The 134978-nt window shown below is 43.6% G+C and overlaps 3 protein-coding genes across 3 annotated transcripts; 1 reads left to right on the top strand and 2 right to left on the bottom strand.

The window, feature by feature from the left end:
* Window positions 1-1336: 1336 nt before the first annotated feature.
* On the bottom strand, window positions 1337-12381 carry LOC146755930 (obscurin-like protein 1). Its single transcript, XM_085525107.1, has 4 exons — window positions 12363-12381; window positions 8966-9241; window positions 2286-2987; window positions 1337-1565 (listed from the first exon to the last, which is right to left on the bottom strand). The coding sequence occupies exons 1-3, from the start codon at window positions 12379-12381 to the stop codon at window positions 2977-2979; spliced, it is 306 nt and encodes a 101-aa protein (XP_085381233.1). The 3' UTR covers window positions 1337-1565; window positions 2286-2976.
* Window positions 12382-35195: 22814 nt separating this feature from the next.
* LOC146755929 (nuclear pore complex protein Nup153-like) lies at window positions 35196-100623 on the bottom strand. Its single transcript, XM_085525106.1, has 8 exons — window positions 100452-100623; window positions 95738-95822; window positions 94237-94457; window positions 39848-40178; window positions 37953-38321; window positions 36375-36638; window positions 35722-35822; window positions 35196-35321 (listed from the first exon to the last, which is right to left on the bottom strand). The coding sequence occupies exons 4-8, from the start codon at window positions 39936-39938 to the stop codon at window positions 35196-35198; spliced, it is 951 nt and encodes a 316-aa protein (XP_085381232.1). The 5' UTR covers window positions 39939-40178; window positions 94237-94457; window positions 95738-95822; window positions 100452-100623.
* Window positions 100624-132209: 31586 nt separating this feature from the next.
* LOC146755928 (olfactory receptor 14C36-like) lies at window positions 132210-133205 on the top strand. Its single transcript, XM_085525105.1, has one exon. It carries the CDS (start codon window positions 132240-132242, stop codon window positions 133203-133205), a length of 966 nt encoding a protein of 321 aa, XP_085381231.1. The 5' UTR covers window positions 132210-132239.
* Window positions 133206-134978: the final 1773 nt, after the last annotated feature.

The following is a 134978-nucleotide window of genomic DNA, read 5'->3' as shown; positions in this document are numbered from 1 at the left end:
ACATTACAGGGCATCACTTTAAAACAGCCAGAATATTCTGCATAAGCTTAGCCTTAAGAAGAAAAAATAACCCACAGCAAACTCCCACATTTAACAGACATGCAGATTTTCAACTGTTTACCAGGCTCCCTTCCCGCTCTGAAACAACCCTGAAATAACAACCAGAGTGATGTCTCTGCTACAACATTCCGTTCGTCCCACAAACCCTATTTATAAATATCTACAAGTCTTCCCTCTAGCACATTAACAGCACCGCTCAGCTTGGTGTCATCTGCAAACTTGCTGAGGGTTCATTTGATTCCACTGTCCATGTTGCCTACAAAAATGTTAAATAACACTGGTCCCAACACCACCCTCCACCTGGACACTGAGCTATTGACTGCTGCTCTCTGAGTGTGACCATCCAGCCAGTTCCCTGTCCTGCAACTGGTCCATCCATCAAAACCATTTTTCTCCAGTTTGGTGACCAGGATGTCATGCAGGACGGGATCAAATGCTCTGCACAAGTCCAAGTAGATGATGTCAGTTGCTCTCCCATTATCCACTGATGCTGTTACTCCATCATGAAAGGCCACCAAGTTTGTCAGGCATGTCTTGAATTTGAGGAAGCCATATTGGTTACCACCAATCTCCTCATCTTCATTTTCCAAACTATGCCAAGGAGAACTAGACAGAACTCTACAATGTCGTGTCACTACAAACCTGTCTGAATCATTGGCTTCTCTGCATGCTCATCACTAGTCTCTCCTTAGCTTGTGTGCCCACAGTGTATGGGGAATGTCAGCCACAAATCTTACCTAGGGGACATCTTTGCTTCAAAATCCCTTAAACATCACACAATCCCTTTTAACTCTCCAGGTCTGCACTTATTTACGTCAGAATCAGACCATATTTCTGTGCTGCTATTTCCCTTTCCTTCTGAAGGGCCTGGATACAACTTAGATTAACCTCAGGAGCAGAGTTCCTGCATAAAACAGCCAGTACTGAAACAGCAACCCAACCTGGTTGCAGACTGAGAGAGAAAATGAGAGTTCACCAAAGTCATGGGACAGGACACATGTTCATGTTCATGCTAACACTGAACCCAAGTGGCCACATGAGGACAGCAGCTAGTAGGAAATCAGAAAAAAAGCATCCTTTCAGACGTCCCTTAGGAAGGTGGAATCTACCAGGGCAAAGCAGACCCGTGTGTTAAGTAACCAGTCTGATGCTTCAGAGCCCGGTGATGAGCTACAAACTGGGGTTTAACCAATGCAACACATGGAGGGAAAATCTGTCTTGAGCATAAAGAAGAAAGAGAAAGGTATCCAAAAGGACTAACCAAGATGTGCCCAAACTGCCCATGAAGCATTTCTTCCTGTGGTGCAAAATACCACAATAGGATTTATTTGCTCTTTCAGTTAAACATACCATGAACCTTTAGGGTAGCTGATGTCTTGTCTTCAGCTGCTTGGCATGTGCATGTTCCCTGATTTTCATATTCACACTAGTGAATAATAAGACTTCCCTTATTTCCCTGGGAAGTAATGCCCACTTCTTTTACTTTGACGGAGCTCCTTCCAATCCTAGAAGGGAAAATATCAAGTCAGATCTCCATGAGTCCTTCCATCTCTGCACTGAGCAAAGGGAGCCTTCAGATCTATGCTTAATTCACCCACTCCCCTAGAATTAATGGAACTGTGCTTACTGGAACATATGCTGAAGCTTAAGCACAGTGCAGTGTTTTCAACATGGAGGAATGGCTATAGAACTTGCATAAATTCTGGCTGACTTATGACAGCTTAAAGCACTGTGGAGGACTGTTAACAAGCCCGTTTGGACATCACCTTGAATAAATGACGTTATCCTCAAGTAAGGGAAGGAACAGCTGAGCACCGGGGAGGTACACAAAGTGCCAGAGCAAATTCTCACACTGTCAGGTGCAAAGAAAACTGAGATTTCACCCTAAAACCCAGTTCACAACAAGGCTACAAAATCCTGGCTGAGAATTTCTGTGTTAGAGTTGAAGCTCAAGACTGTGCTCCAACCAACAATATTTTGAGAAGCAAGACCTCAGGAGTTCACAATAAACCCAAAACGACTTGATATCAAGTTCAACTTGATAAATGAACTCAGGACATAATAACAAAGAGTGCTGATCTGGGCAAGTAAAAGAGCACTAAGAAAAGAGAGCAATGCAAAAGCTATCAAGTAAAAGCTCAGACTCGCATCCCTTGGAAGTGAAATTAAAGGCTCTCATTCATTTCCAGAGAAGTCAGAAAGGAAAATACCATTACATGCCATACCTTGAACCACTTGACGTCCACCTTGGGCCTGGACAGCTCACACTCAAATGTGACCTTGTCCTTCTGATTGATGCTAATGTCTGCCAATGGTTTGCTGATTTTCACAGGCAATTCTGAGAAGGAGAAAGAAGGATGTGGATTTAGTTGGGAATGAGGTCTCTAGGAGCATCTGGCAGAAGGAATAATGAAAGGCAGTGCCTACTCTCCATGCTTACTAGAACTTGTAATTGACAACAAAAAAACCTATTGTTTTGAGCACATTATCATTACTTGTGCTAGGGACAATAACGTTCCAACAATCCTCTTGATATCTGAGGGATACTCTGGTGGCAATGGCCCAGTGCAAAACATTCTTTGCAGCTGGAAGGAAAGCTGGTTCTGCTGTTCAAGTAATCTGGGACAGGAGCAGATAATGACACCTTGCACCAACCAATACCTGTCACAGTGAGCCTCCCCGATGAATTCATGCCTTCTGCTTTAACGGAAATGAGTCCTGCATCTTCAAGGGTCACAGAAGAAAGTGTCAAGGAATGTTTCTTCCCCTGGACACCCATCGTGATATTTGGTGCAGGCTTCAGCCGCACGCCGTCCTTCTGCCAAGTCCCTTCCACATCCTCATGGGACACCTCCACCGTAAAGGTGACAGTTCCCTTCTCAGGGAATTCCAGGGGCTGCAGACCTTTCACCAGCTTCATCTGCGCACTGAAAGACAACGGGGACAGGTTGGAGATCTCACACCAGCAGCTGAGAAATAGAATCATCAAAGGAATCAGAGAAAGGTTTAGGTTGGAAGGGACCTTTGAGATCACCCAGTTCCAAACCCCCTGCTGTAGGCAGGAATGCTTCCCTCTACACCAGATTGCACAAAGCCCCATCCAGCCTGGCCTTGAATGCTTGAATAGCATCAGGACTTCCAAAACAAGTTACTTCCCTCTTCCTCTCCCAGGTACAGTATCTGCTAATTAAGCAACAGCCTTTGCAAAGAAGAAAACTTGTTCATAACCAGGTCCATGGGTGCTCTTAAATGGATCCTTCCAGATGGAAAAAACATTTCAGGTGGCCTCCTAGATTTTACCCCTTTTTGTGTTGCACACAAGACTGAAAAAAAAATAAAATTACTTTTGCAAAGTTCTTCTTGTCATAAGGAAACAAACATTTGGGGAATGGCAGAACCAGGTAAAATTTACCTTCATGTCAAGAAATTTGAAATATCACTCACATGTTCTTGGTGTGGTGTTTCTGCTATAATTATTTGGACTAATTAAGCTTTTCCCTGATGAAAGCCTAGAAGAATATCACAAGAAGGACCAACTTACCCATGACCTCTTATTTGTCTTACTCAAGCATCTCCTCCTGACCATAACTTCCAATCAAATATTCAGCCAGACTACAGGTTTGAGCAGCTGAGTTGTTTCTAGGATCTCCTGCAGTCTTAACCTTGGAACACACACTTGTCTTTTGACTAAGTGTCTTTTACAGTGCAGTAAAACAACAGGTTTTCACATGGCTATTCCTCATTTACCTTGCTCTGAAATCATTCTCAAACCATGCAGGATCAGTCCAGGGAGAAGGCGAGGAGAGGGGAAGGGAAAGGGGAAGTCCACGGTCCTCTAAAATCAGGCTTCTCAGCCTAAAGCTCAACAGCAAATAGCAGTCCACTTGCCCACATTGCTAGACTCCGAGCATTTAAAGAACATCAGCTGACCTCATTATGAGCTCTAACATAGCCAAAGGAATTCATATATTCAAATATTCTTTTGAGTGATGAGAAATATGGAGCATAACTTCAGATTTCTGCTCTTAAACTCTCACTTCTATCATAAACCAGGGTAACAGTTCAATGCTGTTTGTTATGGTTTTGCAATTTGGTTGGTGTTGGTATTCCACATCAGAGCACCATGCCTAATAATGGGAGTAAAGGGGACAAGTTTTTTTTTCTGTGAACTGCCTTAATGAGCATGTGGGGTGGGGCACCGGAAGGGAAGGGAGGAAGGGGACAGCGTTGCTGGACCGGCTCCCTGCGAGGAGACAATGTGGTCAGACCTTCCTGCCTTCCACAGCTCCATCGGTGAGATTGGGGACTTGGTATTCTCTTTGTTGAAACTCTCTTGTTGTTGTTTAGTGTTATTAGGTTATTAAACTGCCATTCGTTCTCAGATCACCTTTTTCCTCCCTCATTTTTTTTGTTAGATTTAATCGCAATCTCCCTTCCCTTCCCCGTCTCCCTAAACGCACGTGGCTGGGCCGCGCCGGGCCGCGCCGCCGTGCCGCTAGAGAAAAGGGGGGGGGGCTTTTGTTCCTGCTGCCCCGGGTTTGTGCCCACTGTCCCGGAGTGAGCTCTAGAGAGAACTCCGTGACATTTTTGGTGGAGAATGCGGGCAGAGCTCTGGGCAATGTTTTGGGCAGTAATTAGGTGGTTTTTTTCAGCAGCCCTGTATGTAGGACTGATAGTCCGTAGGTTCCTGTGGTCCTGGCTTAAGGACTTCCTGATGTTGGGGGTACGGGTAGACTTATTAAGCCGATGGCTGGCAGGGATAGAGATATCTGCCTGGCTCCCTTCCAGACTAACGAACATCACAGGCACCGTGCTTGAACTGGCTCACGAATGCTCTGAATTCCTTAAGTATGACTGGGGTGTCAATTGGAATACTGTGTTGTTAGTCTCTCTAATTGTAGTAGTTTACTATAAATTGCAGAGAGACTTGCAAAGAATAGTGCAGAGAGACTCAGGAAAAGGGCCAGAAGCATCGGGACCCCCAGTATCAGGTAATCTCACCCCTGAACACCAGAGGGACCTTGGGAAATTAATAGAACCCCTGAGTGAGTGTGGGAGATCAGGGGGATCTCAGAACGAATGGCTTATGAAAAAGATAGAGAGTCTCGAGAATGAGATCCAAATCCTAAGGGGAAGGCAACAAGTTAATCCCAGCCGACCACAGGAAGCACCAGCATCAGTGTCAGTCGCCCCAGTGGAAGGCCAGAGATGGGAACGTGTGTCCTCACGTCTGGAACGGATGGAGGAAGTAGAGGAAGATCCGGGCGAGGGACCCTCCCAAAAACCACCAAGGAAGGCAACCCAGAAGACTAACAGACGCGGAGAAGATAGTGATGATGAGGGAAAAGTCACTGCTTCCTCTACTCGTAAACCTCTGAAAATTACTGAAATCCAAAGTGCGAGAAAGGAGTTTGCCCGACTCCCAGGTGAACGCCTTGTCACTTGGCTGCTCCGGTGTTGGGACATTGGGGCCTCCTGCATGTCCCTAAGCTGCGATGAGGCTCGTCAATTAGGAAACATTGCTCGAGACTCATCTATTGATAGAGGGATCAGCAGATGTCTCGATGGAGTCGCCAATCTCTGGGAGAGGATTCTATCAGCTGTAAAGGCAACCTGTCTTCTCAAAAGTGATTTGGAGCCTGTACTGGAAAAATGGAGTACAGCTGAGGAAGGTATCCAGTACCTGAGAGAAATGGCTGTGGCAGAAATGCTGTTCGATCCCACGTTTGTCCCTGGGGACCCAGAGGATTACCATGACCCAGAAAAGGTGAGCGGTACTCCGGAAATATGCAAGAAACTCATACGGTCAGCACCAGTGAAGTATTCCAGTGTACTATTAACGAACTCTAACAGGTATGATGAGCTGGATAGGAGACCTGAAATTTTTGAGCTCATCCTTTCACTGCAAAATATCGAATACTCACTACTGCCACACCGTACCACCATCGCAGCCATCTGTAAAATGGTGGATAGAATGGACCGAATGGAGAAAAGACAGGACAACATGCAGAAGAGCTGGTCTGCGGCAAGGAACCACAGTGAACCTGTGGCAGTCTCAGCTGTCAGACGCAAACGCACACCTGTCCGAGTGAAGGACCGCAGTGAGCCTATGTCACGTGGTGCCATGTGGAACTACCTGCGTGACCATGGAGAGGATATGAAGAAGTGGCATGACAAACCCAATTTTGTACTGCGAGCACGGGTAAGAAAATTACAAAAGAGGTCAGCCACTACTGAGGTTGCCTCTACCGCTGCAGACAACCAATAGAGGGGCCCTGCCCTCAGCCAGGGGGGGGAAAGGGATAATAGAGTGTATTGGACTGTGTGGATTCGGTGGCCTGGCACATCAGAACCACAAAAATATAAAGCACTGGTGGATACCGGTGCACAGTGCACTCTGATACCCTCAGGTTTCGAAGGGACAGAACGGATACATATACATGGGGTGACTGGGGGTTTGCAGGAACTGTCTGTATTGGAGGCCGAGATAAGCCTCACTGGTAGAGACTGGCAGAAACATCGTATAGTGACTGGCCAGGGGGCTCCTTGCATACCTGGAGGGGTGTTCAGTACACTTGGAATCGTTTGCCCCAGGGGTGGAAACACAGCCCGACCATCTGCCATGGGCTGATCCAAGCCACGTTGGAACAGGGCGGTGCTCCAGAGCACCTGCAGTATATAGATGATATCGTTGTGTGGGGTGATACAGCGACGGAGGTTTTTAAAAAAGGAGAACGGATAATCCAAATCCTCCTGTCTGCTGGTTTCACTATTAAGCGAGACAAAGTGAAGGGCCCTGCCCAAGAAATCCAGTTTCTAGGGGTGAAATGGCAAGATGGGCGTCGCCATAGAGTGGATCTATCACATCCTCTATCACGCACCAGCCGCTGGTAAGATCGAGCGCCACAATGGTTTGCTGAAAACCACGCTGAAAGCGATGGGTGGTGGAACATTTAAGAACTGGGAGAAACATCTAGCAGAAGCCACCTGGCTGGTAAACACCTGAGGATCAGCCAACCGAGATGGCCCTACACAGTCCAACTCCCTGCGTACCTTGGAGGGAGATAAGGTTCCTGTGGTGCATGTAAAGAATATGCTGGGAAAAGCGGTTTGGGTCCTTCCAGCCTCTGGAAAGGGGAGGCCCCTCCGTGGAACTGTCTTTGCACAGGGACCTGGGTGCACCTGGTGGGTGATGCAGAAGGATGGGGATGTTCAGTGTGTGCCACAGGGAAATTTGATGCTGGGGGAGTGCAGCCTGTGATTCCATGTGTGTATATATATCTATATATGTATATGTATGTACATATGTAATGCATGTTAACTACTGTTCTGTTTATATGTTGATAAAAGTTAGGCATGATGTGATGATGTGTAATAAGGGGTGGAATGTTATGGTTTTGCAATTTGGTTGGTGTTGGTATTCCACATCAGAGCACCATGCCTAATAATGGGAGTAAAGGGGACAAGTTTTTTTTTCTGTGAACTGCCTTAATGAGCATGTGGGGTGGGGCACCGGAAGGGAAGGGAGGAAGGGGACGGCGTTGCTGGACCGGCTCCCTGCGAGGAGACAACATGGTCAGACCTTCCTGCCTTCCACAGCTCCATCGGTGAGATTGGGGACTTGGTATTCTCTTTGTTGAAACTCTCTTGTTGTTGTTTAGTGTTATTAGGTTATTAAACTGCCATTCGTTCTCAGATCACCTTTTTCCTCCCTCATTTTTTTGTTAGATTTAATCGCAATCTCCCTTCCCTTCCCCGTCTCCCTAAACGCACGTGGCTGGGCTGCGCCGGGCCGCGCCGCCGTGCCGCTAGAGAAAAGGGGGGGGGGGCTTTTGTTCCTGCTGCCCCGGGTTTGTGCCCACTGTCCCGGAGTGAGCTCTAGAGAGAACTCCGTGACACTGTTTTAGATGGAGGACTCATATTTTAAATAACTCATCTCATTAAGGCTTGGATTCCCTAGTACAATTAGCTAAATTCCAGTTTGGATCATGCTTCACCTTGGATCACTTAGGGCTTCAGCCACTTAATGGAACTAACTTAGTTTGTCTACAGATAAGCTGTTTTCTATAGCAACAATAAGCTGTGATTGCAACTGGATGTCGGGAGAGCACAAATCCCGCAGTTATCCTGTACCAACATCCTCTCCTTCCATCAGAACAGCAAGTTTTTAAACCAGACTCATGCAGGCTTGCATGACACACCTTGTGCAAAACTGTTGGCAGCCATCAGGACAGCCAGTTGCTTCCTGTATAGACACTGTTCCATCAGTTTTGGTTTTTTGTCTCGCTAGAACAACAGCCAGTGGCTGAAAACTCACACAACTGAAGCAACCACGCTGATATACCACAGTCACTGGAGGTGCTCAAGAGCCACGGGTATGTGGCACTGGGGACGTGGTTAGTAAGTCCAGTGAGGGTGGGCAGGGGTTGGACTCAGCTATCTCAGTGGTCTTTTCCAGCCTTGGGTGCAACTTGTAAGAGGGAATGAAGCAGCAAACTGCCCAGCACTGAGATGCATTCTTCTGACACGTGGTATCAGTGAACTGCTGTATTTCCCTATCTTCTCCGGAACTATTCATCTAACCTAACTGAAAAAGTAAGCCAGAACCTAGATATAAATCAGGATCATAGTCACCCGTGGTTGCTTATATAATCAGAAAGACACTCTAGAGGGTAATTCAGTGCATCTAGAAATTAAAGTAGAATTTCCTTAGTCAAAAGTATTCCACAGCCACATTTTCACCTTGCTACCACTACATTAAAAAGGAGAATCCAACTTGTGGTGTGGGTCATTGATGTTGTTCCGGGGGGAATTGTGGCTGTTCCATGGCCACAGGGTAGAAGACAGCCAGTCTTCCTCTAAGCCACATAAACAGCTGCTTAGTGCTCCCAAAGTGAATGCTCACCAGTTGTTTCCAACTTGAAGGTCATCTTCTGGCCAGCAGCCTCGCAGATGTATTCTCCAGCATCTTTCTTCTCCAGCTGCTCCACAACCAGACGCCGTGTTTTGCCCACAGATTCCAGTTTGAACTTTCTGGAGGAGGCAAGCAGTCTTCCATCCTTGTACCATTTTACTTCGGTTTTATCCTGTGCTACTTCACAGCTGAGGGAGGCACTTGCTGCCAGGGCAGCACTCACCTCTTTCTGCACCTTCTCCTGGTTTATAAACACAGGTTTTGGCTCTGAGGGGAGAAAAGAGAAAGTATTGACTGAGGGACTGAAATGAGACCAACTTGCAGATCTGTATGTACAGCTTGGAACAGGTTTAGGTTATCACTTGTGCCCAAACTAATAGCCTTCACTAGAGAATATCAGCTCTTCTGTTGAAACAAAGTGTCAAATCTAGGCAAGAAAGAACCTAGGAACTAAAGGAACCAAGAGGGTCCTTGAACACCAGTCCCATGGTTGCAAGTCACTATGCAAGCATATTGAACCCAAAAGAACATCTGTCCTGCAGGCAACCAAAACCTGAGTTCCTTTTACTTAAAACCCACTGTGAAACATCAAAACACATAAACATGAAATAGTCAAACCACTGGCTGCCTTTTCATGACCCAGAACAGTACTCCTGGCTTCCTGAACAGACTCCTCATGGCCTCTACCATTGCCACAACTGTGACTGTCAAAGGCACAAAGGAAATATGCTCACCAATGCAGTCCTTTGTTCTTTGTGTGTGATTTGCAGATATCTATCTTACTTTGAGCTCTGGGAATAGTCAGCTCTACCAGGTCTCTTACTGTGAGTAGCAGACTCACCTATCCAGATGCAGCCTCCAACATAAAGGCATAGTAAAAAGGCAGTGTACTACTAGGAGAAGTTCCTGCTTCTCCTGCCACGAAAGGCTGCACGTAGAACATGCACTCCAGCCTCACTGCACATACTTCTCTTAGTCAAATGTTTCGGTGAACAAGAATTACAGTTTGGGATCTCAGGCACAGGAGAGATTTGAATACTATCTTGAATATTGCTTCCATTGTACATATATCAGTAATTATTATTCTACAGACAGACTGAAACAGGTCTTTGTGCCATACTAAAACCAAATACTTGCTACAAACCCAGGCAATCAAGTCTAGGGAAAAAACCTCAGCACAGACTACTGCACCTGGATCACTGTATAATAGAAACTAGATTTTACTTTACTGTTCTCTGCTGTATTTCAGACAACACCTGTCCTACCTGTGCAGCTCAGCGTGGCATTTTCTGTTGGTGCAGCCTTCACCTCCTTCTGCGCCTTATCCATGTTGATAAAGCATCTTCTGCTTCTGGAATTGAAGGCAAATGGGCACATTTAAGACATGAATCTTTTCTACACAGCCTTCCCCAAATGCCCAAATTAGTCTTTGGACTGTACCGTTGAGGACAGCTTTCCCACTCACATTTCCTGACAGTGCTATGAACTGAATGCCAACATCTGAACTATATCAATTGCCAGTGAAGAACTTCCTCCCTGCCAGACCAAAACAGCTTAGATAGCCCTAAAATTGTTTTCATTTCCACCAGTATCATGTTCCAAAATCTTCAAAAATTAAAAAACACCCCTTTCCCCACTGTCCAGCAGCACACCAGCATACGCAGTCATTGAAAAGTCTGTTTCTTACAAGGGGACAGGCATTAAATTGTCCAAACAAGCTGACAGCTGTAAGTTGCTTTGCCAGCAAAAGCCAGGTGAGGGTCAAGGTTAAATTCTGTTTGTGATTAAGTCATAGTGAGGAAATGTATTTTTCTCACCTACTTATTTCTGAAAACAATTCTAATATCTCCTGAGTTTTCAGAGGCAGTAATAAAATGGTTTCCCCTATGGAATCATAGAACGGTTTGGGTATAGAAGGAAGCTTTAAAGATCATCCAGTCCAACCTCTTGCCGTGGTCAGGGACATCATTCACTAAATGAGGCTGCCCAGGGTCCCCATCCAGCCTGGCCTTGGACACTCCAATGATGAGTCACCCACAACCTTCACTGGACAATCTGTTCCAGTGTATCACTACCCTCATCATAAAGAACTTTTCTCATGTCCAAACTGAGTCTACCCTCTTCACTTTTGAAACCATTGCCCTTTGTTATGTTGCTATAGACCCTGGTAAAAAGCCTTTTTCCACTTTCTTATCAGACTCTCCTAATAAATGAACGCCTGTCTTCCTCCATTTCTGGAAAGAAAAGCACCAGCTTGAAGCCTTTCTATTTTTAAGCATTTCTTTTGTACCTGCTATAGAGAAGAAAACAAAAGAAAATACGGGAAAACCTTTTTAGTTGCAGGTTTCTTTAATTTAATAGAAACCACCAATGCTGCCGTCTAGCATTGTGACAAAATGCTGTCTCTGAGACTATTTAGGAAGAAGCATTTGCAGGGGTGTGCTTGTGCCCTGAAGATACCTTTAATATTCTTTAATTTCCCCTGTAATTATTGACTTCTCATTTTGCTATCATTGCATCTACTTGAGATCCCCAGGGAAATTCCCCAATTATTTCCAGCCTGTCTTAAGCTGAGGCTACCCAAGTCCTCTGTGTTCATAGCTTCAGAAGGCAAACAGGAATGTACACAAATTAAACAGAATTTAAGCACCGTCTACATCACTGAATGCTGGGGTTGAATGTGTCAAACCACTTAACTTTCCCCTCCTTCTTTGTTGGGGGGTTCAATACAGTCAAAACAATTTCTCTCACCTGTGACATCAATCTTGAAGGTGAGTTTCTGGCCAGCAGCCTCGCAGCTGTACTCCCCTGCATCTTTCTTCTCCACCTGGCTCACCACCACCCGACGCTGTTTGCCCTCTGACTCCACCTTGAACTTCTTGCTCGAGGTGATCAGTTTCCCCTCCTTGTACCACTTCACCTCCGTCTTCTCCTGGGTCACCTCGCAGCTCAGCGTGGCATTTTGAGTCAGTGCAGCCTACACCTCCTTCTGCACCTTCTGCTTGTTGATAAAGGCATCCTCTGCTTCTGGAACTGGAAAACACTGGGTAAAATATACATTACATATGAACAACTTGTGACTGGAAGACATTAAAAGTTGCTTCTATGTTGTATTGGACCATTTCCTGGAGCAACACTGCTTCACAGTGTTTATCACACATTATAATGCATCCTCAGCACAGTCCCTATGGTCATCCCATCCCTCTGGGTAGTCTTTACTATCAGCTAGGACTCCTAATTTTCAGATTTCTTCTAATGAAGACAATGACAGATCTTCATCTGTGTGTCTTTTTGATATTGCTCCACTCTACGCTGGAGAGCAGCCAAATACAGCTCAATTATGAAGACCTCAAAATCAGGAAACCATAGAAATTTAAAAGCAGAAAACCATCTTTTGACTCTACCATATGGCAGTGATATAGTCCTTAATATTGTGAATACTTGGCCTACATTAGGTTTTGTAGCTCGGTTTTATGCATAAACCATGGTTTTCTACTCTCAGCAACCCCTGATTCTTCAGAGAACTGGCTGAGGTCATCTCCTCTTAATACCTAACACATAAAGAAGAAAGTGTTTAAAGCCCACCTTACCCTTTGTGTCAACAAATGGAGTTAGCATCAGAAAGATAGCAAGTATAATTAGTTAGGCATACACACTTCAGTTAAGGGGATTCAGTTAATTACTTTGCTAAGTGGGATCGATTGATACATTGAATCTTTTATTGATTACTTTAATGACTGTTTTATCTGATTCTCCTTTTACCAACAACTGGTCGCTGAGAGCATTCATGCTAGCTCCTATTTGAGGCGTGGGAGAACAGATAAACCCTAAATAAATGGGCTTCCATTTCTATTCCATGGTTTGCCCTACAAAAGGCTGTAGAAGTGCAGAATATTTATGATGCACTTACATCATGGACTTCTCTAGTGCTAGCCAGCTTCTAACAGCAGAGCAATTTTGAATAAGCTTCCTATGCTTGTTTGGGTCCCAGGAAAGATCCCAGGGTCCTGATGTTGATACCAAGACAGAGGCTCCAAGCATGAATGCAGGACTAGCAGGTGTGAGGGGGATTGACATTGCCTTTTATTTGCAGTGGAGACATGGAAGACCACTCATTCAGATCATTCATGCAAGCATATTCAGGCATACCCAGCTCAGGTGACCGGGAAGGCTCCTGCTCCCCAGCAGTCATGGCAAACCCTTCCATGACCTGTCCCCTATCTCCTTCCTCCCCGCTGTCACTCTGTGAAGCCTTCTGCTGCCATCCCTTTCCCTTCCTTCATGACTTTCTCCTCTGCATGCTGTCTGAATTCTGAGTGGCAGCAGCTGCCCAGGAGGGTAAGTTCAGCTCAAGTTCCTGTGCTGCTGACCGTTGCAGTACGTGCAATCCCAGGATTCACACCACAGCTCTACCACCAGCACTGCAGTCCACTGAAGGCGAGGGAGCAGGGCAGCAAGCCAATGCAAGAATGCAGTTGATACACTCTACATTTGACCTCCCTGCTTGTATTGACTGCAGAAGCATCATTCTCTCCACCCATCTTCAACAGCCCCTGTTCTGACTGATGATTTTCAGGGGAGGTTCAAGTTGGATGTTAAGAAAAACTTCTTCTGAAGAGGAATGGTGATGTGGTGGCACAGCTTTGCAGGGAGGTGGTGGGGTCACCATCCCTGGGAGTATTCAATAACCATGGAGATGTGGCACTGAGGGACGTGGGCAGTGTGCATGGTGGGATGGGTTGAGGCTGGATGTGGGGATCTTTGTGGTCTTTTCCAACCACAATGATTTGATGAAGATCAGAAGGCTTGCTTATTAGCAAGACAACAAACATGGCCTAGACCAACCAGGTGATGCAAAACTTCTCACAAATGCAATGGAACTTTGGCCCACTTCAAATAAGGATTTCAGCGTGCACCACAAATACTGAGATAATGAGATGGCAGAATCAGCCCTTTTTAGTCTAGTTTTCTATAGGTTTCCAAGGTGTACAGCACTTGTTTCTTTTAAGCAAGAAGGTCTAATCTGCATCCCATAATGCTCAACACTCAGCACCTAACATTCAACATGTCCTTAAAATGGGATTGTTCTGTGCTACCAGTGGAACCCTGGGGTAGAGGAACCCTGAAAAGCTTTCTGAGTGCAATGGTAAGAGGACAAATTAAGACTCAGAAAGCCGTTGCACTTTGGGAGAAGCTAGTAAGATGAGGATTTCTGTAGTGAAAGAGCCAACCACTCCAAGAGTACTCATAATCCCTCCTGACTTTCACACCACATCATTTTGCAGTGAGTGCTGGACTTGCACGTCATGTTACAGTGGTAAACATGAGAAATACAGCAACGGTAGCTAGGCAAGCACTCTCCACGTATGGCAGAGGAGGAAGTATTACATTACCCTGTGCAGCCATGAGCTCATCCGGTCTGAAAGAGAACAGAAAACCTTTGGTTTCTGAGGCAAACAGCTAATAATAGCCCTCAGCTAGCAAAATTCAAGTGTAAAAGCACTACATTGCTGGGTTTTCTCCCTACGCCTCTGCAATAAGATGTGGGCTGGCTTTGGCTGCTGAGGATTAACTTGGTTGATTCCAGCTGTTGCCATAGTCTTTCTGTTATCGTTCATATTTCATTTGCTCTGACAGATACCTCCCAAATCTACCCTTTCTGTAATCCACTATTTGCTGAAACTGCAAGTTTCCTGAGCCAAAACATGAGCGACACAACTCACGGAACAGATCCAAAGGCCCCAGAATCACATCCACGTGGTGTGGGAAACGTAAAAGCTGATAGTTTAGAGTCTACACCACAGGCAGCAGCAAAACTGTCTACTACAGGAGCAGAGATATATTGCACACCAGGGACTGAAGGAGCAGAATGCCCCAAGATGGAGAGAGCAAAGAGTGCAACCTTTACAAGGGAACAGACCGCAAGCTATGCCCTGCAAGGACACCAGGTCTGCGTGAGCAGAAAGGCAGTAGACTCCCAGTACAGTTGCTCCTCCACATAGCTGATCAAATGCCAAACCTTGACCAGGATTAAGCTCCAATGTGTTCACTGCCATAAGAAAGGAGAAAACAGATTCCCTGTCCTGATCAGCTCAGAATACAAGACGAGAACTGTAAAGTTAACAGAGAACAAGTTGACTTATGAGCAAAAACCAGTAGAGTGCAGCTACAAATAAAACAGAAGACAAACCCTCGTCATCAGCCAGCTCACTAATGGTCACTCAGAATGCAGCTGATGTGCCCATGGCTATCTGGAGTCTAAGTTAAAATTTACTGGATCTTGTGCAAAATATACTGACACCAGAGCAATCTCTACTGCAGCTGGAGTGAGAGATCTGCCTCTGTTCTAAACCCTCAGACTAATGAGAAACGTACAATTAGAAAGGTATCAATGGATTCATGACTGGTCATTACATTTACAGAACATGGAACGAATGGTTGTCAGCGTGGGATTCAACAAACCAAAGGCAAGTGCAATGCCTCTGACTAAAAGTTCTTAGGACACCGACAACCAAACCTTCTCAGTGCAGCCACAGTAGAGATCTGTAACTACTACTGTTGAAATATCAACTGGTAGAGCAGTGTTGCACATTGTACAAATCACAGTTGGACATCCATGGACAGCTGATGATAAAGTAGTTGTAGGGGAAGAGCTGGATGAAACACTGTTAAAAACAAATAATCATTTTAGCTGCACGTTTGTAAGCATTTCTTTTCATCCTCCCCAAAACAGTTTCATGGCAGAATCAAGACACATTCACACAAACGTTTCCACAGCCAGACTATGGAATAATCAAAGAATATCAACCAAAATGTGTTTCCTACCAGTTACATGAATCTTGAAGGTGAGTTTCTGGCCAGCAGCCTCGCAGCTGTACTCCCCTGCATCTTTCTTCTCCACCTGGCTCACCACCAGCCGACGCTGTTTGCCCTCTGACTGCACCTTGAACTTCTTGCTTGAGGTGATCAGTTTCCCCTCCTTGTACCACTTCACCTCCGTCTTCTCCTGGGCCACCTCGCAGCTCAGCGTGGCATTTTGAGTCAGTACAGCCTTCACCTCTTTTTGTACCTTGTCCTTGTTTGTAAACACGTCTTCTTTCTCTGCAGGGACATCACAACAGTCACACCGTTTTGCTGTAGTCTGCTGCAGAGCTAACTCCAGTTCCCCGTTTTCACTATACTTGCCCTTCACAGGGAGCATTGTGATACCTCATTAAGACAGGAAAATACTTTCCCCTCTATTTTGCCTTGGGAAATGATAAGCATATCATTTCATTTCATATCATATCACATCATATCACAAAGCTAAACATTTCGCAGTCTGATAGCAGATTTGGACATGAGATTTAGAACACCTGCATGCACTGCTGAACCTCCTCCCTTATCTTTTTTTCTTCTCATGTCTCTCTACATTTCCAGTAAATCAGAAGGGAACGGCCCTCTAGAACAGGTTGCCCAAGGAGACTGTGGATGCTCCATCCCTGCAGGCATTCAAGGCCAGGCTGGATGTGGTTCTGGGCAGCCTGGGCAGCTGGTTGGCAACCCTGCACATAGGAAGAAGGGGGTTGGAACTGGATGAGCACTGTGGGGCTTTGCAACCCAGGCCATTTATGAGTCTGATTATTTGCATTTTCCACCTCATTGTGTCATTCAAATTTTGTAACCAGATCTCTTCAAACACCTCCCATTTTCTCACTCCTTGCACGCCTGGTGTGCTCTTGCACTGTAACCCTGCAGACACCAGATGACTACAAGAGCTGCACAAGTTACCCTCCTTGCCTATGGTTTGTTGCAGTAATTCATTCCTGGATGGAAAAGCACATGTAGAAAAGTGTTGCTATGACACTAGATGACAAAGAAAGTCCTATAGCCAAAGTGTTTTGCACCAGAGAGGCTGTCAGTTGATCCTCCAAATGCAAGACACACCAAATGAAGCGTTCCTTTATCTCTGGGATTCCAAGCATTTTCTCACCTCTGACTTTCACTTGGAATGTTGCTTTGTCATCTTTTGTTTCACAGCTGTAGCTCCCTTGGTCTTTCAGGGTCACATTTTTGACCATGAGCTTGTGGTGCGTCCCCTGGGAGATGATGCTTGTCCTCTGGTCCTGCTTCACCTCTGTTTGATCTTTCTTCCATACGACAGCTCCGCTTGCAGCTGACACCTCACACACCAGCTCCAGGCCTTCAGAAGGACTGACTGATATTTCTGGAGTCGTTTTGGGCTTCTTGACTAAATTAATGGCTCCATCTGAAGAAAAAAAGAGAAAGTGGTTTACATCCTGACACAGGCTTATTCAGCACAGCATGAAGATACAGTTAGAACTGATTGTAATGTCTCTGCTCATTACATTTGGGTGATCGAGTTTCACCTCTGCAGGTACTCACATACAAACATCTGCTTGATTCTCCTGTGGAAGGAAAGAGTAAGTTCTATGCAGACAGTTCTTATTTCTTCTAATCAATTCTGTATTCTGCACATGTTCTTCTGAAGCTAAAATGAAGGCAGCTAAGTAACGTGTTTGCAATACATGAACAAACCTATTCAACACCTTGTCTCTAAGCTAACAAGCAGCGTTTGATGAGCACATCAGTATTTCATGCCCTTCATTCCATCCAGACAGATCCTGCCTGAGGAGCAAGCTGATGGCTGTCAGCTACAGGCAGACCTAGCTTAGTATTGCAGTTCTTAGAGCAACAACTGTTGCTTTCAGTCACTGAATATACCAAGGCCAATTGCTATGCCAGGCGCATTTATGGCATCAGTGAACAAATAATGAGTTAAAAATTGTAATAGACAGGAGCCACCTATTCTTTTAAAACTAGGTGACCAAAGAAGAACAGACCCTCTAGAGTGAAGCTGTTAAGAACTAACAGCATCAATCAATATCACATAGATAGATTACTTCCCTGCCCTAAGACCATCTTGTGACCATTTGGTGCTTCTAATTAAGCCCTCTTGATGGCATTTTGTCTGAGCCATGTGACATTTTGTGATAGGAGTTACTGCCAGTGTTCCCTTAACCCTACACCAAAGTAGGAGGTATCCATTCTCAGGGAATCATGCAGGCTTCCTCTGTATTTGACGCTCAGAGACAGCCCCAGAACTTTTTAAATCTTAGCTTAGCTCTCATCCAATAATGTTCATCAAACAGTGCAACTTGTCCTTTGGGGATGCCTTTGTTCTGCATCAACCAGTTCCAACGGAGTCTTCTTGGCTTGTTTTAGATCAGTTTGTCAACAGGTAAAGCCAGGGTCTTTGAATTACAAAGTGAAATTGCAGAATGCATGATTCTCAACCAAACAGAACGGGAGGTGGGATGCAGGGTGAATACCTGAGCCAATACCACCTGCAAGCAATCCTTCAATATCTTAGGAATCTCTAGCCATCCCAAATCCAGTGTTGTGCTTGATCTATCATCTCTGCTGAGTTTTTAGCTAGCTGATGGTGAGCATCATGGTGGTGATGGGTGAGCAGTTGGACTAGAGGGTCTTAATCAACCTTAAGGATCCTGTGATCAGAGGAATGTGAATGTGCTGTTAAAGGTCACAAGAGCTGCACTGCAGCATGAGCATACACAGCGAAAGGCTTTCAGTAGAGCTTCAGTTCATAAATGAGGACTGGGTTATGGAAAATAAACCAGAAAACAGATCTTAACGCCAGGTTCTGTGAATGCAGCCAGCTGAATTTCACAGATATTGAGTATCAATGACAATTTCTTGTGTTATTTTACCCTCCAGCTCCACCCTGAACAGGAACATGTCAGTGACAAGCATTACTCCTCCAGGCTTGACCTGACAGTGCTTTACTTGTACTATGAGCTAATGCCAGGAAGGGCAGGAAAAGAGTTTCATCCACGTGCCTTCTCCTTCCTTAGTAAAACCAGTGTGAAACTGCAGCCACGTCAGGCTGAAGGAGACGTCTCAGATGTCCTGCCTGGATGCAGGAGGTCACGTGTCAGAGGATGTCTGGCACGTCAAGTCTCATGGCAGTGCAGTGCATGACAAACTGCAACAACACTTTCCTGTGGGCTCCTTTGGGCACGAGGCCCAGCGGGTGACACACCTCTGGCTGCAGCTCTTCAGAGCCTCCCAGCAGCCACGTGATGCCCATGGGAGAGACACAGCTGACCCGCACAGCAGATGATTTACCAGCTAGCTCTGGTTTACAGGAAGAGAAGATACAAGTGGCGATGCTGAATGGTGAAATACTGCGAGTGTGTGGCATGGGTATAAGATTGGTGAGCCTGAGGATGTTCAAAGTCAGGCTGGACAGGGCTCAGAGCACCTGATGGAGCTGCGGTGCCCCTGTTCATTGCCAGTCAGTCCAACTAGCTGACCCTTAAGGGTCTCTTCCCTATCTATGAGATACACGAAAGCTGATTCTGCAGTAACCAAGCTACCAACAGCAGCTGTTTGTCTTACAGCTTGCCAACACAGGTTTTAAAATAACAGCATTGATTACTCATTTGATAGTCACATTACAGTGCAAAGCACATGGAAACGTCCATCAGCTAATTCAGTTAATTCTGGGGGCAGACCTGCCAGTTTGAAATATTATGCTAACATGACAGAGAGAAGAAAAGCAAAATTAAGACTAGCTGACAAGCCTTGGCAGGAAGTTCTGCTCTCCATCAATTTAGTCCCATTATTCAGTTCTGTTTGGAGCTTTCTCCATGTCTCTCTGGAGTCTGTTCTTTGAGAAGAAGCAATTAAGTAAGCTCTCCAATGCCAAAGTGCATACACTACTCTAGGGCTTTGTTGTTTCTCCATGGATCAACAAGGGTGACAAGCCAGCAGAATATGATGAAGAGCCTCATGCATACTCAGTGTGAAAAAAAAAAAGGCAATTGTTGCTGGGAAGAAGGTGCATTTGCATTTGTGTCATCTGCAGAGGGTACTGCAGAAATGGAAAGTCTTCCACTGGAGAAAACAAAGGGCTCTCATTTATTGCAATCAAGGCCCAGCGTGTGGATCTCAGAGATCAGACCTACACCCTGCAGCAAAACAGAGACCTGCGTGGGAAAGTTCAGTTTCTCTCTACATCTGTGCAAGAAAAAGCCCACCATGGAATGACAGCTAAGTAAACATCCCTGTGACTCTTCACAGGTCTCTTCTACATTTGGGATCACTGCTACAAAAAGAGCATTTTACATCATCTCTCGTGGCCACCCTGAGAGAAGAGCAGGAAGGCTGGGATGCTCTTTTTCCTCTCTTTCCCTTGACTTCCTCTATATCTTAGGGACGAATCACAGCACAGAACACAGAAATCAAATGGCTCTACAAAGCAGATTGGCCAGTTCAAGTCAAAACAGCCACTGAAAACACCCCAGATGCTGTCTGACAACAGCTGGACTGTCGGGGAGTCAGGTGAATGCAGTCTGCTGGCCCTGGGCAGGAAGAGGACAGCCCAGACTGTCACATACCTTTCACTGAAAGCTGATAGAGCATTTTATCCCCCTCACAGATGCACTGACAACTTCCAGCATCATCCATTGAGACGCTGTGAATTTTCAGGGTGTGTTTCTTCCCCACAATGTGCAGTTCCTATTTTTCACTGGCCTTGAGCTCCTTCCCATCCTTCATCCACTCCACAGTAGCACCTGTGTCTGAAAGCTCAGCCTGCAGTTTGGCTTCCTCACGCAGCGGAGCAGAGATCTTTTCTACATCTTTGCTCTTCTTGGTAAATCTCACTGCAGCACCTGTCAGGAGCAAAGGCCTCCTTATTTCAATTTATATCAGGCTAACGTGGTCAATGTTTGCTGCAAGATCTCTGAAAAAGTATCACCTTCTGTTCCTGCACTCATAACTGGGTCAGTGCTGAGCAATTCAAGATATTTCATTTGGTCTTCTTGCCGGATTTACTAAGTAAAAATCAACCAAACATCTCCTTCTACTGATTAATAATGCTCTAAACATGCTTCTGCGGAGGTTTCCACCCAATGACAAACAGCTCCTCCCATAATGAATGTTTATTTGTTTTATTTTGTCATGCAAAGCTGATTGATAGAGATATTATTGGAATGATTGCTCCCCTACTTCTAAACTATTCCAGTGCAATCAGAAAGGCTGTCTGAACCTGGAGCTGAAAGTACTGCTCTATGGTGATGCAGTGGTAAACCTGGTGACTGAAGGCACTGGCCAGTAGCTGTGAACTGCAGACATTCATCAGCTGGCATGGAGCAATCTGGTTCAGATACCAAGCAGCTGGGTAGATTGGCTTACCCTACACTCAGTGCTATCATGTTTAGGTCATTACCAGGACTCACATCAGTCCATGGGATGCAATTTCAGGTATTTGGTACAGTCAGTGAATGCCTGCAGCCCCAGTTCTAATCATCAGATCACAGCAACTATGCCTTGACTGTAAGAGGAAAGGAGAAGGATCAAAGCAAATACCTCTCACTCTCATCTTGGTGCTGACATCAACATTTTTGGCAACAAATTTCACTTCTGCTCCATCCTCGTTCTTGGTGACGTTCTTTATGATTAGGCTGTGAGTAGTTTGGGTTCTCTTGATGATCCAGGTCTCGCTTTCCTGTAAGACTTTACCACTGAGGTACCAAGTGCCGCGACACGTTGTTGTAAGGTCAATAGTAAACATGGCATCCCCTCCAGGTACAGCTTCACCAGTTGTTAGGGGGGATTTCACAGCCAGGACTGGGTCTGAGGAAGAACAACATGAATGTCTTAATGCTCTTTAGATGCAAGTCTGGTATCTCATTTAGAGATGGAAGATTAAATCATAGGGACATTTCTACTTCTCCCTTTGCATGAGTGCTGGAAGAAGCACTTCTATGCTTAAGATCTGTTACAGATCTTGCACATATGAGATATCAAAAGATAAGGATATTCATGTCCCTGTCACAGAAACATAACTTGTATCACTTTAGTGGTAGCTGGAGGTTGATAGGAGATAGGAGAACTAGGAATAAGGGAAAGCCTTTGGTGTGTTAATGCACTACTATCCTTAAAGTCAAAGGAAGCATCTTTAGGGAACCAACACAGCTGCTCAGCACACACTGACCCATTTCCACTGGGGTTTTTGTGCTTACCAAGGTGCACGCTCCCTGGGAATTCCAGAGACAGGCTCTGTCCATGCGCATTGACTGCAGACACTCGGAACTGATCATCAGCCTCTTCAGACAGATTGCTCACCGTGAACTCTGGGACGGGGACATGAGACTCGTGGCACCTCACCCAGGTGAAGCCAGTTAGTTTCTTGCATTCCACGACGTAGCCATTGATTGGAATGGGGCAGTGCATCTTCGGAGGGGTCCATGCCAGCATCACTGAGGTTTCTGTTTTATTTTTCACCACGGGGTCAACTGGGGGCTGGGTGGGAGGTTTTCTGGGAGCTGAACAGAAATAAATACAGAAATATTAGCATAAGGTCATGTAGGCTGGAAAAGACCTTCAAGATCAGCAGACTCAACTTTCAGCATGACCTACTGAGTCCCACCATTAACTACTGTGGTACCTGAGGACATACATGACAAGCTTATTCCTGCAGGTATTTGCATAGTGAATATATTCACCCTCTGGTTGCTTTGGAACATTTTAGAGGTTAAAATCCCATCAGACTTTTTCACTGTGTGCAGCCACTGATACAGGCAGGAGGCTGGGAATTACCTGATGGGCTCTAGTTACAGACTACTGACACAGTAAAGGATTGATTTCATTTAATTTTGGCCATCAGAAAGTTTGGTGTCTGGTTTAAGTCACCCAATTATAATTTAAGACTCCAAATATAATCATATGGAGAACAGTGCATTTAGGAGAACTCATCTCATCTTAATAAACCTGAGTGAAATCACAGAATCATAGGATCATGGGAGGGCTTGGGTTGGAAGAAACCTTCAAGATCATTAAGTGCTAGATGCCAAAGGTCCCACTAACATAGCATGAAGCCGAAAGCTAGACGCTGGTATCAGATCTCCTGACCTTACCATCAGAAATTGAGATGTCATATTTTGCTCAGAGGTGCCTGCTTGTAGGAGGGACAGCTTCCGAGCTTTTTCTGCTCCAGGAACCAGCTCGAGCTTCAGAATTTAAACAGCAGTCAGAAATTAAACTGAGCTTTGTCACCTCCATCAAATAGAAGGAGTGGTTGGGTGGTACAGCTTTCCAAATAACTTAGAAACTGTCACAACAATCAGATGCCTACCTTTTCTTTTTGAACTTGTTAATACATAGAGCTTAATAGCATCAGAATGCCCCAGGCACTTCAGATAACAGGACAGCTGTAAACCCTTCTTTAAGGATTCCTTTGTTTAATCACTGAGTAACTGTAATTCAGTGGTGCTGGTGGGAGAAGTGAAGTCTTAATCTTCCCAGATGGAGAGTAGAGTTGATGTTCACATGCAGACTGGTGCTGCAGCAGAGCCAGAAACCACTCATTTGGGAAACACAGCACCAAGAAAATAATGGGAATAGCTTCATAAAATCAGGCAGCTTCACCCAAATTTCACGGCAGGTCCATTATTCTTCCTATTTTCAGGAAGAAATGTTTTCCCTGTTTCTTGTAGTTTTATTTTCTCTTCCTTTCCAGCAAGCAGCTTTGTAGCTTACAAATTGTTTTCTAATCACCTCCTGGTGTGGACAAATCACACAGGTTTGACTCCATGTTTTACATAGTTAGCATTTTATATTTGTTCCAGTATGGAACTGTACAGTCATAGAATGGCCTGGGTTGAAAAGGATCTCAAAGATCACAGAATCACACAGAATCACAGAATCCTTCTGCAAAAGAAAACACAAAAGCTACAGGGACTTGGAACTACTTTGTATATCGAGATCAGAAGGAACTGAGAAGTTATCAAGTACAAAGAACTTACTTTTCCAGATTGCCTTTTCCAGACTGCTGTTCCAGCAGTGACAACAAGCGCAGGCAGCCCGGAGGACATGGCTGACATCGATGATCGGCTGGCATGGATCAGCGAGGATGAGTTTGGGCACAGCACAGCTGGCAAGGGATGCTGGGGTGGCTGCAGCTAGACAAGAGCTCCTCCAGCCTGAAGATCTCCATCACCAGAAGAAAAAGGACAGGGTGAAAGTAAGGAAGACGTGCAGACGAGAAGAGCAGAAAGGGAGATGAGGAGGGAACTTGGTGCGGTGGCAATTCTGGGGGAGAAATTGTACTCTGATAATGTTACACTCTGAAATTCAGTGTTGCAATTTGGAGGAAGGAATTATTGGGGTGGGAATCTGGGGGGCCGTTGTAATACCAGAAGAATTTTACAGAGCAGCAGCCATGCATCAAGAGAAGGGCTTCACAGAGCAGCAGCTGTGGAGGGAGAAACAGCATGAGAACCAAGGACACCTCTAGGAAAAGAATGAGTAGCTCGGGGCTTTCAACGGGGGTTTTAGGGTTGTTATTGCAATAGCTTTCCTTCAATTAGTGTGTGTGGTTTTTAAATGCCCTCGTCTGTCTGCTATAAAAGCATGGCTTTTCGGGCAGTCGATGGACGCAGCCATATTTAACCATACTGCTGTATGGCTGTTTGTCCTAGCGGGCTGACCTTTTGCCTTCAGGTTCGCCAACTACTGTCTCAGGAACCAGAGTTATTAGGCATTATCCAGGTTATCTTGTGCTTCTACTATGTTAATAGATTGGATGTGTATCCAATGGGGTCTGATGTTACAAATGGTGCTGGAATCTGCGGCAATAATCATTGAATGTATTAGTAATGCTCGGTTATGATGCTATTACCTCTCTTATCTCCAACTAATTTGGATTTTTCAAATATGACCACGCATCACTTGAGAGGAAGGCGCACGCTCATAGAACTGAATGGGGGAGTTGATTTCATTTTCCAAGCAGGTGTTCCACTTGGGCTCTGTATCACGCACTGGCCATGCGGATATGGAGTACAACTGGAAGAAATCCCTCAGACCCTGAATGCAGGAGAGAATGTGTGGTGGGTGAGAGAGGAAAGGTGCACTTTGAAGCAGGGGACGCCCTGCTGGCACTGCCTGCCGCATCCACCACCAACACGGTTTGCTCTTTATCCTGCTCCACAGCTGCTGCTCTGTCAAGTCCTTCTCTTGATCCATGGCTGCTGCCATTCTTCTTGGATTACAACAGGGGGCTGGGAGGTTTTTGGCAGAGGGAGGGAAGTCGACTGGGGGTGGGAGTTTGAGGGGGTGGGATCAGAAAGGATTGTTAGGGTGGGAAATGGTTGGGAATACTGTCATTTCTTGACTGTTTGCTACGTTCAATGATTACATGTCTTTGCCATATTTCTGCCTGCCTGCGGCCGTTCCTTCAGTTACAAAGCCCACCTCCCCAGGCCCCCGGGCCCACCTTCAGGGCAATGTGAAAGGGCAGCAGAAAGGGCAGTGTCCCAGATCTGCCACCACCATTGGACCCATCCCTCCCCTCCTCAGTCAGTTCTGCGTGGGAATGGAGGGATGAGAAAGGGGGATGGACGGGAATTCTGGGAGAGCTGAGTGGCTCAGCCTGGAGTGGAGGAGGCTCACTGCCATCCCAGACACAGCCATCAGTCCCCAGGTGCAAAGAGGACTGAGCCAGGCTGCACCCTGCAGCACCCAGCAGCAGGATCCCAGTCTGAGGCCTGCCTAGGTCGTGTGGCTGCGCTGCAGGCTGAGCTATGGAGAAAGCCCCACTTGGAGATTTCTTCGCTCCCTGAATGTTCCCCCCTTTCTCCATCTTGCTCTGCTCCATCCCCAGCCGCAGCCCGGCGTCCCCGACATGTTGCTGTGCTTGCAGAGCTGGACTTGGCCCTTGACCTGTACAGGCCCCTGTCCCCACCTGTCGGATATCCACCTTGCCTTCTCACCCCTCTCTCTAGATCCAGTTCATGCCCCATCTATCTCACCTCCATGTCCCACCTACGTCCTCTCTACGTCTTTTGGTCTCCTCCAAACCACCCTCACGGTGCCTTACCTCCTGGCAGGCTCAGGGAAGGAGCACCCGGTGCCCTGAGCCCACAGGCCCAGCCCTGCACAGCACTGCACACAGCACTGTCATGGCGGCGCCCGGTGCTGCCGCACAGCATCCTGGGAGTGGTAGTTCCTGCGGGGCCTGCAGCTCCCAGCAGGCCCTGCAGCTCCCAGCAGGCCCGGGCGAGGGCAGAGGGGAGCAGTGCTGTCAGCCGGGAGCTCGCCCAGAGAGCCCGATGTTCGGAGCACTTCACACCAGGAACTTTGGACTCGGCTGCTTCTGTCCACAACGTCCCTGAGCTGCTCAGGAAGCACAACTGTCTCACCCTCTGAGAGCTGGGCTGTGCAAAGGAGGCTGCAGTTGCAGGCTCAGCTCTGCCCTGTTCCAGCAATGCACTTCCTTACAACTGGAGCACTGTCACGCTTGCTTCTTGCTTCAACGGAGCAATCGCTCACCGCTTTGCACACCTCTGTGCTCGTGCAAATGGCCACCACCCCATCCCTGCACACACACACACACACACACGTACCACCCCATCCCTGCACACACACACACACACACACACACACATGTACCACCCCATCCCTGCACACACACACACACACACACACACACACACACACACACACGTACCACCTCATCCTTGCACACACACACACACACACACACACACACATGTACCACCCCATCCCTGCACACACACACACACACACACACACACACACACACACACGTACCACCCCATCCCTGCACACACACACACACACACACACACACACATGTACCACCCCATCCCTGCACACACACACACACACACACACATGTACCACCCCATCCCTGCACACACACACACACACACACACGTACCACCCCATCCCTGCACACACACACACACACACACACGTACCACCCCATCCCTGCACACACACACACACACACACACACACACACACACACGTACCACCCCATCCCTGCACACACACACACACACACACACACATGTACCACCCCATCCCTGCACACACACACACACACACACGTACCACCCCATCCCTGCACACACACACACACACACACACACGTACCACCCCATCCCTGCACACACACACACACACACACACACACACACACATACCACCTTGTCCTTGCACACCCTCCCACATGCGTGCACAAATCTCTGCAGTGCATGGACACACCCGTGCACACCCACATGTGCAACCCCAGCACTGTCCACAGCTCCGTGCACGCTCATTTGTGCATGAAGACATGCACAGCGTTGGTCACAGCCATGTGCATACACACAAGTGTGCAAGAAACACAGCACACCTGCAAGCACCTTTTTGCACACATGAATGTGCAGCGCACACCCTGACATTCAGCCCCATCCTTGCACACATACACGTGAAAGAACATCCCTTCACACACTGCTTAGGCACGTGCATCCACATGCTTGCAGACGCTCTGCACATCCACATGCAAATACCATCCAGGAACACTTTTGCGTCTTCACACATGTACAACCCCACCCCTTTGCACACCCCTCTGCTCATACCAATGTGCACAACCCCATCCTTGCACTCCATGCACGTGCATGCACACACATTTCCCACCCATCCTGCACACACTCACACTTGCACTCACACACTTTTGCTACCCCACTTCTCCGCACACTCCTGTGTACACGCACTTCTGCAGCTGCTTTTCCCATCCAGCAGCTGGCAATGCTCCAACCTGAGGGGTGCCTGGCTGTGAGAGGAACGTCTCAGTGGAAGCGTGGCTGTTCCTCCCCTCTGACGGGGCAGATGGTGTGGGATAGAAGAGGAAAGCAGAATGTGCCCACACTTTCTTTGTGGCTCCTAGTTCCTGTCTTATGGTGGGAAACGAGCTGAGCCTCTCTGCCTCTCTATGATGCTCAGCTCTGTACCTCTGCCATCATCTCTATACACAGATGTTTCTTGATGCAATGCTCCACACAATGAGCCTGCAGATCCCAAAGGAATCCTTGGCTGCTCTCCCCCACATGGAGGTTGCAGGGTGCTGGGCCTCCTGCCTGTACTTCCTTCCTGGCGTCATTTGCAAGACCCTGTATGTAAAAGGGATATCGAAAGTTTTCCTTCACCAGACACCAGCCGTACCAGCACCTCAGTGTACCGAGGTACCACTGGGACAAGGACAAATAGGCTGTGTAAACTCCCCACTCACTAGTGGAGAAGTCAGACGTTTTATAAAGGAATTGAAATCCTCGACTGAAGATCCTATAAGAGAAGCAGAACAATTAGATCAATTTCTGGGGCCAAATTTGTACTCGTGGATGGAAATGATGTCTATTATGGATATGTTGTTTACTGGAGAAGAAAGAGGCATGATTAGGCGAGCAGCTACACAAGAGTGGGAAAAGAATAACCCTCCTGGGCGTCCTGGAGTGCAAAAATAGCCAGTGGCAGACCCCAGCTGGGATAGTAATAATGCACAACATTGGCAAAATATTGGTGAGACATAATAATGGCTGGGATTAGGGAGGCAGTACCCAAGTCCCCGAATCTTACCTAGGCATTTGGGATTCAGCAGGATAGGGAAGAACCCCCCAGTGATTTTCTGGAAAGGCTTAGAGATAAAAAGAGAAAATACTCGGGAATGAATCCTGAGGATCCTATAGCCCAAGGGCTTCTAAAAGTTAACTCTGTAACCAAGGCGCAGCCAGATGTGCAAAAGAGGCTTCAGAAGACAGAAGGATGGAGTAAGAGGTCTCTGGAGGAGATCTTACGAGAGGCTCAGAGCGTGTATGTTAGAAGGGGAGATGAGAAGGAAAAACAAAAGGCAAAGTTAATGGTTTCCATGGCAGAACAGGTGGTGAAACAAAGAATGGGTAATAGGGAAAAGAAAATTGGAGGAAGGTTGTGCCCTGGAGGGAGGCAGGGAGAAGGAAGATCCCAAGGATATCCAGTGAGGCCCCAGTTGCAACCAAGTGTAGGGAAATGCTTCTGGTGTGGTCAGCCAGGACACATAAAGAAAAACTGCCCAGAACGGAAGAGAGAGGAAAAGTTACCAGCTGCTTTGAATTCAGAATAGGGGGGTCCGGGGCTTTCAAAACTGTGGTCCCACCAGGAGCCCCTGGTAAATATAAAAGTGGAACCTGAGGGGGAAGAATTTGTGTTTTTACAGGGCCAGCTTGTTCATCGCTGGCCCATAAGGTGTCAGGACTCAAATTAAGAAATGAGACCTTAAAGATAAATGGGGTAGAGGGAACTGGGATGAAAGTATCGAGTTGAAACTGGGGTTTAAAGCAATCACAGGACAATTATTCTACGTACCTGATGCAGGGACTAACTTGCTGGGGAGACATCTCATGATGAAACCAGGAATACAAACAACAACGTGTCAAGATGGAATTACTGTATCAATAAATGTATTAACTGAGGCAGATGAGAGAGGGATAGACCCTGTGGTTTGGGTCAAAGAAAGAAATAGAGGGGGATTAAAAATAACCCCTTTGAAAATAAAAATGCAAGAAAAATATGAAGTCATAAGACAGAGACAATATCCACATCCATTTGAGGGACGTATTGGCCTTAAACCTGTAATACAGTGATTACTAAGGGATGGGTTGCTGGAACATGGCTGTCACCTTTCAATACCCCCATTTTGCCAGTTAAAAAAAACCGATGGTTCCTACTGATTAGTGCAAGATTTGAGAAAAATTAATGACATAGTACAAAATATAGTGGCTCCAAACCCATATACCTTGATGAACAAAATCCCAAATGGGAACAGGCAGTTCAGTGTTATAAATTTAAAGGATGCCCTTTTGGTCTTGTCCATTGGATCTGAAAGCAGAGACATATTTGCCTTTGAGTGGGAAGATCCTGAGCGTGGGCGGAAACAACAGTATTGGTGGACAGTTCTAGCCCAGGGGTTCACAGAGTCACCCAATTGGTTCGGGCAAACCTTGGAACAAATATTAGAACATTTTCGGCCACCAGAGGGAGCATAACTCCTACAAGATGTAGGTGACCTCGTGTTGTCAGGGTCAGAGAAGGTGGGAGTAAAAAGAGCCACAAATGAACTGCTAAACTTCCTGGGGAAACAAGGACTGAGAGTATCAAAGAATAAGCCACAGTCTGTGGAAAGAGAAGCCAAGTCTTTGGGACACCTGGTCTCTGAGGGAATGTATAAAATAACCCCAGGGAGGATTCAGGGAGTTATCGAGCTACCCATGCCCAGAACAAAGAGGAAACTGAGAAAATTCCTGGGGGTAGTAGGATATTGCAGACGCTGGATAGAGGCATATGCTCAGAATATCAAGGGCTGATACCTTAAGTTATTAGATGAAGAACCCAACATGCTTCAGTGGACTACTGAAGAGAAGGAACTAAGAAAAGAATTAAAACAAGGCCAAATTACAGCCCCAGTCCTAGCTCTTCCTGCCTTGAAGCCCTTCCAGCTTTTTGTTACTGTAGATCGAGGGGCAGCACTGGGAGTGCTAACCCAGGAATGGGGACATAAGTGTCAACCAGCGGCATACCTATCTAAATTGATAGATCCAGTATCACAAGGGTGGCCAGAGTACATCCAAGCCGTAGCAGCAACCGCCCTTTGGGTAGAAGAGAGCAGAAAATTGACCTTTGGAAGGCAATTGGTAGTCACAGCCCCAGACCAGGTTAGAACTATTCTAACTCAAAAACTCATCCTCGCGCTCCCCAGCTGCATGCATACATGCACCACCATTCTTGCACTCCCTGCCTGCACACACACACACACACACACACACACACACACACACACATGTACCACCCAATCCCTGCACACACACACACACACACACACACACACACACACACACATGTACCACCCAATCCCTGCACACACACACACACACACACACACACACACACACACACACACACACGTACCACCTCATCCTTGCACACCCTCCCACATGCGTGCACAAATCTCTGCAGTGCATGGACACACCTGTGCACACCCACGTGTGTGCAGCCCCAGCACTGCCCACAGCTCCGTGCACACTCATTTGTGCATGAAGAGGAACGTCTCAGTGGAAGCGTGGCTGTTCCTCCCCTCTGACGGGGCTGGTGTGGGACAGAAGAGGAAAGCAGAATGCGGCCACATTTTCCTCGTGGCTCCTAGTTCCTGTCTCACCATGGGAAACAAGATGAGCAACTCTCCCTCTCTGTGATGCTTAGCTCTGTACCTCTGCCATCATCTCTATACTCAGATGCTCCTGCATGTAATGCTGCACACAGTGAACCTGCAGGTCCCAAAGGAATCCTTGGCTGCTCTCCCTCACCTGGAGGTTGCAGGGTGCTGGGCCTCCTGCCTGTACCTCCTTCCAGGTGTCATTTGCCAGACCCTGTATGTCCAGCTGGTTGGAACTGCAGTCAGCTAACACAAACAAGGTGTATGAAAGTAGTCTTTCCGTTCCCCAGGCATTCATCTTTATAAAAACATGTTGTGCTGTGAAGCACAGCAGGAAGCAACTCAACTGTGCAACAAATACTTGGAGCCTTGTTTCATCCCTCCCTAACCTCACTGAAAGGCTGACTGACACCTGCTTGCCAGCAGTGACTGTGGGTCTTTCCTCAGAGTCCAGAGCACATTAATCTCTTCTGATACTCACACTCATTCGTGTTTCTTTTGTAGTTGCTGTTGCATTCATCAGGAAGGAAATGCCCTGCACTTATTCTGCTGCATGTGCAGGCTCACTCTGCAGTGCCCAAGATGCCTTCATGAGGAGGAAAGGCAGCAAAGCCCTCTGCCAGCAGGGCCATAGAATCGTATGTCTACGGCATGACATCTCGGCAGAGCACTCACTGCGCCTGCTCCTCCCTGCTGAAATACATGGCCACATCCACAAAGCTCGAGTCTCCTGCAAGCAAGCAAGAAACTCCAGTGCCAGTGGCTTTTCTGTCCCCGGCACACAAATGCTGGCTGAGAGCATCTCGCTGTCTCCCTGCGCTCCCATCTCTTGCCCCTTGCCTTCTCCAAAACCTTCCCTGGAGAACCAGGTTGATCAAGTCCATGCTCATCAGCATCTCCCACAGGTACGGTTCCAGCTCTTGCTGTCTTTTTGGCCTTCTCATCCACCGGCATCCCTCTGTCTGAGTCTCACCAGCTTTGTCACCAGAAGAGATTTCAACACTCGAGAATGAAGAACGCACATCTGGCTCCAAGGAATGTAACTCTCCTGTCTCCCAGAGATCCACGCCCTCTGTGTGCCATCTCACCTGGTCGTGAGCGTCCCTCACAGCCAGCCAGAAAAGCAAGCAGAGGCTGAGACCAAGAAACCCTGATGTGCAGCTCTCTGACAGTTTCTCTTTACACAGAGTGCTGGCCGCAGCCGTGTGCATTATCACACGCACTTGTATGGGCAGTTGGTGTCTAGACGTGAAGGAGTCTTGCTAATTGCCCTGCTGACATGTAGGGACAGAAAGAAAATTTCAAGGGGGAGCTGGAGCATGTATATAAAGGATGTACGGACCTACAGTTAAGGATGTGGATTTGCATCTGAGTCCGTGCCTGCAGACGATGCAAGCGCTATGCATTGTCACCCAATGGAAATGATCAAACAGCTGCTTTGGGACAGACTGTCTGTAGGGCTCAGGAAGTGCGGCCTTCCAAGGTGCTTAAGGTGTCCCAAAGAACAGAGGCAAGCAGTGATGATTCCTTTCTCTCTTCATTCTAATACTTGTAGGTAGAGAGCTTGAGAAAGACTTTGGAGGCTTTCCTCAGCCTCTACCTTTCCTTGTACCTTTACAAAAGCAGACTGTCTAAAAACAAGAAGACTGGACACACTTTTTGGGTTTGGTTATTTTTATTAGAATTTTTTTAATATTATAATATATATAATATAATATTATTATTGTATTTATTATATTATATATATTATGTATATTATGTATATTATGTATATTATAATATATATATTATATAATCATATATTATAATATATATAATATATAAATAACATATAATATATAAATTTTTAAAAATTGTTTTGGTGTTTTTGGTGTTTTTTGTTTTTTTTTGTTGTTTTAGTCCAGTCCAATGTAATAAATTCTCAGTCTTACAAGGGATGAATTTTTAAGGCCTCCCTGCTGATGGACCACACTCCACTTGAACGTCAAGTGGAGCATGAGGTAGCCTTCATCCAGAAAGGTGGAATCTTGATGGGATGTTGCTGTCTTATGGAGAGGAATCTTGGCGTCCCCCAGGCTGAGCCAACACACGGACACAGATTTCTGGATGGTGACCATCACTTTCTGCCCCTGCTCCTGCTGCCTGGTCTCTCTTCGTCATTGGTATCCAGCAGGAGATCATGAAGCCCTGGAGGCACGGTGATATCCAGGTCATCATCTGAAACTTCTTCCACCAGATTGGAAGGGACCAGTCCTCTTGTGCCGTCCGTCAGCTCTCCCAGAAACCAGCCATCCTCATCCATGTCTCCACAGATGTAAACGTATTGTCCAGGTGTCAGTGGAAGCTCGTTTTCTGGGTCCTCATTAAGGCCCTCATAAGGATTTTGTAGCTGTGACGAGCTAAGAATCTTCGTTTTGGTGGTGATGGTCTGCGAAAATGTAGATGCAGACTGCCACTGGCCACTCTTTTGACTCCCCCGGCTTTTCCTGGGGATTGGGGCATTCCTGTTTGGGATTTCTGTGTGGCCTCAGCTTTTTCCCCATCTCCTGGAGCTGTGTGCATTTTTCCTCCAGACGCTTGCTGAGCGCTCCAAGCTTGATGTCAGCCTGCTGGAGGTCTCTCAGCAGGTGGTTCTGGGCCTTCAGGGCCTGGCAGTGCCTCTGCAGGTTGCTCAGGGCTTGTTGGAGGTAGCTGCACTGCTCCAGCAGCTTGCTGCTTGTGCTGCCTGGGAACCCCGAGTCTTCCTTGGCCGTCTCATTCTCCTTTTCCAGATGCTGTCCCTGCAGCTGGTTGATGTCCTCTGCCTTCTCTGTGGCCTCTTTGGATGTGGAAGAGGCCTCCTTGAGCTGCCAGACTATTTCCAGCAGCTGCTGGGTACGGAGACAGAGCGTACGCATCTTGTCCTTGAGCCACTCCACCTCCTCCCATATCTGCTGAGAGCTTCTGCTCTTCTCTTCAAGGAGGCTGCACCGTCTCTGCAGCTCCTTCAGCTTACTCAGCAGATGGGTGTTCTGCTCCTGCTGCTCCCTGCGCTCAGGTGGGCAGGCCTCTTGTTGCTCTGTAGCCTGAACACCCACCTCTGCTACAGCCCGATGGCAGGCCCTGGCCCTGTTGAAGAAGACGCGTGGCTGCCCCTCCACGTGCTCCAGGATGTACTGCAGGAAGCGTCTTCTCTGCTCCTGCAGCTCACACTGGAGGCGCTTGCTCTCCACGGCCTGCTCTGCACGGGACTTCCAGCAGAGCTGCCGCTGGACTTCCTGCTGCATTCTGCGGTCCGCTCTGCTGCTGTCGCACCTCAGCAGCGCCTCCGCCAGCTGCCGCTGCAGATGCCATGCCTGGCGGATGGTGTCGTTGCGCCGCTTCTGCAGCAGCTCCTGCATCTGGTGCAGCTGGGCCTCCTTCTCCTGCAGCAGTTGGCAGATCTCTGCTTCCCACTGCCTCAGGCTCTGCTCCCGCAGGCGCTGCAGCTTTGACACCCGCACCCGCTCCCACTTGGAGCGCAGTTTGTCGGCCAGCAGCTGCCGCTCCCGCTCTGCCGCCTCCTGCCGCTCACGTCTCTCAGCAGCGCAGCGGCGCTGCAGCTCCTGGGAGCGGAGCCGCTCGCCCTCCAGCTGGGCCTGCAGTGCCTTCAGCTCCTGCCTCTTCTCCTCCCGCTGCGCAGGGCAGGTGGGGGGCTGTGCCGGGCCCCGGCGGGGAGAGGGCCAGCTGCCCGGGAGCCCCAGGTCTTCCTTGGCTGTCTCTGGCACCTAGAACCAGAAAATCATAGAATAACAGAATGGTTTGTGTAGGAAGGGGCCTTCAAGACCCTCCCGTTCCAAGCCCATGCCAAGGGCAGGGACAACTTCCACTAGGTCAGGTTGCCCAAAGGTGCGTCCAGCCTGGCCTGGGGCATTGCCAGGCGTGTGGCAACCACAGCCTCTCTGGGCAGCCTGTGCCAGCGCCTCTGCCCCCTCATGGTGTCCCGTCTTCGTATACCTCATCCAGATCTCCCCTCTTCTACTTTCAGGGCATTGTCCTTTGTTGTATCACTACCCTCCCTTACAACCAGTACATCTCCAGCTTTCCCCAGTTCTCCTTCAGGCACTGGATGGCCACTCTGTGGTGTTCCCAGAGCCCCCCAGTTGTGCAGAGTTAGCGCAACGACACATCATCAGTAGGGTAAAACTAACCTGTCTCACGACCGTCTAAACCCAGCTGACGTTCCCTACTGTTAGCTGACAGTTCAGTAGCAGCACTGAGCAGATATTCCAGAACAACTGTTTTATCATCTGGCTGCTCACTGCTCAGCAGCTGGCAACAGACAATGTATGATGAACGGGAAGAGAGTTCCAGAAACCAAAAGCAATGAAATCTCTCTCACTCAGCAGGTAAGCAGCAGCGTAACAGCTCAATTCAGATCTTATTTTTCAAGAACACTTCTCATGGCTGCATGATATTTCTGAGAGCTGTGCTGCTATAAAGCCATCGTTGCCTACTTAGCCAGTCACACTAACAGAGCGAGGAGAGATGCTGTCCTTAGACATAAATTCTGAAGTACATCTGAGCACCTCGCAATTTAACATCAGTAGAGGCTGCCTGCGCTCCACAGATAGTACCAAAAGCTCAAGTGAAAATCTGATTTGGTCTCTTACCCCACTGTAAACGTTGCAGGTTGGCTGAATGAAAATCCTGAAGAGCCGGAAGGTTGTACCGATGCTGCCGGTGCAGGAGGATTTGCACCAAAAGTAAATACTTCTGGGTTACTCGTGAAGTTGAAATTAGAAGTACTACTCCCAAACTGGAATACGGGACCTGAGAAAGACGGGGTAGAAGGAGAAGGGAATAAGAAAGTTGAAATTTGAGTTTGTTCTTTCCAGGAAAGTCCTCCCCTCCTTCCTCCCACCACCTCTAACATACATTGCTTAGACCTTGCTCAAGGCGGCACAGCTTGGGGTGGGAGGGAGGTTTACCAGAAATGCTAAGTTACAACAGGAACAACACCTAGACAACGTCATTTGTTTCAGTAGAGCATCATAAAGAGATTTTTAGACTGCTGGCAAATTGCTAAGGAACTGTCTGCTGCTACCTGTACTGCCATTAGTCTATGGCTGCATGCACCACAATATACAACAATGTACAACCTATTGGTGAAGGTAGTGTACCTCTCTGGCAGTAAGGAATCAGATGCAAAATACTTAACCCTGTGTCTACTCCCTCTATGGAGGGCAATTCTTACAGTAGAGTATGTACAAAAGGCAGAAGTAATTTCATTCACTAAACTTCAGCTGCACTTCATGGAAACCAACTCACTGACTAACCAAGCTCTCTTTGAGACCTGAAATGAAAAGGATGGTCAACACTCACCAGCACTGGAGGCGCCGGAGCCAAAACCTGGCTGTTGGCTCGATTGCTGTCCAGACACAGTACTGCTTGTCACAGAGCCGAAGGCAGGAGGCGCAGGCTGAGAGCCAGATGAAAACAGTGATGTCGACAAAGATCCAAAGCTGGGAGCATTTGGCTGGCCAGAGCCCTGGCTCTGGCCAAATGCTGGTAGCTGACTGGCACCAAATGCTGGTCCAGCAGCAGGCGCTGAAGACCCAGACCCAAAGACAAATGTAGAGGACGACCCTAAAGGAAAAGAAGAGAAATTTCAGTATGTGCTGAGTTGTTTTGTTTGTTACAGAGCTTTATGTTTGCAGCCAAGTAGGTAAAACAACAAACAGCACCTCATTCATGATAGGAATCCTACCTTTTCTTGTAAGTTACATGAAAAACAGCATACTTAAAGGAGTCAGACAACGCACACCTCAAACACGGGTTGTCTAGACTCAAATTACTGTTAGCCATTCATGCTCTAGAAGCAGGCTCCCACAAATAGCATAAGCTGATTTGTATTACTAAGACTTATTTATACCACGGGTAAAGAACACTCACTCACTTATTTGTATTATTTTAAGCGTTCAAAACACAGCTCCTGATCTATTAGAATGAGGAGAACGCCAATCTTTCCTCTCATAAGCAACTGCACCCCTTCCTCATCCAAATGTTTACAATTATCAATTTCTGGAGACCACATCAGGCTTGCAGGGACCTAACTGAGCTACCAGAATAATTCTGTCTCTCCATATAATAGCAAACAAGCTCATTCAATTAGCTGCTTTGGTTCTGCATGGCCAGCAGAAATAATGAGAAGAAAATACAGGACTGAGCTGTGACTTCAAACATACACACTTCTGCTGAGCAAAAAGAGACCTTCTAAATAGCGCTATTAATCTAAATGCAATTTAAGCAGACGTCACGCAACATAAAAATACCAACTGCTGCAATGTAACTCGGAATGGCTGATTGTTTTTCCAGGAAGGAAAACAGAAGTTAAGACGGACTAAAAGGCATTCCAGTACTTTTATGAAGATTTGAAGATTATGAAGACCAAGAAAATGAAGGACTGGCTATCGTGCTCATTAGAAGTCACGCTTTACAAAGCAGCAGCTGCATATATCAATACTGTGTTTGTAATATACACTTGTGAAGGGTGGATAGTACAAATCTTGATGTTATTTACAACGCTTGAAGAGTTTTAGGTATGGGAGAGAAAAATTCAAGTTATAACTAACTTTTAACCTTCAGCACTGGATTGATACTGAGAAGAGGGAAATTCATTCTCACAATGACAAGTTCCTATGCAAATGAAAGCCAGTAAAGGATTATCCAATGCACAAAATATCACCACAGCCAGTTGATCCCTAAACTGTATTTCCCAGACTGCCTCAAAACTTGACCTGATCCCCAAGCATTAGCACTGTTTATATATTGTTGGATGTAAATATTCACTACTTTTCTCAATTTCCACGCATTTTCCCTACCTGTTCTCCAGGAAACACTCTTTCCCTGCTCCACTTTTGTGATCTAAGAGCAAAAACAAAAGCACCTGCTTAAATGTACCTGTTGAACTCGATGTGGCCGTGGCTCCAAAGGTAAAGCCAGAACTTGCTGCATTGCTACTGTTGGCTCCTGAACCAAAGACAAATGGATTAACTGCTGCACCAGTGGTGGAAGATGTGGTGGTGGGTTTGTTTTCTTGAGAGAAGCCAAATGACTGAGATGCTGTAGATTCTGCAGAATTGCCAAAAGCGGTGCTGCTCACAGTGTTGCTGGCTTGCCCAAACACAAAGGGAGTGGGAACTGGTGCAGGGTTGGGGGAAGAAGTGACGCTGCCAAACAGGCTGCTGCTGTTGGCTGAAGTGGCAGGTACGGCTGCGCTGGAGGAACTAGAGCTCAAGAAGCTGAAGGATGGCTTTGCTGCTCCTTGATCTGAGAGGGAGAACAGAACATAAAACGCTGCAAAACGGCAAACCAAGCGCAACAGAGAGACCCTGTTCCAGCCACTGTACAAGGAGAAATGCTGGACGATGTCTCAACTATTATCCAGCTACTGTGGATTACATAAAATCCAGGTTTAATACACTGATCGCTGCCATGTGCAATTAAAGGAATGGGAGAATTGTGAAGAATGATGACACCACCACAGTTCTAGGCTTTAGTAGTTACGGACACCAAGCACTGGCTATAACAACTGGAACCAGAATGAACCAGTACATCTCAGCTCCTCAAACAAAACTATTCTTCAGATGCTCTGAGAAGAACAACATGCATTACCTGCAACACTTCTGTAGTTTGCTAAATAACACAGAAAAAAAAAAAAACCCCACAGTGGTACAGCTGCTTTTGTAGCCTATCCTGAAATTACAGCCCTGTGCCTACAGCCCTAAAGCTGGCTAAGCCCATCATCCTGCAGCCTCACTCTTTTGGCTTAAGCTCACTGTAATTCAGTACTTTCAAGACCTGCTTTTGGGAGCCACAGAGAACAGCCCCCTGTTACAGAACTGTCACAAAGTACTGAGTGCAATTTTACATTTAAAGTTATCTTTTAAAGTATGCAGTTCTTCAGCTTTCCCTAAGCTTCTGCTCTCTCATTATTACACCTGACCCTGTTCTTGATTTCCCACTGCTGTTTTTCCAGAAGTTACGGACCCTTTTCATCTATGCCACTTTTAAGGGACTCTCTACTGTGCTGAAGAAGGCTCGTTAAAATCTCATTTTTACACAAGGTGTTTCATCAAATTTCCATGGTTAAATCAAACTCCAGAACTTCAACTCAATCATAAGAACCATAACCCCATGCGTTGCTTTTATTCTCTCTGTTCCTTCCCTTATAACTTCCAAAGTTAGTAGAAGTGAGTAATGAACGCTGTTCTGCAAACCATGGCTGATAAGTCATGAAATCAGAATCAGAATTCTTCCACATGGCAATTGTTACTAAAATCTTTCAGCCCGCTCTTTCAGAAGGTTAAAGATGCACAAAACTGTGTAGTACCTATTAAGCAATTTCCACACCTTCATGGCAGTAAATTGCAGCAGCACAGCTGCAAGAACACATGAATGAGACACCTCCTCACATCCCCTTTCACTATGAAAACCATCGCATGAGGCCTCTGTCGCCATGCTAAAGACTGTACCACCAACTATGCTGCTAGCACAGAAACCATACAAACCATCCATGCTCATGTGGGATGCAATACAGGTTCTTTAATGTGTGACAATATGTATATATTTTTTGTCTAAACCTAGTCTTAAAACTCACTGAAATCAAAACAGGAATTCTACTAATTGTCTATACGTCAACAACTGGAACACAAATCACACTGCACAGAGTAATTAAGCTTTTTCTAAAGCTCCAGTACATGAACCCAGCAACTCCTACAGATTCTGTAACTTATGACTTCAGAGGTACCATCTGAGGGACTTAGACAACTGAAGACAAAAGATATTCTGCTTACCTGAAGTATTGGCTTGGGCCCCAAATGAAAAAGTTGGCTTTGCCTGCTCAGTTTCTTTCTCCGATGGTTTAACAAAGCTGAAGTTGAACATAGGTTTTGCTGTGCTTTCTTCTTTGGTACATTCAGGCTGCCCAACGGAAAAGACAGGTTGTGCCTTTGACTCTTCATTCTCAACTTTCTTCCCAAACAGTAACGGAGGAGCAGAACTGACAGAATCCTGTTTCTCTTCTGTCCTTCCCAAAACAAACTGCGAGGCAGGAGCCGACTCCACGTTACCAAAAGAGAAGCCTCTCTTTGATGCAGGAGTTTCGTCCTTTTTCTCATCTGATTTCTTAAATGCAAAAGAAGCTGATGCAACTTCATTTTCTGCCACAGTTCCAAAACCAAACCAGACATTTGCAAGTCTAAGACTGACAATCAAAAAACTGCATTTTTCTCTCCAAACTGCAATACAGCTCTGACTTACTCAACTCAGTATGAACTAACACCAGTTAATTTCATGAGCACCACAGAAGTTAACTTGCAAAAGAGCAGATACAGACTCATACAGGAAAGCATTTATAGCATACAACATAGATTCACCTTGTTCATCACTGATGTTGAAACAGTGCTTGGTGACGATGACACAGTACTGCTAGTCAGAAAACTAAAGTTGAATGGAGCCAGAGATGCAGTACTGATGGGTAGGGATATTTTTGGGAGTACCGGTTCCTCCACTTCCTAGAGTTGTAAAGAAAAATTTTTCTCTTTTACAAAACATGCTACTTTCTCATCCTGCTCCGCTCTGATTCGCTACAACAGCGAATTTGGAACAAATATAACATTTAAAGTATTGTGTACTGAACCCACACAACAAAACACAAAATACCTACAAAGAAAACTACAGATGAAAGAACATTTACTCCGGTAAATCCAGCCTATACCACATGTAAGGATGCAAATCATATATCAGTACATCTTAAAAACAACAGCGTTTGTTCTTGCCTTTTAAGCTATTTGATAACCAAGACTGAATGAGTTAGGGTTTAAATGAGAACTGCCAATCTAATCACAGGCTGCACAGAAGCACCAAGATCTAAATAGAAATGAATGACTAAGCAGAGGGATAAATTGGTACTACAGACATTCAAGCGTATCCTACGACTTACAAGTGTTTCACTATTATGGTCTGAAAAGTTAATGGAACTTAGCTATTTTTATCTGCATCACTATTTTATTTGAATTACATAAACATACTCCATTGTTTATGATTTCTTTATATTGCATCAGCTAAAAGACCAACATAAAGACTGACACTAAAGATACAGTCATAGGCAGCTCAGATAACATCCAATCAGAAAAATAATCTTGAATATTTGTGGCTACAGTTTGATAAAATAGATCTTTTCCCCTTAAAACAGGAAAAAAAACCTTTCACTACAAGTTCAGTAAGTATCAGCAATCCTAAGTCATCATTAGCAGACATGCAGAACACCATTTTCTAATTCTCTTTTGGACTCCTGGCCCGTACAAGACTTAAACAGGAAAGAATAAATTCAATAAACTTTGTTTACATACTTGACACTTGTTTCAAGTATCGCTGCATTATAGAAACCATACAAACCTCCACCAAAACATTCCTACTCTTTGGATACCTTGAAAATTGTAATACCAGGCAGAGGAGAGACATGGTTAAGCAGATAAATCAGCATATTCTTTCATATAATTTAAACTATAGAAATGAAATTGCAGTGAAATTCATGGCTTCCATAGCAGTTGTTACAAGATTTCCTCTTCTTGTATGGTATTCATGGGAAAAAGAAAGAAAGAAAAAAAAATAAATAGTGTGTTATTAAAAGCAATGGGAGATTTAGTTGAGCAGTGAAAATATTTAGTTCAGCATCTTGTTATGCTACACACTATTTTTGAGTTCCCTCTAATCATTTCCTATGGTGGAACATGATGAAGAACTGGGCCCCCTACTTAACATATTTCCCATTGCTACCAAGGTAAAAGGTCACCAATACACAGGAATGTTCACCTAACAACATGAGTCATGCAAATATCATCCTTTACCTGAAGGCAAATTCCTGCCCCTTAATATTTAAATCCTATCTAGCTTTCACTGATTTCTAAACATCACATCCTTCAAATATTCAGAACACACTGAGGGACAAAAGGTCCCTCTCTTTTTTCCTTCCCCTGTCTAATAGGATTTTTCACTTATTTTACCAAAGCAAAATGTTGGCAGAGAAAAAAAAGTCAATTAAAACAAGTTCCCTCCTTTGGCAAAGATGTTCACACTAAAGACAGAGCTGAAGACAGCCACTACTATATCTGACTTTAGAGACCTCAACTCTACTGAGACATCTTGTCTTGTACATGGTGCATTTAATGCATAATAGCAGTATATAATGCACTCAAGCTCACTAACCAAGGGACCATGTAAAATCCACTCTCCTCCACCCTTATCTAACAACTATTCAGTAAGGATAGAGTAATTCTTAAATCTGCATTCTCCTCCAACTTTGTCATGGCCGTAGTTGATGCCACTGTCTCCTTGGAATTCACAGCTCAAAAATTTCTCTTTAAGACTGGTGCCCTTTCTCTCTCTTCTGAAGAAATGAGACAAGTAGGTTTGATTATTTGTTTTTAAATCGCTGCCAAGTGGTACAACTTTTCAGATGACCTTCTTGGAACAGGACCAATATGGGAAGTTGGTTCAGAGCCTTGCCAGGGTAGTCTGCTCTTAGACAGGTGAGGGAGAGCAACGAATGAGTTGAATTCCAAAGAAATATTCCATTTACCTATATTTGTCCCCAGAAGCTCTGTTCTTGTTCTGACACTGTTAGAAACAAACAATAATACAGCCACAGAAGCCTGCTGGCATAAACACATCAGATGGAGAGCAGAATCAAGCCCACTGAATCTTTTATTGCAGTCACTGAGATGATACAGCTACATGGCAGTGCTATAGCTATCAGCTGCAACAAAGCTACCTGGAACACAGTCATTTTTCATAAAACATTCTCTATCCAAACAGTGGAAGAAAATAGGAACAAAGAACCATTTCTTCCAGATCAGCAGAACTTCGCTTCTACCAGGTCTGAACCACAGTGCAAGTCTGCTTTCACAGACACAAAGGTTAGTCCACAAAATACTAGTCCAGTTTCTAAGGCAGAGACAAAGCTTGCAGTGGTGATAGAGTGTTTAACTTGGGTTTCCAGTATGGTAGCACCACAAAGGTCCAAAGGCTTTTGGCCCTGAAGACCTTTTACTCCATTTTGAGTATAACATACAGAAATCCTTCCTTTAGACTTAACACCAAAACTTTGGAGAGCTCCAAATAGTTCGGGGAATAACAAAACCCAGCAAAGAAAAGTCAGGCCAATTACAAGCATGCCTTGCTCACTGTAGATTCAACCAAGTGCTTGGATCAGATCAAGAAAAAGCAGAACGATACACTTTTCCCCGATACTTCTGTCTGCTCATTCCCTCTCTGCCCTGGAGCAGTCAATTACGCATTAAGAGAGCACAGCAAAGACACCACTCTCAGCTGTAACTGCTTTTGCAAGGCCACATCTTCTGTCTCAGAAATCCCAGGCCACAGTCTGCTAATTGCTAACAGGCTGAAGAGAGCTTTGCAACCCCTTAATGATAATAACCCTGACAAGCCAAAGAACAAGGCCGACAGTGAAAGGAAAGAGACCTAAGTGTCACTCGTTTCCTTGCAGAGGCATTGCCAAGGAGAAAGTGTTTAAGAATTTGCAAATGCAACTGAGCAGGACAGCTTGCAGAGGTGTTGGAGAGTGTTCACAGTCAGCCTAAGGCATGGTGGCAGCACCCAGGCAGGCATGGAGGACATGGGGACAGCACCACTGTGCTACGTGGGGCTCTTACACCTCATCCTGAGATTGCTCTAAGGGTCAGCACCACTCATTCCTGCCTTATCCCTGTTTCTGACCACATTTTGCTTTGGTTGTGATGGCTTTGGGATCCTTTGACTGACTTCCAATTGTTTTTCGGCCACTCCATATCTGACTTTTTGACTCCTCAGATGTTTGATTTTGGCTTGTATGTTCTGCAATGCCCTATTCCTACATCCACCCTCACTGTGCTTTCCTGTGTTTCTTTGAGTCCTAATCAGGAGGCTGTCTGAACTGATAAATGCCCCCCAAGGCATGGTCCCAGCTGCAGGAATACAGTTCTGCAACCTTTTACTTTTATGTTTCAGCTGCATCCTATTCTGTCTCAACTCAATTTATAAGCCAGTGTTCATGGAACACCGGTGGAATTTCTGAAGTGCATTTACATGTGATTGTTGGCTTGTACTTCAGGCAACAGAAGCAAATAAAAACTGAAATTCATTGCAATGACCTAGAGGTACAGGAAAGCAGACCTTGAGTCTTAATCACTTGAACACGCCATGAATGACTTAACAAATTAATATTAAAAACTGTAGGAAATACAAATCCTTCTCAAAATAATGTTCTAAACAGCAGAGAGTGGTAAAGAAGAGTATTTATGCTTCTGTTCTACACAATTAATATTATTTACTACTTCAAAAGAAAATCACTGACAAAGCTGGCTACAACATAAACATAATCTAAATTTGTTGTCAGCTAATAGAGGCCATGTGCGCCATCACCTGGATGTGAGAAAATGATCAATTTTCCTGTTACTTCTGACTACAATGTCTCAGCAAGATACAGAAAATAAGAAGTTTTCCTGCCTTGTCCTTCTCCTTCAGAGCATTTTCATTTAGTTCATATTCACATTGTTTAAAAACAGAGCAAACTCACGCTGGTCATGCTGGAACCACTTAACCACTCTAGTGTTTTACTGGAGCCTATTCTCCCTCTGCATTGGAGACTTCTGAGCTATAGGGAAGCTGGAAGAAGATTCAAAACACTGAACAAAAACAGATGGTTGAGAATGGTGTGCTAGAATAACTCCCAAACACAAACACATAGGAGAAAAGTCATGTTAGGTTTAAAAAGAGAGAATACTAACCAGGTCCCAGAAAAGTCTGAAAAGCTGTATTATGTTTTTAAGTATAAGAAACAATAATTCACCAAACTTTCCAGACATAATTTGATGATGCTTCTGTCTCAGGTGCAGAGAGAAGAAGAATTTGTTTAAAGTGTGCCAAATAATTCACCATGATATTAAGTTATGCCATCTGGAAAAGGGATATAGAACTCAGATTTCTCTCAAGATCAGATTTAGAGAAAGCATCTCATACTTTGATAGGCCATTTAAAAGCAAACATCTTACAGCCGACCCCAGATGCTTTCTCTATTTGTATCAAGTGCTTATTAAAGCTCCTCATCATAAGTAGGTTTTTGTTTTCCAGTCTTTTTATTTCCAAGGGCAAACACAGATGGTGCACAGCAGCATAATGCAGGAAGGACTCAGGCTGAGAATGAGCAGCAGTGTGGCAGAGGGCTGTCCCACGTGGGGTGAAGCTCAGGCCTTGCAAGCAGGAAGATTTCTGGTCATGCAGCATTTGCTAATAAGCAAATGTCCTGTAAGCACAGTCTCGTGGCTTCAAGGTACTGCAGTTTTTCCTCAGAGTCCAATAAAGACCCATCAGGGATAAGCAGCATCAAAGAAAATTCTAGTTAAATAATAGTGAAAAATGTGGATCAGAACTGAAACTGGGGCCCATAAAGGGTATGGAATACTCATCCTTGGAGATTTTTAAAACTTGATTAGACAAGAATTCCAGTAACCTGGTTTAGCTTTGAAGCGTACCCTCCTCTGAGCAAGGCATTGGACCAGAGGACCCAAAGGTCCCTTCCAACCTGAATTATTCAATACAGCTAAACGGCACTAGCTGTACTGATGCAGAGCATTGGGAAAAGACAGGCAGGTAAGATTTGCAAAATCTGTCAGCCTCAAGATATCAAACTTACACTTGCAGGGCAAAGCAACAATGGAAGTAAGTTTCATCATCCTTCCCCACCAACAGCAGTATCACAGGTATCCCACTGATCCTTCTCCCCAGCCTCTGACTCATCCATAGCATGCTCTTTATGGCAGGGCTGAAGTAAGAAAATCCATTTCCCTATACCCTTTCTCTGCTCTTTCCTCCAGTACCTCCCCAGCAAAATTTTCACATTCCCACTGCGTTCACCTGAGCTCTGAATGCCTAACAAGAAATGCAAAAGCATCTAGCAATCATAATAGGTGTTAAAATCCTGCACGTTGTTTTTACCTGGTGTAACAAGCAACCATGAGGCATTATGCAACTGACCCAATTTGAGGCATTTAACATACCAAGGCTTAGCAAAGAGTGCCTGCTACAATCTACAGATTCTGTTCCCAATGAAAATCAGTAACCCTGTTACTGGAGGCAGAGCCAGACCCGACACGTCAGTGCCGCCTATCCATATTTCTAAATAAGTTGTGCAGGAAACATATTAGTTTCTAATCTTGCTGCTTCAGTGCCTAAATGAGCCTCATCACCATAGCAACAGATGGCTTCACAATCTTTAATGCCTTTATTTTCACAAGTCCTCTGAGAAATAGAGGAGGACAGCTGTCCCCATTTCACAACTGTGTAACTGCCAGGCAAAGAGGCAAAGTAATTTGCCCCAAATCCTGCAGGAAATGTATGGAGAGCAGGATGTCAGGGCATCAGGTTTCCCAGCCTTCCTACACATGCTCCAACCTACCCCATCCTTACTGCTAAAAGTACTTCCTACATCTATGGATACAGGAGCATGGCCTTTAAAAAAATGGCTTTTCTATTTGAAAGCTTGGGTCTCCTAAAAGGCTGGCCTGTCTCTGCAGGGAGATGACCTACAGAGGAGGTCCAAAGGGCAGTGGAAAATGGACTTGGCCAATTCATTAAGCCGGAAAGCAGTGATGCCATGTGTAAATCTCACAAGTTTCATAGCGTTTTAAGAGGCTGCTAAGGGTTCTAATTCTGTAATTCCTTTCTGTTGTATTTGGCAAGCATCTGGCTTTTACTCTGTCCACAGTGTGCACTCCAGGGAACAAAACATTAAGGAAGCCAGCAAACCAATACTTGTCCAGTTGTTCTGGATGTGTCAGATCACAGCAGATTTTCCCAGGCAGGCGCAAACTCTGCAGAAAGCCATATCTCCCCTTCCAATGTCATCTGAACTTGTATTTTGTTTTAATTCAGTCTATTCTCCTTCCCAGGCATAAAACTTAAATTTCCAAATTTGGGATATTCTGATCATGTCCTTCTATGTTGAGCTGTTTCAGCACAATTCATTGCCCAATCAAGATAGGTTTCTAAACCCATTTTATGTTGTTCTGTTTCCTCTCAAAGTTCAGACATTCTCTTGATTCTCTTATTTATAATGGCTTATAGGTAAAACAAATTTAACTCATGCAATTTGTACCTCTATTTTATGAGGGGAAAAAAAAAAAAAAGAAGAAGAAGAAGAAGAAGAAGAAGAAAAGAAGTAAGACAAGGTTCATTTATCAATATAATCTTTTTCGTTTACAATTAGCATCGGAGTTGTATACAAAACATCTCAGCCCTAAAATGCCTCTACTTATCACAGCAGTCTACACTGTTTATATTTATGAGGCAATTTGCATAAATGCCTTCAGATTGATGCGGCATTTATATTTATTTCATTTTTCTATTTCTGGTATTTTGTGTTCCTCTTCCCTTTATATTGCCTTTTTGAGAAACCTGCTTCATTCATCTCTCAGGAAGAACTGCTTTAAGAGAGGCAGATGGGAGCACCTATAAAGTGAAATATCGAAACTGTCTCTACATGACATAAGCGTCCTCCTGGTACTGCTGAATATTACAGCTTTTAAAAGTCATGTTTTACTTTGGAAATAGAAGCAATTACTTTTAATTGTAGTTCTCAGCATGAAAAACTTGGAAAAGGGATGTTTTTCTCCTCTTCAAGTCAGATCCTTATATTAAAAACAGAAACACTTCAGCACACACTGAGAAACAGGCCATAGTTACCCTAGGAATATACAGCAGCAGCACCGTTAAGCATGACTGCATTAAAAAGATATGTTAAGTGTGAAGTTGCCTTAGGTTTATCTTGGCTGTCTTAACTCTGATGAGATTAGAGTTGCAGAAGCAAATGCAAACTGCCTGTCCCTGTTTTACTACAATAAACTTGGAGCTTCTTTAAACTACCAAAACATGTCAGTGCTTCACTGTATTGCCCTGTTCTGAATGTTATAACTTGGTTCTTCAGTTATGGAGAAGGAGTTGAAAACCACGACAGATGCTTTAAACTAAAGACGGATTGCAGAGCTACACCACTCAAGACAACTGATGCTAGGAACAGAGTTCAGCTCAGGCTACGCAATTGACCTCTTCAGTTCAAATATGCTGTGATGAAGTCTATCAAGCAGTCTGCTACCAAAGAAAAAAAGTCAAGGCAGCACAGAGGACAACACGAGGATGCTGTGGCAAAAATAGACATAGAAACCAAAGGATTCATGTCTATGGTGTGGAACAGTTAAACAAATGGACTTCTTGATGGATGTCCCAGCAATGGGGATTAGTGTTGCTTTTGTAACACTAAACTGAAGGTTTAGTTCAAAGGTTGAACGTCCACATGCTCATATACAGAAAGTGTAAAAATGACCTGTCTCCCTTCATAGGGGTGGAAATTAAACAGCATTAACTAGTAACTACTTACTGTGGCATCACACACCATCGAAGAGAGAAAATAGAAGTACTTTAAAACATATGAGGCGCATAACAATTTGATGAACAGGCAAATTCAGCAGTCTTTGCCTGAAGTTGAACAAAACAGGTTTCACGTGTCAGTTTGCATTTATGGTTACTATCAACAGCTATTGGCAAGGATTAGGTCACCAAAAGTAATTTAGATGATAGAGCACGGCTGGAGTGGCATACTCCCAATCCATTTTCATTCCGTGTATTAAAACAAACTTCCCTTAGATTTCTACTTGCATTTCTCTGAAACAGTCTCACTAGAAGATAGCACAATTGAATTAACAACTGCTTATATCAAATGCATTTTTCTTGCATGTTCTACCTGCCCAGAGGTATGTCTGAAAGTGGACCAGAGTTTAATGGAGATGAATTTAAAGAGCACCTGGAGACAAGCAACCACTAGTCACCATTATCCTTCATTTAAATAGGTATTGGAAAACAGTATCAAAATAAATTGCTTATTTGAAAGACCTTGGAATCAGTTTCCTATCCATATTCCGTACTATTTAATTAAGGAACAATACCATTTAAGTGTGGGTTGTCACCCTCCGACACTGTGTTCAACAGAAAATTGAAAACCAGAATGCCTGCCTACGCTGTTGAAACCCAGTGTCAAACACATTAGAGATTTGCTGATTTATAAAGCAACAGACAGAGAAAAACAAAAAATAATACAATTGGAAGCCTTAGAAACTATCCTATTTCATGAAAATAGTTCTGTGTATCTCAATAAAGAGAAACAATGGTTGTAAAAAGAGATAGTGTCTCAAGAGGTTGCCCTCATTTATATGAGATTGTCATCACAGACGCATTTTATGAAGGAGTAGACAACTTATTCTCACAAACACACAAAGAAAGGATATACGTGGCACTCAGTCTGCCCTCTTGCCTGAATGGGACTGGGAGAAAACAGCTGGTGCAGACTGAGACTATGAACATGGAACAGCCAAAACAGATGCATCTGTCAATTCCTGACAGTCTAAATGCTATTGAGAATATCTCACACGTTGGAAGGAGCAGTGCAGAGCATCTCAAACATAAGTCAAGCACTTTGAGCAGAGCTGCCTACTAAGTTGAGCATAGTGGCTTTGGTTAGAAGGTGACAATGAGCAGCACACTGAAGGTCACCTCTCGATACATTTTCTCAAAAGAGACACATCTCAAAAGATTTACATGTATGGTTGGTGTTAGGAACAACGGAAATTTAGAGCTGGTACAGTAGAAAAGCCTGTTCAGGTAAAGGTTCAGATGCTGTACTCCCTAGTATTAATTCAGAATCTCTGTTTTATTCTGTGGCCTAAATTCACACTCATACTTATGAAAGCAGTAGAAAACTTCTTGATTTACTTATTTTTCAATCTTGCTCCTCACAACAAAAAGCAAACTTAGCAGCTTCTGACCAAAGCAAATTGGAGGTTCTGCAGTTAATATTGCCTTCACATTAGTGCACATACATAAAATGCCCCTTGCTCTTCCCACTGCTCATGCAGTCACATTTTGCAGTCTATTCAGCAGGTGATGCAGTAACAACTGAACACTGATAAAACCTTGACACTAGCTTACCAAGAAGGCTTGGGCGCAAAGCTAAGCAGCAGCACGTATCCTTACTTTCAGCAGATGGACAGAACTACTTCCAGAGAGCTCCCTGGGGAGCCCTTGGCCAAGAAAAGCTGCAGATTTCTAAATGGGCTTTACCAGTTACTCTGCTCTTGCTGTCACAAAGGTCCTTCTCTCAGTTGCTTTCCTCTTTAAGCCAGCAGTAAGGCACCTCAGCAAACGTCCAACCACGTGAGATGGCAAAAATTCTGCAAACATCTATGAAGATTACAGGCATGTCATGGGGAGGTGCTACAGAGGAGAAATTTCTTCACTAGTTTAGTTGGTTTGGATGAAGTAGGTAATGAAGTAGATAATACTCATAACAAGCTTTCCTGGTATTCTGCAGGCATAGACATAACTGACTTCAGAGATGAGCTGAAAATAGTGACATAACTGAGCATACTTCCAGTATAAGTGATACAAATATTTCAGCTTTATTACATCTGCTGCTTAGCAATCGGGGAGGTAAAAATCCATGCTTCTTTGGCTTCAGAGTGACTTCGCATGCTGAACTGCCTTCAGTTCTAGTTAGTAGATAGCAAATTTTGCTTTATGTTAATAAAATGGACAGAGTTTTAAGACAAGTAAGACACATGAAGTAAAGGAACTCATCTATAAGGGAGAATTAAGAGCCTCCATAACCTGTCCAAACCACTGGATGACACACTTTTGCTTCATCTGCACTTCCATGCCAGAAACCACTTTGTTAGTCTGCCCTTCTGCTTCTATCTGTCACACAGCAACAAAATGCAATGGAATATTGGTGGGAATTTTCATTCTCTACTGCCGTACCACCACCATCTGCCTCTAATGTTGTAGGCCAACAAAGTAGGAAGCATTATTTTTGAAGCAGACCTCATATTTCACCAATGTGGATGAATTATCATTAGTTTTGTTCAAAATTAATTTTAGGTGGAATATATGCAGCAAAATAAGAAACCTTTTCCTCTGATGAGAACCTTCCTGTGAACTCCAGAAGCATGAAGCTCAGACTGAGCTTCCCTGTGTCGATGGATCAGCACGAGTTCCATACAGAGCAATTTCATACACTGCTGCATCAGATCTCTTAGAAACAGTACACTTGATATCTTAAGTATTTCTTGATAGTGATTCGTATTAGGCAGTAGAACATCCTCCTGAGAAAAGATAAGGCAGCCTTATTGTTGAGAGCATATCAAACCAGGAGAGCACAATACTAGAAACCATAGTCCAGAGAATAAAACCTGTAACAGCCTTGTTGATGACTGAATAAGGCTTTTCCATCTTTAATATCTCCAGCGATGCACAAGCCCTTAGGAAAGCAAAACGGATTCATATCTAACAAGTCACAATATTAAATTCATATTTTGGAGGAAAGAAAAAAAAAAAAAAAAAGGGAATTCTTCTTGCTATCCTAAAGATAAAATGAGGTCTATCTAACTACTAGCACTACTGTGGGACTTTAGGACTAAATTTTAAACAATCTGCCATTCTAATATAAAATATGAACAAAACTACTGAATGCTAATTTTTTCTGAACTAATACTTGACATATTTCTCCTTCCTTTATTCACATTTTTCTTCTCCTTCTTTTCCACTGTAAGTGGACTCACATAAATACTGTTCCATTACCTAAATTCCCAGTCCAAATTACAGCAGTTATTCCTCTAAGGAATTGCTGAGTTCTGAATAATAAGATCTTAGTGAGCTTTCAGCAAGAAACCAGAGAACAAGGTGCTCCTCTAAAGCAATATCAGAATTGATTTCTTTACATTTGTCAGAAACAACTGGAAAGAAAATGTATTAAGTACAGCACTGTCAGCCACAATCGACTGAAAGCCTGGGGGAAAGAAATTGCTAATCCAGGACCCTCAGAGTCTTCTTGACGCCTACTTTTCACAGAAGATCCAGCTGTTCTAGAATTCAAGCTGACCAAAGCTTTCAGAAAGAAGACTGCGAAAAACTGTGGCCAACCCAATATTCAGAAATATGGAACAAACAGATGCCAAGAACCCAATCTACCCTTTTCAGAAAACATGCCAAATATCGTTCTCTACTTTCCTGTATTCCCTCCTGTATAAACTTGCTTTTTTTATTTTTATTTTTTTTTAAGAAGGATAAAGAAATGGTTATATAAAAGCACACAGAAAATGGTTTAATTTAAAGAAAAGCTGTGCTCTAAAAGACCAGGAATACTTCACTTATGCTTGTAGAAAAGCATCATAAGCTACTCAAGTAACTCCCAGACCATTTAATTTCAGTAAAAATCACCTGAAGGAAAAACCTGTGAATGAATATCATGATTCCTAGCAGAAACAGCTGGCTTTACACCAGAGCTAAGCCCTCCATCTCCATCCACTACATAGAGTGAAGCAAGACCAAGAAATGCAGATCATGCCCAGAAAACAACCTCAAAATACAAGCGTGAAATAACCACAGCCTATGCCATTTCCTCCCCTTACTTCAATCTTTTACCAACTTCTGATAAATTAAATTAATTTTAAAAAGCAAGAGAAGTTAAAGCATCGGAATGAACATACTGAGTTGATCTCTCTCTTCCCAGATGTACTGGTTGCTACCAATTTCCCGTGAACTTATCTATGTTAGCCAAATAGGCACCTGAATAGCAACAGGTTCTCCTTATGCCACAGAAAATGAGAGTGCAGAGTGCATAAAACTGTTATTAAATGGAGCCAGAATCTGTCAAACAGTCCTTAGATAAGTGACTCAAGAGGAAAAATGATTTGGGACAAAGGCTATGCCTTTTTTGTTACTGTTGTTCCAAAACACTTTCCTTGTGGGTATTAACAGTTCAACGTGAGTTCCTCCTGTTTCAATCCTTAGCTGCTTTTTTCTTCCTTTTGAAGTTTTGCCCAATCACTTATAATAATAATGAATAATTTACTAAAAGAAAATCAAAGAAAACATAAGTCTGTCTTAATATTGGCATGTCAAATGATGTTTAACAGTTGCTTAGCACCACGGATTTCAGTAGAGCATTTCCTCATCCTCATTAGTGTAAGTCAGAGAAGCAGCAGCAACACAATGAAACATTTGCAGAATTTTCTAAGTGGCTTACTTCATCTAAGAGGAACAGCACTTCACTATAATAGGAATGATTATATGTGGATTTAGCTCAATTAAGCATCACCTTGGTAATGCTCTCTCTTTTGTTATCCAAACATCCTTGTGTATGTTTATCAGGACGACTGAAGTTTGCCCAGGAAGCCAAGTTAAATTTCTAGCTTTATAGTTAAAGGAGCCAAGTTTAAAGAAACATTTCAAACACGTACTGGCTGTATTCCCTGACAAATCCCTTCCACCTTTTTTCTGAACCTTACCCACGAAATTAAATATATTAGGTTGCATGATCAGAGAAAGAGTGGCTGGTCATGCATTCCCACTAAGCATACAAGGTACCTATAGAAACTAAGAAAGACTTCTCCCAGGCAGCTGCACAGATAAACTCATTTTTCAGAGTTGTTCTGGACTCTATGCTTCTGTAAAAGATAATACACATTTCCAGATAAAAATCTCATTTCCCATCTGTGCTGCATCCGATGCATCATGACAAACATCTTGAATAAAAAGAAATATAAGGGACTCCTAGAAATAAAGTATAAACTCAAAGGGCATTTGATGGAAACTTCAAGAACAACTTGTGAGTGGTTTTTTCATGTTTTGTATTTGCACCTATGTGGCATATTAACTTGGTACCAGCCTGCACATGCAGACCCCAGAAAATTATGCATGAATGCTCTGTGTCCTATCATTTATAGGGAGCAAGTTCCAAACACACTGCCTACTTTTTCCTTGTCAAATGGCATACACAAGAGGCAGTGTTTACCATATTTATAACACAATGTTCAGGTTTGTAAGGCTTAAATCCTACCTATGGCAGCAAAATTATTCTGTGCTCAAGTTACTCATGTCCCCTCGTTAACTCTTTACTACAATTGGTGCCTCATGGCAGACAAGCAAAAATCTAAATTCCTGCATTAAGGTGTCATAAATCACAGTGTGGCAGACTCAGATTACACCAGGATTCATGCAGGCTTTTAAAAAATTGCATAGTCAGAATGAGCAAGCTAACTGCTGGGAGGTTAAAAACCATGGCATGTCTTTGCGGCAGCTTTTCCTCTTCTGGTCTGTGTCCGGACAGTTTCTTAAAGCTGATCACACATTCATGTGTTCAAAACTAATAGTGACAAAAGCAAAAAGGTAAACAAAGAGACATAGCAAGTTCTCTTAAAGCATTCTGAATTCATAAAAAATTAAGGTGATAAACAAGAAGTACAAAGATCATGCTCCTTTAAAATAAGAAGGCTCATCACGAAAGAAAACTCAAACGACAGTCACCTCACAACAGAAATATCCTGGTTTTCAATGTTTCTTTAACTATTCAAGCGCTCCAACAGCCAATAAGATCAAAACACAATGTATTTTTAGTAAGGTACCCAAATTTGACGTATTTCATAACAAAAACTCTCAGAGAGCATTCTTGTTCTTCTATGTCAGCTACTGCATTTGCATCAGTTTAAGGGCAAAGTTCTTCTAGTTCAGAAGAGAGCAAGCAGTGCGTCATAGAATGGCTCAGGTTGGAAAGGACCTTAAAGAAAATCCAGTTCTAATTCTCCTTAATATTCTTAATATTTTTTTCCCCACTGAAAAGGACCGTGCTTAGTAGAAAAAGGTTTAGATACCAGTCCCATGAGGTCCTTCGACAGTGCTAGTACTTATTTTTCTCCTTCACAAGGTCATTTAAATTTCAAACATTAATTGACGTGGTCCTTCATGTCAAAAGAAAACAAACTTGTTGTCACTCAGTCCATAGGTTTCAGATTACTTCTCAATGAAACATCTTCTTAGACATTTTATATACATTCACCCAAAATGGTACATGAAAAGAGGTAGATGTTCCTATCTTCAAGGAGCTTAATTCATCTTGCATTTTATACCCCTCTGGACAGGAATTAAATAAAAAATACCCAAAAAGAAGCATAGAACTTTCATATGACACGGGAGGAAGAAGGCCCAAAATGAAATTATACTCCAAATAGAACAGAAATACAAGCAAGCACTAGCGAGGGGACAGTTCATCTTTTTGCAGTAGAATTTTCACCTTCAGCCAGGAATTGCTGCCCCTGAGCCTTCAAAGCTAGCTGAAAGAGAGAAGCCTCAAAACCACTTGCTGGGAGACAGCATCAATTCAGCCACAACTCAAATAGGACAGTCCTTATGCAAGTCACAAGGCAAGTCTGATACTCAGTAGCACTTTGAAAGCAGTAACAAAACATCCATTCACTTATGTGGGTGCCATTTTCTACATAGTGCCAGTACAGCATTCAATTGGGCGATATTCTGTGACAGTAGATATGCTCTCCATACAAGTGAAGGTGTAAGAATCATAAAGTACCTTTGTCTGGAGATCAGCTAGAGCTGAACTGTTGTTGGTAATGCACTACATTTTCTCCACTGAGTGCTAATAACTTGATGTATGTGCATTTGACTTCTGTTTTGTATCTCTTCCAAAACAGAAAAACAAGACACTGGATGTAAGAAGTAACTTTTTTACTCTAAGATAAATCTACTCCAAGATGGCTTATGAAAATGGCTAAAGCACAGTGTTATGTACAGGAATAAAATTTATATACTTACTAATAAAAACATCACTTTACTAAAAAACAGAAAAAAAAAATATTTTTAATCTTCCATAATAAAAAACCATGTAACTTTCCTTTACACCAGCAGCATATGTCCAACTAAATACTTGGATAGAAAATTGTTTCTTATTTTACCTTCTTCAAACTACTTGATATAAAAATCTTAAAACAGATTCCATACACTGGCAGTGAAAATTCATTAACAAAGGTTTCCCTCAGCATCTAAATCAGAGTGATCGTGGGTAACACAAAATCATAGATTCATGAAGGCCGAAAAAGATCTCCAAGATCACCAACTTCAAGAGGCAGAGGGAAGCAGGAAATTTTATTGAATAATAAAACGTGCAGCACGTGAGGCTGGCGCATAGTGATGAGCAAGCAGTGGATGACGGCGTCGCTGTGGGACGGGTGGTGATGTCCCCCAGTGAAGGCGAGGCCCAGCAACACGGCCAAGCCCTGGTCTGTGACATCTCCGTGCGATGGATTGTGACTGCTTGGCCCACACTGCTCCAATGCGGGCGCAGCAGCCCAGCCCAGCAGTTCGTGCCTGGCCTCCAACCGAGCGAGTGCGCGAGGACTGGAGTGTGGACAGGGCGAGTTTTGGAGCTGGAACGTGATCTGGGTGTTGCTTGCGCAGCACTCAGCCGCCGTCCCAGAGCCTCTTGAGCTGTACCCCGACCCTGCTGGTTGCAGGCGTCTGGGACATCTAGGAGAGGAGCGTGCAGCAGCGCAGGTGGGCAGCGTGGCAATGCCTGACGCCAGAAGCTGGGGGTGCTTCTTGAGGGCCCCTCCCCAGGCCGGCCTATGCCCGTGGGGACATGGCCCCCGCAGTGGCAGGAGGGGAACAGGGACCGGGAGGGTTTGCTGATGAGAGACTGGGACAGTGAGTGACCGTGGCCTCTCTCTGTCTTTTGCAGTTGGTGACACCGTCTTTCTGCCTGCTGCAGCACCTGTGAGGGGAGCAGCTTCCCGACCTCAGCTCTCCCCAGCCCACTGAACAGCCCGGGCCATGGATGCAACATCCGACTGGACCTGCCCCATCTGTGGGCAAGTACGGGAGGATGTGGCTTACGTGACCCCCTGCCAGCACCAGCTGTGCTACGGCTGTGCCGTCTGGTGGGCACAGAAGAAACCGAGTTGTGCCGTATGCGGGCACAAAGTCGCCACCATCCGATACTCGGTGAGGTCGGACGAGGATTACCTGGAGTGTGCTGTCCCGCAGCCCGCAGCGCACTCAGGTGACGGCCTGCAGGACGAGCAGGGGCCTGCAGAGCCGGTGCTCATCCCAGCTGAGCACAACTTCCCAGCCGAGGTCTGGGCTGCCTTCTTCCAGCAACATCCGGAAGACCTCGGACCCCTGCTCCGATGGCTGCAGGGAGAGATCCATGAGGTGTCCAGCGACGACTGGTGGGAAGTCTACGTGGCACAGTGCACCACCGTGAACTTCCTGTGCCAGCACGGGCTGGACCAGGAGGCCTTGGTGCAGGCGCTGCAGATGACCACCAGTGGTGACGTGGTGCCCTTCGTCAGAAGGCTCATCGGCATCGCTGCAGCCCTGTACGGCCCCACCATCCGCCACCAGCTGGACCACCAGGACACCCGTGCTGCTGGAGGGAGGGAGGACAGTCCTGCAGCCAGCACCAGCACCAGCACCTCCCATCAGGAGCCTCCTGCCTCGGGCCCAGGCCGCTCCACCAGCACCGCAGGGCCCAGCACGGAGCCAGGGCAGGCGGCCACAGCGGGTCCCTCTTCCCAGGGCAGCGACCGCTCGTCTGGGGGGCCCCAGCGTCCCCCGAAGAGGAAGGCCCGCAGCAGCCCCCAGGACTCTGCGCCGCCCTGCAAGAGGCGGCCCCGGCGGCGGCACTAGGACGGCACCGCAATGCCGTCACAGCACGGCTCCGGCGGGCCGGGAGCCCAACATCTGCCTCTCGGCCTGCTGCTTATAATACCTAATAAACATCCCTTAAAACTTAGAACAAAAAGTCTCTGTGTTTTTGACAAGACTGCTGGCGTTGCTGTTCCTACCCATGCTGCCCATGCTGCTTTCTCCATATTTCTGTCCTTATAGATAGAGGGTGTTAAATTTCATCTTTGAAATTTATGACCGTAAATCAGCACTCCTGATATTACTAATAAAAGAGACAAAGACCCTAATAAGCAGAAGATGGACCGATTATGATTGCATGTGATGACACTGCGTGATGACATCACAAAATCAGACCCCATCCCAAACCATCCCACTGTGAGTAATGCAGGAACTCATCAGAGGAAGGAAAACACATGGAACACTAAAGAATCAAACTCCAATCCAATAGCAGCACATAGCCTTGAGTGATACCCTTGATTTTTGAAACATTTAAGTTACATCATGATCTTTTTTTACTTGAATCCCCCGATTTTTTTAAAATGGAGAACAGCTTCATATGTGATACCTCAACTTGCTTTTAAAAAAACTCCAAATAGCACGAGGCTCCTGTGGCTGTTCAAGGGAACACAGGAAAAATGAGAATTAATCTCGTATTATTCAATGAAGTGAAACACCGTAGCAAGCACACCTGTAATAGACTTTCTGCCCAGTTCAGCAGCCCAACCAGCTTCAACAGGGATGAGGTGCCAACCATGGCAGAAGAGCTGCATCTATTCCACCTTCATTGTGGATCATGCATCATCTGGTGAGGAACTGGCAGAGCCTACGGCAGGGCCCTGTGGCATCAGCCCATCTGGGGGGGACCCAGTGAGCCTCCCACAGGAAGGCCAGTAACTACTAGGATCTGCCATCACCAAGGAAGACTCCACCCCACCAGCAGCAGCAATACAACAGTGGTGGAGCTGGCAAGACTGTGGCTGTGTGGCAGCTGGGACACAAATCAGCTCCCATGGACTCCTGTCATTGCTGTCCACTTCCACCATGGAAATCAAGCAGAAACAGAGATGCAGAATCGTGTTGGTGCTGCCAACAGCATAGTGGTCATTGCCTCCCTACCCCAAATGCTTTCTCCCCTTTTTCCTGCTGCTGTGCCACTGTTACATTTCAGGCAGGATCCCCGTGGGTCTCAGTGAAGGGAAGAGCAAATTTCTGCAACTGAGGAGAAAAATCACCAGGCTCTTTCATAGATGGTGCCAACCATCTGGACAGTAAGTCAGAGTTCTGCTGGACACTAGGCAGAACCAGCAGGGAGCCCTGGCCACTAAGGTGAATGGTGTCCTGGGCTACATGAGGGCAAGTGCTGCCAGCAAGTGAAAGGTGGTGATCCTGCCCCTCTGCTCAGCTCCCAAATGCTGCACCTAGAGTTAGGCAGCCTAGCACATGATGGGATAAAGATGCCAAATTCTGTGATGTCTCTTTGTGGATCTAGTTCAGCTTTACAGAAAGAAAAGGCCACAAGCGTAAAAACGAATCAAGTTGGCCTAATTTTATTATGAACTTGCATCAAGAGTGGGAGCAAGACAAGAAAAAGCCACCAAGAAAATGTAAGGAAATAGATTCTGGTAAAATACACTTTTCTTTTTGATATCTGCAACATATGCATGTAGTGCAGAGCCAACAAAATCCATCAAATTCAGCAATGGCTGCATACATGACCATGCATATGTTGATTCACAAAATAAATAAGAAATCCTAGTTCAATTCTGCATCTGATGACGGTACTCATATTAGCAAACAACTCTCTGGATACCGAAAATAGATTATTTCCTTCCTCACATAGCCACCTTGGATATTTGAAAAACATTACCACATCCCACCCTGTCACCTTCCCTCTATGCTGAGAAATTGCTTCATTCAGGTGTGTCTTTCCCACTTTGATTATTCTCTTCTGTGAGCTCTCTATAGTTTGTTCACATCTTTCTTTAGCGTGATATCCAAAACTGAGTAAACCACACCAGGTGAAGAGTTTGGCAGTATCTCAGGTACTCAGCAAAGCAATTACTTCCCATTTCTGCATCCTAGAATTATCTTCTTTTGTTTGTTTGCTTTGTGTGGGGAGGTGACTTTACAAGCTTCCCCTTCCTATTGGTCTGTTTTCCAAAATGCTTATCAGTCTTATCAGTTTGCATAGATCAGCAACTGCAAAGTGCACAGCTGTAAAGAGTATTTTTCCTACTTTCTCTTGAAACTTTGAGACATTTACTTTAACTGTACAGCTACATGATCTTTCAATGTATTCTCATGCACATTTCTCCCTTTCATTCTCAACATGCAATATGTGGATTACTTTATTATTTCACAGATTTCAGCTGACCAATACCACTTGCAGTAAAAGAATCTCCTTACATGTACATACATAGATACTTATACCTATGTACACTCCACATATATGACGCATACAAGTTTTCACATTTATGTATACACGCACTTAGATATTGTGAATGCAACCCTATTCCATACCTTGTATTTGCTTATTATATTATTGCATTGCTGACAGCTCAAATGCAATATTCTTTCCAAAAATTTGCTCGCAATGGCAATTACACAAGACATTATTTGGAGTCCTGAAGGAGGAAAGGAATAGAGTTAAATACGCTTGAGAAATACATCCATGAAAATAATCAAGCCTGGATTTTTCCATGACAGAAGGCATGCTTAACACAAGGAAGAGTGCAGAGGCTGACATAAATTCGCCCCTAAAGGCCACTTTAAAGTCCTTGCTCACTTTCAGACTAGGACTCCTGTGGAAGTTACGTTTCCTCTGGGCTCAGTGATGGCCCTCTGCACGAAGGGAAGTTCAGCCACCTAGGATGACCCCTGTACCACTGCAATCACACCATGCTGTAGAAGCAGCCCAAAGGAGAAAGTCCAAGATATGCATCAGTGGGATTGTTGGGAAAGCAGACCTAACTTAATGTCACTTTGTATAAGAATGAAAATAAAAGGTCTTTCTTATACGTGGTAGCAAAAAAGAGAATACAAAAGGGTCCTGTACACTTCAGACACTCATCAGCAGCATGGGGTAAGTGGTTCAGGGCTGCTCTTCCTGGTTTAGAACTGAGGCTCCCTCTCCAGGCATATTTACAGCCAGAGAGAAGAGCTGTAAAGAAACCACCAAATCACTTCTGTTTTGACAAAAATAAACTACCAGAAACTTTCAAACAGCTTTGTTGTATCTTTTCCTTCAATTGCTGCATGCGTCAACAGGAAGACTTATCTCCTCAACTGGGTATTGGATTAAGCTCATATAAGCAGAAATAAAAGAGGAAATCATAATCATGTGAGGCCTAAAATACTTGGCCTCCTGGTCTCTGGAAAGACAAGTCCCATTTATCAACAGGAGGCAGTTTTATAACCCGGAACAAACTTAGGTCAGTGGTAATATTTGTAGGCATGTACCCACACAGCAATAAAAAGGTTAAAATACTTCAGTGGTGCGGCTATAAGAACTCCAACAATTTTCATTTCCCTGGCCTTTCCTTAGAAAGATTCTGGGAGATGTACCCCCTGGAGTATAAATTAAGGAATAAAATCTCTAAGCTTGTACAAGCACTCTCTGGATATTATTGGTACAAGATAGAAGAGGAAACAAGTAATGTTCAAGAGTAAAAACAATGCTGTGGTTAATCAAACTGGGGTGGGGAGGGGAAGAATCCTTCTTGTCTTCAGTATAACTGTGGCATTTACTTTTTTTTTAATGTGAAATATGTCTTCCCCACAAGAGACTTAGGACTGACAATTATAAGAGGAAAAAGAATGTTTTAACACTTTTTATTCTTATAAATCAGTGTTTGCCTGTGATGTTAAACCCCTCCTGCCTTATGAATCACCAGCCTTACAGGTAGAGCAGAGCATTCCAGAAGAACCCCAGACTCATCTTAAATTGGACCATAAACCCATTCATGCATCAACTGTATGGAAAATGTCCTCACATAAAGCAAATGAATGGAATAACACTCATTCAGCCATCACAAAGAGGAACTTGATGCATTTAAAATGACAAGCTAACAGAGCCATCAGCAGCCAAAACTAAGAAGCTTAGTTTCTACAAAGTTTTGATCCAAAGCACAGCTCTGCACTCTGTGTGCATTTTCCAAGGATTTTCGCTTTGTGGGAGCACGCACAAGACCCATCTTCTTCAATGAGACACCTCTGCTCAAGAAACTAATGTGAACTCATTCTTTTTTATTATTCTACCTCTCCATCAGTTAATTGGGTCAGGAGGTAGTTAGGAGGGAGAGAGGAAGAAAAAGACATAGCAGCAAGTGCAGCACAAGCGCACGGTTTTCATTTAGTTTTCAGTGATCTTCTACAGGAAAAAGAAGAATTGTAATCACTGTCCTTACTTAGCAAACCACAGAAAACTGAGGAACCATGGTCTGAGCTAACATTATACATTCAGTTCACCAGGTTCACTTAGGAAGACCAGAAAAAGTCTCCTGTACGCTGAAAATAGTAAACAGCTGAGCCCACACGATTACTTTCCCTCTTTCTTGCCTTTCTATGCCTTTCATATCATTCATGGAATATCATTTCCATTCCTGCAAAACCAGCTGGGCTTTGTGCAGCATCAGCAGCAGCTCAAGCAGACAGAGGAAAATCAGCCTTGTTAACAGCACAGGACCAAGGCAAATCTTGGTTTTCATTTGCTCATAAAACACCTGAGATTCACTCTGCAAAGAGAGGCGGAAATCTCAGGGAGCAAACTGTGGGGTCCTATCACCAGGGGAAAATGTATCCTTTTACAATTCATGGGATCTGAACAGATGTCCAGAAAATTAACTTACTAATGTTGTTGGACCCATAGCTGGTTCTTTCACCTCCCTGCAGTCCTACTTTTGCCGTGCCTCTGTGTTTGCCTGGGTAAGGCACTTTGCTTTCCATCTGCAAAGCATCAGTCCCATGCAGTCCCTGCCAGGCTGAAGCCCTTGCTGTTGTTTCTCGCTACATGAAAAGAGTGGCTGGATCCAGAAGACAGAAAATGGAGCAAAAACACCTGCGTGTGCTGTGTGCCAAACCAAACTGCAACAGAACTTCATTAAAAGTTTTCAGCCTGAAAGGTAACTCCCATTTTACCACAGTGTCAAGAAACATTTTTTCAGTAGGACCACAGTCACAGTACCAGGCACATGGCTCAGTGAAACAACAAAATCCCATTGGATTTTGCTGCTTCCCTTGCTTTTTCATTTTTTTAACCACTTTTATGTTCAATGTGTCTACTCTAAAGGGCAGAGATTTGAAACAGTTGGTTCTATGTCCTACTTATTAGAGTCCTTTAAGTTACACAGTATGCACAGTGAGCTTAATTATGAGACAATGATAGGAAATTAAATTTTTCCAAAGAGCAGTAGATGTTAAAAATGAAAATGTGATGTTTAATTTGCAAATGGACTAAAAATGTGAATTATTAATGGAAGAAGTAACTCAACTTATAGTGGTCTCAAAGATAATGGCTCTATTATTTTTTAAAACCGATATACTATTAGTCCTGCATCGGCTAATAAATAAAAATAAGCAGCAAGACCAGCAAAACCACTAACAACCTCCCATTACAGGAAGGAATGCTGCAAAAATAAGATGCATAGGCAAGGATGATTAATACCAGCGTAAGGGAGCATGCACTTTGTGTAGACCTCCACGTTTAGAAGAAACTCTGAACAGTATGGACACCTGTGATATTCTCACCCCAGACAATTAATCAGACCAATGTACTTCAAGAGAAAAATTGACCAGATGTGAAGGGGTCTGGAGCACCAGCCAAAACTGAGAGATTCTACGTACCCAGCAACAGTGTTTGTGCTCACTGGGTCATTCTTGCCAAAAGTTGGAGTGCAAAAGAGCTTCTAATACTAGCAAATAAAAGTTGGTTCACCATAGAGTAAAAAAATATATATATAACAATGACTGGGGAATCTTTGTTGAAGCTGAACATCCTGGCCTCCTTCCCTGTGTTCCACAGGAAAAAGATTGTTTGTTATCAGAATGCCTTTATAAGAAGAGTCATAAATTCATTACAACCATGCAAGAAATATCTCTATCACATCACTGTCTGTAAGCTAATTGTACAAGACTCCATTCATGTTAAACACAAGGAAGACAAACCAAGAAAACACTGAAATAGCTTCAAAAAAGAAACAGAAACCCAGTCGCGCCGCTATGCGGTAGAAATTCCTTCAAATCTGATAAGGTACTAAAATCTCTGATAAAAACAGTAATGGCCAGAAGGGTGACAGAATTTCTGATGCACCTGTCACAGTGCACTGAGACATGAGCAAACTACAACCCTGCTCAGTTTAAGACTCTTGGGAAGCAGATCACAGGATAAAAATCCAAGTACATAACGTCTTTTTGTTACTGTTGTCAATCAGACTGCATCTTTTAAAAAGTACATGTAGCTGGTCACAGAACAATTATATCCAATTTTATTAAAATAAAGAGAAAATGCTCCTCAGAATAACACTATCTATAAGCTCTTCAAAAAGTAGTAACATAATTCAAGGAAATACGACTTTTACTATCTTCCCTTCAGAGAAAACCAATGTAGATGTTACTGCTTACTTTGTCCTCGATAAGGAAAACTATGAAAGCACAGAATCATTAAATGCCTTGTGTTAGAAGGGACATCAAGGATCACCAACTTCCAACGCCCCACTGCAGGCAGGGTTGCCAGCCACTAGATGCTGGTAAACGCTTCAGCATCACCGAATAGGTTTCACACATAAAATTCTTTCCAAAAATTTCCCAGAATTTCCAAGGGGAAAGCACTGGAAGTGTCTGCACCAATACTGGCAGAGTTTGATTTCAGTAAATTAAAATGTTTCTCCTCCCTCTGTGCTCACACTCTAATAAAACACATCTGGAAAATAGTGAAAATATTCAGAGAAGCAAAATTTTCTTTGATTATGATGATTCATTGAAAGCGAAATCAAATCTGTTATTAGCCATTAGAGTCTAAACGCTATGATGAATGTCTGGGATTTACATGGCACTTTGCATCTTCAGAGTACTGTAATTAATTACTCTTACACTGTGAGGCATTGTTTTCACACAAGGCTCTCTCCAAGACCAACTAGATGTTAATTATAAGGGCCCCTCTCCTCAGATGGCATAATACAGTAAGACTCTGTTCATGTACCTAACACTGATATCAAACAGTGCTCTACTGAACCCTGCAATGACATAGCAGCACTTCTGATGCTTTTTATTAAAATCTCCCTCTAAATATGTTTTAAAGGGTTTTCTTTCTTTTTTTAATAAGAGAAAGCTCCAGAGGGAGCCCATGCACAAAGAATATATACATAAAATAGCTTCCAGACTAATAGTAAAACTGTGTGCAGAAAGTTCTTCAAATCTATTGTTGAGGTTTCAAGGCAATCTATATAGGGAACTATAAATTCCAATATATGGAATAATGCTCCAAAGAACTTTTACAAAACAGGGCTTAACACTGTTTTATTTAGTGCACGTATGTCAATAAACAGAAAGAAAAAACACTACAGAGTTGTAATGGAAAGAATCTCTAATATCAAAGATATTAAATCTCAGATAGAGAAGAGCTCAGGATAGCCTGTGGTTAGTTACTCATGGGAGATGAGAGACATCTAAAAGAAATATTAAAATAACAGTAAGAGATTGGGGGCTGAAGAGGAATGGCTATATTGCAGCACCCCAGGACAAGTATCCAGAAAGCCATCCAGCCAGAAAGCCATCCAACAACAGCCTGCCACAGAATACATCAAGGTAATCAGGTGCACAATGGACTGCTTTTCCACCTCGCCTCTGTCAAGAACTGTTCCATGAAATATATCTTACATTCTGTTCTCACATATACACAATTCATCAGCTTTCTCTGGAACTCCTCTTTCTTCTCTAGCCCTTTCTGACACTGCAGATTAGGCCCTCTCCTAAGGCCTCTTCCTCTCTGTTTCAGTCCCCATGGAATTAAAGAACCAAACCCCTCTACTAGCATTTCACTTTAAGTCTACAGAGAATTTGAGCCAGTTTGGAGACTTAATAAAAAGGTTAACCCAAAGGAGAAAGTGCAAGAAGAGTAAAACAGTGAAGACGAAGATATTTCAGACAATGCCACAATGACATTCCTCTAAGGACTGGTGTTGAGAAGGAGCATCTCATTCCCTTCTCCTCCAGCACTTGCATAACATTTCACAGTATCACAGTATCACAGTGTTGTGCAGGTTGGAAGGGACCTTAGAGATCATCGAGTCCAACCCCCGGGATTCAAGCCTCTGTGTAGCAGAGAGGCACTTCTACCACTTGAGCCTCAGAGGGGTTCTCATCTTAATCATTGTGAACCTTCACATCTTCATTTTACAGCCAGGAAAACCCAAAGCTAGAGGTTCAGTAAATGAGTTGTCCCAGATTAGAACACACGTCAGGGAACAAATCAGAAGAACTCCACAGTTACTCTCTCTAGATCCCAGCCTGAGCATTGTTGATCTTAGTGAAATTTGGGCTCCTTCTCTTCAAAATATCCACTATTGCTTTGCTTTGGCTAGAAACTACAAATCCTCCAGCAACTAGTCTTAAGACAATTTACCATATGGGTTCCCTTCTGATATTAAGCGTTCTTCTAACCCCAAACTCTCCAGTGGACTTCAGTTTACAGTTACTGTGGAGTATCAGGCAGCAAGGGCAATAGCAACAGTTCCTCAATGGACATCGATTTTAGCATGCTCTTTGCTAAGAGCAGAGATGCACAAACATACAGATGAACTAAAATAATGCTATTGCTTTGTCTCGTTTGGAAGGGCTACAGGGAAAAAGAAAAAACTACCCGAGTGAAGAATGGAAATATTTGCTATGTTTGACAGGGGAAGCATGATTAAAAAGCACTGACGCTGAAATAATGACTAAACTCTATCAAGACTAACACACACACCAGCTCATACCACAAGTACGTACCACAATTTGTAATGTGGGTAAGAATATATAAAAGCCATCCTGTCTCAAGGCACACCTTATAACTTGTGGCTATTACCATTAAAAAGACATTTCCCAGAATATCTCACAAGACTCAAAGAGGTAGAGTTGCCTATCAATGCATCTCTGGAAATGGGCAGGAATTTAGCCCTGCCAGCAGACGCCCCTACATAACCATCACTTCTCTGCTTGCTTGCTCAGTACTCTCTTGAAATTCCCACCCTACACGAACTTCATTAAGAGTACTTCAACCAGGTGTAGCTTGGGTCAGAACATATTGGGATCCTCCCTTGTGCCTAATTCAGTGGCAGATGAGAGCACTGTCCCTGTAACTCAGGCCTGAAAGGGTCTTGTGGTCTTTCTGTCAGGTTTCAGAAACACACTGCAGAAAATGAACTTAACAGCCCCATTCAAACATGTGAGGTCCCAGGCAGATCAGCAGCAGTGAGGTGAGTCTGGCCCTCCTGGGATCGTTTCAGTGCCCCTCACCTCAAGGCAGCACCTACTGCATTATCCATGAGGTGCCAGCATGAACATCAGAAACAATGTAATACAACTTTCTGATCATAGAATCACAATGTTGGGAAGGACCTACAAGATCATCTAGTCCAACCGTCCTCCCATTACCATTGCTACCACAAGCTACTAAACCATATCTCATAGCTCCTCATCCAGACGCCTCTTGAACACTGCCAGGGACGGCGACTCCATCACCTCCCTGAGCAGCCATTCCAGTGCCTGACCACTCTTTCAGATAAAAAGTTCCGTCTTATGTCCAGTCTAAACCTCCTCTGGTACAACTTATGGCCATTTCCTTGGGTCCTGTTTGTTGCCTGGGAGAAGAGGCCAAGCCCCTCCTCATCACAACCTCCCTTCACAATGAAACCTTCAGGCTGGAATCAGATAACCCCCCTCTCAGAGACAGGCTCCCAGGTCTGCATATAAGAGAAGAGATGCTCTGCAATTTGATATTCCCCCAATCAATGACATTTACATGCCTTTATTCACAGACTCCTTCTGATTGTTTTTTTATAGCCCGCACCAGTACCCATAAAACCCCCAGCCGAACGCTGATCATCATTTATCTTCCCTTTCGCTCTGCCAAACACCAGAGGTAATTTCTTAGTCAAAAGATAACCTGCTTCTCTTTTTTTAATTTTTTCCCTTCATTTCTACATAGTTTCTGAACACCTGTGCTTTATGTTGTACTGCAAAACATCAGGCAATTAAAAACTTAGAGAACAAGTGAAAACAAAGCTGTCTGTATACAGAGAATTATACATTAGACAGTAATGGCTACACTGCAGCCATGAGCTAAGACATTAATTTACACGTGTATTCAGCGCTAAAAATTGTTGGGATTTTTTATGTTTAGACTTTAAATTCCAAAGTAAAGAAATTCAAAAGTGAAGTACCCATGGCAACCTTAATTCTATTCATCTTACCCTCGGATGCAGCATTTGTTCAGCAATTACATACTCCTGAGTAAAGCTGTGCCTCCCAGATGATGGTAAAGCAAGGTTAAAGAATTCTCAAAATTAATAAAGTCCTCCCATACACTTGTAAGATTTACAGCTAGGGGCATTCTAAACATTAAAAAGGAAGAAGAACTTTCTTAGTCTTGTGTAGGAAAAACATGTTAATTGCCATCAAATAATTTTCATCTCCACTACACTTTTACTTTTCTTATTCCTTTTCACATTGCCCTCGGTCTCTCAGTGTGAGAAAGAAGCAGCATCTTAGTCATCACAGCACTGGACGCTGGGTTTCTGCGTCTTGGTATGTGCTCCAGTGAGAGCTGAAAAGCAGCATTTGCCATGATCGTTAGGGGATTTTTCCTAACTTCCCCCACTGAATGTTTTTATAATGATTTGTTTAAGTGAGTCAAGTATCATGAGGATGTTTAAGATACAGAGAACCACATCATAAATTCACAGGAATTTTACTATTTATTTCTAGCCTAGTTTTCTAATAGTAGTGTGCTGATATATTCATGCTGTCTGTCCAGCAAATGTGCAAACTGCAAGTCCTCCCCTATCATTTGAGTTCAGTAGCTAACTTCACCCGAATTTGAAAGGGGAGGGTATAGCCTCTAACATAACTGAGTTCTTACAAGTTTAGTGGATGCGTAGGCAGAGTAGAGAAGACAGAAATCAGCACAGCCAGCAACACTCCAGAAGAGAGACAAGCAGAGCAGAGCCGTCTCCCATTCTGCTTTACAGCAGCCAGGTGGCATTAACATACTGACAATGCAAGGCTGCAGGTCAGCCATGGGGTTACTGCAGTAGTGCGGGCAGGAGGGACAAATCACGGGTTTTCCTATTGGCAACATTCTCCAACGCTGCCAATAAGCAAGATTTTTCAGCCATACTGTTTCCTCAGAAAAGTCTAATGCCTCAGTGGATTGAGGTGTTCTCAGCTAAGGGGCACCGTGCTTGATGGAAAGATTTATGTAGCCACACAACAAAGGGCAGCAGAATGAGAATGTTAGGGCAGCTGATACACTTCGAGAAGGGGCTACAGATTACAGAGTTACTGCAGCATTCATCCCAGCAGACACACAAGGCAGCAAGAGAAGACCACTACTCCAAATACACTGCTAAGGCTGAACAAAGAGTTGTATTACTCAAAAAAAAAGTGCATTACTAATATCACAATCATATTAGATAAAAAATAAAATAACAGGATTTTCACTTCTCCCTGCTGGGAAAAAAAGAAAAAAAAAGAAAAAAAAAGAAAAAAAAAAAAAAAAGAAAGAATAATATTCAGCATTAACTCTGACAATGACAAAATGCATTGGTAATAATTAACATAGTCCTCATTGTAACTTTAGTGACAGTGTGGGAAGTTGCAACTGAAAAATACTCCTCAGCCACCCAATATTCCACAGGACTCTGATCGCAGTTTGGGGCACATAGCAGCACTGCTCCAGAGTCTCAAGGAGCTCTTAGATGGCCCAGTTCCTTGAGAAAGAGCATCTGATACTGAGAAGTATTTTGTGGAGATCTTACACATGTAAAGAAATTTCAGTCGTGCTCAGAATCTAGATAGGTCACATCTACATCTGTCTTCTACAGTCAAAGCTACAAGCTCTTTCTGTGGGCGGAAAGAGCTATGAGCAGCCCTCACTATACACCAAAGAGTAAATGAGACCAAGGAGTACACAGAGAGAAACCCATCTCCCTTGCTTCAGCCCAGTGCCACTCAATTCTGAGCAAAGGTGTCTTCCAAGAGGACTGCAGGTAGGAAGCAAAGCAAATGAAGTTCTGTATACTCGGACACATTTCTCTCCTAATAACAAATATTTGAGGCCACAAATGCCCATCTCTTCCCCATCCCTTTATCCTCATGATGGGTTCCCACCTAGTGGGACCAGGCTGTGCTACTCTAAATTCTGCTTCAGCCCCCTCAGGCCCAAGAATTGTTCCTCTTGGATGAGAGGGACATTTCCCTCCTGAGCCTTCCCCAGCCTCCTCTCAGCAGCAGCTAAATCCTACTATTGGCCCAAGGTCAAGAAGGACCTGCTGGGGATCTGTTGTGCTAACAGGAGGCTGCTGGACCATTATCCTTGTGATGTGAGGGACTTCCTTGCCTTTAAAAGCCATGCAGAGCCCGGAGACTGCTCGCAGCCTCAATAAGATGGGTAGTTGTGTGGGCTGTTTCACTGGAGTAACCAAGGAGAGGCACCGGAAACCTGATGCAGGAGAGTAAACCAAAAAGCATGGAGATCCTTCTGAAGGTAGACAGGTCAGCTAGGAAGGGCATACAGCAGAGGAGGGTGGAAGGCAGCAGCAGGGAGAAACTTAGAGGGCCAAAGCCAGGATAGGATGCAGAGCATTAAATGTTCAATGGAGTTTCAATTTGAAACCCCCACTTCCCATTGTGGTTTCTTCAGCCATGCCCAGAGGTTGTCCATCAGTTGCTTCTCAGGACAGGGTACATAAGCACTCTCCAGGCACACAAGAAAATGAGTTTCTCTCACAAAACACAGAGTCCATTACTCTCCAGCAAACGCATAAGACTCAGAAAACGCTACCTTGGCTCTGTTAGCAAGTTTATCAGTTTCAGCTCTCACAGAAGCCACACCATTCACATGAGCAGCAGTGCCATTCTCAGACATTTTGTTCTCATTTGAAAAGGGTGATGCTACAGGCAGCTCCAGCTGATGACAGTTGCCAAGCTCTGCGTGCATCACACCTGTGTTCTGAAAGAAGCAGCACTTTCCCCAAACAGGTGAAGAGAGGGAAGCTCACACATCTTCTCTGCTAGCCATCTAGCTGTTAGTGTAGCTGCAGCCCATTCCTCTAAAGTTCCAGTAAAGAAAGCATGTTGAGAGATGTCCTACAGATGAGGCAGCATCAAAGGGGGCTGCCTTGATTAAACCAGGTTGTTCTGCTGAGAGTCCTCAACGCACGCTCTTTGTTATGGCTGTTAGAGCTGCAGCAGGGTGACATGAATTGCCTTTTATCTAATTGGAAAACTCCCACAGAGTTTAGAAGTACTCATTTAGACAGGCAAATCAATAAAGGAAATGGTAAGTGTGAGAATATAGTGAGACTATAGAGTCTATGTGGGTCCTGTATGCTTCTGCTTTAAAAAGGTTAACTCTTGCCTTCAAGAGTTTACTGCAATGCCAGCACTTGGAAAACAGCAAAATGGGTAGGTTCTACCCAAAATTTCAGTGAGTAAGTTGGTGGCTGTATATAAGGGCAAGACAACAAGTTTTCTGTTAGAGACCAGAAATTCAAGAAGAGTCACAGAAATTCAGAAGACATTGCAGAGAAGGAGGGAGAGAGGGAAAACTAATCTTAAATGTTACAGCTCTGAGGCTGGCAATGAGATCAGAAGTTTTATTAAAAGGAAAAGGGAGCAAAACCTGATTTGCAAAATAGTAAGGGCTAGAGCTGCATTTCTACGGAGTTCTGCTGTCACAAGGAACATTGGGATAAGGGAAATGAGCAGAGAAATTACTCCTGCTTTCTCACCTAAGAGCTTTCCTTGTCCTTTCACATCCACCTTCATCAGGGGCTCTGCAAATCCCCACCCACAGAGCCGCTCCAAGACTTCAAAACCATTAAGAATAGTTATTTAGTTGCTTAAAAACTCTAGGTTTCAAGGAAAATCACAAGAAAAAGCCCACAGTTCTTACAGTTGCTTGGTTTAGAATTAGTTTTGTTTTTCTTATTTCTCTCTGGCATTCCTTCTCCTAAATCTCCAATCACTTTCACAACAGGCTTATGCTGAGTAGCTTCAGGTAGCTGAGGAAAAAAAAAAAAACAACCTGTTTAGCAATGTAAGTTATCTCTTCTCCCACCAATGCTAATAGGAGTTTTGTGCATAAATCAGGCACACACTGATGGGAGGAGAGATCGTGAAATCTATGTCTGTTTTTTTATCCACTGCAGTGAGGGTTTTATTCTCCTCTAATTTACACCAAAATATTGGTCTCAGGAGGAATACTTCTGACACACCTGGTATAAGAAAGAGGAGAACTAGGCCCATGGGGTGATAGCAGATAATTCAACATCTTCATCCAGTGACAAAAGGCAAGTATATTAGAGTACCACAGACTGACTCATAGTGGCTTCTTAGAAGCCAACAGCATGGGATAGGCTGGGATTCATGGTCCAGCCTCATCCATCCTTGCCTTACCATCCCTCTTCTCCACTACAGTCTGGCAACCACACGTTCAGCCCTTCCACACATCACAGACATACAGATAGCCTGGTACTGCCTCACTGGAGGACAACTGGTTAGAAAAAAGGTCTGAGAGGGAGTAGACAGGACTGACAACCACTTCAGACTGAGTATGAAACCTCTGCTAATAACCACTGCATGAGGCACGATTCCACAGAGCTCACTGTGTATTTTTCAGTATGGGACTACTAAAACAGGACATCCCTTGCTTCCTTCTTGCTCCTACTTAGAAACATCAAGAAAGTCTTCATGCAGTGACCTCTCCAAGCCAGTTCTAGGGAAAGAGAGTGCACAAAACAAATGTAACACTGACCATTTTTATCTGGCAAAATTCTGATGCCTCTGGACTGCCAATAGCATCTTTTAACATTGGCTTTCATGATGCCCTCCAAAATATCTGGTAGGTCAGAAGGCAGTCACCTCTGCCAAACACATATCAGGGTTTGCAGCATAGGTCACTGAGGCCAGTATTTCTTTTTCCCTAATGTGGGTAACTGGAGGCAGAACAAATGTCTTAAGAGAGAAATATCATGACCAAGAGAGCCTAATGGAATACAACTACAGCTGGGATGATCAGGAGCTTCCTAATTGGCATATAAGTGCACAAAAGTAATCTTTTTGGGAGAAGGTCTACTTTCATAACAGTAGACCTACTAAAGATTGTGAGAAAACACTCTGTTTTTTAAATATATATGTATATTATCAGGATTTTATGTAAGGTTTTATATATGTATACGATATATGATAGCTTGAATTCCTTTGTTCATGTTTTCTTTAAAGCCAAAGTTTTATTGATCAGCATTAACAAGCAAAAATAAACAGCCTCTTTAAAAAAAATAAAAAGGTACTTTTTATTGTACTTATGTTCAGTTGGAGAAGGAAACACATAATAAAATTAATTGATTTTTCATGAGTTTCGTTTCTTACTGACAAAGTGCGTATTTTAATAAGGACTTTATCTCCCCTTCCTTGATCCTACACTGAAGTCATGATCCCGTACTTTGGACATCAGTCTGTTGCCATGGAAATGATCATAATATCGCTCAAAAAAATGAAGTATTATGATTTCACTGCAGGATCAAGGAGAGATAAAATGATAGGCTGCAAGGGATCAAGTCTTCAAGCTGCAAAAGCCTTAGTTACTAACAAAAAGAACATTTATGAAAAACGTCCAATGTAAATTCCCTTACATCTTGCAATGTTCAAAAATTATTTTTCCCCCTATTTATTTTTTAAAGCACTAATTTCAGAGATCATAAGCACTCCGTTTCTCTTCTTTTGATCTGCGGTCCCACCCTCAATTTGAAATGCACCTTTTCTATGAATGAATCCTGGTCATCTTTCATTCCATTCCTATTCAGTGCCCACATAGAACCTTCCCACCCAATGTGTTGTACCACATTATTACTTAAAGGACTGACATTTTATTCAGAAAAATTAATGCAATTGAAAACAATCATTTAGTTCGGGTGATGTGTGTGATGGGAAAGGTTGGCACGTGCCAGATCTTACTTCGAAATGGAAACAGTACACGGCTAGCATAACACAGATATCATTAAGTTCCCTCTAAACCTCAAAGCACATACTTTTAGACACCAAGTATTCCCAGTACTGTAATTTACCTCTAAGGAGGTAAAATGAACCCTCCTGTTCATTTTCACCATCTGCCACAGCACTTCTTCGTAGTTGTTAAGAACAATGTTAGATCTTTTCCGAGAAGTTCAGGGAGCCAACCCGAGAACACACTCTTCAGAGATGTCCAGGCCACTTTCAGATGTCACACAAATCCAAAGGTCCAGACTTTGAGGCCTTCTCTTGTATCAAACACTTACTGAAACCTGAAGCTTCGTCCCCAAAGGCTTGCACAGATGAATTAAAAACTCAGAATAAGTTTTCAAAGTCTCAAATTTTAATGGCTCACAAGGGGACCTGCAGGAAGGTAGGTTCTACTGTACTTCACTGATGTCATTCCCGATAGGAGCAACAACATCACAAGGGCAACAAACACACTTTGAAAGACTCCAGAAGAGAGTTGTGACCTTAATAATTTGCTTTCAGGCCTTATCTGTTTTGACGAGCTCTGTTCTAGTGACCACTTTGAAGGGTTGCCAAGAGCCAGAGAAGGGAAGAGAACAGGTGCTGCTAACAGAATTCAACTTTAGACTTTGAGCTTTAACAAGCATGACTTTCTCCCAAAATCTGCCAGCTTTGGCAGCTCTCTTAAGAGCTCCTTTCCACATATCCCACATCAAACAGTTTCCCCTACAACCCTGTCACAAGAAGAAAATAGGATTTGTAGTGGTAACAGACAATACAAAAGGTGCTGGAAGAAAGATTAGGGAGAAAGGAGGAAAAGAAATGGTTGAGATAAGAGTGTTCTCCTTCATGGGTTCTCTCATTTTCTTTGGGATGGAAAAAAAAGTCTTTATTTTGAACCCCAACATAAACACTTAAACATAAGCATAAACAAGCTTATGAGCTTGTGATTGCTTCTGAATTCACACGAATACAGCTTGAGTTTCTCAACATTACTAAATCTTCCAAGTGAGAAAGCCTAGAGCATCTGTATTACATACCAAAAGACTATTCACTCCCATTAAGAAATCACTGATTTTTTCTGCCTCCAGATGTGTTTTAAGCTGCTGGGAAGCCTCAGAATTGAGCAGATTAATGCATTCTAAATGTCATTTGACAAAGGGCACTGCCGCCAATGGTTCATTCACACTGTACGGATTTAATTATCTAAATGAAGTACACTCCAAGAAGTGCACGTTGGGCTTTTTTTGTTCTTTGCAGTTGTGTTTTATTGTTGTTTTTTCTGTTATCTTTAAAAACAAAAAAACACTCCACTTCAGTTTGTATTTTTCCATTCTAATTGAAATTAATTTCCCTGGCTGTTTTATTTTTGAAAACACCTGGAACAGGGCTATTATTTCAAAGAGGTAATTATGAAATTAGAAAGATAACTACGATACTTACTTCTTTAATTACGGATATAAATAGGGACTTTAATGCAGAAATTGCTTACAGACATCTTCCTGGATTGCGCTGGAAGAAAACTGCAGAATCTGCTGCTCATCTAATTCCAAGGAGATACGAACCAAGATGAAATGAAGAGGTTGCTATATCTGCTGGAGTTCTGTCTGAAACTCTGACAAGGCCCTTGCCTCTCATAGTTCTGCTTTGGCAACCAGAGCAAAAATTGCTGGTTTTGGTTTTGCCACACAGGAGTGTGCTAAAGGAAGGTGACACTGGTGGTGTTTAAGAGCAGGTGAGATAAGTCCACCCCAGGCACAAAATGGCCACAGTTGGTGTGGGGCTGCCCAAGGCCTTTGGGTCTTCTCCCAGGCCCACAGCACTGTGCATTTGGGTCTCCAGACCAGGAACACCCAGCATAGACCTGAGAGACAGCAGCAACACAGCCAACAATCAGAGCTAAGTGCAGTTATTCACCAGTCCTGTTCAAAGCCCTCTGTTATTTTAGCCGGCCGTAGCAACAGCTATAATTAGGCACTCTTAACACAGCACAGTGCTTTTCAGAAATCAAGGCCCTTTCCTCCTCCACAAGAGCCGTGTCAAGGGGCAGCTTCCACTAGTGCTGGCTGCTGACCCCTCTCTGACATGACTTGATCGTTTGCAGTTATTGATCTCAGCTCTTTTTTCTCCCAAGCCACCTGCCAGGTAATAAAAATCTGCATCAGAATGCAAGGCACACAGGGTGCTGAGAGCCAGCAGCAACATTTGTCTTACAGACCTGGAAACCTGGCAGTGTCGATAGGGGCCAGTTATCACAGCGCTGTGTGATCTTTCTGCTGAGGCTGTAAATAACTTCCATCAGCATCCGAATAGGGACAGAGAGAATCTGCCACATTAACTACAGAAGCGAAGTGCTGCTTTGTCAATGGCAGAAGACACTGTTAAGCAACATAAACAGCGTTGACAAGATCTCTAAAGACTCCCTGAGTTTAAAAGGGAAGGTTTAGGATGCTGAACTTTTGATGCACCATCATTAATCGAGCCTTGCCTTTCTTCTGAATGTGTTTGTATGCATGCCCAATGCAAGCATTTCAAAATGTTTTAATTGAGTCCTATAAGGGTACATGACATTTCACTCCTAGTCTCACTCAGATGGCAAAATTCTGGATCCTTTTGCTCTCCAAAGCACCTCCATATGCCAGTGGAAACAAACAGATCCACTGTTTGAGATAAAAGCATGTGGGCGCTACAGGGATCTGCCTCTTTTCCTACTTACTCTTTCCTCCAGTGTGCAACCCCAGCAAGTGCTTTACATGGCTTTGTACCTGCATTAAACCCCACCTTCCAAAAGCCCACACTGTGCCAATTTTACACTGAAAAGTCAGTGTAGTAAGCCAGCATAATGATGTAATAAAAGTGATGAAGAACTAGAGTTAGTGCCAATGCTTTTGCCAAAGAAGTAAGGCTTACAGATCTGACTGACTGCTTTTCCTATTCCCATTCCAGATCTCTAGCCCTGAATGAGCTAAAGTAAGCTGCAAGAGAAGACAGATTCAGTAAAAATTAGGCAGAAAAATAAGGGGGGGGGGGAGAAATAAAGGCAAACTCACAACAGCTGTTCTTCAGCGTGGCACACAGATTTACACAGATCCAAAGTGTGGAAGCAAAACAAAGCGAAGGTCCATGCTTACAGAAGAAACTAGTTAGTCTGGGTCTTTGAGGGACAAACTAGACCATACATTTTACAAGGAAAACCCAAACTCCAAATGCATTTTGCTAATCCTCAGACCTTCAAAGATCTTTCCTGCAGTTCTGCCTGTCTCATCACCTGGAGTCTATTAAACATTGTTCACTGAAGAAACTATTCGTCATGAGGGTGAAATTTGCTGAATTTACTAGTGTTTTATGAATCTACAAGAACCACAATCTAGAAGACACATCAGGACACCTTTGATCCCATTTTGCTACCTTACATAAATCAGCTGTAAGCTCAAAGGTGGAATGGTTTTGTACAGTCTCTTCATTTTCAGCAAGATACATTGAAAGTAAGCCTGGAATATGAACGTATTTTTATGCCAAGTGTATTGGCTAGCTTTGGGAACTGATAACTGTCTCGCTCCAATTTGTAGGAGGGAGGCAAGGTTCTTTGATATGTGTATACCCGGCGTGAGATTAAGAAGCAACGGTTCAAATGTTGGTCCAACCAGTTTATTAAAGACCTAGGTGTTTTTTTAGGGAGACGGGGAAGGGAAGGTAGGCGATAGGGAAAGTAGGAAATGTAAGCAAGGAGTCTTTGCAGATAGCAAAAGAGATATAGTCATCACCGTGGATCCAGCGAGGTACACAGTAGGTCCGATGATGTCAGGAACTCGTCTGATCACCGCGGGGGATGGGAGACAGCCAGGGAGCTCCGCAGCAAGCCGGTCCCGGGGGTTCTTCCGACGAAGTTTCCCCCTCAGGGAATTCTCCGTCAAAGGTGTCTTTGGGAGTTTGTCTCCAAAGTCCCCAGTTTAGCGAGGGCCTTTTATCCCCCATTTCGGTGGGAATTTTTCCTCTTCGAAGTCTGAGAATTGCAGCTCAGCATTTTTGGGGGAAATACCAAACTTCCAAACAAACAGGCAAAACACTTCTCGAAAGATGATTTACAACCAGCTTTTGTGACATTCCTGGCCACAGATGGGCCAGCAAGGAAGGAAGAGGGGGGTCTCCGTTGCCGGACACAAGCGTTATCGCCTTCTGCAGTGGTCCACTCCTTCGAGCACCACCCCTGAGAAAGAGTGCTCATCCGGCTTCTGCTTATCTTTGCAATCATAAGCAGAGGTACTGTGACACAACAACACCCACCATTCACCCTCCTAGATAGTTAGCAGTCGCCAGTCTTATCATCAGAAAGGCCTCATGAAGCAAGCTTTGAGACAACAAAAGAAAACCAGTTCTGTCTTTCACAATAACACACGTACCAGACTTCCATTTCATCTCAATTTCTTTTATAGATAGTGATTAAAGCCTGTTGTAGTTAAAGGGGTTTCTGAACGCACATATAGAATGATTCAGTGGTTTCGCTCAAGTTTTTGGATGACAGTGGTCCATTCTAATACCACTAAGCTCAGGAGGGATGGGGCAGGGGAAGAGGGAAGTAAACTTATATTTAATCTCCATGAGTAACTATCTCTCAGTAATTGTCACTGAAGCATCCCTGGTGGTGTAGACACAGAAGTTGACAAGACAGTGGGCTTTTTCCTTATTAATACATTCAGATCTAGAGGACCTTTTCTTGCTATCCCAATCTAGTCCCTTTAATAAACAGTAAATTATCTGTTTAGAAATAATCTTTGCTTCAGTCTAGTTGTTTAAAGCATTGCATCAGGAGACATTTTACTCATCTTCTTACTTCAGATAGATCTACGATGCACAGATAAATGGATGGTCATATATTTAAGGAAGATTTTAAATGCATTTTTTAGTAGATGTCAAAAAGGATAGCATTTTATAACCAAAAAATGAACACTGGAAAAAAACAGAAGCAGACATGCTGAGAAAAGTCCAGTCTGCTGTTTTTGTAGATCACACAATAATTTGACATAGGTTAGGAAATTTCTTTTAACCACTGTCTGTGCCTCCCTTAAACCTTAATGGAGTACAAAGATTACCTTCCAAAACTTAGGACCGCATATTACTTAAGCTTTTCTGGCCAAGTTTTTTCCCCTTTTCTTCAACGTGATTAGAAATATGAAAAGATTTGAACCACTGGAGCTAAGGACTGAGTTCTCCTTTACACAAAAGTAAAATGAGGCAGAACTCCAAAGAGAACACATCTCCAAAACTGAATAGATTGCACCAAACAATCCTTATCTTGAGGTTATGTTTTCCTACTGAAAAACAATAAAAAAACTCACTTATCTAACAATTTCAAATGGGTAGCTTATGAGATCCAGCACTTTGGGGCCACAGAATATATATATTTTTTAAATGAACTGAATTTATGAAAGTACTTACATTGCATCATTACTCTCAGAGCTAAAGTCCTTAACTTAGAATAGAGACTTGAAGCTAGATTTGCTCCTAAAAGCAAGATTTTTCTGGGGAATGTAGTTATTAGTTATCTCCCTGGAAAGTTGCAACTCAGAAAACTTCACTCAATTGCAGCCTTTTCCTGGAAGAAATTAAGCTCCTTATTCATTTTCTTATTTGACTGGAAATTGTCATATCTGAAATTATTCTTCAGAGCCTGCCCAGGAAGGCCACAATGGTAATGGTGCAAAGCCAGGCTGGAATGAGCGCAGCTAAGGCTGCACCCCAGCTCTTCTTTCCATTGTCTCTCTTTAGGGAGATTCAAAACTAATTCTCCAAAATGAGCGTTGCAGACACCTGCTTAAATGGAAGGCACCCAAAGCTCTGCCTCTTGAAGCTGTGATACCATGCAGGAAGGAACCCTCAAGACATCAAGGACTCAAGTCCCTGCCCTGTCCTCCACAGAACCTAAGAGGGGTATCTTTTCTGTATTCTGTTACAGAGGCATGCAATGCCAGTTTTTTTAGTCAAGAATCCTCCCACCATCATCCCCATTGGGAAAAATAAAATAAAATAAAATAAAATAAAATAAAATAAAATAAAATAAAATAAAATAAAATAAAATATAAAAAAATCACATATAGCATTAGTGGAGGCCTCTCCACCAAGTACCCAATCCAGAACCAGTAGAAGCAAAAAAAGCACCTTCTCTCCTAGACTTTTTACTCAGATGTAGCAAAGGAGTTTCCTACAGCCTGTCACCTAATGCAGAACTCAGCAATGATGAAGTAACACAAATCAGTATCACCCAAGGATTCTACCTTGTTTATCATACAAGATCTACAAATTCTGCAAATTTAGACCGATTTCAGTAACTGCATCTTCAAAAGCCAAGATGGTACACATACTACACTGTCACATTGTTGCATGACCTCTAACACCCACTGTATTTCAAATTATTTTCCAGCATTACTAATGCTGAAGAGCACATATTTTCAAGTTCTCATTCCCTTTTTCTTTTGAGATACTTTGATGACTCATATTACGAAGTTTTATTACAACACAAGTATGATTCTGCTCTATCAACACTTGCATTCAAACTGGATCCCCAGTGAATTAAAAGTCATATACTTCACATACAGCTGCAGAGCCTGATACAGCTCCTCTACTGAAAACTGAGTCACTTCCAGATGAGACTTGAAGCCAAGACAGTGTTCTGTGCACACACACACAACCAGACACAAAGCTCTCCCAGTTTCAGCACTATTCTTTTTATAGGCATTTTATAAAATCATTGAGCTTTGTTTTTTTTTAAGTGACATTTCTGACACCAGCAGCCAAGAAAAAAAAATAAAACTGAAGTTAAAGCTGTTGTTCTACATTTAATGTGCTGCATTGTGAGGCAACACGGGTCACACATCTGCATCTGTCACTTTGAAATGCGTCTGGCAGGTCTTGACAAAAAACAAAGATCAATAAGGTAAAAGGCATAGCTGGACATTACAAGCAGTGCTGGCCATCACCGCCTGGTCCCCAGGCTGACAACACTTGTGCACTCTGTGAAATGTCCTAAGTTGCAACAAAGCCTCCTATGCAAGCATGGTTTTTGTTTTAGTTTGGTTTTCTGTCTTTGTTCACTTTTCAAAGCTCATTCTAACATGGTTTCATAACCAAAAAAATAAAAAAGATAAAGTTTCTTGTTTTGTATAATTTGGCTTCCTCAGATTTGCTAATTCTGCTGAATTCTCCTAGTAACTGCCTCACTATGTAGCACGCAGCAGAGGTCTGATACCTTCCCTACTGAGACAAGTAGCATTGCCTTCTCCTTTGGGCTCTCCATACTCTTCCAAATTATTCTGATTGATATAGACCTCGATCCATGCTAATTATGCAGAGCTTCCCTTATAAAGTGTAGTTGCCATAGGAACAGTACCGGGTGAACAGGTGCGTGGAAAGCTGTGATATATTAAATGACAGCTACCCTCTGCCACTGCGATGCAGATTGCCATTCTCAGGGTTTATTTATAGCAGGTAGTAATTAATCTGTATGAATCTCATTTCATTGAGAAGGAAAAAACAAAAACGCACAGAATCATTAGCAAGATTCCTAATTACATCCATACCTTTGATTCTCAGAATTTTGTTGCCATCAGACAACCCTAACACAGAACTACTGGATTATTATTTGTGTGGAGCTGTCATTATGAGAAACTCTAAGCTGTCGCCTGTAACAAATACCTTCTTACAGCTATCACATTAAAACTTGCATTAGCGTTGCTGCAGTGGAGCAACAAAATAGTTTTTACCCTTTAAAAAAGTAAAGAAACAAAAAGGAGATATAAGCTTTAGTTGGCTTTTAAATGGAGGCTCCTAATTCTGGAATGGGAATCAAGTGTACAGAAACCTGAATTTAGCCCAGACACCAACTGTTTCTGTGCCTGAAGCAAGCCCCTTAACCTCCGTTTCTCAGTCACTGTCTCTCAGGTGTTAGGTGAACTAAGAGCAAACAGTCTGAAAGCACTTCAAAGATGAAAAAACGACTCGTTATGCTATGAAAGGGATAAGCACTGTAATTTAAATGACTGCATGAAGTAGACTTATCTACCAGGCATACCAGGCATGACTCAGCCTGGTGTCTTAGAGCTGCTTGCGTAAAGTAGATAAGCTTGAGAAGACAAAACTAAACTACATTTTCTGTGGCTGATGAGAACAATGATTCTCATAGCGAGGCAATACTAGCACCAGGTAGAGTACGTGGATCTTGCCTGTGTCTCAGTTTTCATCCTCTTGCTTTCTTATTATTATGTTTATGATCACAGTTAGCAGCAAACACTCCAAGAAAATAGAAGTGATAGAAAATGATCACATTCTCAAAACACTCTTCTAAAAGTTTTGTCAGTACACATCTCAGATGAAAACATACAGTGATTCCCAGTCGCTGTTAGGGATGCCATTGGAAACATTCTTACAGGCAAGTGTTAGAATCACAGCAGTGTTATGGGATACCCTGCAGAACATTATTCTAGAAATCATGCAAATGATCCACATCAAGATTTAATTTCAGCTACATTCCTAAACAGCATTTCGTTCGTGGTTCACCAGGTTCATATTAGAACCCTGTAGGCAACAGGTAAACTTGCAGTTCTAAGATAAAGCAAAAAATCACAATGATGTAGCAATTACTCATTTCTTGAATAGACCCAGTTAAATCACAGCATGAAAAATGAAGGCTACATTGGTATATGCCTAACCTGCTGGGAAATCCTCCCATGATAAAATCCTTCTTGAGAATATAAATATTTCACAGAAATGGGTTACACATGGTCTGAACCCTGATATTAATCACTGCCTACTCAGACCCTGACCTAGTTTTTAAGCTAAGCACATTCCACCTTTGCAACAGGCTCTACCAAGCTTAGTTCTGATGCTGGATAATACAGGGCTATAGAGAGAACATAACTCCTGCTATTGAGAAACTAAATCCCCTTTAACTGAGTCTTATACTAGACCTGCCTATATTTGATCAAATCCAAGAGATCTGATGAACATGAATTGAAATTCATTAGCAGTGTTTCCACATCATTATAGAAAATGAGGTCTCAGAACAATGGAAATGAGTTACTCTTGCAGACGAGACTGTTTCCACATCCAGGCTTGCGTGCTAAAGCTTTCTTCCAACTGGCCAGGAAGACCCACACCATTCTTAGTCTCAAGCAGATATTGCCCTGTTAGACCAGGCACAGCTGGAGAATGGGATGCTGTAACTTTAACTGCTGCTTGTATCCAGCATGAGTCAGGGACACTGAGCAGCCTGCAGACAGTTTGTATGTGCTTTGTACCAGTTAAAATGTTGCTAAACTGGGCAAACCCAAACAGATTTCATCCTACTTCACGCAGCAAGAGAGGCCTGAGTATTAATGCAAAACTTTAGTTGGCAGGATATCAAACCTGAACCTCTCAAATCAGCTCATTGCTCAAAAATCCCCATTCAGGCCAATTTTTTTCCTAAGTGTTCCCTGCCTAATTAAAGATCCCAACCTAATTCACAGGTCAGAATTCCTCATGTTTTCCTACATCTGCCACAGGCCTCAAAAAATGAAAGAACACAGAGGCCAGCTTGGCAATTGGGAGCTCACATCTACTGGATGTTAACATGTAACCTCACAAGTTTCATCAGTTCCTTCAAAATCACTTCTTTTATCCCCAGTACCTGAATTGTCAGCTAGGAGAAGCTGCTGATAGCTTCTGAAGCTTACTGCATTACGTACTTGGTCTTCAAAACCAAAACCACATGGAGAACTGACCTTTGTAAACATGCTTTTTTCACTGTCTCTTCCTGATGCTGCTCCTTTGCTTACTGCACCTCACCATGGAGTCTAGTCCCAGTCAGACTGCAGCTTCCCCCAGTAGGACCTCTCTCATTTTTAATCACACAACCACAGAACAGCAATAGTTCATAATGTAGTATATATCAGAGTTATGGTCAATCAAGGACATGGGCAAGAAAAGCACTGAATGGAAAGAGAAAATACTTCATTCTCCCCACCTCTCGCTAAGAGATGTTGGGAGGAAAAAAAAAAAAAAGACAAATTCTTTTACAGCCAGGAGCTTGTCTTTTTTTTCCTTCCAACTCTACCCATTAGTTTAATAAAAGACAGTACTTGCTTTGCCTAATAATTATTAGGTCTAATGTCAAGAGAGTTAAAGTCTTAGTTAAACTCTATTTAAGCAGGATTTTAAATTTAAGCATGCAAACTTAGCACTCTTTACTGTGAGAGATCCCTTGTGTGCCTGTGTAAAAGAAGAAGGTGGACTGTATGGGTCACTGCTAGAACTCATTTAGAAATAGCAACCTGGATTATTTTTTTCTCCTCTCCCTTAGCAAAACCAGAAATATTAAAATGCAACACATGATTTCCACTAAGGCATTGGTTTTTACTTGAAGCATATCAAGTACTCCATTTTGAACGCCTCTTCAGGGTCTCCCTTCTAAAGAAGCATCATGCAGTTCTAAGCTAAGGACCATACAACAGCCCTCTTCTGCAAATTCACATTCAGCTTGTGATTACTGTGTCACTCTTTCTAGGTGACACGACGTTTCTGCATCCAGAGGACAAGAGGAAAAGTTTTTCTGTTCTGCTATCGCAGGTTCCAAACGTCTGATTCCTTATGAATCCATAAAAACAATCTCACAAGAGTTAACGCAGAATCAAAACTTATCACAGACTGATTACACCGCTGGGAAAATTGTCAGTAAAGGAAAAAGGGACCCACTATAATAACCCACATTCAAATTCCACTGCATGGCTGAAAAAGAGTCAGCTAGAATGACATCCAAACTAAACTTAGATTTGTGCAATCTGTGGAAAATACGTAATAACCATCAAGGTTTGGGTCCAGCAAACTTCTGGACAATTAAGGAAACCTTTTGTTGTTGTTTTGTTTTTAAATCAACAGGATTAACAACACACAGGAAATGGTCTTTATGAAGAAATCCAAGGCCTGCCTATCCAACTGTCTGTACAATTCATTGTCCGGTTTACTTCATGCTAACTTTGTCTTTCAGCCAAGCCAGCAAAGAGTTTCTCTATAATATTTACAAGAAAGCTTCGTTTCATTTCAGTCCTTTCCCCCAATCCCAAAAGGAAACTTCTCTTTTCTTCATTGAACACACTCCCCTTTTACATTGCTTTGATAATTCCCACTTCATCGGCCTTTGTCAGAACTGTCATCTTTTCACTTCTGGAAAACCTTACTGGGATGTATCTCGGGACATGGCATCAGTGACACTTTAGTGACCACAGAGTTTGCTGTTGAATGAGCCCAACCTGCTGACCCTCAGATTAGAAGTTAGGTACCACAGCAGGTCTCTGCTAGAGCTTCAGAGCAAGCAGCAAAACAGTAAAACATTTGGTAGGGAAAGGAGAGGCATCATCAAATAGCACAAACTTTCAATATATGCAGAGACAGGAGGAAAGCTATCCATTGCAAATATTGTATCATTTCGGTTTATTTTCCAATCAGCCTCATCTTTCTCTTGCTTACCAGATTACTGCAAGGCACGGCTGCAGTTGTCCCAGGGCTCCCAGGCTCTGAAGGCAGCTTTCACTGAAGAGAATGGATTTTCCTCATAAGGATCCTCACCCTGCCTGGAAACTCTCAGTCAAGCATGCTCTGTGTGCCATGCACCCTGAACCAACTAGTTTAGACCATGCTTGTTTAGACAAAGAAAAAGGAAAGATCAGATCAGATTTCACTGGGATGTTTGAAGCCACTGAGGACTGCCAGTCCCACAGATGGCAAGCCTAGAAGAAACAACCAGCAGAAAAAATTAAGGGCACAATTATCTCAGAAGATACAATTGTTACAAGGTACGAGTGCACTGTATCCTAAAAATTTATGAAGAAACTTAAATTTATATTTATATACATGTATGTATGTATATATGTATATACATACATACATAAAATAGATATTCAAAGAGAAGAGATGAGAATTCAGAGCCATCAGCTGCTATGGGACATCGATAGTCCATTGTGATGCAATTCCTGATCATTTTAGCTAATAAGCCAATAGATTGATCTACCCATGCAATCCCTGCAAACCCAGCTCTGTGCTCAGCAGGCATTTTGCAGAGGATATTGCATCTTTTTTACTGCAGCTTGAAGTAGATCAAAATTCAACCTCAGCAGAGGCACAACCAACAGCTGCTGCTCCCTAGCACAGAAAAAAGCCATTGGAGTGCTTTTCAAAGCTAACCTTCTCAAGCTTGTGCCTGTGACCTGCTCCCCTCTCCATTCTGACCTCACCCAGGAAGCTTGCCTTCCTTGTAGCACATTCATTTTGTCTCTTTTGCATGGGTTGTACAGGCTGCTGTGTTTTCTTTTCCATCCACATCTTCACCCTCATCCTTCCCCCTACCTTTTTTTTTTACTTCTTTTTTTATACTGTGCAGGCAAGCTGCCAGCATTAACACTTTGGTTAAGGACTAAGCTCAATCACTGGCCTGTTTCAATACAAATCCCTGAGCTGCTCTCCTGGGGGAAACAGGTTCTTCACTCCCCACTCCTCATTCAGTTTTCCCTCAGGAAACACCCGGCAGGGAACAGGCAGGGACTGGCACTGTACCCCGGAAGGACAGAGGAATAACTGGCTCAGACACTGCCCTCAGACCCAATGCACCTTCATTCAGTGAGAAATAAGGTAAGCAAATAAAAAAGCAGGGGAGAAGTTTCTCACCGCTTGCCCTACTCTGCTTTTGGGACATGCATCCAAATAGCTCAGAACTGTTCATACAAACACCTCATAGTGTGCACATCTCCATTAAATCAACACAGAAGCTTTTCCAGATAAATCTTCTCTGGAGAACAAACTTGGAAAACACGTGATTCTATTTCTTTCCTCACCTCATTAATTAATGTGGGAGCGTTGTCTGACTCCCACATCCAGATCTGCTGCTGAACTGGTCTCTCTGGGCTGCTCTGCACATTGAGGCTCTTCTCACACATTACCACATGCCTCCTGCTCATCGAGATTCAAGTGCAAAACTCACACATCTATTTTTTTGTCTGTTTACCGATCAAGACGAAGGTATCCTAAATTGACCTTTTCAGGAATTGCTGTCTTTAATACAGTTACTCCTCTAAGAAGCCCAGCCCTACACAACCCTATCAGAGTAGAGAAACAAAACAAAAAAGGGAGAGTGGTGCCCAAGGTTCATGTTCTCCTCCACCTGCATACAAACCATTCTCACTGGATTCTGTCCTTGAAGCAGCTTTTACGCCAGCCTGCAGCCCGCTGTCTCTTGGGCAGAGTGCTTGTTACTTCCAAACACAAACACCTTCCAGCAGGAGAGCAACTCTCAGCAGTTCTCCTCTACTCTTGTTGTCTCAAGCATAGCAACCTTGTTTAGTACGACTGAATATTAAGACAGTCTTAAAAACATGTTCTTATCTTCCTCCTTGCCCCACAATTGCTTCTAACTAATGTCTTCACTGATGTAGCAAAGTTATAAGCAATTAGTAAGTTCTAAATAAGGTGATTTGGCTTGCTGCAGGTTTTTGTTCTGAATTTAAAACTTAAGCATTTTTTCAGTGCCAGCCCGTTGCCTCCAACAGTCAAGACAAACAACCAAGGAGCGAGTTTTAGGACTGAGTCTCCCCTCACCTTAAGAATTCTAATCCACACCTTTTCACAGCACCCAGGTATACCTTGCCAGTGCCTGATCATTCCAGGTCACTCAAACCCTAGCTAGTGTGCGCACAACTCACCAAGGCAGACTGCTGGCTTCTTGCCCCCTCAAATCATCTTCCCAGCTCCAAGGCAGTCACAGGACACACTCAAGATGTGTTTCATGAATAAACTTGTTTGGAGTCACAATGCCCAAACAGGTCACAGAATTAGTCCAAGAAATAAACTGATGTGGGGCAGAGGGAGTGACGTCTTCTTTTTCACCCAGGTCATCTCAAGAGTCAGCTTTCCAGCACAGACCTGCAAACTGCAGCACAAGGCACCTGAACCACATGCCAGCTTTCTCCCTGAGGAAAATAGATAGCAGAGCCAATCCGACTCCTTCAGAGAAGAGCAGCTAGTCAGACAGAAGGACAGAAGGGACTACTAAAAGCTGAGCCAATCCAGCAATAGGAAGCCAAGTCAAATCCATAAAGATATGTCCTTGGTTTTGGATTTTGGCTTGTTTTAAGGATTTTTCTCGGTGGTGTTCATGTTTGGTGAACTTTTTGTTGCTGTTGTTCTTGTGTTTTGTTTTTTAAAGATAGTGTTCTTGAAGAGTTAAACTCACTCAAGTTCATTTTACAATGAAATCGGAATGTTTTAGATGGAAACAACCTCTTATAAGTGTAATCCTATATTCCTAATAAGCAGAATTAACAGTTCTAGGACCATTGTTCTCTCACACACTGTAATGGAGAGCATTATACCAGCAATGGACCATCTGGAACAACAGGCAGGGAGAGCCTTGGAGGATCAGAATGGATAACCATTTGCAGACTACATGGTTTTGGGGGAGTGAGACTTTAATAGCAGAGTGCAAGCATCTGTTTTCCCAGATACATGATCTGATTTGAACCATGACTCTTTGATACTGGTACCTACTGTTTTACTAGAGCCAAGTGGCTCTAAACAATGTCTATTCAGTTACTGCTAGAGAGAAATAAACAAATTGACAAGCTTATTTTCAATAAAGTTTAGAATTGGAAGAAGAATCTACTTATGTTGTGTAAATCTCCAGCTAGAAATTAAAATATCTGGACTTGGTTTAATTACATTTTGAATGTGGCCCCCAATAGGACTCTGTAACCTTTAGGGTTTAATAACTTCAGCTCATTTAATGTCCTTTCATTACATTACTGTAGCAATCCAAGAGTAAGGTTTGAAAACTAAAACTCTGTGCTTCCTCCTGGGCTTTCCCATATGTTCACCATCTTTAGCTTAGACTCCCAGGATACTCACGCCAAGTCTTACAAAATTGCCTTAGCAGAACAGAAAAATATCTTCTTTCACTTTATTCTATATACTTATTCTTTGTAGAGGAAGGAAAGGGGAAAAAAAGTTTGCCAAGCAATGCTCTGCTGAGTACCTACAGAAGATCCTGCCTAACTTCATGGAGAAAATCCAGGCAGCTCTCCTCATCCAGCCCCAGGAATAGGTCAGATAGCAAGGTACAGGCCCAAGACTGGCTGCTATGTTATGACCTGTTAAAAGACAGATTGCCCGACTTAAAACCTGCCACTAATAACCATGAATTTGAAAAACTCTGGATGAAGAGTCATAGAATTAACCAGACTGGAAGAGGCTTTTGGAGGTTGCATAATCCAACCATGCTCAAAACAGGGCTAACTTGCCCTAGTTGTAACAGCAAAGGACCCATTTGACAAAGTCTCCTACAGCACCTCCACTTCTCTCCTATGCATTATGTCAAATGAAGTGTTTTAGAATGTGGTTCTTGTGCTGACAGGCAGAATTAAAACATCTGGAGACTACATTTTCACATTTATGAACTCTAATGTCAAGGCAAAAATCATACTGGTGTGCAGGAAAGCAGAACCACAGAAATGCAGAGCGGGAGGCCAGTAGATGGGAAGCACCTCACTGCAGGAACCACTCTGTGCTGACACCACAGGTGGGATGCACATCACTGAGCTTCAGAGCTGATGACTGTGATACAAACATCTACTCTCCCTCCATAATCAGTGGAAAGAAATAAACCTCTCAGGCACAATTAATCTGACCTATTTAAGTGTTGCTTTAAGATAGCAGGAATTGCACTCGAGAATCTACTGACTGTCCTGATGTGATCTCCACTGACTCTAAAGAGACATAGTTGTAAGGAGATGAATCCTACCCAGTGATTGCTTTTACTCACAGCAAACCTTAAAATAGAAATAATGTGCATATGTGAACAAAGCAGGGGTGGAATATACCTTTCAAAGCCAATACCACTCAATGGAGACTGTAAAAGGATAGCGTTTCTCTTACAGTGAATAGATACAAATCTGTACAAAAGACTATCTAAAAATACATAGACATACACTTATAAGTGTTTCTCAGAGTTCCTTTCAACTACAATTTCTGCATCTCCAGGCAGCTGTCCCCCTTCATTAACAAGTGCGAATACATATCGAGATGCCTCTGACTCCACAAACAAACTGAATTCATGCTTTTACTTTACAGGGTGCTTTAAGAAAAAATATATATGTGTATATATATATATATTTTTTTAATGACACTTCATTAATTTTTTTTCCTAAATCCTGTTCATAATAAACTAATTTCTCATGGCCCAATAACAGTGTGGATAGGAGGATGTTCTCTCCATGGATTAACATCAGGACTGTAAGTCCCAGTGCCACAATTTGGCCATGCCCACACAGACAAGTACTCTTCCCTCATTTGCCACTAAGGAAAGATTAGGACATCGTTTAATTTCTAGACTGTTCTAAATCCAGAACTGCTAGAAACAGAAAAGACCAAGATTCTTTTGATTCAGAGCTACTAGATATTGGAAAACACTGTGAAATTAATGCAACAGATGGCTCTGAACAAAGACAACTGTTAAATACAGGTATTATACACATATAGAGCACTTATACTTGAGTGCATAAAATAGCCACTAGGGCAATTACCATTTAAAACCATAAAGGCAATGTTATAACAGAAGTCTAGTGTTGAACATCCTCTAAATATTATGGATATAAGTTAAGGTTTTAAGCCTGATACCTACTCCACTACAAAATGAACGTGAAAACTGCAGCACCAGACTATAATCCGACGTAGGTTTAATCAAGACTGAAATTTGTCACTACAGACCTACATTTAATTTAACAAATACATAGGTGAAACATCTGTGAATCTACCACGGCAAGTTTCAACTTGATGTTATGCGCCCCATGTTTAACACAGGCCAAAAAGACAAAGCTCTGATGATGGAAAGCCTCAAATCAGGAACAAACAGCACCAGATTTGTATGGCTTTGTACTGCTGCCACAGCACCCATATATGTCATTTATGTATACAAATCCACTCATACACACTGCTGAGCTATTACCAAATCTTGAAAGGAATTTCCCAGCTGCACAAAAATGAACTACCACTTGGGCTAGCAAATGAATTTGTATGTGCAGCAATAACATCTGATTGATGTCACTGTCACATTCTCTTTAGTTTCAGAGAATTTGATAACCCCATCAGATACTGCTGCTGTGAGGAGAATCCCTATTTGTTAATCCAAATGGCATCTGTTACTGGAAAAAAGTAGAGACATCATTCCTCAAAGATGCAGTTCATATACTGTTGTTCATATATTCCCAGCTAGACATGATTTCAAGTACTCTGAAGATTAAAGAGGAGCTGTTTTGTGTTTCAATTAAGAAACAATTTGAATCAAACAATCAGCTTGCCTGCTCCTAAGGAATTATATTCTCGGTACATATATTTATGCCTACACAAATTACCTTTTGTGCATTCTCCTGAGTGTGTGTGGCATGTAGCTGTGTGTTGAGCTGCCCAGTGGGTGCTGGCAGACACCATACCTCTGTACTCATATTTGGGAGGAAGACGTACCAGCAACTGCCCCTAAGAAGTGTATTTATTGATGCTTGTACGCAAGTATGTCATGATGACCCATCGCTTCAGTTTTTCCTTCTGATCTCTTCCCCTCCCCTGCAAATCTCTGCTGAAGGCATAACAGTCCTTGAAGTATAGTTTTAAAGCAGATAAATGATTTCATTTAGGACTCGCCATAGATCCCTTTTTGTACCCAAGCTATCAAGACCAGACACTATCCTCTTCAATTCTGCTAAAAGAGCAGAATGATACAAGTACAAGAACAGAGGTAAAAGTTGAATATGACAAGATTCATGTTATAGTCAGACATCAATTATATTACAAAAGCATTTTCATTTGTGTCTCTAACAGCTCTAGAAATAAACAAAAGGAAGGCACATATGATTTAAAAGTTACATCCGATTTTTAAAAGCCTGCTTTAAAAGTTCTGATTCCTATAACATATGTAAGAGCATTGAAAGTGGAAGAAGCACATGACTCTAAATAAGTACACGAAGATTTAATGCAATACAGGGTAGGCAGTGTAACTGCCATTAGTGAAGTTGCAAGAGCAATTGACCTTATAGGACAATGATATTTTAAGTGTCTATAAACTGGTAGTAAAGATGTTTCAACATTAAGTGCCCATATAAGACTTCAATAATGTTTGCGGGGTTTTTTTTGAGTACTTCATGTTTTACTACACTGCATTTCTGGTAATAACAGAGCAAGTAAAACACAGCTTAAGATTTATAGCTTAAGATGGTCAAGAAATAAAGTCAAAGTTTTCTTTAAACGTAAATTATTTCTGCTCTCAAAAAATAACCTTAAATATCCATTGTTCACTATGCTCTCAATAAAGCAGTCTTTAATGAGACACTAAAATTTGTTTGTGGAGACTTGTTTTGTAACAGCACTGAGGACAAATCTATTCTAGCGTCATGTACAACCGTAACAGTGTTCCCTTTAACTTATCATCTTACATTACATTTTTAAATTAGAAAGACCAGATTATCTTTAACTAGCTAGTCAGCTGCAGCTGATGCGCTGAGGACCCCACAACTTCAGGTTTCTCACTCATATTGTGAGAATGGCTCTTCCTTACAGTTTCAAGCACCCAGGACTGACGAATGAAAACCTAACATGATGCACTCTGCCACAGCTACTGAATGAAATCTTGAGTGTGCAAAGCATCTGACCCAAAGCCCAGATGTAGACATGAAAGGCATGCAAAGCGTTTCCATTCAGAAATGAGCATAACAAAGCAACTTTGATTTCCCATGAATCTGACGTCCAGGATGATCAGAAGGGTGAGCGAGCACAGTGATTTTCAACCTGAGATCCATCATCCAGAGACACTGAGCCTGTTGGCCCAAGCCCCATCATCAACTAATGCAATGTGGGACTCTTACAGATGCCATGAATTCTGCAGGTTTCATTAAATGCCAGCAACTGACCAAAACATTCATAGGACTGCTCGTAAGTGTGGAATTTTGAAAGGCACAAGTTTCCCAGCCAATCAGACTAGTTTTCATATCTCCTGAGCATTATGTACCAGCATTTCCTATTTCCCTCTGATATTTTTATAATAGAAATTTATTACAAGAATTTAAATTAGCATCAACAAGATTAGTTAAGAGGTTTGTGACTTTACTAGTTTCTAGAGCATCCCCCTCATGTGATTTGACACGTGGCTGAAATTGGTTAAATTAAGTCAATGAAAAAGGGCTTGCATTACATATTTTGTTCAATTGCATCTATGCAGATTCACAAATTCTTCTTGCTTATAAAATGAAAGAGTCTGAAGTTAAATTGGATTTTATGTCATTTCCTTTAGGTTCTGCCCATAGGTTAGTACAGTGAGGTTACAAGAGTGTTCATGAAGAGCAAAACTGCTTTCCAGTTATGATTCTATGAGACTGGGCTCTTCCTACCTCCTCTCTTCACAGCAACAATGTGAAATTTAATTTAATCTATTTCAGAACTGCAAAGACAAGTACTTTTTTAGCAAAGCATAAGAGGGTTATCACTTTGAAGAACCACATTAGGCACTATAGTTCAGTCTTACACAAGAGATTAATTGACATGTGCTGTAGATTAATCAGAATAAGGCTTTTCATTATGAGTGGCCAAACATAACCAAATCACTTTGGAAGCAAATTACTGACTTGCCTAGAAATATATATGCAACAATTGCAAGTTTATTATTGCTGCTTGATGAAATGAAACAGCCTTTCAAAAACATTTACCTTGATTCTACATGAACCTCCTCTCACCTGCAGAATGCCTACATTAAAACTAAAACTAATCAAAAGCTACTCCACACTCAACAGAGTACTAAGTTGTCAAGCACAACTGGCATTCTCCTCTCAACAGCAGTGCTTGAGTCAAATTTCTGGCTGAAAAGGCTGCATCCTTTCATATACATCCAGTTGATAAACTGTGTTCTACAAAGAGAAGTTTAATGAACAGGAAGAAAAGAAATGGAAATAGGAAAAAGAAACCACAGTTCTCCTTTTGTAGTATAGCCTTGTAACAAATAGTGCAGCGAAGAATATAGAAATTCTGATCTTTTGTCACCTGTCAAGGAATCCAAAGGAGGCAATACATGTTGTTGACACTGTGAAACCCAAACTTTTTCGTCTGACTCTCACACCCACTTTGCCCATTTTCCATTTGTTTTTAAATAAGGTCTGGAAAAAGCCCATAGAGCTACCACAGACTAAGAGCACAATTTAGGGCTGTAACACAACAGAAAGCACAACTACAACAGCAGAGGAGCAAGATCACAGGCTGCAACAAGTGAGGATTTGCTCAAACACAGCAGACACAGAAATAAAGAAAAGTAGCTACTTACTTTGAGAAGGCCTCAGGTATACAGGAATCTCCAACAAGATATCCTCACCTTCACCACCAACCCTCAAATGAGGTGTTGGAAAGGGTAGATCTTGGCTCCAGCCCTTCCAATCACTCAGACACATTACATGCACTTAAGCTCCCCTGGGTAGGCCCTGCCTTCCCACCAGGAGCTCCGTCACTGGTGCAGGCTGTGACTCAGCAGTTCTGCTTCAAGAGTATCTATGGGGAATGAAATACAGAGAAACTTACCAACCACTGCACCGTGAAATTCCACAACATGAAGAGTATTTTCCTGAGTGCCACACCACAAAAGAAAAACCTTCATACACGTGTCCCATTTTTTCATAGGCTATTATTTTGTTACATGCTTCACCCACCAGAAGGCAAGTTCTAGTTCAAATTCATTTTGATTCAAGTTTAATTAGCATCCTTTTCATGGAAAATTATCCTGTGTAACTGCTGACATGTCAGTGCATCACATACTTGTTGATCTTTGTTTGGAAGCGGAGAAAATACATTTTTATGGCATTTCAAAAGAAAAGTACATCCACGTGGAAAAAAAAAAATCACACACTTGACTATAAAACACAAAAGAACTTCACGTGTACCAAAGCAGCAGCATCTGTACACTCAGCCCAGAAAATAATGTTTCTTTCCTGTGTTAAGTGCAAGTTTCTAGCACAAATTTACTTGGTGCAATTTTGTTCTGGAAAAAAAAAAAAAAAATGTTAAAAACTGTTTGGATACACAGTGAAATCAGATGCAGTACATCTTTATTTTTAATGGAATAATAATTGTACCCAAATTTCATATTCAGCCTTTGAAACATTTACCAGGGAAAAAAAAAAAAACAAAGGAGTGCTGTGAAGGTTTTTTCAGCATGACTCATATTGCTGTCATAAGAGTAAAAAAGTTTGAATTGATTTTGGTTGTATTGTTTCTTTATCTATAGCAATTGTCTGTCCTCTACTATCTATCTGGCCACCTACTACTTGTGTCAAACAAAGAGATCATCTAGCAAGTGACCCCTGACTTTGATTAGGACACTGATTGCACTATTTGTATTCCTTGTAAAAGAGTCTGAACTACAAGAAGAAAGTATCTAAGCTCAATTTTGAATGAAATATTTTTGTTTTTTTTTTGCAATAGATTCACCTCTCCTAGCACCTATATCACACCATCTTCTAGAAGTAAACAAGTGTAAGCCTTAAGTGAGATCTGATTTTGTCACTTATCATCTAGACACAAATGGACACAGAGCAGTCTTGTAAATAAACTTACAGATAAACAGGAAAAGGGCCAAGACCAAAGATTTCAAAACAAGGTTTATATGAATAACGTGTCCTCTCTATGAACTCTGTTTGACAGTGGATTGTGCACATATGGGTTTTCCAGGGCATAGGACAGGATATGTCAGTCAGAATAAGGTCATGAGCCCAAATGCTGACAGCTACATTGCATGTGGAACACAAAGCTCAAATGCCAAGACTGGGACTCACCTTCTGGCATAAACCACCCACGAATCCCAGAGCCAGCAACTACCAGCAACTCATGAGAAATGAAGCTTGCCAGCACGGGTACAACCTGGAAAACAAATCAAGGACTGATTGGCCAGAAATTTATTCCCACGTAAGGAGTATGTTATTTGATTTCCATGCCATTGTTCTTCTTTTCAGAGGAGAAGCTGAGTTATTCAAGCTCAGTTTCTCTTTGTACTTATTCAGTTCATTAGTTAATGAAGGCTTCCTTATATTAGTTAAATTCAGCCACCATTCATCTACCTGTTCCAGAGTTCACAACAGATGCCCTCTGGCACTTCACAAAGACCAGAATCTGCCTCAAAACAGGAATAACATATCTTATGAAAATGGAGATGCTATTGTTCATATGCTTTACCCCTGACCTATTTCCTCTGCACTCACAGGGCTGACCTGTTCTCTATAATTTTATACTGACTAAAGCAGTAAAAGGCTGAAGTTTATTGTAATATTCCATCAGTCTTTGTTTAGCCAGAAAGGAGGAAACTGCATTCAATCTGTTTGGGTTCTTACTGAATAGTGAAGAGCTCTGTACTCATCCAAAAGCTGCAGGTTCCTCTTCCTCACTAGCAAACACTGATAGTCAGTTCCCTTCCTCAGGTCTTTTAATCCCTATTCTGCTACTACACACACCAGCTTCATTTATACCCCTACAGGTCACCTTCAGCTCTTCTCTTTCAGTCTTAATTAAAGCAAGTGGGTGCTGCCTACCTGTAAATCTTTCCCAGACTCAAAGCTGCTTCTTCTTCTCTTATTTCAGAGATGCTGATGCACACATTTTCATACTCCCAAACTGACTATCCTTGCTGGCAATCCTAACTCATTGTTTAACAGTTTGTACGGAGCAAACTCTGAATAACGCACTGATGTGTCAATTATGTGGGGTGGCCACAAACTGCTTGCTGACATTCTTGGCAGTGCCAACACACTGCCTGCCTCTTAGCTAACTTAAGTGCTGCTGATTGTTAAAAACTCCACACTGACACCATGAAATGTGGGAAAAGGTACAGAGCTGTGGACACCCCCTCACTGTGGGAGCAAAGGGGAGCCCTGCTGGTGGAGTCTTACTGATATTCAATCCCCACAAAAAAACAGAGCTTATTCCTACTCAGAATGTAACTGATCCAAGGCTTTGCAAACTTCCTACTTAAAGATTAGAGACTGCCTGACTCTAACATGGGCCATCCCAACCGTCTCAGTGAATAAATGGTGCTGATTATGGATCAAAGTCTGGTAACTCAGCTTTTCCATCAGCAAACCCACAGAGGGCTGCTTTCAGTCACCTTTCTGACCAGGGTGTAGGATTGTGCACCAGAAAGTTACCACGTCACTCACTTTCCGTGCTTGAATGTGAACTTCAGGATTCTGCCTTAAATATCCCCAGCTTAGGCATAACCCACTGCTCACTTGTTTTGAGAGCTTCTCTCCTGATTTGCTCAACACAGCAGACATAGTTATTTCCTAATTGCAGACAAGCTCCAGATGTAGGTCAGGGAGTATTTAGCTAGAGGAGGCTAATAAAACAAGTCCCCAAGTGATGGGCTTGTCTTTGTTTCCCTGACATTGCTTACTTTTGAACATCAGAGACTACGAGACTGTTTTGGTACAGGAAGTATGTTATGGCTGATGTAGCATAACAAATACTAGCTCTACATCCTTCTATTTAGGCTTCAATAATGTCAGAGGGCAGAAGTGACAATCAATGTATTTTGCATTCAGCAGAGATGACAGGCAGCTAAGAGCAATGGACAGACACAACATGGCAGAACAGAAGGTACTTGCCTGGAATAAATATCGTCTTTGCTCCAGGCCTTCAAGAAATAACATTTCCGGTTTAGATTAATTTGTAATGCACAATGTATGATTGCAGACCTTGCTTTTGTACACAGACCTGGCCTTAAACATTGTTTGAACTGGTGTTGTCAGTCCTTTCTTGATCATTAAATTTATTTCCTAAAACTTAAGAAGCGTAAATGAAAGGCAGCTTCTGAAAAACAGTATTCAACATTTTTATGGAAAGTAGGTTTCTGGCTCTGCTCTTACTAATGCACCCTTCAATCATAAATAATAAAACTGGTGAGTTCTATCTCTTTTTCAGAAAAGTTAGACGGAACTATCACCCAGTGTATACAAAATAGGGCTTCAAAGACACCTGCTCTGCAACATAATAGAAGAAATGGTGCTGAATGATGGATGGGAATCAGTTAAACTGATTTCTGGGACACGTTGTGCATTAATAAATCAGAGGCTGTGTGTTCACTGAAAGAAGCGTAGGAGGCACATTAAGAACTTTTACGGGAGTAAAGAAAAAAAAAGTTAACACTGTATTTCAAAGGAACCTACAGGAGGATTAGTACTAAAATCTTTTTATGAGCACTAATTCTGAGCACTTACATGAAGATCAAGAAAATAGTCAGCTCCACAGGAAATCCTGGAAGTTAATTTTTTTAGAAGACCCTGCCGCATTTCACTGCATTTAATGACAACCACGCGCTATTTCTGAAGCGCTCTTGCCCAGCTCACAGCAAAGGTATTAGTTCCAACACTGATTGCTAATTCTAACACTACAAAAACACCTTCCTGCTTAGCAAGAACACAGCTTCAGAAACCAAGAGAAAAGCACTGAAACTAGAATCAAATATACACCTTCATCATGGATCCCAAGAAGTGCCCGCTGCAACACTATATGGTGAGCAGAGAGAGAAGCCTACAAGTCCTCGTGACTTGAGTCTGCAGACAACCTCAGTGCTATCTTATCTTCACCTTCCAAGTGGCTGGCTGAACTACATTTAAAAAGGAGGAAGAAAAAAAAAGAAATAAAACTCCTCCCAACCTGAACCAAAGATTGACTCCTTGCAGCTCCCAGGGACACAGAACTTGTGTAGGCAGAGAAATTTCACCGGAAAAAGGAAAAAAAAACCAGATATTTTGTCTTATTCATTTACAGAACGACCCTGCTGCTAATAGCACATTGAGGGTGCTGTTAGAGGCTACAGAGCAAAATGATTAAGACAACCATAGAACAGCTATATGCTAGGGAAACAACATTTCAGTTAATAAGACAAGATGGTGCAGAAGTCTGTGAACACAGAACCACTCTTCTGTCAATAAACTCTTACCCTGTTTTCCTACTTTATTCAATTACAGACTCTTAGAATAGATGTACCACCATATAGTGGGCTTATATACCATTCAGTTAAGGTAACCTAACCATAAATACTTCCATGATTTCAGTAAATTGGAAAAAAAGACACGGTAAGTGAATACAAAATATGTCCTTCATTTACTGTCATTGTAATATAGTCGAGCTACAACACAATCTTCATTTAGGCAGCTCTAGGTACTAGACCACTTTCAGCAATGGACATGTTATAGCACAAAGAAACACGGGTTTCTTGAAAGCACTCCTGCATCAAAAGCTTAGCATTGTTATGGTGTGTGCATTTTAATGGAGTGGATTGTGTTGTGTGTTCATCCTACAGCTCATAGGAGACACATTTTCTAGAAAGCTAGAGGTTAGACAGCATTCTTAAGATGAAGAGCAGGCTGTTATGAGAAAACATAAAAACATGATTTGAGACAACTAAACTAGAAATTTAGAAATATATTGTAAGAATTATAAATAATTGAAAAGAGAATGTTCCAAAGTTTTGATGTGTCATAAAAGCTTAGTTTAGAAGGTGATGAAATTATTTCAATTAAACAGAACAAATGTCAGCCGTGAATGCCTAAGCATTTTAATGTATTCATCCTGTAAAAGTACGGTGCATGCTGAGGCATGGAGGTGGTAGGGGCTCGCACAAAGGCAAGTTATTTGTGAATATAATTTGGACTGTACAAGAAATACGTTCCCAGACTGAGGAAGAGTTTCTCAATACAAAGTCTGTAAAAGCTCCAGTGTTGCAGTAGAAAACACTGACTTCAGAATGATAATATACAAAGATGAGGATGCAAATGGTCCAAAGCTACCGAAACAGTTTGGTCATAGCAACAGAAAAAAAAAAACTTCTTTAACTTGATCCTAATGCATATAAAACAGTTTTGGAACAGACTGGTTCCATCGTCTTAAATGGTAGCACTCCCCACCCTGTAAAGGATACAATATTTCGTCTAACATAGGAGAAATATCTAAGTACCTAGTCAGTCCAAAGACAACATTCCCCTCAAGCAAAAACATGAACAAGGCAAAGAAGCTACGCACAAACAAATACAGTGGGTAAACCTGGTACTCAGATTATTTCCCTTTAAAAAAAAGTGACCAGAGAAAGAAAATAATCAGAAGGCAACAAGCTTTAAAGTAAACAAAAACAACCTGCTGCTTGGGCACTTCAGAAACTATCAACTGTAGGACCCCAAAAGCACTTCAGAATACAGCTGGTTTTGATACCATTTCTTCTTCTTTGAGCCTGATTCCCTCAACCAACCATATCATTGAACTTGATACCAGATTTATCATATTTGCTAAATAGTGAGCATACATTACATACAGGTGAGTAAACAACCTGTGATGGTGCCCAATACTCCAACCTGTGGAATCCAGAGATCCTAAGCTACAGACTGTGTCATATGCATGTATTCAGTATGCTGATGTACAATGTGCATTGTTAGTTATGATACATTTTCAATTTGGCTGCATCTAACAGCAGCACCATGGACTCAGCTGATGTTATATTACCTGTAGATGAAGGTCTTAGGAAGGTGGCTTTGTCACATTGTAGAGTGAGAACCAAAATCAGTACTTCAGGAAAGGTCTCTTTCAGGCAACTTCGTATTCTTACACATCTTCCTGTAGGAGAGCAAATAAATGGATGATACTTGTAGCTGCTCACAGCAGTTCCTAAACACCTAAGAACAAATGGATTTGAGTTATGACAATCATATCAAACCGACAAACATACAGAAAAATATAATACAAGCTCGAAGCACTAAAGAAGAGTGTTTATTACTGGTATTTAGCTTCTCCCAGTATCTTCCAGTCATTCTATCCAGCCAAAAACCAAAGCTTCCAGATCATACAAATAAAACCTGATTCCTTTGCTCCACAGTAATAATAATGTACTGGACTATATTTCATAGAACTTATTTGTGTCCTGCGAAACAGACTTTTCCATGACTGCCTGTTGTTAATAACCTCTCATGGGCTCACAGGAAACCTCAGTTTATGGCACAGCGGGAGAAATGTCTCCAAATAATAGTTTCATTTTAAACTTCTTTGGCAATCCAGCCAGGTGCACCAACCTCACTAAGGAACAGGGATAGAGTTCCATCTAAGAGACTGTCAGATGAGTGGTAACTCACAAAGCCAAGGAAAATGGGTATTTGGTAGGTAAAATCAGGCCTGTTGGAGACTTCACATGGGACAACTGGAAATATCAAAGGCTTGCTGAAGTGCAAGACTGAGCACAGAAAACTGAGAACAGACTACAGTAATAGCACTTAGGGAATGGTGGAAGCTGTTACACAATCATTACAAACAGAAAGAAGGCAAAACACTGCAGGTATTCAGCAATTTGTAAGAAACAGCAGCCTCTGACAGGGTGTGAGCTATGTAGACAAAGAATGATTATGGATCTTCAGGCTACAAATGAAATTCATTCCTAGGATTCAAGTGGAGAGCAAGCCAAACTTTTGTGAAGAAAACTAGGAGGAGGTCTCTTCATCACACAGAGAGAGGAACAAATTGTGATACTTAAAAAAAAACCAAAAAAGTCATGAGAAGCATAGAAAAGGGGGGAAAAAATCTTTCAATAATAATAGATGAGTCCAGAATAATCAAATGAAACACTTGGAAAATTTAGATATATGCAGCCATAAGCATAAAGCATAAGCATAAAACTACTTAAATCTGCTTTTAATTTCTATTGTAATTTTTATCTGCCCAAAATGGCTATTAGAGTTTGCTGAACAGCACAGTCATTGATATGTTGATACATGATTACACAAGGCACAATGTCATATTTGGCAATCCAAATCCTAATTAATGAACAGTCCTTGAAATAATACTAACTCGAATGATCAAAATTTAAAGTGATGAGCTTGCAGAAGGAAGCAGCATCCCATGATTTCTTTTCCACTGAACCATGAGATCTACAGGAACAAAATAGAAAATGAAAAATAAGGTTTTATGCAATCAAATTAAAGACAAAAGCAGAGAAGAAGAAAAACAATAACAGTTTCTTTATCATCCCGAGCACTGGTAGTAAGAATAACTTATTCCTCATAGCCTGGAATGTCATGGCTGAAGCTGGAATCGAGAAATCAACAAGTCACAATCAGCATCTGGTTGATGGCCAGAAGGATGCTCAACATGTATTCCGGTATTAAAGACAATCTACAAGCAGATAATAACGTTGCAGCTTGCCTTGCCTAATGGTGTCCAATGAATCCATATTTCACATCCCAGCCACACTTCTTGCACAGCCATCCTTTACATGAGGATTTCATACATTACAGAGGTAGTTAATCCGATACCAGCAGAAAGCACTTCCAGGCCTCCCATACATGCAGCAACCTATAGTAGCAGTAGCTGCATTCAACTTATAAAACTAAAACCAAGAGCCTCCTATTTCTAGGAATATATTATATGGCGAGGTACAGAGTAAATGAACAATAACTTGTATCTTTTCCTATGTATCATGGATTTAAGTTTTAACGAGAGCGGAAAAAAAAAGCAACCACTTTTATAGAGGATTTTACTAAGATGAGTGACACTGTTCTAATTACATTGAATAATCTTGAACCAAAGAATTTTTTCCATTTCATGCCTTTAATGGATTTAAAGAAAATAAAAAATAAAAAAGAAAGAAAAAAAGAAACCCACAAATTACCTTAAGAACTGAATAGTTCTGACGATTAACAATATTTAACCAGAAAAATACTTCAAAGACATTAAGCATCTTTCCAAAATCCCATTCACCCAGCCAACAGGAACAAACAGGTTGGTTCTGCAGAACAACTAGCAAGGATATGGCCTGCCTCACTGATTTCCACAGCAAAGCTGACTTATCCCAAGGAAGACAGTGAAATGGCATCTGAACTCCTTACAGAAATGTGAAGGAGAACTCTACGGGTGATTTTAAGGAACTCATCTGAGTTCAGACTCCTTCCACAGCATCCTGCTGAAGACCAAGGAGATTTTTTTGCCTAAGGCCCTGAAGCCAGCTGCTGTGACAGCCTGTGCAATGGGGCAAAGACATATCTGATTGCTCTGGATCTGGATCTTCAGGATGTTAGGTCTCACAAAAACTGCTCAGTTGCCTTTTTCAAGGGGCAGGAAAACCCATAGGAATGATACCAAAGCTTTGGTCAGTTACCTTGACATTTCCTATAATACAAGCAAGGTTAAAAAAAAAAATAACAGGAAAAAAAAAAATTAACAGAAATCTAACATTTGCCTTGTTTCTAATGTTGAAGGACAAATGAACAAAAATAGAAGTGTGGTTTTCTCTTTAATCTTCTCATTTGAGGACCAGACCTAAGAGGTTTCTCACTCTATTCTGCAGTTTTAGACGAGACAACCCTGTGATGAAGGCTCTGCTCTTTGAAGAATCCTTCAGACCTCACATTCTCAGAGGAGAATACAGACAGAGGGACACATTTGCTACAAAATCCTCCCCCTTCTGCATGGCACTCCAGCTACTTTCAGATCTTGGTCCTTTTCTCAACCTTTGGGAATACCCTATTTAGCTTCAATAAGGATGCAGTTTGGGTAGTATTTCCTCACTACCATCTTCTCCCCTCCTCTACTGAGTGCCCCAATTTCACTGAACATGCTTGAAGTATAGATGTCTCTGTGAGAAAGTTATTAAAAAAAAACCAAACCAAATCACATTATATCCACAGTCAGGTCACAGACTGAAGAGGTAAGATCTGGACTAGAAGCACTGCTGACTTCCTAAATCAGTTTCACAAACCACACCAAGCATTCCACTGCTCTGCACCAGCCACCCAAAAAATAAACTGAGGAGGGAAAAGAGAAATAAAGATAAGGCGTGATCACCACGAAGAGGAGAACTGTACACTCAGACACAGAGCGCCTCTACAGTGACACAGGTTCATGCAGATAAATGCATTTCCTCAGCACTTCAATAGAGATCAATAGCAGTCCCTTGAGATAAACACCGCAAACAATATGCCACCACGGGAATAAATCAGAAGATTAGAAGCAGAAAGGATTATTTATGTAAAAGAGCTGCATTGCGTTTATTCCTTGGTTTGTGCAGCAGGTTTCTGAACGTCTCTGAGGAATTCTAAACTGTTCACTTAAGGACTGCTCATTACTTATAGCACTGAAAGGCAGCCACCCCAGGCCCGCTCTCTAGCCTCCACTAGCAATAGAGCCAGCATTGTTATCGTACATTGTGCTTTCCTTGAAGATGTGGCCATGGTTTTCAGATTATACAAAGAAAAGTCTCAGTCCTTTATTGCATAAGGAGAAACATGAATGCACCCTTATGCCAAAAAACTTGATAGCTACAGGACTGACAGCTGGTGTGAGAGCATGATGACACCACTCACTCACCACCTCCCCTCCAGTTGTTTCACCAAATACGACAGTCTTAGCAGACCCTGGCCTGTAGCCTTGGTAGAGGCAGATTTGTCCAGGACAGGTTTATGCAAGATCAGGTATTTCCACTGGATGTAAGACACTTTCAAGCTGGCATCTAAGAAACGCATCCTATGGAGAGAGTTTATCAGGGCTCCTAAAAGCAGTTTACAGTAATGGAAAACCAGTTCCTTAAAAGACAATAAAATAAAATAAAATAAAATAAAATAAAATAAAATAAAATAAAATAAAATAAAATAAAATAAAATAAAATAAAATAAAATAAAATAAAATAAAAATAGAAATAGGAAGAAATCACACACAGCACAAGTGTTCCTCATGAAAGGTGCTAAGCCTTTGCAGTGCTGCAAGGAGTGCTGTTTCGTACAGTCCTGTTTTTAATTCAATTATCTCAAGCTCTGCTGGAGGTAAGGAAATGCTGTTTTGACACAAAGGCTTTGACTTCATATGGTATACAAGGCTAGAGATGGTAATGTTGGGCCTTCAGAAAGCTTCAACTAAAGTCACAAAATTCAATGAAAAATAGTATGGATTTTCCTTTTTGATAGGCGCAAGGATTATCTTCCATCACTAGAAAAAGCTATAAAGTTATATTCTGTGAGAATACCTTGAATTGATATTTCAAAGGGCTTCTTTTGAAAGAATGATTTATAGATCACAAAGATCAATGGGTCTTTTATCAAAGAAAATGGATTCCTTTTCTGAACCACAAAGAAAAGAATAATGACATCCTAGACCATATTTTTGAAAGTTGTGTACAGCCAAGAAGACAATAGCTACAGCAGGTTACCACTTTACAGCAATGCGAACAACTCACTAATTACAGATGAAGTCCTTACGGTGCTTTGTGGAAGCCAGAAAGCAAAAGTTATAGTGCAGGAAAATTCACACTGAGAGTTATCTTACTCACTCGGCACATATTAAAAATTACATGGAGGTTTTCACTAATAAGTGCATATGACATAATAGAAAAATGGATACAAGTGTGCCAGTGTGCACACTTCATATCTTACCAGAACTCAAAACATGCATTTATGTTAAAGCATGCTCCCTGTATGAATTTTAAGTTACCTACTTCTTGACCACATCCCCTCCTCAGCTCAGCAATGAAATTCCTATCAAGTTTTTATTTGGATAGCCTGGATAGACAGGCTTTCCAAAATTATTTTCAGTGCTCAATGTGGTGGTACAGTTGATCTATTTCCATCATTTCATGCGCATCTGCTAAAGCATTACTCATCACAGCAGACATGAGATTCCCCCATTAGTTTCCTATAGAATGTTCCTCCAACCCACCAAGCCCCAACCTTTTTCTGAAGCTCATGAGCTCACAGAACAGTCTAACCTGACTTGCGGAATCAAACTCTATAATTCAGAGATGGGTTCTAAAGCAGGTATGTTTATTCCAGCGTTGCGCAGCGCCGGGTGCAAGGGGGATAGCTCCACCAAACTTGCACACCGTAAGGAGAAAAGTGTGTTGCAGATATAGGTTAAGCTAATACATAATCAATAGTCTCCTCCTCAGTTTGATTACATATTCATTACATTCCCTATGGCCCCGTTCCCCGTAACCCCATTCCCTCATTCCCCCTGACCCCATTTCCTGCGACCCTTGCCGTTGTTTTGGGGTGAAATTCTTCTTCTGTTTTCTTCTTGGTGTTATCTGCTGGTACCATTCTCCCACGTAAGCATCGTCTTGCCCGGGGGTATCTAATCCTTCTTCTTGTCAGAGGTCTCTGGACAGTTTCTTCTTATCTTTATTGCCCTCTTCTCTGGTTTTCTTTTGACTAAGTGTCTGTAATTCCCCTTTTCCCTGCCCTTTTAAATGTAAACTATCTACAGTTACCCTTTGTCTTGGTTTCTGTTAAGTTCCCCTTTCCCTTTCTATAGCAAAGTGTTACCTTACCACTATTTTGAGGCTTTGCTCATTCTTCAATTCCCCCCTTTTCTTTAATCTAGCAGGCTTTTACCTGCTAGATTCTTAATGGGTCTCAAAATAGGCTCCGCTCTCTACCTTTTGTCTCATCTCATATCTCTTCCAAACCTCGTATTCCCTTCCGGTACCTTGGTACAAGCACATAGAGCACTTTACTACTATACAGGTATAACTTATTAACAGCACCAAGATGGCTATAATGATTCCGACCAAAAAGAGCTGCTTTACCCATCCTAAATTTGGTAACCAGCTAGTGAGTGTATCCCACAATCTTTTTTCCCAGCCTATGTTATCCTGACTTGCCTTGTGCAACACCTTTGTTTGTTCCCAAATTTTCCTCAAGTCGGTTTCAATTCTTAGGTCTTTGTTTAGGTACACACAGCAGCTCTGATTTATTATTGTGCATACCCCCCCTTCTTTGGCTGTTAATATATCCAGTGCCATCCTGTTTTGAATCACCACCTTGGATAAGGAGGATACCTCTTCTTGGATTGCTCGTAATGCATCTGTTGTGGCATTTTCTACTATTTCTAAAGTAGCTGAGATATTCACAATTGCCTGTTCTAGTTGTGTCACCCCTAGAGATGGAATGAGAATTCTTAAGAAGCTATGAAAGCCTGTGCTGTGCACTAAGGGATTGTATGTGCGCCTAGTTCGAATCCAGGGAGTTCTTAAAAGTCCTCGTGGGGTGTCTTCGTGTACTGTAGTTTGAGGTACCAAATATCCTACAGTACATGTCCCTGTCCAATTTATAGGTAATGCTTTTCAAGCATGCCCATCCCCACACAGCTACCAATACCCATTTGGTAATTTACATGGCTTGGGCATCTTTTCTTGGTAGGCAAATGATGTAGCCATCCTTGCAATTCCGAGAATATTCTTATCTGAGACCCAGTATGATGCCTCATTTGTTCTAGGGTCGCATCCCGTGCCTTGTGCCCATTTCCCAATTCTAACAATCCCTGTTACTATTCCTGAATTCCCATATTCCCAACTACACCCTATGCCCGTTAAGTTTCGCCATCCCACCCCCACCCCCTTATCAAATTTTCTATCTACAAAGATTGACCTAGTAGAATCTAAGATTAGCAACTCAAACCTAGGACCTTTCTGTGGTTTGTCTTGTTTGTCTTCTAGACCAAACTTACATTTCCCATATTCCACCCAGCTTGCAATTGTCCAGTTTAGTGTTGCCACCCCATACATAGGCACTCTTCCCTCTCCTCTAGGGAGGGCCGTGCATATCCAGCAAGATTTATTGAAAGCCTGGCCAATTTTCTCAGTCATTTTCAGGTAGCTGTTCCCATGCCAGGCTACGACTGTTGTCACGGTCATGCTAAAAATTACCAAGCTGTTATACATGTTTTTGGATTTTGATCTTCTGTTACCTCGATCTGGTAACCTGGAAAGTCAAGTCCCTTTGTGAATGTGTATCGACGGCCCCGACCAAGTCACAGCTATTTGTTACACCATTATGGTGAGCGGTAAAATGGCCTTTATTGGAATGTGAGGGTCCCTTATATAGGTATCCAGTTTCATCCTTACCTTTTTTACATATGCATGACCCAGCAGGGGAGGGCCTATCACGTTACATCCCGAGGGTCCGATTTCGCCTAATACAACAATCTTCAGTGGTCCTTCCTCTTTCACCGTCCACTGTTGTCTGGGAGCTTTCTTCAGGCGGGTGTGGTGTATCCAAGGCGTCAGTCCTTTCACCTTTGCTGCCGTGTGGGTGGTCAGGAGCACTTGGTAGGGCCCACTCCACTTTGGTTCCAGAGGTGAATCGTCTGGAATTAAAGAATGCATTTCCACCGGGTCTTCCCTTGCTGCTCGTTTTGCCTCTCGATCTGCAAAAGCATTTCCTACTTCTTCCGGCATCTTTCCTTTCTGGTGTGCTCTGCAATGCATAATAGCCACCTTTCTTGATCTATGAACTGCTTCCAGGAGCTTTAAAATTTCCTCGGCATGCTTAATGCCCTTTCCTTGTGTTGATAATAGTCCTCTCTCCTTCCATATTGCTCCATGGGCATGTACCACACTAAAAGCATACTTTGAATCTGTCCATATGTTGATTCTCTTTCCCTCTGCCAGCTCTGATGCTTGAGTTAGAGCTATGATTTCTGCCTTTTGTGCAGAGGTATTTGGGGTCAAGGCTTTTGATTCTATTACCTTGTTTGTAGTTGTCACAGCATAGCCTGCTTTGCGTACCCCCTGCAGCACAAAGCTGCTACCGTCAGTATACCAAGAGTCCTCAGCATCTTCTAGTGGTTCTTCTTTCAGGTCTGGTCGGCTGCAACACACCGCATCAATGGTTTCCAGGCAATCATGCAGTACTGGTTCTCCCGAGGTTCCACAGAAGTCCATAGTTATGGATCCAGAGTCGACACCAGCCTGTCATTCCCAGGAATGTGCGCAGCTCCTTTGCAGTCCGGGGCTCGGGGGTCTGACAAATGGCTTCCTTCCTCGCTGTTCCCAGCATCCTTAGTCCTGCTGTGATTTCGTAGCCCAAATAGACTACTTGTCGTTTCGCCACCTGGGCCTTCTGTGGGGAGACTCGATACCCATTAAGCCCCAGAAAATTCAGTAGACTGATAGTCCATGTTACACACTCTTCTTCCGTTTCAGTAGCTATTAATAGATCATCTACATACTGTAACAGAACTCCTTTCTAAGAGGCGTTCCCATTGTTCCAAATCCTTGGCTAGCTGATTCCCAAAAATAGTTGGGCTATTCTTGAACCCTTGGGGAAGCACTGTCCATGTCAGTTGTGTTTTTCTGCCGGATTTAGGGTTCTCCCACTCAAATGCAAATAATAGCTGACTCTCTGGACTTAGGGGTAAGCAGAAGAATGCATCCTTTAGATCCAGTACGGTAAACCAAGCCAATTCACTAGATAGTTTTGTAAGCAGTGTATATGGGTTTGCTACCAGGGGATATAAATCTTCTACTATTTTATTGATTGCTCTCAGATCCTGTACTATACGGTAGTTCCCGTCTGGTTTCCTAATTGGGAGTATCGGGGTATTGTATTTAGATTCACATTCCACTAATAACCCATGTCTCATGAATTTATCAATTAATGGTTGTGCTCCCTCTCTATCTTCTATCCTTAGGGGGTATTGTTTAATTCGTGGGGGTTGAGCTCCTTGCTTTATATTAATTACCACAGGAGGGGCGTTTTTTGCACGCCCTGGGGTTTCTGTTGCCCATACCCCTGGATAGACCTGATTACTGATTTCTTCGGGCATCCCTGTGTTTTCGGGAGTTGAGTTCGTTGTAATCAGTGCTAGTCTCAGTACCTCAATTAAAGAATCATCCCTTACTTTAAACCGCATCTTTCCTGCCTCAAATTTTATTTCTGCCCCTAATAATTCTAAGAGATCCCGTCCTAAGAGGTGATGTGGTGAGTCAGGTAGGTATAAAAATCGATGTATCCCTACCTGCTTCCCCAGTTTATATTTCAGAGGTTTAAGGAAGTAAGCCTTTTCGGGTTGACCAGTGGCCCCTTTTACAGTCATAAATTCTTTACTTAATCGAGTTAATTCTTCATTTAGTACTGAACAAGCCGCACCAGTATCTATTAAAAATTCTACACTCTTTTGTTTCTTCCCTAGCTTTATCTTAACCAGTGAATCCGCCAGGGTAGACTCGCCCAGTTCCAGTCAATCCTCCTTTACGGGGGCTTGGAACTTAGTCCATGCCCCCCTTTTCTGTTTTCTCAGTGGGCATTCATTTTTCCAATGTCCTTTTTTCCGGCAGATGGCACATTGGTCCTTTTCCAGGGGCTTTCTTGTTCTGCACATTTCACCCCTCCCTGTCCCTTGCAAAGCTGCAATCAGTATCTGTCTGTCCTTTTTCCTATCTTCCTCCTCCCGATTGCTAAACACTCTCCAAGCTACTTCTAGCAAACTTTCCAAATTTCTATTGGCCGTTGCTGGTAATTTTTGTAGCTTCTTTCTTATATCCCCTGCAGACTGCCCTGTGAATAGTGACACCAACTGATGAATACCTTCCTCTGAATTTGGATCCAGGGAGGTATGTTTTCTCATTACATTCCTCAACCTTTCAAGGAATTCCGAGGGAGTTTCCTGGGGACCCTGTTTCATTTCAAATAATTTAGACCAGTTCACTGTTCTGGGGATAGCTCTTTCTACTCCCTTTATTACCCATTCTTGGTATCTCTCCAAAAGCTCCCTCCCATGATCTGTATTTGGGTCCCAGCAAGGGTTTCGTAATGGGAAATAGTCTTCAATATCTTCATCTGTTCCTCGCAAACTATCCTCAAGCAGGGTTTGTGCTGTTCTTAGAACCAGTTGTTTTTCTGTTTCAGTCAGTTGATCTAACAGCAACTGAATATCATTCCAGTCTGGTTCAAATTGTCTAACTAAAAACTGCATTTGTCTTGCTACCTTTGATGGGTCATCTCGGTAGTTTTTACAAACCTCCTTCCAAGATTCTAAGTCAAATGAAGAGAACGGAACTTTAACATTGTACCCCCCTCTGGACGTACCACTTCCCTCAACGGAGCTATTGTTAACGGCTGCTGGCTTCGGGTACGTGAGGCTACTGGGGAGGCAGGAGGCTCAGGGGGAGAAGGGAGGGCCGGGGGTGAAGGGGGTGAAGGAGGATTAGAATCCTCAAGAGAAGGCATTTCTTGATCTAGTGGGATTTCCTCATTTCTCACCCTTATTGCCCACTGAACCTGGAGATATTCCGACAATTCTTCAGGCTCCCTAACCTTGCCTGTCTTTGTGCACTGCTGTCCGATACTACAGGATGAGCAGCAGCGTTTTATTTTACTTTCTTTTGCCTTCCGCCGTACTTTTTCTATAGTTAGTACAAAAGGATCTTGTGGCGGTCCCATTCCACACTCTTTCTGCCATTCCAGGTGGTTGCGGAGGGTGAAGAACATATCTGCATATGCTACCTCCTCCCACTTATTTTCTCTCCTCAGAAACAACATAAGCTGCAAGATTGTATTATATTTTACTGTTCCATTTAGAGGCCATTTCTCCCCTTCCTCCAGCTTATACACCAACCACCATTGATTACAATATTTAATCAAGTTTTTCCGACTCAGGGTTCCTCTTGATTTCCCAGCAATATCTCGCCAGTGTGCCAGTATACAACCCAGGGGTGTGCACTCAGGGACCTCTTTGCTCTGTGATTTCCCCATCGTAACTTAATATAAACAACCGTATTCTTTTATAAGTAAAACCACTTCTGACACAACAGTATCGTTATGACTTATGACCACGTACTTTACAACAACCGGTAACTAATAATACAAAATAAACACGTATTAAAACAAAGACAAACAAGTATTGGTGACAGCTTTCGCTTCATCCGTCCCCGGCCGTTTCCCTCGCGGGAGGACGGAACCGCGGGTCGGGACTCCGCACTTGCCTCGCAGCTGTGCTGCGTCTCACTCACACCACACTCACACGACAATTCAGAATTACAGAATTTAAAAAAACAGAATTACAATATATCATTTGTTAAGCTTAACCAAAGATGTTAAGAACACTGGTGCTAGTTGTTGACTTAGGTCACCTATATAGACAGCGCTGTACGATACCAATTATCCCAGGATTACCCAAATCACCCTGTACAAGAGAGCAGACAAGCTCTGCCCTATTAGCAATCACCTGAGGGTGACCAATAGCTCTTTTACCATGAGTACGACTTACTGACCCCTTTGTAGGCACTCCCTAGGGAGGCCTCATAACCAAGCCGGCAACCTAACCTAACCCGTGAGCTCATGTCCCTTGGGGGGGAGCACGCTGACTCCTCTCTGCCCTGTGTAGGATGTCTCCTCATGACTTACGGGTGCCCCGTTTCCCAGTTTCACATACCTGGTCCACCGATAGATGGTTCTTGTCTGCTCCTGCAGTAATCAGAAGAGGGAGGGGAGTCCTTCCGAGAAATCTCGGGGCACTTCAAAGGCGTTCCCCTTCTCAGCCGGTCCTGCAGCCGAGCAGAGGAGGTCCCATCTGGGGTGCCAAATTGACTTGCAGAATCAAACTCCATAACCATGAAGTAGTTACAAAGCAGGTATGTTTAATGAGTGATGCGCACACACCCTGGTGCAAGGGGGAGAGCTGGTCCAAACTTGCACACCGTCAGGAGAAAGCATGCAACAGATATAGGCTGAACTAATACATCATCAATAGTTTGCAGGAATTGGGATACATATTCATTACATTCCTGAGACCCCATTAGCATGCAGTCCCTCCCCCCTTGCACATGCGCAGTGAGTTGTGGTGGTGGTTGTGGGATGAAGGCTCATCATCTTCCTCACTGTAAACTTTCGACCCTTCAGGAAGGGCACCCCCCAAACTGGTTCCAGTTGCTCTGTGGACATCTAATCACCACACTGTTCTTGGGCTGTTCCACCCTGATCTTCATGGCCTTCATCCCCTTGTTTTCTCAAGCTTAGTGTCTGCAATTCCCCCTCTCTCTGCTCCCCCTTAACATAAACTATCTGTAACTACCCTTTGCCTTAGTGAGGCCCCCTTTCCCTTTCTGTAGCAAAGTGTTCCCTTTTCATCTACTATGGGGTCCCTTTTCACTATTCACTGACACTTCATGATGGATGGGCAAGGAAGATGAGGAAAGGCTGCTGCCCCTCTTGAGAGTGCACTGAGCTCTGCCTAGGAATGGCAGAGGAGCCAGCTGAGAACTGAAGAAAAGATTTCAAAGAGGAGAGCGGCAGATTTTGTTCCTTGCTTCCTGATTAGGAAGAACAAGAGGAGGGGGACAGGCAGGAATCTGAGTTATAGCTCAGATGGAATTGTTTTCTTCAGACTGCACTGTTTTGGTTCTAGAAGAAAACCATTGATAACACTCTGATGTTTTCAGTTGCTGCTAAGCAGTGTTGTATGGAGCCAAGGCCATGGTCAGTGGAGGGCACATGCAGCTGGGAGGGAACAGAGTGAGGACAGCTGACTGAAAGTGGCCAAAGGGACGTACTCTATCAGCTGACAGCAAGCAGAAATTGTATTGAAAGGGGTGGGAGTTCATCCCAGTCTCTTCTCTTCCCAGGGCCCAGCTGAGCATCAGTCTGATGGTGCTGAGCAAGTGCTTGTGCATCAGTTGTTACATACAATTCCATATCCACAGATATATAGTGATAACTATTACTCCTCTCCTTTTATCTCTCCTAGTAAATTACTTTGTTACAACCCACAAGTTGTACTTTTTTTTCCCAGCTCTCTTCAACATCCCACAGTGAATGGGGCAGTGCACAAAGCACTGTGTGCTGCTGAGCCACATGTTGGGTTCAACAACCACTTGTTGTTCCCGATGTGAGTCTCCAAGGGTTGAGATAACAGCACATCTGTCCAGATCGAGTTAACACAGGGCTTTGTGGGAGTTGGAGAACTGCTGGCCATGATGCTGATAGTTTCCCTATGTGTGGAGCTTGCTGAGTCTTCTCATGAAGCTGCATTGCACAGCTCCTTGCTTGCTGCTTGTTTTCCCTGCTGCATTATTTGTCAACTCTGGATTCTGGATTAGGGTATTTATTTTGCTATGCTGTTTGACCTTGGTTTGTATCATGATAAAATTGGCAGCTGACAAAGTGAAGTTTTGTGCACATTCATCTCTGTGGTCATCTTTGGGTTTTGGAAGTAATATTGTTGGTATGATTAGAAATTACACATTTTACATTGTCTTCTCTGGGAGCCCAGGGGTGTTCAAGGAGTGACTGGATGTTGTGTTGAGGGACATGGTTTAGTGGGAGCTATTGGTAATAGGTGAACGGTTGGACTGGATGATCTTTTAGGCCTTTTCCAACATTGGTGATTCTATGAATCTATGATTGAGGTTAAACAATTATTCAGGAATATCAGTGAGAGATCTGTTTCAAGGTGAGAAGGCTCTGCATGGCAGAGGGTGTGGGATGGTCTGGGCAGCTGCCTGGAGCGGTGGGCACCCCAGGGGCTTTGGAACTTCATCTCTGAGCAACTGCAGGATTTTGAGAAACTGGTAGAATATTGGGGGCAGGTCTGCTGTGGCTCTGGTAGCCCCCAAGAAACACACATGACTGCAGTGTGCCAGATCCAGAGAGCTGGAAATGCTGACAGTGCTGCAGCCTCTGCAACTCCTGGCACAGATCCTGCAGCAGCTCCAAGGTTTTGCCACATGTCCTGCGTTTGCTCCATGCTCTGGACAGATCCTGCTGTCACTCATCCCCTCATAATGAGCTCTGCATTCACTCCTGCAACAGGTCCTGTAGCTGTTCCAAGTATTGCTATAAGAAAATGAAACAAATTCCTCCCAAGGGAGGTGCACTGTGCCAGGAGGTACAGCACTGTGGTCACTCCAACCCCTCCAATGAGCACAGTGGCTGCTCCAACTTCAGTCACAGGTCCTGCGGTGATTTCAGCTCTGGCAATGAGCTCTGCAGTTGCTCCAACTCCTGCAATAGGAAAAGAGCCTCTCCAGTTCCTACAGTGAACCTTGGGGCTGTTAAAAACCCTGCAACAGGTCCTGGACTTGCAAACAGATATGCATATAAACAATTATCATCTATGTATCATATGTATATGTACTAGTACATGCACATGTTAGCCACTGCCTATATTATACATATGTGAAAATATACTATATATATATGTATATATGCATTTATCATATTTATAATCGTTTTCTTTTTATCTTGACATTAGACCACAGATTCTAATCCTCAGCACTGCCTTGAGTCCCTTACAGATCTCCTTGGGACTTCTGAAACTATCCCTGCCAGTCAGTGAAATGCACCAGAATATCTTGAAGTCTTCTCAGGGAGCAGCTCCTGAGGTACATTCCTTTAACCAGATTTGGAAGAGGCCTCCAGTTCTCTGGACCTGCTCCGAAGGGGCCCTCTTGTTATGGCAGTGACAGCAAGGAGACCAGCACTGATGCAGTCGTTCTTATTGCTGGCTACTGACTGCTGTCCCGGAGTGCTGCTGTAGAGACAACAGGACTGTCATGAGACACAGAAGACATTCAGCCTGCACAAATGAGAGGACTTGAGAGCACTGTGGCAGTGTAAAGAGATCAGAAATGAAAATCACAGAATCACAGAATCACAGAATTGTAGGGGTTGGAAGGGACCTCCAGAGATCATCGAGTCCAACCCCCCTGCCAAAGCAGGCTCCCTACACCATGTCACACAAGAAGGCGTCCAGGCGGGTCTTAAATATCTCCAGAGAAGGAGACTCCACCACCTCCCTGGGCAGCCTGTTCCAGTGCTCCGTCACCCTCACTGTAAAGAAGTTCTTCCGCACATTCGTGCGGAACTTCCTATGCTGTACATTGAGCTGCTGTCTGTGGCTGCACCTCCCCAAATCCAGACAAAGTAGGAAGAAAGAAAAGCTAAGCAAATGTCTTTTTTGAAACCTTTTTAGGTATCTTATAACGTATTCAGGGAATCTGGTTACATGTTTACACCAGCTCCTAAAGTGACAAAATGAAATTAGGTAGGAAAGAATTTAAATTCATTTTTATTTATAAGTTCAATAACATTATTTTCTTTTGCACATTCTTATATCTCACATAATCAAACAACCAAAGATACATAAAACATGAAGAACCACCACTGGGAATCCTATGAGGAAGTTGTGCATTTTATGGAAGCTGGAATAGTGCTTATTGCAACACCTTCCTGAGAGCGTGCTTGATCTCCCTGTTCCTCATGCTGTAGATAATAGGGTTCAGGGTTGGAGGAACCACTGCGTACACAAGTGCCACTGTCAGATCCAGGAGTGGGGAGGAGATGGAGGGGGGCTTCAGGTAGGCAAAAAAGCCAGTGCTGAGAAATAGGGAGACCACAGCCAGGTGAGGGAGGCACGTGGAGAAGGCTTTGTGCCGTCCTTGCTCAGAGGGCATCCTCAGCACAGCCACAAAGATCTGCACATAAGACACCACTATGAAAACAAAGCATCCAAAGAATAAACTTGCACTAAAAATTATAAACACAATTTCCCTGAGATTTGATTCTGAGCAGGAGAGTTTGAGGATCTGGGGGATTTCACAGAAAAACAGGTTGACAACATTGCCTTGGCAGAGAGGCAGTGAAAACGTACTGGCAGTGTGCAGCAGGGAATTGAGAACCCCAGCGCCCCAGGCAGCTGCTGCCATGGTGGCACAAGCTCTGCTGTCCATCAAGGTCCCGTAGTGCAGGGGCTTGCAGATGGCAACGTAGCGGTCATAGCACATGATGGTGAGAAGGGAAAACTCTGCTGAGATGAAGAAGGTAAAGAAAAAGAGCTGTGCAGCACATCCTGTGTAGGAGATGGCCCTGTTGTCCCAGAGGGTGTTGGCCATGGCTTTGGGGAGAGTGGTGGAGATGCAGCCCAGGTCGAGGAGGGCCAGGTTGAGGAGGAAGAAGTACATGGGGGTGTGCAGGCGGCGGTCGCAGGCTACGGCTGTGCTGATGAGGCCGTTGCCCAGGAGGGCAGCCAGGTAGATGCCCAGGAAGAGCCAGAAGTGCAGGAGCTGCAGCTGCCGCGTGTCTGCCAACGGCAGCAGGAGGAACTCGCTGATGGAGCTGCTGTTGGGCATTTGCTGTTGTTGGGCTTGGAGTCCTGCTCAGAGTGCAGAAGATAATGACAAGCCCAGATCATTCTCAGAGACACTCCTCCTGCTATAATAAGAAATGTTTTAATTCTCCTACAACAGTGTACATTTAGCACCATTACTTGCATTTAATTTCATGTATTTTAGCATTCCTAAAGCAGAAGCAGCATATGGAGCTCTGACCTTCCTCTTCTTTTCTTATCCCTTCTCCCTGGATATTTCCTTCTGTTTCTTGTCTTATCTTTACCCCAAGTGCTCTTAGAGCCCCCTACCCCAGCTTCAGTGACATACAGTTTCAGTTAGATAATGCTGCCTGTTTTTATGATAAGCAAATTATTCATGCCTGCAGAAACTGAAGATAATTACAATTGGTTCCATTCTTAGAGAAGGCGTAGACTGAGAGCACATCATGTGTGACTGTTCACAAAACAAGCAAATGACTGAAAAAAATTCTCAGATCTCTGACAGCCCCTTTTAGGTTTCTGACTCCAATCCTTTTTGCCCCAGAATAGGAAATGGAAACCTCCTGCCTTTGTTCTCCTCTTGCCAAGGGCCTTCACAAACATGCTATTGTGCAGTGGAGCTGTGATCCCCCTGCCCCAGGCAGCAGCTGTGGCAGCACAAGACATGCCGGGGGCTCCTTCCCCCCACACGTCTCCCTGCAGCGCCCTGGGCAGCTCCCCGGGCAGGCTGAGTGCTGAGCCTGGCAGGCGGCAGAGTCCCATACCCGGCACACAGCCCCTGGGGCACAGCAGGGACCCTGCTCTGCAGGACAGCCCTGGGCACCCGCCTGCAGCCCCGGCTGCACAGCCTGCAGCCGTGCTGAGACACGCAGCCCTCAGGGCTGTGCTCTGGTGCTGCAGCACCGAAGCCCTCAGCTGTAGCAGAAGGCTTTTAACATAGTAAAGGAATATGCAGTGCCTGCAGCCAGATCTGCTACGGGATGTCACAGATTAAGTTAACTGTCATGGTTTAATAATTTTGTATTTTTTTGCTATCAGTATTCCACATCATAACATCATATAAAGCATGAATAATTTTACTGAATCTGCAACTTACAGAAGAAGAATACATCTCCCAGGGAACAACACGATAGGTCACGGGACCTGGACTCTATATTAACTCTGTCGCAGAACAGACTGACGTCTTTCGAGTTCTGGCGTTCAGGGGAGTGTGTGGGAGCCTTCAGCCGTTCGCCTAGATTCACAGTAGGCCTCTCGGTTACGGGACTCATTCTCTCTCCTATTTTGCTTGATTCGTTAGCTCAATTTTCAATTATATTGTATTCTATTGTGTTATCCTGTATTTCGATATAGTATTTAGTAAATAAGTGTGCCTCCTTAGATCGTTGCCGCTGTTTTCTTTTCCTAATTAACTTTTTCCTTTCGGCCTAGGGCCCCTCCGGGGCCCACGGCCCCCTGTCACGGACGCAGGTGGATTTTTAGTTCAAACCGTGACAGATTTTGGTGGAGGATGCGGGCAAATTGAGTTGCTGTTTTTCTGTGTTTTCTTCTGTTGCTCTTTTAGCTTTTAACAGAGCTACGAGTTTTTTTTCCCTGTTAAGGAGCTATCTCGTGTTTGCGATTCTGCACCTGCGAGCTTGACCTTGAAAGTCCAGGCGGACTGCCAATACTCCGGTATATTTTATAAACACTGCTGAGTTTTGTTTTCTTTTACTTTTTTCTCTCTATTGGAGGAAAAAAAATGTTTTCTCTACTAAATTTGTTTTACCAGGGACTGTGTGCCATTGGTTCCTTTTTTGAGACGCTCCGAACATATTGGGCCATGTTTAAGCTAGCCACTTTTTCTTATGGAGCTATACAATTGTATAATGGATTGAAAGCATGGTTAGCAATGCTCACTTCGTATCTGTATACAGCTCCAGAGGGAGCAACTAATGCAACTAATTATACAGAAATGGTGATTTTTAAGCGTGCTCCTCTTTCTTTCTATGAATCCTTTATGCAGTTTTTGAATGATCAGTGGGCCACACTCTTAATCTCCCTGATCTTACTGTTGATTATTGTAATAATCTCACTCAGTATTTGGATTTATAACATCCGGAGGAAGTCTTCCCTAGAACCAGAGAATACTGAGTGGCAGGGAATTGAAGAGATTCTCAAAGGACAGACATCTTCAGTGTTATGGAGCTTCACTCCTGAACACTTGAAGAATCCTGAGAGTTTGATTGCATATTTGAGGCAGGAATGTTGTGGCTCAGGCAGATCTCAGGAGGCACAAATGATTTTGGGCCTAGCTAATGCTTATCGGGCCTTAGTCAATACCATTCCTGAGAGGGAACTTTTTGAAGCTGAGAGAGAGTGTCTCAGGGCCGAGAAGGAGAGTCTTAGAGCTGAGGCAGAAAAACTTTGGACTGAGAAGGTAGAGAGAGAAAAAGCTTTTGAAGCTGAGAGAAAAGATCTCTTGTACCAACGAGACTCAATCTGGTACGAGAAAGAGAGTCTTAGAGCTGACGCAGAAAAACTTTGGGATGAGAAGGTAGAGAGAGAAAAAGTTTTTGAAGCTGAGAGAAAAGATCTCCTGTACCAACGAGACTCAATCTGGTATGAGAAAGAGAATCATAGAGCTGACGCAGAAAAACTTTGGGATGAGAAAAGCTCCCTGCAATCCCAACTCAACACTCTCCAGTCCGAGCACAGCGCCCTCCGGTCCGAGCACGACACTCTCCAGTCCGAGCACGGCGCCCTCCAGTCCGAGCACGACACTCTCCAGTCCGAGCACGGCGCCCTCCAGTCCGAGCATGACACTCTCCAGACTGAGCGCGATGCCCTCCGGTCCGAGCACGACACTCTCTAGTCCGAGCACAGCGCCCTCCGGTCCGAGCACGACACTCTCCAGTCCGAGCACAGTGCCCTCCGGTCCGAGCACGACACTCTCCAGTCCGAGCACAGCGCCCTCCGGTCCGAGTACAACACTCTCCAGACTGAGCGCGATGCCCTCCGGACCGAGCACAATGCCCTCCAGACCGAGCACAACACTCTCCAGTCCAAGTATGACGCCGTCCAGTCTGAGTGCGGCACCCTCCAGGCCAAGCATGATGCCTTCCAATCCAACTGTGACACCCTCCAGTCCGAGCACAACACTCTTCAGTCTGTGCATAATGCCCTCCGGTCCGAGCATAACGCTCTTCAGACTGAGCACAATGCCCTTCGGACCGAGCACAACACTCTTCAGTCCGAGCATAATGCCCTCCAGTCCGAGCATAACGCTCTTCAGACCGAGCACAATGCCCTCCAGACCAAGCTCAACACTCTCCAGACTGAGCACACTGCCCTCCAGGCCGAGCATAACGTCCTCCGGTTCGGGTACAACACTATCCAATCCAACTACAACAGCCTCCAGACTGAGCTTGGTGCTGTCCAGTTTGAGCGGAACGCTCTCCGAGACCAGCTATGTGCCCTCCAGGATGAGTTGAATGTATTTAACCAACTGCCAGGGGCACATGTAGTCCAATTTGGCCAGCCATTGGGGGCACATGTAGTCCAATCTGACCAGCCACCGGGGGCACAGGTAGTCCAATTGGACCAACCATCTGGGACACCAGATACAATGTTGGTTGCCCCTGTAAGAGGGCGAAAGACAAAACAAGTTTCAACTCAGTTAGAGAAAATGCAGAAGGAGTTAGAAGAGCGGAGGGAGTTAGGAGAGCAGGACTCAGGAGACTCAGGGGAGCAGGGGGAGTCAGAAGACCAGAAGAAGTTGGAGGAGCAGAGGATGTTAGAGGGGTATAAGAAGATGATAGAGGAGCAGAAGATGATAGAGGAGCAGAAGATGATAGAGGAGCAGAAGAAGTTAGAGGAGCAGAGAAAGTTAGGAGAGAGGAAAAAGAAGGAGGGTTACCTGGAGGAAATAACACAAGCATCAGCGTCAGGGTCAGAGTCAGAAGAGGAGCCAAAAGCTACTTTTTCTTTACGAGAATTTCTCAAGTCCAAACTTGTAGATGGGGCAGCCTCATCAACACAGTTGCCACCATCAACACCTGGGACTCTTGATAGAGCAAAAGGTGAGCAAAGTATTACGACCATTATTGATCGATCTTTTAAACTGAGTGAAATTCGAGATCTAAGAAAGGATTACACACGTCAGCCAAAAGAAAATATGGTCACTTGGTTACTTCGCTGCTGGGACAATGGTGCCAACAGTGCATGGCTCGATGGCAGTGAAGCTCGCCAACTGGGTAGCATTTCCAGGGACCCACGTGTGGACAGAGGTATTGGCACATGCCAAAATCGGTCCTACACCCTCTGGAAGCGGATGTTGATAGCAGTAAGAGATAGATTCCCCTTTAAACGGGACTTGGAGCCTGAGAGAAAGAAATGGACTGATATTGAGAAAGGTATCCAGTTTTTGAGAGAAAATGCTCTGGTGGAAATGCTATACAGCCGCGAGTTCAATCGTAATGATCCAGACCAATTACATGATCCCGAAGCAGTCCGCGTTCCACGACAAATGTGGCGTGACTTTACAAAAGCAGCTCCAGAAAAGCATGCCAGTGCACTTGCATTAGTATATGGCAAAGGGGACAGGAAACCCTTTGTGAATGAACTAATTGGCAGACTTCAGGAACTTGAATTATTTATAAGCGCCACAGAAGTTAATCTGTATACTTCAGCCATTGTCAAAATTGTGGAAAGGTTAAACGAAGTGGAGGGAACACAAAATGATATTATTGACAAATTGGCTAATGTGCCTGATGTAGATGAATCCACGGTGGTACAAGATGATGGAAACCAGGATTTCCACAATCGCCTATTGAGGAAGCTAAACAACATGAGTTCCTCTCGACCTGTATCATCGAAAATCTCAACCATTAAAAAGAGACGTCCTCGTATTCAAGCAAATGACGATGATAAGTCACCTCGAATCAACAATGAGACTACACGTCTTGCCTTGTTGCTTTTCCTCTGTAGTCATGGGGAGGACATGAAGAAGTGGTGTAATTCATCCACTTCTGCACTTCAGGCACGAGTGAAAGAATTACAAGGTGAAACAACTACCAAGGTGAACTCTTCCAAGAAGGGGAGAGTTCCAGTTGCTGCAAGTCAACGAGGTAAACAATAGAGGGGCCCTGCCCCCAGCCAGGGGGGGGAAAGGGACAACAGAGTATACTGGACTGTGTGGATTAAGTGGCCTGGCACATCTCAACCACAGAAATATAAAGCCTTGGTGGACACTGGTGCACAATGCACCCTAATGCCCTCAAGTCACCAAGGGACACAACCAATATATATCCATGGAGTGACTGGGGGTTCCCAAGAATTGACTATGTTGGAGGCCGAAATAAGCCTCACTGGTAAAAACTGGCAAAGGCACCCTATTGTGACTGGTCCAGAGGCTCCATGTATACTGGGAATCGATTACCTTAGGATGGGATATTTCAAGGATCCCAAGGGGTATCGATGGGCCTTTGGGATAGCTGCTGTAAACACAAATGGTGTTAAGCAGCTGTCAACTTTACCTGGTCTGTCAGATGATCCTTCTGCTGTGGGGTTGCTCCAGGTAAAAGACCAAGAGGTACCAATTGCCACCAAAGTGGTTCACAGACGGCAGTACCGCACCAATAGGGACTCATTGCTCCCCATTCAAAAGCTAATTCGCCAATTAGAAAATCAGGGAGTGATTAGCAAAACGCACTCGCCTTTTAGCAGCCCCATATGGCCAGTGCGTAAAACCAGTGGGGAATGGAGGCTGACGGTAGATTACCGTGGCCTGAAGGAAGTTACACCTCCATTAAGTGCTGCTGTACCAGACATGCTAGAACTCCAGTATGAATTGGAGTCAAAAGAAGCTAGGTGGTATGCCACCATTGATATTGCTAATGCTTTCTTTTCCATCCCATTGGCTGCAAAATGTAGGCCACAGTTTGCTTTTACCTGGAGAGGTATTCAGTATACCTGGAACCGTTTACCCCAGGGGTGGAAGCACAGCCCAACAATTTGCCATGGATTGATCCAAGCTGTTTTAGAACAGGGTAATGCTCCTGAACACTTGCAGTATATTGATGACATTGTGGTGTGGGGCCATACAGCAGCAGAGGTTTCCAAGAAAGGGAAACAGATAATCCAAATTCTTTTGAAAGCTGGTTTTGCCATTAAGCGCAGCAAGGTGAAGGGGCCTGCCCAGGAAATCCAGTTCTTAGGCATAAAATGGCAAGATGGACGTCGTCACATCCCAGCAGATGTGATTGACAAAATCACTGCTATGTCTCCGCCCACAAATAAAACAGAGACCCAATCTTTTCTGGGAGTAGTGGGCTTTTGGAGAATGCATGTCCCAAACTACTGCCACATAGTGAGCCCCCTCTATCAGGTAACACGGAAGAAGAATAATTTCTCATGGGGTCCTGAGCAGCAGCAGGCTTTTGAGCAGATAAAACAAGAAATAGCCCGTGCCGTGGCCTTGGGGCCAGTACGGACGGGACAGGATGTGAAGAACATCCTCTACACTGCTGCTGGAGAGAAAGGTCCCACCTGGAGTTTGTGGCAAAGAGCCTCAGGAGAGACCCGAGGCCGACCCCTAGGATTTTGGAGTCGAGCATATAAAGGGTCTGAGGAGCGCTACACTCCAACTGAGAAGGAGATCTTAGCCGTGTATGAGGGGGTTCGGGCTGCTTCTGAAGTAGTTGGGACAGAGGTTCAGCTTCTTCTAGCACCTCGCTTGCCAGTAATAAACTGGATGTTTAAAGGACAGGTTCCCTCCACCCATCATGCTACTGATGCCACTTGGAGTAAGTGGATTTCATTAATTACTCAACGAGCTCGAATGGGAAAACTCAGCCGTCCTGGAATTCTAGAAGTGATCATGGACTGACCTGAGAGTAAAAAAATTGAAACACCACCTACAGAAGAGGTATCACGTGCTAAAGAGGCACCACCATACAATGAGCTACCAGAAAACGAAAAGAAATTTGCCCTATTCACAGACGGATCATGTCGTATTGTAGGGAAGCATCGCAGATGGAAAGCTGCTGTATGGAGCCCCACACGACAAGTTGCAGAGGCCACTGAAGGTAAAGGAGAATCAAGTCAATTCGCAGAGGTAAAGGCTGTTCAGCTGGCTTTAGATGTGGCTGAACGGGAGAGGTGGCCAATGCTTCATCTTTATACTGATTCATGGATGGTGGCAAATGCCTTATGGGGGTGGTTGCAACAATGGGAGAATGATAATTGGCAACGAAAGGGTAAACCTGTTTGGGCTGCTGAACTGTGGAAAGACATTGCTGCCCGAATAAGGAACATTGTTGTAAAGGTGCGCCATGTAGATGCTCATGTGCCTAAAAGTAAGGCTACTGAAGAACATAAAAATAACCATCAGGTTGATCGAGCTGCTAAAATTGAGGTGGCTCAAATAGACTTGGACTGGCAGAACAAGGGTGAATTATTCCTAGCTCGGTGGGCCCACGAGACTTCAGGTCATCAAGGAAGGGATGCAACATATAAGTGGGCCAGAGACCGAGGGGTGGACTTAACTATGGACGCTATTGCTCAGGTTATTCATGATTGTGAAACATGCGCCATAATTAAACAAGCCAAGAGGATGAAACCTTTTTGGGGGGAAGGGCGATGGCAAAAGTATAAATATGGAGAGGCATGGCAGGTTGATTATATCACCTTGCCACGATCTCGCAATGGTAAGCGTTATGTACTCACCATGGTGGAGGCAACCACTGGGTGGCTCGAAACATACGCAGTACCCCATGCTACCGCCCGAAACACCATATTAGGGTTGGAAAAGCAAATCCTGTGGCGGCATGGCACTCCAGAAAGAATTGAATCAGATAATGGGACCCATTTTAAAAATTCCCTTGTAACCACTTGGGCTAAAAATCATGGCATTGAGTGGATTTACCATATTCCCTATCATGCACCAGCTTCTGGTAAGATTGAACGATTCAATGGGTTGTTGAAAACTATGTTGAAAGCAATGGGTGGCGGAACGTATAAAAATTGGGAGAACCATTTAGCAGAAGCCACCTGGTTGGTCAACACTCGAGGATCTAGTAATCGCAATGGTCCTAACTAATCCAGCTCCCTACGTACCGTGGAGGGAGATAAGGTTCCTGTAGTACACATAAAGAGCGTGTTGGGAAAGACGGTTTGGGTCCTTCCAGCGTCTGGAAAGGGCAAACCTCTCCGGGGTACTGTCTTTGCCCAGGGACCTGGGTGCACATGGTGGGTGATGGACAAAAATGGGAATGTTCAATGTGTACCACAAGGGAATTTGATGTTGGGGGAGTGCAGCCAATGATTTTCCTGTAAATATATAGGTAGAGTCTCAGAAAATATTTCAATTAGGTACAGAATAGTTCAATTAGGTATAGGACTTAAGATAGAGTGGATTAATGTTAAGGAAACACTTTTTCTCTATATACCTTAATTAGGCATTCTGTAAGCAAGTTTTCCATCTGGACTCTATATCCTGCACTGGCCATGCATGTGTAGAGCACACATGGAAAGAAGTATAAGTCAAAAGGAAATCTGCTGTGGTGGCTGGGAAAGGATGAGTGCACCTTGATGTGGGGGACGCCCTACTAGCGCTGCCTTTCCCCTCTACCGCTGACATGTTTTCCTTTTTCTGGCAGTTTTGCCATTTTCTCAAAATTAATAAATAGTAGGTTAGGTTATAGAGTTTTGTTCTCAACTTAGGGATTTGTATGGAATAAATATAAATTGTTGAGAAAAATAAGGTTGCTGATTATTCACAATTATACATATGAGTGTGTATGTATGTATAAACATAATGTAATGATGTAGAATAAGGGGTGGAATGTCATGGTTTAATAATTTTGTATTTTTTGCTATCAGTATTCCACATCATAACATCATATAAAGCATGAATAATTTTACTGAATCTGCAACTTACAGAAGAAGAATACATCTCCCAGGGAACAACACGATAGGTCACGGGACCTGGACTCTATATTAACTCTGTCGCAGAACATACTGACGTCTTTCGAGTTCTGGCGTTCAGGGCAGTGTGTGGGAGCCTTCAGCCGTTCGCCTAGATTCACAGTAGGCCTCTCGGTTACGGGACTCATTCTCTCTCCTATTTTGCTTGATTCGTTAGCTCAATTTTCAATTATATTGTATTATATTGTGTTATCCTGTATTTCGATATAGTATTTAGTAAATAAGTGTGCCTCCTTAGATCGTTGCCGCTGTTTTCTTTTCCTAATTAACTTTTTCCTTTCAGCCTAGGGCCCCTCCGGGGCCCACGGCCCCCTGTCACGGACGCAGGTGGATTTTTAGTTCAAACCGTGACAGTTAACCCTCTATGAAAAGCATCTGCATGGTCTGTAGTGAGACTTACCCTGTCATGGTCTGTGAGCAAACCTCTTGCAGTGAGCTCGAAGCCCTCTCACACCACACACATCCTGTAAGCTCTCTCCAGTTTCTCTCCTCTCCTTCTGTCACCTGCAGGCTGTGCTGTGCACGAGAGCTGCTCCTGGGCACAGCTGTCTCTCTGCAGCTCGGCTCAATTTTATGAGCTCCCTGTGTCCTTGGAGCCTGGACAAGCAAGCAGCAGATGATGTCATTTTTATCCTTCCCACTCATCTCACCAGACATGTCCCTGGGTCCTCATGGCCAACAGCTCCTGAAAGACAACAGCATCATAACTGTGCTTTGAAATCCGCTCAATTAACCACCACATGTCCAGTGGTCAGTGAGTGACTGGAAACATATAGCGAGTACTACCAGAGTTCATTTGATGAAGCAAAAAGTGCACCCAGACAAGGACGGGGAGGTTTGAACTTTCCCTGTGCAGGGCAGTGATCCAGCTGAGGCAGTGTAGGAGTCTCATCCCTTGACAGAAATCCTGGAGCTGAAATGGGATTCAGCTCCCCACAGAACCACAGGACCTGGGATTCCTCTGGTTCAGTTCAGAAGTGCACAAGGAGTTGCCTGCATGTGAGCTCCTGCTCTGAGTCCTCGGTTCTTCAGCAGGGAGGCAGTTGCTCACAAACAGACACTGGGTGATGCCCAAGTGCCTGGGCTGCTCCTGATGTGTGCCAGTGCTTGTAAACCGTGTGGGAAGTCCCTGTTCTCTGCTGGGCATCATACTCTCTGTCAATGAAGGTCTGGTAGGAACTGTGAAGGTCAAAGGGGCATCAGGCCAAGTGCAAGACGCAAATGGATCTCTTTTTATCTATCTATCTATCTATCTATCTATCTATCTATCTATCTATCTATTTACTTATATTTAGGCAAGATGCAAATGGATCTTTTTTTTTAAATGTATTTATGTATTTATGTATTTATTTATTTATTTATTTATTTATTTATGTATTTTGAGGCCGTAAGCTTAAAAGATGCTCATTAACGTCAATCAAATTGAGATTAAAAATATAAAACAGAGATCAAAATCAATGAAAATGTGTTAACCCTTCTCAACATGAGAAAATCTCATGAGTCTTGTTCCATTTTAAGTTGTAAATATGAATGTTTGCGGTGATATTATGACTGTTATTTATTTATTCATTTATTTATTTTTAATTATTTTTCTGAAACTACGATGTTTTCCAGAACTGTGTTTGCTGGACACAAATGCCTTCAGGTTCAGGGACACAGACAGCGGTGCCAGTCCCAATGCCCTGAGACTAAATCCTGGCACCCGCTGCTTCTCTTCCTTGCTGCCTATTTGATGTCCCTCAACCTCCAGGTGTCTCCAGCTCTCCTAATAAATGGACTTGGTTAAGGGCATATTTTCAGCAGGCCATTTAGACACACGCTCATGCCACAGCCTGCCAGATTTCCCCATCCCTTGCTCTTTGTTCAGTCAGATACCTCTCAATTATCTGTCTGATTTCTGACTTTTAGGGGGATGACTCAAATTTGCTCTCTCTTGCCAAAGACTGATGGATTGTGCAGTCAAATCCTTTACCGTGATTCTATCTAGCCCTTCCTATATTTTCTTTTTCTCTTTCTTTTTTTTTTCTATGTTGTTTTCTTCTCCTTTTTCTTTTCTTTTCCTCTCCTTTTCTTTTTCCTTTTTCTCTTTCTTTTTTTTCCCTTTTTCTCTTTCTTTTTCTCTCTTTTTTATTTTTCATGCTTTTTAAAAAAAGCATGAATTCTGTACGATGTTCATTAATGTCAGTAAAAGTAACAAAAAAAGTTGAAGACAAAGATAGAAATCAAGAAGAATTTGTTAACCCATCTCAATTTTTGTAATACTTGTAAGTCCTGTTCAGTTTTAAGTTGATAACTCCCAACTCCCTGGCTGATCTATCCCAGGGAGATTACTGGAATTTGCTCCATTCCTCAAAAGTCTGTTTTCAACTCCTTCACCGTGATTCTATCTATCCCATCCTATCTGTGTCTAACTCATTTCTTGTGCAAATACTCCCTATGAAACATAAACCTCAATAGAAGAAGCTTGGACATGGCATGCAGTTGATCACTGTGTTTTACTGATCATTCAATTGCATCACCTTTCCTTCTGTTTGTTGGCCATAACTAAGGGAAATTCTTTCTTTTTCTGCATGCAGCTGGTTCTCTGTGGAAAGCCATTGGGAGTTGGTACAAAGTAGGTTTAACACTGAGCGAGTGACTGCAGAGGAGAAGAGTGATGTGAGGAAAAGTGATGCAAGTCCCATGGGGCCGATGAGAGTAGAAGCGAGGTGGGGAGGTTGAGAAGGAACTTTGTCCACACAGAAACAGCATATAACTCATTGGGGATATCCCGGATTGACAAAGTGCTTATTTAACATCTTTTATAAACCCAACTATAAATAAATTGACAATAAATGCATTTTGGATTCTTCCTATTTGAGCACTCTCCAGATGTCTTATCATTTTCCTGAACATGTTCTGAAAACCTGAAGAAGATAACAGGAAGGCACAAGGCACAGGGGGCTCTTTAAGCTATAATGGGCCCCAGGGCGCATTTGATGCTGAGTCCATCCTCCAGTGCAGAGAGAAGTTTGCACAAAGTGCTCAACAATACAAAGTCAGAAGTAACAGTGAAGTTTCTTGGAGTATTAATGGGTGTACTGAGGTCCATTATCAAGCAAGCTTCCCAAGAGACTTATTAGAGAAGATAATTGGAAGCCTTGTTTACAGGCAGGGAAAGGCACTGGCATGGTGGCTCTTATGCTGAAAAACTTATCTTTCGTCTTATGAAGCAGAAAAGCCATGCCCTGAACTCCAGACCCCTGGCAGGGAGGACCTCATTCTGACTAAGGATTCTTCCTGGGGCAGTAGGATTGAGGTCTGTATGATGTTAAATGAAAGACATGGGGACAGAAGATCCCAGGCTTCGCATGTGGTGCACAGATACTGTGAAGTTCATGTCCCACATGTGCCCTGTATCTCATCACAGGATGTAGGATGTGAGAAGGGCCCCATCTGAACAAGCAGTCAATCACAGTGAAACTCTGAACTTCAGATCTCTCAGTTCCAGTGCCCTCCTGTGCACACCCTCCCATCGCTTGATGTCCTTTATGTTCTGCATTGCCCAGAAGTGCACCCAGTGCTCCACGTGAGGCTGTAGCAATGCAGAGCAAAGAGGGACAACCCTTTCTCTCACCCAGCTGGCAATAAATTGCTTTATGCGCTCCAGGGTACCGTTGGCCTTCCTGGATGCCTGGGCACACTGCTGACTCACTTCCAATTTTATGTTGAGAAGGACCCCCAATGCTTTTCAGTCAGACCTCTCTCATGTGTCCAATATACAGACAGTGTTTATGTCCAGGGTTGCCCATACCCAGGTGCACAATCAGGCAATTGTTCTTGTTATGCGTTATGCACTTGGTGCTTAGTGCCAACTGATACCCACTTCTCTGACTTGTCCACATCTCTCTGCAAGTCCTCTCCACCCTCAGTGGAGGCAGCAGCACCTCCTCATCTAGTATCATCAGCGAACATCAGCAAAAAGTCTTGCATGCAAGTCATTCGCAAAAACATGACAGAGAAGTGACAATAAAATGGAGCTCTGGGGAACCCTGCTAGTGACCATCTACCAGCCTGTTGGAACCCATTGACTCTAATCCTTTGGGCCTGACCTACCAGCCAACATCTCACCCACCACATTCTGTTTCTGTCTAGCCGTATGCAGGACGTTCTGTCCAGAAGGGTGCTGTGAGAAATAGTCTCAAAAGCTCTACTAAAATTCTGAAGGATAACATCAACTGTCAACCCTTGGTCAACCAATTCACTAACATTGTCATAAAAAGACCTATAGTTAAACAGGACCTTCCCCTCGGGAACTTGTGTTGGCTGTGACCAATGACACAATTGTCCTTCAGGTGATTTTCAATCACTCCCACCATCACTTTCTCCATAATTTTACCAGGCACTGGAGTGAGACTGACAAGTCCATAGTTGCCCCTGTCATCTTTGTTGCTCTTCCATACAATGAGACAACATTTGCCAGCTTCCCGTCAACTGGTATGACCCTAGATTTATTAGATGCCATTGAAATGCGAGCCCAGAGCATACTAAGGTGTCATCATTGTAAGGACATAGATGTGCCAGAGCTTTGCAGTGCCTTGAACTCTAGAGTATGAAACAGATGGAGCATAGAGAAAGACTGGCCTCTTCTGTTGGTTAGCAGAATAACACTACATGATACATGGGGTCTCTGCTCTGCTGGGAGTGTGGATGTGCCTGAAGGCCTTATTTAGGAATCTGGACAGGCTGGAGAGCTGGGCTGAAGCTAATGGGATGAGGTTCACCAAGACCAAGTGCCACATCCTGAACTTTGGGACCTGGAATGGACTTCCCAGTGTGGGGGTGGTGGATTCACTGACCCTGGAGGAGTTCAAGGAATGACTGGTTGTTCTGTTGAGGGACATGGATTAGTGGGAGCTATTCGTGATAGGTGACCAGCTGGAGTGAATGATCTTTTAGGTCTTTTCCAACCTTGGTGATTCTATGATTCTATGATATCCTGTCCTTGTATGAGTGCCCTCTTTGAGCAAACACTCTCTGGGAGGACTCAGCACATGTCTGGAATTAGTCACTGACCACTAGAAATCTGGTGTTCAATTCAACAGATTTTAATGTACTGTCATGATGCTGTTGTCTTTCAGGAGCGGTTGGCCATGAGGACCCCGGGACACCACAGGGGAGATGAGTGGGAAGGATAAAAAATGACATCATCTGTTACTGATATGCACTGGGCTCCTCAGATACAGGGAGCTCATAAATGTGGGCAATGTTTTAGATGTGCCAAGGTGCATCTCTTGTGCGCAGCACAGCAAGGCTGGGGCTTCATCAGCAGTTGACATGAGGATAGAAGAGAAGGGAGAGAGAGCGTACAGAGTTCACACAGTGTGAGCCTGCTGTGAGCTGACTGCTGGAGCATTGATAACAGACCACAGCATGGTAAGTGTCTAGCAGTAGGCAATGGAGCTACTTTTCCTGGAGGGATCACCAATCTGGGACACCCCATAGCTGATCTGGCTGCAGGCAACGCATGATTCTTTACTATGTTAAAAGCCTTCTGCTCCAACTGAGGGCTTCTGTGCTGCAGTATCAGACCACAGCCATGAGGGCTGCGTGTCCCAGCACGGCTGCAGGCTGTGCAGCCGGGGCTGCAGGCGGGTGCCCAGGGCTGTCCTGCAGAGCAGGGTCCTTGCTGTGCCCCAGGGGCTGTGTGCCAGGTATGGGACTCTGCCGCCTGCCAGGCTCAGCACTCAGCCTGCCCGGGGAGCTGCCCAGGGCGCTGCGGGGAGACGTGTGGGGGGAAGGAGCCCCCCGGCAGGGCTTGTGCTGCCACAGCTGCTGCCTGGGGCAGGGGGATCACAGCTCCACTGCACAACAGGATGTTTGTGAACGGTCTTGGCAAGAGGAGAGCGAAGGCAGGGATTTTGCAATTATTTTTCTGAGGGAAAGCAGAAAGGACTGGAGGCAGAAATAGAATAGGGGCTGTAAAATTTAAAACACAGCTATGTTACTCACAAGTATTTCTTCAATCAATTGCTTGTTTTGTGAACAGTGACACAGGTTGTGCTTTCAACCTCTCATTTCTAAAAGGAAAGAATCAGTTTGTTGTTCTCTGAAGACTTTAATATTGCACTTACCCTGCAAACAGGCATATTTGTCTAAGACATATTGAAGTGCAAAAAGGCTGGGGCTGGGGGTCTAAGAGAAGCTGGAGTAAAAATATGTGATGAGTAAAGGGCACCTAACAGGAAAGTACTCAGGAGTCTGGGATATGATTATGAAATGAGAAAAAAGTAGGAGCTCCTTAATCTTCTACTTCTGTAGGGACGGTGAAGTTCACGAAAATAAATTGAAGTTATGGAGTTAAATGAAAATTATCCAAAGGTAAATGAATACATTTCACAGTACAGCAGAAGAACTGTCTCTGAGAATGGTCTGGACTTGTCATTATCTTCTGCACTCTGAACAGGACTCCAAGCCCAACAACAGCAGATGCCCAACAGCAGCTCCATCAGCGAGTTCCTCCTGCTGCCGTTGGCAGACACGTGGCAGCTGCAGCTCCTGCACTTCTGGCGCTTCCTGGGCATCTACCTGGCTGCCCTCCTGGGCAACGGCCTCATCAGCACAGCCGTAGCCTGCGACCGCCGCCTGCACACCCCCATGTACTTCTTCCTCCTCAACCTGGCCCTCCTCGACCTGGGCTGCATCTCCACCACTCTCCCCAAAGCCATGGCCAACGCCCTCTGGGACACCAGGGCCATCTCCTACACAGGATGTGCTGCACAGCTCTTTTTCTTTCTCTTCTTCATCTCAGCAGAGTATTCCCTTCTCACCATCATGTGCTATGACCGCTACGTTGCCATCTGCAAGCCCCTGCACTATGGGACCATGATGGACAGCAGAGCTTGTGCCACCATGACAGCAGCTGCCTGGGGCACTGGGGTTCTCTTTTCCCTGCTGCACACTGCCAGTACGTTTTCACTGCCTCTCTGCCAAGGCAATGTTGTCAACCAGTTTTTCTGTGAAATCCCCCAGATCCTCAAGCTCTCCTGCTCAGAATCCTACCTCAGGGAAGTTGTGTTTATCTTTTTTAGTATCAGTTTAATCTTTGGGTGCTTTGTTTTCATAGTTGTGTCATATGTGCAGATCTTCATGGCTGTGCTGAGGATGCCCTCTGAGCAGGGACGGCACAAAGCCTTCTCCACGTGCCTCCCTCACCTGGCTGTGGTCTCCCTATTTATCATCACTGGCTTTTATGCCTATCTCAATCCCTACTCTGTCTCCTCTCCATCCATGAACCTGATGGTGGCAGTTATGTACTCAGTGGTACCGCCAGCACTGAACCCTATTATCTACAGCATGAGGAACCAGGAAGTCAAGGATGCAGTGAGGAAAGCGATGTCCATATGTGTTTCAAAAACACTGAACTGCCCATCTTTTCTAATTCATGACAAGTAATGCAGCTTTTTACTGTTGCAAACACTTTGTTTTATATAGTTTTGATCAATTTTTATAATTGTAATGTATTAAATGTTATTCTTTTTTTTTTTTTTTGCTAAAATATAATTATTGAAATAAATTCCTCTTATCTTGTGCCTTTGTTGTGTAGCCCAGAGACACTGTATATAATGAACCAGGCTCTCTGTGAACCTTAACAGAATAAGGGACGTGCAGTGACTTTGTCTTTCCTCCTTCTTGTGAGACATTTATGGAGGTCTTGGGGTTGGATGTGCTCAGAAACCCACAGTCCAGCAGGAAGCAAATAGCTATTCATCAAACTGTGCAGTGACTTCAGCCTGCAACAGCTGATGGGCCATCCCTGGTCTCCTGGCTGGGGTCTGTGTTTTCAGGCTCACATCTGTCAGTGCCTCTGACAGGCCAGCAGCAGCAGTTGGTTTGCATGTTGGTTGTCACATCCCCTCTTCATCATTCCCTGTGAGACCCTGCACAGGACAAGTTCTTGGATATGGGTTATCACGTCAGAAGTTTCCAAGCTTCATAGAATCATAGGATCATAGAACTACCCAGGTTGGAAAAGACCTTGAATATCATCAATTCCAACCGCAGCCTAACCATAGTACACTAACTCTAACAACCCTCTGCTAAATCATATCTCTGAGCAGCACATCCAAAAAGCTCTTGAACACATCCAGAGACGATGACTCAACCACCACCCTAGGGAGCCTATTCCTGTGTTTAACTACCCTTTCTGTAAAAAGGTGTTTTATAACGTCCAGCCTGAACTTATCCTGGCACAACTTGAGGCCATTTCCCCTCATCCTGTCACTTGTCACCAGTGAGAAGAGAATTGCCCCACTCTCACTGTAAGCCCCCATCAGATCCCTCAGCCTCTCCTCATAGGGTTGATTTTCCAAGCCCTTCACAAGCCTCTTTGCCCTTCTCTGGACCTGCTCCAGTACCTCCATGACTTTATTGTTCTGAGCTGTCCAGAAATGAACACAGTACTCGAGGTGTAACCTCACCAATGCCGAGTACAGGGGAAGGATGACTTCCCTAGTCCTGCTCACCACACCATTCCTGATCCAAGCCAGGATGCCATTGGCCCTCTTGGCCACTTGGGCACACTGCTGGCTCATATTCAGCCAACTGTCCATCAGCACACCAAGGTCCCTTTCCATCAGGTAGCTTTCCAGCCACACCTCCCCAAGTCTATATGGTTGCCTGGGGTTGTTGTGACCAAAATGCAGGACCCAACAACTGGTCCCATTGAAGCTCACGCCATTAATCTTGACCCATAGATCCAGCCTATCCAGGTCCCTCTGTAAAGCCCTTCTCCCCTCAGGCAAATCAACACTCCCTTCCAACTTGGTATCCTCTACAAACTTACTGAGGGTGCACACAATCCCCTCATCCAGATCATCAGTGAAGAAATATAGAAGATATACAAAATAGCTTCCAAAACCCAAAGATGAACTCAGAGCTGAATATGTACAAAACTTAATTTTGTCAGCTGCAAATTTTATCATGATATAAACCAAGGTCAAACAGCATAGCAAAATAAATACCCTAATCCAGAATCCAGAGTTGACAAATAATGCAGCAGGGAAAGGAAGCAGGAAGCAAGGAGCTGTGCACTGAAGCTTTATGAGAAGGCTCAGCAAGCTCCACAAATAAGGGAACAATCAGCATCATTGCCAGCAGTTCTCCAGCTCCCACGAAGCCCTGTGTTATCTCACTCTGAATAGATGTGCTGTTATCTCAACCCTTGGA

Source organism: Coturnix japonica, chromosome 29 (genome assembly GCF_054131305.1).
Source record: "Coturnix japonica strain WE chromosome 29, WE-NBRP24, whole genome shotgun sequence".
NCBI lineage: Eukaryota > Metazoa > Chordata > Aves > Galliformes > Phasianidae > Coturnix > Coturnix japonica.
Note: the sequence above shows the minus strand (reverse complement) of the source record. Positions and strands in the feature narration are given on the sequence as shown.

Bases quoted from the DNA above. Each gene is read 5' to 3' on its own strand.
- LOC146755928 (XM_085525105.1), top strand. From the start codon at position 132,240: ATGCCCAACAGCAGCTCCATCAGCGAGTTCCTCCTGCTGCCGTTGGCA.
- LOC146755929 (XM_085525106.1), bottom strand. From the start codon at position 39,938: ATGTTCAACTTCAGCTTTGTTAAACCATCGGAGAAAGAAACTGAGCAG. The intron at 35,823-36,374 runs GTGAGTGTTGAC...CGTCTTTCTCAG, and splicing joins CTCCGGCGCCTCCAGTGCTG to GTCCCGTATTCCAGTTTGGG. The intron at 35,322-35,721 runs GTACAACCTTCC...GTCTGTTGCCAG, and splicing joins CTCCTGCACCGGCAGCATCG to CTGCTGAGCAGTGAGCAGCC.